General features: G+C 37.2%; 1 protein-coding gene across 3 annotated transcripts; it reads right to left on the reverse strand.

The window, feature by feature from the left end:
* Positions 1 to 767: 767 nt before the first annotated feature.
* On the reverse strand, positions 768 to 112,195 carry nek11 (NIMA-related kinase 11). Of its 3 annotated transcripts, XM_077214970.1 has the most exons (17): positions 112,151 to 112,195; positions 111,563 to 111,770; positions 97,108 to 97,273; positions 86,101 to 86,219; positions 85,810 to 85,874; positions 84,471 to 84,597; positions 66,108 to 66,257; positions 65,780 to 65,858; positions 63,386 to 63,471; positions 61,712 to 61,831; positions 60,418 to 60,508; positions 60,078 to 60,204; positions 55,083 to 55,222; positions 45,312 to 45,372; positions 40,153 to 40,249; positions 19,196 to 19,391; positions 768 to 952 (listed from the first exon to the last, which is right to left on the reverse strand). In XM_077214970.1, exons 2-17 carry the CDS (start codon positions 111,739 to 111,741, stop codon positions 914 to 916), a joined length of 1,842 nt encoding a protein of 613 aa, XP_077071085.1. In that variant the 5' UTR covers positions 111,742 to 111,770; positions 112,151 to 112,195; the 3' UTR covers positions 768 to 913. The 3 variants fall into 3 exon arrangements, with proteins under 3 accessions (XP_077071085.1, XP_077071087.1, XP_077071088.1); XM_077214972.1 differs by lacking the exon at positions 768 to 952 and having other exon boundaries at positions 17,240 to 19,391; XM_077214973.1 differs by lacking the exons at positions 768 to 952; positions 19,196 to 19,391; positions 40,153 to 40,249 and adding an exon at positions 40,446 to 40,563.
* Positions 112,196 to 115,136: the final 2,941 nt, after the last annotated feature.

Raw genomic sequence — 115,136 nt, forward strand, 5'->3', positions numbered from 1 at the left:
TCGACTACTGTTAAAATTACTTTAAGTTAGTCAACACATCAAAATAAGTGTACATATTTAAAGCACGACAAAAGATATATAAAACAATGATTTAAAATGTACTTTAAAGTAAAACTTTCAATTTAACATTACAAAGTGCACGGCAGTGTGTTAAGAAACATGAAAGTCTACTCTCTTTAAATACACTTTAATTTTATTTATAAAGGGACCATGCACAATTTTTAACATAAATGTTTTAATTTCATCAAGGCTAATTTTCATATAGTCCCCAGGCAGGTCAACACTAACATACAATTACAGACAATACCTATGTGTTCAAATAAAATAAAAACATACATACACACACATACTATCATGGCCACAAAAACAAAAAATCAATTAAACAATCTCAATGTTTACAGAGTTGGTTCGATTTTAAAAAAGATTTTAACTTTAATTTTTGAAGACAAAGAGCTTTACACCCTTTTATATCCTCTATAGGACATTATAACTTTCACTGCGAAAGACGATAGTCCAAATGCAGAATGATGAAAGGGAACCAGACAATTACTCATGGATGATGTGTACGCCACTAACACCACATTATCTGCAAGTACAGTTTAAAAAAAAATATACCTTTATCATTTGAAGTACACTACAAGTGCGCATTAAATTAAATTAAGAACACTTCTTTTCTTTTCTTTTTTACAAGGGACTGCACAGTACAACTAAAAGTGTCTACAGCCAGCTTTATAGAAAACTAATTTTGAGAATTTATATGTACTGAATAGACTTTGTTATGGCAAAAGTTTTTCCTCTTAAGTGCTTGTTGTAGCAACCTGGTACCTCTGGTAAGTATGACTTGTTTCCTGGCCGACTGATGAAAACTTGAGTCGAGGACGTTGCGGGTTTGCTGTCTGATCTTGAGACTATCCTATGCAGAACATGCAGATACACGGTTTGGAAGGGAAATCTGATGATGAAGAAATGCAAAGTTATCATTATGAAAATCATAATTAAAACGAAACATTATAAAAAGCCAACATGTCCATTTAATGAACATGTCAGTAGCTCTGACTACAGCAGAGGCTCAACTTTGGGGTCACAACCTTGGGCCAAATATGCAAACTTGGCATCCTAAAACTATTGATAGCATTTACAAGCAGTTTGTGTAAACTATATAACTTAAAGAGATAGCTCACCCAAAAATGAAAATCCAGTCATAATTTACTCACCTTCATTTCTTTCCAAACCTGTATGACCTTCTTTCTTCTGTGAAACATAATAAACAATATTTTGAAGAGGAGATAGGGGTGCTAATTTGCAAAAATGTTGTAAAATAAAAAAATGGGTCACAGAGCAAGTCCAGATTTTCACTGGACTAATGTGCCGGGACACTGCTCAAGGTTACATCACCTGTGTAGTGCTGGGTGATAAATACAGAGGAAGTTTGGGTTATTGACACCCAGAGTTTCTATGCTGATAGCACAATAGATCAAGCTTGAGAAGAGCAGATCTGAGGAAACCGGGTGATATCAAAACCGGATCTCTTCCCACACCCACATATCCTGATCTATGTCCTAATTATGATCTGAAATGAAACCACGCTTCTCAAGGGTGATTGTTCTAAAACATAATGCATATTCTGAAATCGAGAAGAGTGTTTTTATTTTTATTTTATTTTACATCAACATCAGGCAGAAAGCAAGGAAATGTCTAATTTAGTTAAAAACAAAAACAAAATCCAATCCAAAAACATCAAAAAGAAAAGAAAAAGGGCACAGACTGTCTTTTTCCTGGCAAAATGCTTCTCTGCAAAGTTTTTGGGCCAAGTGATGGGACAATTTCAAAATATTTAATTTAACCACCAGTCGGAAATTGGCCTAAAAACGTTCAGGGCCTGACAGAGGAAGACAGGACAGAGACAGAGTCCTTTTCTCCCGTCCATCTGAGATCAGTTCTTTGGTTCCAAAGCAACATTTGTAGACATCACACACAGTCATGCACATTTATAGTAATAAGATACCTTGTTTGGCCAATATCTAAAAGATAATGAAGTGTAGAATGCATTGTGACTGTAAAATGTCTACCCAAGATGGCAAAGTTGATCGACGTTTAACCTTTAATATATTTATTGTGTGTCCTAAATCTCTTGCCTGATCATAACACTTCTTTTCCCAGTGATATTCCTCAGACCTTTTCTTTTTTGTAATGTCTCTCAGTCATCTCTCTATCTACCGTCTTTCTTTAAATCTTCCTCTGGCTCACTCTGGCCTGATCCACTTTCAACAGCGTTTCTAGAAATCGCTTACTGCACCCTGAATCAATTTCTTCAAATCAATATTTTAAATCAAGATCAGTCCCTTCATTTATTTATTTAAGTAAACATGTAATTTGCAGGAAATTGTACAATCACCCACTGAAAGCAAATTATTTAATCTCCCAAAAAACTGCATATTCCATAATTAAAAATGTTATGTAAATTAATCAAATAAAATACAAATGTAATAAAAAAATTAAATAGCTGACAGTGCATTATGATTTACATAATTGAAAGGCAACAAGTCACCACCAAAAACAAACTAAATAAAAAAGATAAAATCATATTTTATATTCTTCTACATACTAAAACCATTTTGTACTTTATAATGCACATTATGTTTGCAGGCTTAGTTGTAGCCAGTGGTCAGTCTGTTTCAATGCAGCTGCGAGTGCATTAAATGACTCTACAAGCTCTTGGGTCTTCTAATTCCTGTCGTAATGGCTTGTAAGTTTGAAGGAAGCCAATTGAGCACTTATAATATTGACTTCAGCTTTCAATCTAATAACCCAGTAACCAGCACACAGAATGCTGATTTTCAGATTTCCACCTCCCACTGGTACTTAGGAGCTGTCAGGATACATATTAAAGGTATTGATCATGATCTCTCTCTGGTCCTTGACCAGAGGTCATTTGACTAATCTGAAGAAGTGTCAGGAGGCTTCTCACTACAGCCGGTTGTGCTAATGCCTTGATGTTCTATATTAGCCACAGTAGTCGTCGTCCTACAGCACAAACTCCATGAGAAGGTAATGACAAAATCTATAACTTCATTATTCTGCCTCATCAGATACTTAATTTTAGTCACATTCTAAGGCAGCTTGAATACTCGATGGAAAAGGTAATCCCAGAACGCACTGCACTTTTGGATCAGACATATTGTCAATTGCTTGCACTGCCTATATGTGACTGAATGAATATTTATGACCTCTTACATATTAATGTGCTTCTTTGTGTCTTGATAAAACAGATTAAAAAAAAAACACTTTCAACATCGGGAACTTAAAATATAATCTCAGTCAATAAAATAGCACGGAGTTGGTGTTGCATATAAATCCTCTCATTGTATCAGCATGAGATCTCCTAACCATCTTGGCCAGACTCGGCCCCCTTCTGTGTAAGTGGCATATGCAGATATAGGCCAAATCATTGTTAAAACTATCTGGTAGTTTAGGAAAGAAAGGCTTAAGACAGGTGCATGGAGCAGATAATATGTGATAGATATTTGTCCTTGGTTTCCAAGTTCTTAAAACCCATAAAGATATTCACAAAACAGATGCCATTGAGAGAAAATAACAAACAGGTGCAACAGTAAGAAAGTTCAAGGTAACTGGAGATGATATTCAGCAATGTTCAGTCTGCATAATAGAATATAAATAAATAAAATATACATAAAATGCTATTTTAAAGAATATAAAATAGGATTATTTTTATTTTCAATATTTTTTTTGTGCTGACTGCTTTCTTTCGATTATTTTGCAAGTCGGTTACATTTTTTTAATTACATTGCATTTTTTATTTTATATTTTTTTATTTAATTAATTTGTATAAAATTACATATTACACAAAAATATGAATTTTTTAAAAAGTGGCTTATTGCTTTCATTCAATTATTATGTAATTTATAATGCACAGTCAGCCATTTTCTATTTTTTATTGTTTATTTTATTACTATTACACCACATAACATTTTTATATTTTATTTTATATTTTATTTCACTGATTTACATAACCTTTTATTTTATTTTATGTACAAGAATATACTACAAATAAAAAAAAATAAAAAAACAACTTATAGTAATTAATTACTCACCCTTGTTCCAAACCAGTAAGACTTTATTTCATCTTCGGAACAAAAATTAAGATATTTTAGATTTTTGGCTGCTAAGTAGTTGTATTCTGTCGGCCCAGAGAAGTTAGTAAAGACATCCTTAAAATAGTGACTACAGTGGCTCAACCTTAAGTTTATCAAGCGACGAAAATACATTTTTTTGCGCAAAAAACCTTATTCAACTATTCACTTTCTTCCGTGTGGACCTCTGACACCACGACGCATGCGGGAGTACGCGTTCTCATGAACTCACGTCAGAGGCCCACAAGTAAGAAAATTAATAATAAAATTGTTTGTTTTTTTTGTTTTTTTTCGCACAAAAAGTATCCTCATCGCTTGATAAACTTAACCCTTTAAGGTCCGCAACAAGAAAAAATTGTGATGGAAATTTTTTTTGTTTGCATTTCTTATCTCCTTATGTCGCTAGTAACCAGACTCAATGTATTTTTTTTCAACACATCCCATAATTTTCAAAATATAGGCCTCTACCAAATGGTTGAGATGTCACTTAATGGTAAAAAAAAATGGTACCGGAATTCATACACATATTGCCATACTTTTTCATTGCCCATCATAATTTATGATCAAAACCTTTTCTAATCTTGACAAACACATTGTCAGAAAGGTCTGAGTCTCAAGGTTCCATATTTTGTGACAGAAGTGATATTTGGACAGAAATGTATTAAGTTGTTACAGCAGAATGCATACAATTAAATTCAATGGAATGTATGTCATCTTTGGTATTACGCCTAAACAAAATCTCATGGGAACTTCAATTTTTGTGATATCAACTTCAAATTTGGAACACAACTTGGTTAGATATATGGCTTTGATTTTATAGTAATTTTATAGTAAAAAATATTTTGTAAAATATATATTTTATATAAAAGAAAAAATATTAAGTACAGTATATTTGATATAATGTAAATTTAAAATTTCATAACTTTTTCATACTTTAATTTTTTGAAGTGCTTTTACTTCAGCAATAATCTGCTGAGTGTTTTCTTTAAAACAAGACCAAACTTAGGTCTTTATTCCAAAGCATTCTTGAATTACAACCAAGTTTTAACCCTTAACAAACTAAAAATAGCATAACTACAGAGACCCTAAAAGGACATGGTGAAGGAAAAATATGAGATAGGAGGAAAAATGATATGATTGATAGAAAAATTGTCCTCTCGCAAATGTTTTGCGTTCCCCCTGAAACTTTGCAGCCGCTCGCAAAACTTTTTCGAGGAAAGGCAAAACTTCTGCGAGAGAATGCAAAACCTAAGAACAGATAACATAAAATACTACATAAATAAAATAAGTATGTGCAAATAATAAAATGTAATATAATAAAAAAAACAAAATATAAAGTAATAAAAAAAAGCATAACATTAAATACAAAATCAATAAAATTGAAATGTTATGCAATTAAAAAAAAACAAAATAATACTAAATATTGTTTTTATTTTTTAAATAAAGTTTAATCCTTTGGATTAGGAGTTTGTTCAAATAATCCTAAATATCAGCAAAAGTAACAAAGATGCTTGCTTTTACGAACACAAATGAAAGTTTCCGAAATACTGAGACATGAGAAGTCGTGATACTTAGTATTCGATCATGCATTCGTCTTGCATAAACCTATTGTTGCTGTTGTCGTTTGGAGGCCCGTGGCAGACATCTGAGTCTAGACGTCTATGAAAGTCTATTCCTATTTGCACAAGAGGCACTCCATTAAAAATAAGTAATGGTCTGTCAGCCTCATCCCACGATCCACATTCATCTCAAAGCCCAATTTATGGAGATAAGAGAACGTCATTACCCCCTGCTACCTCTCATCAGTTCTGATTCTAGAGGAAACAGCAGTGGGATAAGTGAAAGTGGGGTCTCAGGGCATCAGCGGGATCAGTGATGAGCTCTAGAGGGCGATTTTCGACTATTAATGACCACTCCCATTCGGAGCACCTCATTTATGACTAGGGTTAAGTCTTATTTAGTGTGCGTATGTGTGTGTGTTTAATGAAATTCGAAGGTGTGACCGCTTTGTCCAAATAATTGGAAGGATCTATACATCCTTGCTCTTATTAGGGCACGAGTGAGAATCTAGCACCAATTAGATTCTTCACCTCTAACATTTCACGTGATAACTGACATATAAAACCACAGGAGATATAATGCCATGCTTTCATTATACAAAGCACTTCCAGGTGCTTTAAAAAAGTCACTGAATACAAATTACCATTGAAAAAAAGTTCTACTTCCAAGAGAAGTAGACAATAATTGCACATTGAGGCTCATTTCAATATAATGCTAAATCTTGTATATAATTCGACCATCACTCAGAATCACATCAATGGTTTTCCTGCTGAATCAGGCTGAATGCTCCAGGGGCCATATATCCCAACAGAACCCACAGCACTTTAACTGCGCAGTCCTGCTCACTCGTTGTGATTGAGCACCGTGGCTCAGCATTGTGAGTGAGAAATACTACGAGAAGCTCAATTTGTTTTAGAGAATCATTACCAAGGAAAACACCTGCAATTCATCTTCTTAAGGCTTGACTCTGGCAGACAGTTTCTTTATGTGCAATTATCCACAAAAGGCGGCAGTCAAAAAGTTTAGCTGGTTTTTGTTGTGATAATGCATTTATTTTTTTCAGGGAATATAGGTATTTATAGATTGTTTTGGGGACATTTTTGATGTCTCACATTATTAGCCCCTTTCACACATGGCCTACAGTCTTTACTGGCAAATTACCTCGTTAAGAGATAGTGTGAAAAGGACCTTTTCAAAATTAAAGGGTAAATCACTTCTGGCAATTACTGGTACGAGAAGTTGTAACAATATTACCAGTAAATTATGATGCTGTGTGTGACCAAAGAACAGGATTATCGGTAAGAGCATGTGCGAGGCACGAACACGCGGACATAAGAAGTCTGCTTTGGGCCAGTCATAAAGCTCTGTCTTAGCTGTTTATAGTAAGTTCTGCAGCGATTAACTGTTTTTCTATGTAAACAAGCACTAGACGGACATGTCTTGTGCTCACCTTCTTTTCCATTCATCAGCGCTCCCGCTCTGCTGTTATTGCAGTAGTCCTACTATAGTAACTGCAATAGGCTACTATAGTAACTATTTGAAGAACAAAATCACATTCTCATATGCGTAATTACTAAAAAAGTGTAATTACTTTCCCTGCCACAACTGCCATTTTCCACAAGTTCTGCATTTTGCCAGGCAAAGTACAGACTGATAGCCTGTCTGGAACAATGCAACATAAAGACAAGTGAAGGGAGGCAATACAACAGGTGGTGTTATATGAAATATCAGCACTTTTGAAACATCGTTCATCCAATTGAACTATCCATTTTCCAAATCAATTATCCCATGGTCGTGAGCCAAACGAAACTGACACATTGCAATAATATGTGTCGCTCCAAGCTTTTTAAAGGTAGGGCAAAGGTAGGCCAGAGTTAAACAAACTCAAAATGCTTTTTCAAAATGAGATCTCAAATTGTTCCAGAGAGTAAACTGCCCATCTGAGGATAGCATTGAACATTTATTTGGCCAGATATTACCAATCAATCTCTCATAACCAGGGCGAAATTCAACCAATCTGCCTACACTCAAAGTTTGAGACACGAATCTAAGAAATATTTATCTGCATGTAGGGGGATTGTTATGGAGGAACGTTGCCGTATAGGTTAATTAGATCTCACAACTTTTCCTCTCAAAACAGGAAGACACAGAGCCTTCCAAGGATTAGCATAAATTAAATAGGAAGGAAAGGTAGTCCCATTGATTCCTAAAAGCCTGGTTTTTTTTGTTGAGGGATTAAAGAAAAATCCAACAGCCAAGCAAAAAGATAACCAGAGATAATGAACGAAAGTTCTTGTGCTTTGTATAAACTTATGAGTGATGCCTCCCATACTGCCTGTGTTTAATGAGCATGATTTATTTCTCAAGGAAAGAAAAACATCCAGTATAGACTTAGAAAAGCAAAGCACCTCAAGGTCACACATATTTCTAAGATCAACAAAATGAGATATGATACCTCTCCGGTTAAGTGCCTACATTTATCTGTCCCATTAGATTTCTTTTTACTGTACTTCATTTTCTCGTAATGAGCACATAGAGTGTATCCAAACGCTTAAATCTTGTAAATAATACGTAATGCTGAGCTGTGCAGAACTGGATACACTGTCTAGTCGACAGGAAATTGAGTATCGGTGTCAGTGAAACATGGACGAAGATATCTAGAGGACGGAACAGAAAGAGTTTATCACTCAGATGCCCTTGCTGTAACCCTGCAGCTCCTCTTGCTAACAGGCACTCAGAGAAATCACAGTGTTACTCACAGGTTCAGACTGACTGTGGAAGTTCACGGAACTGATGTCACAAATGACATTTGAGGTCTTCCAGAGATGTTACTACTGTAGATTAAGAGAACTTGAGCTCCCGCTAAAAATCTCTTATTATGTGAATTCATCTTGTTTGATCAAAGCATCAGATGCACAAAGATACTGTATCTGTGGGTATTTGACTCTAAATCCCCTTCTTACCAGTTAAAGACATGTAAAGTAAAAGTTTTAGCCTACCTAAGACTGAAATCCTATAATTGGCCCTTTTCCAGAGCATCTGTTTGGTCCCAGACCAGCCAAACTACCCTAAAGCCTATTGAGAGACTTTATAACCATGCCCTAAAAATTTTAGATAAAAAAAGCCCATTCGATTCCATCACTGTTACATTTTAAGTAAACATAAAATCTTAAACTTTGTTAATTTTGTTAATCTTGGACATATAAAGTTGTTTTTTAAATGTTTGACTGGGCTTGCACCTGAGGCACTTTGTAAATTTGTGAACAGGCTGGAACCCTCCACATCAACAAGAGCTGCTACATGTGGAGAAAGTTCCATTACGTAAAACATCGTTTGCCCATAATGTTTTTTCTGTGAAAGGAGCCAATCTGTGGAACTGTCTTCCTACAAATATAAAGACTTTAACTAAACTGTCCACCTTCAAAAAACAAACAAAAGCCTGGCTCATACAGCAGCAGCAGTGTGATCATGCCATATGAAATGTATATCTGTGTGTATGTGAGGTGTGCATCTGTGTGAGTTCGAGTGAATGTGTTTAATTACTACACTAACTTTTATTGGTGCTAACTGGTTTCTGGACATTTTATTGTATTCACTGTATATTTTTACTCCATTATCTTAACTGTTAAAAGCTCTTCTAGCGACAGGTGTTGTGAATTAGCCACGGCTATAAACACTGTGATAGAGGCATTAGATTGTTTTTTTATGTAATAATCTATATTTTTTGTATCTGTCCCTATTCAAATAATACATTTTTTCATATAAAAATGGGTTATATCATACATTTATTACTTGAAGGTACAGTGTGTAACTTTTGGCCCTCTAGCGTTTAAAAAATAAAATTACATGCATGTTGCAGAAGAACGTTGTTTTGGCTGTGCTTCGGCATTTCCCTTTTCTTAGTTTACGGATATGACGACACAGGCGAGTGATGCATGTACGCAATTTTCCATGAAAACCATCCCGCCCAGTCTAAAATATTAACACTTATAACAGGCTTACCATAGGGAATCGGGGTAAGACAAAAACACGTTTTGGAAGAAGTATTGATGATGTATTGATTCATAATTAAAATGTTGTTAATTTTGAAAAAAAAAGTGACTGTGTACCTTTTATTATTATTTAAATAATAATAATTTTATAGATCCCCTTATTAAAATAATAATAATAATAATAATAATTCACATTAATAAGGAAAAAGAGAAATTCCAGTAATTATGATTTTTTTCTACCATACATTTAGTATTTAATTATTATTGAAAAAAAAAAACCTTACATTTTCCCTCTTAGGTTCCCTTGCCATGCTATTTATTGTAACATAATTAATAATTCAAATTAATATTAATTTATAATATATTATAATTCAAATAGGGCAAACATGTCAAAGCATATCACACGGTCTGATGTCAATGATACCAATGGTTCTTGTGTGTCTCGTAAACTATTGCAATGCAGCAAATTTGAATATGCATATTCAAATCACACACGTGAGATTTGAGAGCTATGAAGGAGGGGAATATTTTCAATAAGCAACAAATTATCATATGGCTTCTGAATACTGGAATATAGAGCACAAGTCCTTTTACTGTCATTTTGGAGCTTGACAGCACACTATTCACTTTCATTATAAGGAAATGATCAGCGTGAACATCCTGCCAAAGGTCTCGTGTTTGACAGAAGAAAGAAAATCCCGCAGTTTTGGAACCTACGTGTGGATGAGGATGACGACAGACGATGAACTATCACAGTTTTATCCCCACTGCTGGCAGATCACAAGATAACTATTATTTCTATTCATCAGCAGTCTTCATGGTATCTCTCACTTTTATCTCTACATGTCCCTTGCCTGCTTTTGTTCTGCCTCTAAGGAACATCTAGCCTTAGGTTGAGAGGATAAGCATTAAGAAACATTTCCACCCTGTGTACAAGGTTAATAAAAAACATTTTGAGAAATATCAAAGATAACGAACAATTCATAAAAAACTATTTGGACAGAAACCCCCCCAGAAACCTCCTTTCCTTGCATGATAGCTGATAAAAGAACTGAAATGTGATGCCTTATATATCATTGAAGGAGCCCAATCTAATCTGTGAAACACTCGAATGCCCTCTAGACCTTTAACCTTCATTCACAGGTGCTGCTGCTGCCCAGTATGAATAAAGGATTTGATAAGTTAAAGCACCATTCAGCCATTAAGCTTGTCATCTCAGTTTTAGCTGCATATGATAGTAAGGGGCCTAGACCTTTCCCATTATACAAATGTAGGTAGAGATGAAGAGAGCGAGAAAGAATGGAGCAAAGGGAAAGAGAGAGGCACATTGATATTACTTGCCCTGACGTTCCCTTTTGTCCATAGTCACATAAAACCATAAGACCGACATAACACCTGAGGAAAAAAAGATGCAATAGCAACCAATTATGGCACTGCCACAGCCAGGAAATCACTCGTGACAGTCTTATCCCGCATGAGCAGGAGGAAAGCTTTCCTCTTCAATCTCACACAACATGTGAGCATCCTCGCTAAATCCATCACATGCTGACAAAGTCTAATGATAAGGAGGATCCCCACATTGAAAGTGAGTTCACAATTTTCAATCTAACAAACTGCTTATAAAGAGCTTGTGTGGACGTATCCAAAATGTGTTTTTATTCTCAGTAGATGTGGATACTTGCACCCAGGGCAGCACTTCTTTTGATTAATCAAAGATTCCTGAAACAAAGTTTAAGTATCACAGTTTAAAATATAAAAAAAACTGTCTTCAATATTGTAATAATAATAATTTTTTCTTGAACACCAGATCAGCATATTAATATGATTTCTGAAGGATCATGTGACACTGAAGACTGTAATGATGAAATGATGCTGAAAATTCAGCTTTTCCATCACAGGATTTTTTTACTTGCAGCCTTGGTGGGTATAAGTAGCCTATTTTTAAAAAATCTTACAGACTCCAAACTTTTGGACAGCAGTGTAAAATTCTAAATGTACCTTGCCAATCCAGTTAAATGCAAAGCATGCAGGGAACTAGAAATCCACTGCCTAGTTTCAGTTAATGCAACAAAAATGATTCATTTAGTCTGACTCAATAGATTAATAGCAATGAAACAGAGTTGTGACAACATATTTAAAATCAAATTTAAAACTCTGCTGCAGTAGCTTGTAATCAAGCAGCAAAAATATTTTATTTAAGTGTTTAATGAAAGTATCCATAGCTCTAATTAGTAAACACATTTTGAATAGCGGTGCAATTCAGCCAAGTAGATCAGATTTATATCCCAGTGTAAATTAAATGTGCATATCCAATCAGATAGCAATACGATCGATTTGTGTAAACAGACCCTAAAAACCATAAACTTTTAAAATGTCTTAGACACACATTCATTTAAACATACTAATGTAACAGCAAAACAGCTCATTGCCTCTAAGACTAGAGCAAATATCTGCCAAATCTCCAGTACTTCACACAGAAATAAAACAATATTATGTTGGTCAATATTTGCAATTCATTTAATTCTGTACTGGGAGATGGGTAAAAATTACATGAAATGTGTATAAGCCCCAGGCCCCTCCGACATGTTATTGGACAAAGATGAATGCAAACAATGTACAGTATGCAGTGCACACACTCTCTTTCAGTAAGAGGAGGCATTACTTCTCTTCAGCGTTCCCGGCATTATCTCCTCGATGGAATTATGCCTCATTGCACATGGTCAGGAACTCAGTTGATGGGAACGAGTGATTAAAGGTACATCTGTTACGGCCAAAGCGCACTGAACGCCCACTCTCCACCCGAACCTGATGACACAAAGCGGCAGGCAGAGGAATACAGAGATGAGTCAGATCAGCTGGATATGCCCTGGCGAAGATCAGGATCAAGACCTGATTGTCTAGCTTGAAGCCTCAACAACATGCATTCCTTTATACAGTGTGTTCACTTACAGATTCCTGGATGTACCGATCGGTGCAGTTGGTTAAGCTTTGAGAGTTTGAACTTAGTCTTGTACAGTCAGATTTCTGGGTTTCAGTAAAAACAAAAAATTGTCCACATTGCAGCTTATTCTTAAAATGAAATTAATATTGTATTTGAAAACAATTTAATTTGTTAGCAGATGTAATAACTTAGACAATGTGATCCACCTTTTAATTTAAATAAACCTATAACAAACATCACCCATTATAATAAATGCATCTATCTAGCCATCCATCCACCCACAACATCTGAAGTGGAAAAAAATATTTGAAAAAACATCATTATATTGATAAAGACTACTGTTCAAATTAGTCATCATCGTCATCAACAAAAACAACACATTTGAATGCTTTTTGAGAATGTTATCTTGGAGATCTCAATTAAAGCATGAACTCCAGTGATTGGGAAAGTGGGAACTTTCTCTACAAGATTGGAACTGTTGCAAGCTCTCCACCGCCAAAATATCAATTAATTTATCCATTGGCAGCCAGAAACCTGCTGAGCTGAATACTAATGTAGCCCACAGGAGAAGGGACACAAAGGCACAGACCTCCCGAGTCCCGCATGAGGATCACAGTAGCTGGAAAGCACTGCTGGAGCCCAGAACGATTTATACTGATCTGCATTCACTATGCAGGTGTGTGTTTGATTGCAGAATCTGAAGGTGGAATCTCCTTAGAGATTTTAAGTAGAGTATCTCTTATTCAAAACCTGCTCTTTTTTCGGGTCTCTGCACCTGCGCCCAGCGAGGCTTCTTCTGCAAGTCATCAAGCAAACTCGGGAAAGTACCACAACTTATAGGACTAATTATAAATAAATCATTACTGGCAAACTTACAGCTGGGGACCATTGAGATAATGTGCATCTAAACTGTAACAAAAATGTTTTAATTGCTATTTGACACTACTATCAATATCATCAATGAAATTAGAAAAATGTTCATTAACAATGAATGTTCATCAACAAAGTCAACTGATTAACATTTCGTCAACAGTAATGTAGATGTGAAAAATGTGTATGGTGGCGATATTTAGTTTTTATTAAATCCTTTTAATACATATTTTTTTATTAAATTTGTTCTTCAATTAAATGTTTTCATTTTTAAATGACTTTTTAATTCTTTTTTGCACTAGCTACACAAAATACTCCCACTCAGCGCCTTTTGGACAAAAATGTCCCCATTGAAACCCGTTAAAACTGCAATTTTTAATCCCAGGGCCATTTAACTATAAAATGATGCAATCTTTGTTAAGAGGCTTTCATTCGGTTGACAAGGCTTCAAAATTAAAATTGTTACTATTTTTTTATCAGATGGTGCCATTTTTCCAGGTTTGGCCTATAAAACAAATATCGCTTTATTCCTGTTTTCTGCTTCGGCATATTATAGAGCCAATTGGATAAATTGTGCAACGATAATTGTGTGGGTGTGTTGGTATGGATGTCTGTGTGCTTGTAATATTTGAGAGAGTAAAACTCAATTGCGAATCTAAAATCCAATCACTGTGTGCACCAGTGGAGTTTTGCTGGCACCCAATGGGGAAAATGTGTTACTGCGCCCAAACAAAATCTTACCGAAAGTTCATTTTTTGAGAGATCATCCTCAAATTTGGAACACAACTTGTTTAGATTGATGGCTTTGAATTTATATCAGTTTTAGATTTCAACATGTTTCATAAAATATATATTTGATATAAAATAATGATAATTTTCATAAACTTAAACCTCTATAAACAAATTTTGGTTTGACTTTTTTCACTTGTTTAACTTCAGCAATAATCTGCCAAGGGTCCTCTTTAAAATGAGACCAAACTTAAGTCTTTGCTCCCAAGCCTAACATTTTTATGACAGTTTTTTGACATGGACATTTTTGCCCACTTTGTACCTATGTGTAACTTTTTTTTTTGTTAATGTTAACTGCATGATTTTGGTACAGGTGTGTATTTGTATTGTAATTTTACTATTTCATCCCCATTTCCTTTGAAAAATCTTTTTTTGCACTAGCTACACAAAATACTTCCCTCTCAGCGCCTTTTGGACAAAAATGTCCCCATTGAAACCCATTGAAACTGAAATTTTTTATCTCAGGGCCATTCAACTATAAAATGATGCAATCTTTGTTAAGAGGCTTTCATTCTGTTGACAAGGCTTCAAAATTTTAATTTTTACTATTTTTTATCAGATGGTGCCATTTTTTGGGGTTTGGCTTATAAAACACATATCGCTTTATTCCTGTTTTTTGCTTTGGCATATTATAGAGCCAATTGGATAAATAATGCAACGATATCTCTGTGGGCGTGTTGGTATGGTTGTCAGAGTGTGGTTAGTATGTGTGTTAAAAAATATATGTGTGTGTATGCATGTGTGTGTTTGTAATATTGAGAGAGAAAAACTCAACTGCAAATAACAAATCCAATCACTGTGTGCACCAGTGGAGTTTTGCTGGCACCCAATGGGGAAAATATGTTACCGCGCCCAAACAAACTCTTACCGAAAGCTCATTTTTTGAGTTGTCATCCTCAAATTTGGAACACAATTTATTTAGATTTATGGCTTTGATTTTCTTGCCGTTTTAGAGTTCAACTTGATTTATAAAATACATATTTTGTATTAAATAATTGTCATTAATAATTTTCATAAACGTATACCTATATAACTTTTTTTGGGATTTACTTATTATAATTTTTTTACTTCAGGAATAATCTGCCAAGGGTCTTCTTTAAAATGATACCAAACTCAAGTCTGTGCTCCCAAGCTTCACCTTTTCATGACAGATTTTAAACACGGACATTTTTGTCCTCTGTGTACCTATGTGTAACTTTTTTTAATTGATGCACAAGGGTAAAGTACGATCAGCAATTTACAGTGTATTTTAGCACATAATGCTCATAGATGTGTTTATACTGTGCTTGTGCAGTCGTGCTGTGCTTAAATATATATATAGAGTCAACTAAAATTCTAGGCCATACTGGTAAATTTGCTGAAGTCTGATCATGGCCAGTAGGTCCAAGGGCAGCAGGAGGCAAAAAGGTGCCTATTTTCTCTGTGTCCAATTATGTCTTGCTCTTTGCTGAGCTGAACACTCACAGAATTCGAAATGCTGTTCGGATTGTGTTTGAGACCTCCTTAAGTGATCACTGTAATTCTGAGGTCAATACAGTGCCCTGTGCAAACACAGGGGTGTTGACAGAGTTGCAACAATTATAGATCGCAACACCCAACGGTTGTGTGTTATCGAGGATTTTCTCATGGATTCTCTTATACAGGGATATGGTAGGGTTTGGGAAGATACTTTAAATCTTGCCAAGCTACATGCTAATCATAATTTACAGTAGTTCAAATAAGCTACACTAGGGCGATATCTTTTTATATATTTGGTTCAGGTACATTCAGGTTCATTTACAGGGTTCCTCTAATCCAGTCCTAGAGGGTTTAGTTCCAACCCTGATCAAACACAGCTGAACAAGCTCATCAAGGTCTTCAGAGTTACTGGAAAATGGAAAATTGCAGGTAGGAGAGTTTGATCACTAAACTCTGCAGGACAGTGGCCCTTCCAGGGAAGGATTTGAAGAACCCTCATTTATGAACAGCTTGAACACCAACTCACTGAAATGAATCAGACTTTTTAATGTTAGATGCTGTACTCAAAGAGAGAAGCCCCACCGTGTCATCTGCAAGGATCTGTGCAAAAGTTTATGGACAATATGCAAAAACTCAGTTTGTGTTCTTCACAGTTTCTATCCTGTTACAATGTACATTGCAAAACCTACATTGCAAAACCTAAAGAAATTAATACTTTTATTCAGCAAGGATGCATTAAATATATCAAAAGTGACAGTAAAGAAACTTATAATTTTGCAAAATATTTCTGCTTCAAATAATTGCTGTTCTTTTTAACATCCGAGTAAATGTGTCAACAAGCCACAACCTCAGAACTTTCAAACCTTGAACTTTCATTGTAACAGTGTGATAACGAGCATTACTAGTAATCCATCACTATAACAAACAGCTGTTCTAGAAACAAATACATTTTCTGATTAAATTAGTGATGGGATTGTGAAGAACAGTCCTTCTTCCGAGTGATACAATGTGTGCTATTCAATTGGCAAGATTATTAAAGCCATCTTTCGAGTTTGGACTATCCTTAAAAGGGGGGAAAACAACAACATTCTTACATTCATGTCATAGAAAAGTCGATAATTTGTAATGAATGTCTCGGTTTGCTTCAGCGATAACAACAGAACAACAGAGAAGGCTGACTGGAGCGGTATCTCAGCTCCCTGTGTCTCAGTGTTTTCTGCTATTGATCTTATACTATTGTGCTTTACTCAGCTCGCTAACTTCTGAGTTGTGAGAAATCAGCCAATTTTTGCTGAACAGGCACCACAAAACAGGTCGATTAATAACTGTAATCATAAAACACCAGGGGTTTACAGAAGATAGTGAAAATGTAATATATCAGTGCACTGCAGTTCTTTAAAGAAGTAAAAGAATGAAATAATGACAGTTAGGCCCTTCAGAAGTTAAATCACATGAAGTAGCAAATAAAAAAAAACATATTTAGTCTGAACACAATAAAGAAATATCTTTATTCTTTTGTACAGAATCTCCAAACTAAATATAATACAGTATGTATTCCAAACACATTATTTAAATTTAAGTAACATGTAAACCTTGTTTTTTTACACATTCATTCATCCATCCATCCATCCATCCATCTATCCATCTATCTATCTATCTATCTATCTATCTATCTATCTATCTATCTATCTATCTATCTATCTATCTATCTATCTATCTATCTATCCTCACCTAAAGGATTATTAGGAACACCTGTTCAATTTCTCATTAATGCAATTATCTAATCAACCAATCATAGGCAGTTGCTTCAATGCATTTAGGGGTGTGGTCCTGGTCAAGACAAGCTCCTGAACTCCAAACTGAATGTCAGAATGGGAAAGAAAGGTGATTTAAGCAATTTTGAGCGTGGCATGGTTGTTGGTGCCAGACGGCCCGGTCTGAGTATTTCACAATCTGCTCAGTTACTGGGATTTTTACACACAACCATTTCTAGGGTTTACAAAGAATGGTGTGAAAAGGGAAAAACATCCAGTATGCGGCAGTCCTGTTGGCGAAAATGCCTTGTTGATGCTAGAGGTCAGAGGAGAATGGGCCGACTGATTCAAGCTGATAGAAGAGCAACTTTGACTGAAATAACCACTCGTTACAACCGGTCAGAGGAGACCGAATGCAGCAAAGCATTTGTGAAGCCACAACACGCACAACCTTGAAGCGGATGGGCTACGACAGCAGAAGACCCCACCGGGTACCACTCATCTCCACTACAAATAGGAAAAAGAGGCTACAATTTGCAAGAGCTCACCAAAATTGGACAGTTGAAGACTGGAAAAATGTTGCCTGGTCTGATGAGTCTCGATTTCTGTTGAGACATTCAGATGGTAGAGTCAGAATTTGGCGTAAACAGAATGAGAACATGGATCCATCATGCCTTGTTACCACTGTGCAGGCTGGTGGTGTAATTGTGTGGGCGATGTTTTCTTGGCACACTTTAGGCCCCTTAGTTCCAATTGGGCATTGTTTAAATGCCACGGCCTACCTGAGCATTGTTTCTGACCATGTCCATCCCTTTATGGCCACCATGTACCCATCCTCTGGTGGCTACTTCCAGCAGGATAATGCTCCATGTCACAAAGCTTGAATCATTTCAAATTGGTTTCTTGAACATGACAATGAGTTCACTGTACTAAAATGGCCCCCACAGTCACCAGATCTCAACCCAATAGAGCATCTTTGGGATGTGTTGGAACGGGAGCTTTGTGCCCTGGATGTGCATTCCACAAATCTCCATCAACTACAAGATGTTATCCTATCAATATGGGACAACATTTCTAAAGAATTCTTTCAGCAACTTGTTGAATCAATGCCACGTAGAATTAAGGCAGTTCTGAAGGCGAAAGGGGGTCAAACACAGTATTAGTATGGCGTACCTAATAATCCTTTAGGTGAGTGTGTGTATCTATCCATCCATCCATCCATCCCTTTATTTTTTTGTACCAAATCTCCAAACAAAGTACAGTATACATTCCAAAACAGTATTTAACTTTAAATAAGTTGTTTAAGTAACTTCATTCGAATATGAAGTATATAAAGCTAAGGACCTAATAACTCTTTAAAAAAAGAAAAGAACGCATCCCACCTCACAAATATCAGGTTTATGGGAAATCAGAACTGGATTGATGTAACAATTCAGTAAAATTCCTCATCCATTCCAATTCTACATCCTGTCTGCCGTTTCGATTTCTAACTCAATTCTTAAATTCTGAATTTTGCACAACCCTAACAAGGTATTTCACTGTATTATTTGTTGTTGATTGGAAAGCTCTCACAATATGAAGTTGGATCACAGGCAGATGTTAAAAGTACATCAACTGATCTACATGGCTCTTGACAGGTAACGTCTGTGAGTGTGCGTGTCTGCTTCGTTGTCATCTTACAGAGTTTTCCTGTGCAGCCAAGAGGAGCTCCTCATAATAAAGAAGTTGATCTACTTCAAAGCAATCACTGGGCTTCTCCACCAGCTGGACCAGAGCCTGTCTGATGCTCTCCTCGGTCTCCTGCTTCTGTCTGGCCAGCTTCAGGTAATCATAAACCTTCAGGAACACCTCCTCTCCAAGCCTCAGACACACAGACCTAAAACACCAAATTAAAATTACAATTAGAATGAATATTAAAATAATCCAGGTCACATTTATGAAGTCTCAAAAGTCAAATGCAAATATATTCTTTTAAAACAGCTTTCTGGATTTCTTGTTCTACATATATTCTACAGCATTTAGTCTCTCAAGTCTTTCGGACAACGGTGGATGCATCCAAGCGGGTCCTCTTCTAAAAACGCCCTGAGCAGGCACCGTGAATCACTTCCTTGTCTCAGTGTCAGTGTGATCTCTATCGGCACCTCTGGATCCCTCAGCCTGAGCAGAACTGCCCCCCCCCCCCCCACCCACAAACACACACACACACACACACACACACACACACACACACACACACACACACACACACACACACACACACACACACACACACACACACACACACACACACACACACACACACACACACACACACACACACACACACACACACACACACACGTGAAATATGTCATCAGCTGGCAGACCATTTAGCATGGGAGTGAGATGTGTGGATGATTTATGAGTTGATGTAAGTGTTAAGCAGTTTTGGTAAGGATGGAAATGTCCATTTCTTTCTCAAAAAGAAATAGTCTAGACTAGATCAAAGAGACAGGAGGGTAGTAATGGTCTCAGGGAATGAGCTCAACAGTGAAGGTCAGATAACAGATGAAAATGTAATTAATTACATCTTGGTAATATCAGGAATTGTCATTCTTATGAGGGATAGAGCCACAGAAATCAGGTCTAAGGAACTAGATTAAATTGGACTTTTCAAGACAGGACGCTTCATTCTTCAGGATAATGAAACATTTGTGACTTAAAGTGTGAAAAGCTTGGAGTAAATGATTGATTGCTGGCTGCAGGAGCTTAGAGGTTTATAATCTGAGAGGGTTCAACCTTACAAGGTCTGGGTTAGTTTCACTCAGTCCCCAAAAGCCAAAGTAATGTCATCAGGTAGAGGATGTAAAAAAGAATAAGGAATGAAAGAGACAGCTGGAAGAGATGAACGATATCCCCTAAAACACCCAATCAAAAGAAACACAAGTGGTCCAGAAGATGTAGTGTCTTTCTTTTTGTGGCAGTCCATCTGTAGCACATTTCTAAAGGACATTTACATGACAATGACGTACTAAAAACGGAAACGTTTTCCTTTGTATTTTTCGCAAACAGACAACAGCATTGTCAGAACAATCTACTGTCAGGCCAGAAGTTGGCGATGTCACTTTGTAAAGAAACACTATGCGCCTCGACTGAACACGTAATACGTATGTGCATGCATCACCTTTTCACAAATTTGAGTTTTTGTTGTTTACACAGACAATTAACGATATTGTTTTTAAAAACATACACTATGACCCCCGTTTTCAAAAGTTTGCATTTTCAGGCCCCTAAAACATCGTTGTCGTGTAAATTGAAAAGTTAGTTGAAAACGGTGTTATGTATAAAGAACTGTGACATTGATCAGGCTTTCAACCATTTCAACCAATATATAAATTGTGGGGTTGTTTTTGGAGATTAGCAACCAAGGGCATATCATGACAGATACAATTATGAAAGAATAAAATATTTAAGACACAATGATCAGTTTGATTAAACTATCATAATGGATGATAGTTTGTGATCTTGAAATTTTGATATGTAGTAGCAAACAAATCTAACTTGAACTATCTATATATGTTATACTGAAAATGAATTTAAATTATAGGCTATGATAAAGGGGTTCAACAGTCTACCAAATCGGAAACATGGGATTTACCATTCAGGGAATATGGGAACATAAAATATTTGCAGATGTTCAGGTCTGACAGGCTCAAAATACATTCTTTATGAAAACAGTCAACTCAAACTACATAATGCTGATGGAACTTTTCAAATATGAAACTCCTCATACCCATGAGAAGAAAAATGCACCCTTGATGAAATATGACTTTCAATTGTTATCTGTATCACAACATACAGACATTTCCTATTAGAGATACAAATATTTTCACAGAAAATACACCCCCTGTAGATTGAAATACATTTTGAAAGCATACAGTATTTCTTTTTACCAAAGTTTTGTTTTTGCCTTAACTTTGATGCCTAGGGCATTACCAAACAGGAAAAGTACAGGCTTCCGCATAAGTGATATTATAAATACAACAAGACTTAAAAACACACAGAAGCAAAACAGGACAAAGAAGGGCATCATTAAAGCAATTAGTTACTTTGAATGTAAGGCAGCATTTATTCTTGATTATTCATCAATGACTGTCAAGGGGAATGATGATTGAATATTAAAGAGGCAGGGTGAATACTGTCTGATACGAGATCAGCGGTGACAGATGAGATTATAGGAGAAGAACTGATTAGAGCAGGTAGGTGGAGGTACGGGTTAAATGAAGGAAAGGGTGTTTTGGGGTGTCCTTTCTAAATCAGGCCAAAACGAAGTTCGTTTGGAATTCGTTTTGGGACTCAAAACAGCTTTCCAAAGCGAACTTCTGGAAAAGTTTGCGGCAGCTGGTAAACACCTTCAAACTACCATTGGTCCGTGGTGATTATGTATAGGTAGGTGTGATCTGAGGCTCCGCCTTTTTTGACGTAGACATTCAATTCAAATTCAATTCAATTCAGTAGACATCTTCACCGGTTCATTTCTTCTGTTCAGTCCGTTGAGGTCAGACATCCGCAAGTAAAACCATGAACACACTGAGTAACTTTAGACCAATTTCCAACCTTCCCATTCTGTCTAAAGTATTAGAAAAGGTGGGCGCCACATAATTACAGTCTCATTTGGATAAAAACATCTGCACAAACGATTTCAGTCTGATTTTCATCCTCTCCACAGTACAGAGACTGCTCTTTTTAGAGTAGGCCTAGTGAATGACCTCCTTCTTGCCTCTGATTCTGATGCCCTCAGTCTCCTGGTCCTCTTGGATCTGAGTGCAGCTTTTGATACTGTTTGGTATTCAGTACACTATCTCGTCTGCTATTGGTATCATTGGTAGACTACTGTCTGGCTAACTTTATATCACTTGGATAAGCAACAATTTATTAGTATTAATAAACACAAATCTCGCTCTGTCACCGTGTCCTAACTACATGCACGAAAAAAGGTATATTTCAATCAGAGTTTTTGTCCTAACCAGCCGCGACGGCGACGATTCTATTTCAGAAACGGTTTCTATTTTTCTGTGACGTCACAGCTAGAACAAACAACACAAAGTGTGGCAATGATAATCTCAGGTACTGTTAATGTGCTTTATTTAATGTTAAAAGCATGCAATGAGACTTTGAATATCATTTAGTTCTCCCAGCTTTGTAGCTGTAAAAGCAACAATGGATAATTCACCTCAGATCTTGAAATTGAACAAATGGAAACAAGAACGTTCAAACTGTGAACAAATAAGTGTATTATTTGACAAAGATTGTTTTAGTAACTCAGTAGCCTATGTATTTTTAGTAATGTTTAAATGGTGTAAAATTTGCGAATTTGATTATGTATCCTACTTATCCTATTTCTTGCGAGTGCCGTCAAGATTGCTCTGTGGACTTGCCACAAGACTCCGCCCACACGCTGTTCTGATTGGCTGTGGGTTTTGATTGATTTTGACGCATCTCGCAGTCGCATTGTGTCTAGTGTGGACAGACAAATTATTTGTCGCTGGAATCTTATCGAATCGCGTCTGGTTAGGACACAGTGTGTTACTGTTTCCCGTGATGTACATACAGGATTCGTTCTTGGTTCACTTCTATTTCATATATGCTTCCTCTTGGTCAGATCATCCAGCATCATGGTCTTAATTTCCATAGTTACGCTGATGATACAAAAATCTATCTTAATTTTCAGCCCAATACTCTTTTTCCTTCCCCTTCCATCACTTCCTGTCTACAAGATCTCAAAGTATGGATGGCTCAAAACTTCTTAAAACTGAATACTGGACAAAAAAGAAATACGGTTAGTGGGCCCTAAATCCTTTGTCTTATGATTCCAAATTATGCTTTGAAGCCCATATCAGCCACCTTGTTAAATCCTGTTTATTCCAGCATATGCAACATACGACCTTTGCTAAATCTCAAAAATGCTGAAACTGTTAACCATGCTTTTATAACCTCGCGTCTGGAATATTGTAACCCTTTTGTTTTGTGGGTTACACACTAAAGCCCTGAAATTGTTTGAAACTAGTTAAAAACTCAGCTGCTTGTGCCCTTACATTTAACGAAAATCAGCTCACATCAATTCCATCCTTCAGCAACTAAACTGGCTCCCTATTGTGCATCGCATTCAATTTATAATAGGGGAATGTGCCGGTATGTTCTCTAACAGTATACCGTTGGTCAAGTATTTCGAACATCTTTGTACTCCCAAAGCGAAGAACGGAAAAAAAGTTGCTGCTTGTACATCTGTGCTTGTAGGGTTACTCGCAATGACCAAATCCACATAGAATTTGTGCTCTTTGTGTTTTTACATTTTCTGTTTTTATTGTGAGGGGAATTAAGTGGAATGTTCAAATTCATTCCAAACCTCACTGGAGCTCTTGTTCCTGAATTAAAGCAAATCCTCACAGGCAACATCCAGTGGCCATCCAGTCTTCCCAGATTACTGGAACCCTTTAGGGAGGAACAACTTCCAATTAATGTCAATGGTACAGATTCCATGTGGGCCTGGTTATGACATAAAACATCTGTGCACTTATTTCCTGAGTCAGACTTGTAAAAAGACAAACATCTAGGCCCAAGAGCCTTTTAAAGGATCATTTCAGTAATTACAGTGACATGAAGTTAGAGAAATACCGAACTAATTAGCATTTGAATAGTAGATTTAACATGAACTGATAGGGTGTGGATTATTTCATTGTTGCAATTAGAATATTGATTGGATTTCCAGGGCCATTATACAAAATGGGTGCCATATCTGTCCCTCATATACATATTTGTCAGGTTTCTTCCCTGGCAGCCTTGTCTGTGTTGTCTTGTGTTTGAGCACATGGCTCTGTCTTGTTTGCCATGTGCTCCTTATGTCCCACCTTGTTCCTGTTATCACGCCCCCTTGTTAGTCCACGTCTCACTAATTGTCCTTAACTGATCCTCATGTGCTCTGGTCTCTTTATATTGTGCCTCTTTCCCTCATGTCTTTGCTGGTTCGTTTTCTGTATGTACTTTGTGGTGTTTTCCAGTTTGTGCTCTGGAAATTATCTTAATCTAGTTTTTTTTTATCTTTCCCAGTATCAGAATCTTGTCTCTCTTGTCTTGAGTGTTCCTGCCCTGTATCCTGAGTCCCCTGGCCACTGACTCTTAACTGCCTGTCTGGTGCAGATCTAGCTCCTCCTATATCAAGTCTCTGGTTCTCTGAGCCTCTATCTGGCGACAAGACTGGTGCAACATCTGAGATCTACATCAAGCTACGAGTTCCTTGTGTTCCTGCCTGGTCTTTGCTTTGGAGCTTCCTCTATTGCACTCACGTCATCACCATCTTACTGACGTCTCAGTGGTCACCCATCCTGCCTGTCGTATGCCCTGCCCTACTGTTTGAACTGTGGTTCACGCTTCACTCTCCTGTTGTCTCAGTCTTCAGTCTGGTTAATAAAAAACATTATTGGTCTCTGCTCATTTGCATCTGGATCCTATCTCTTGCAGAATTGTGACAGAACACTAGATTAACGCTCAGATAATTTCCAGAGCACAAACTGGAAAACACTACAAAGTACATACACAAAAAGAACCAGCAAAGACATGAGGGAAAGAGGCACAATATAAAGGGACCAGAGCACAAGAGGATCAGGGGAGGACATTTAGTGAAATGAGGACAAGACGTGGACTAAACAAGAGGGCGGGACATGAGGAGCACATGGCAAACACAGACCAAGACATAGAGACATGAAACCACGACAACACAAACAAGGCTGGCAGGGAAGAACCCTGACACATATATATATACACATGTATATGTGTACATATGTGTAAATGAAAGTATTGATCTTGAAAACTAAGAAAAACTATTTAAAAAATTGTTAATTGAAATGATGCTGAAATAAAATAAATATATATATTAGATGAAAACTTAAAATTAGAAATGAAAAGTAGAAAAATGAAAATTAAAACTGAAATGATTTTTTTTGTTTACATTGGAACATAAAAAAGAAAGATTACAAAAGCCCATTCAGTTAGTAAAACTAAATAAAATCAAAATGAAAAAAAGAAAATTTACATAAAATAGCTTTTTTTTATAAATACTATAATAGTATATAAATAATACTAAAATAACACTGGAAAATGATTACTTAAAGGTCCAGTGTGTAGATTTTAGCGGCATCTAGCGGTTTGGTTGCAAGTTGCACTAATGGCCCCTCCCTTTCGAAGAAGCTACGGTTGGTAAGATGGGACAAACATATCGTCGTCTGAGACAGCAGAGAATAGCCAGAGTAAGCCAAGAGTGTGTAACATTGTCACTGTTTCTGTACCACAGTCCATTATAAACCACATGGATAAAGTTTACAAAGCCATAGTCAGGTGAGGATCAAGGGTCTTAATATATAATATAATAATAGTAATCAGCTGATTGTCTCACAAACGTAACCAGCACATTTCTCCCCACATAACAAACCCATAATACAGCAAGGGAGAAGAACCACATGAAACTATCCAACTAAATATTTTTTCTAACAGGGTAGTAAAAGTTTAGCTGGCTAATATAAGCTGTTGTGCTGTAGGGCTGTGGCTGAGCTGGTTAAAGCGTAAAGCATTGATTATAACTCGACGCGTCTGCAAAAATGATGTGATTGTAACAGCGCGTGCGCCTCCGCATCCCCTAGACACCATTTACTACACACAAATTAATAAATAATAATGAATAAAAATATTGTTTTTTTTTTCCTCTGCTTTTGAAAACTCTTTGCGATCGACTTAAAATGCTTCCAAGATCGACTTGTCGACCGCGATCGACGGGTTGGTTGGTGACTCCTGTAACATTGTTTTACGGTTAATAGTACTAATCAGCTGATTGTCAAAGCCGTAACGCAGCGAGGGAGAGAACGTCCTGGTTGCGTATGCAACCCACCGTTCCCTGAAGGAGGGAACGGAGGACGTAGTCGACGGTCGACTGAATTGGGATCTCGCTAGAGAGCCTATCCTCTTCGAGTACTATTGAACGAGCCAATGTAATTGGCGTGCGTGATTCGCATCACACACTCCGCCCCCGCGGCGCGGGTATAAATACGGAAGTGGATGCACGCACTAGTTGCTTTTCGCTGAGGAGCCGAGAGTAACCCGGGGTCAGCGGTGGTCCAGCAGTAGTGGCAAGGGGACTACGTCCTCCGTTCCCTGCATACGCAACCAGGACGTTCCCTTTCACTCGATAACGTCAGACGTAGTCGACGGTCGACTGAATTAGGATAACCTTTGAAAACGCCACTAACGCTGCCACCTTCCAGTGCCTAAACCAAAGCTTCCTGATGCCCCCGCAAATTTAAGGCGGGGAAGGACAGTGCTTAGGCCAGGGAAGTCACTGCTGTTCCTACAGGACCACTGGGAAAGCGTTCCCCGTACATTGGAAGGAAGGGACGCTGCGGAAGCCACATCCAACCCAGAGGGAGGTAACGTGGAGAATACACATATGAACTGGGCGGAAACCGGACAGTCTAACATATGGAATGTTACTGGGGTGGCTCCAGCCTAAGACGGGGGGAGACACACCGGACAGTGACGGCAGAGAGACTCTGCCGAGGGAAGACACGGGCTCGCCGCAGGGAGCCGTATCGTGTAAGAATACACATATGGGGTCGCCGTAGGGACCGCAACATATGGACCCAGCCTCACACAGGTTCCACACTGCTTACGAGTGGTAGGCCTAACACCAGACGTTCCACACGTCCAACGTCGGAGGGGTGTGGAGGTACTCAACAGGGTTCAATTTTAAGGGAACTCAACTGGAGTAGAAAGGCGCACGTATCCAGTCCATAGGAGGGGAATGGCGCAGCAAGCCGACACTTGAACCGGGCTCACAGTGAAACTGGCTTCATGAGAAGGGAGCACACGGGAAGCAGAGGTTCAACTAGGTGTCGTCCAGCCCCCAACTCTAGAATCTGTTTAGCAAAGCATATCGTCAACGCCCAGGCGGAGCACTTTACACTCATCATAGAGGAGCTTGATGCTCATCATAGAGGAGCATAGATGTTGCATCTCGGATTTTTAACTAAATGAAGGCAAGCACTAAGTGCAACTTTGCATGGAAACAGCCTTCCCTCTCTGCTGAGTTCCAACAGATATTTGTAGAGCTGGTCTGAGGTCTATGGCTTGCATTCTGTACACGTCCAAGCGAACGGACAGAGAAGCCAGGGCTGGATCTGCCTCCTCCAGGGCAGCGCTTGCAGGCTCACCACCTGCTCCTATTACGGGAGAGGTAGGAACCTTGGGCACAATCTGAGCCGGGGTCTCAGCTTGTGAGAGTTAGCCGGCCCAGACTCCAGGCACAATACGTTGACCGAAAGCAAGCAAGTCCCTACCCTCTAGTAGAGACCACGTGAGCAGGAGAACTGATATAACAGAATTTTTAACTCACTGCCTGCAGTGGCTCAGGGGCGGTCTCTGCAGTGCAGTCGCACCAGGGACAAGGTCCAAGAGGATAAAGAGGGATGCAAGGATTTACAAGACCTTGCTCCTCAGGAACCTGACGATCAGAACGTGCGTCTGCACACTTCTGCAACACGATGAGCGTCGTTTAAACACCGAGGCAACATCATTTTGAGGGTGAAGGAAAACAGCCTACTCCTACCCATTTTGCAGGAAAGAGAGCACTGAAGTGATTGAAAGCTTTCAGGATCTCATCTGGAGAGAAGACGCACTCAACGACTAGGTTCCACTTCTAAAGGCGTAAGCACGCTACCCATTTCTAGGGGGTGCTCGCAGAAGTGATGGTAACTATCACATGTCCCTGTGATAGCCACTTGAACCTCCGCGTTCAGATGTAAGACCGCCCGGAATCTCCGGGGGAAGAACGCGGGTGCCATCGTGCCCTGTCCCTGAAAGAGTTTTCAGGGGAAGTCAGGAAGGCTGTCGATGGGAACCAGCTCTAATTGGGCCAATAAGGGGCAACTATGAAGACCTGTTCCTCTCCTGACTTGGCACGTAGGTGCAAGCGACGAGCGCAAAAAGACAGGAGCATTGCTCAACGCAACATGTGAAGATCACTGGGCTTCCGGAGCATTTTCTGCTCAGCACTTGAGTGTGATAAGTTCACTGAGCTTCAGGAGCATTCCTGCTCAACACCTGAGTGTGATAAACTCACTGAGCTTCAGGAGCATTTCTGCTCAACTCTTGAGTACAAAGAACTTCACTGAGCACCAGGAGCATTTCTGCTCAGCACTGCGTGTGATGAATTCACTGAGCTACAGGAGCATTTCTGCTCAACACCTGAGTGTGATGAACTCACTGAGCTACAGGAGCATTGCTGCTCAACACCTGAGTGCGATGAACTTCACTGAGTTTCAGGAGCATTTCTGCTCAACATGAAGTGTGATGAATTCACTGACTTGAGCAGGCGCAAGGCGACCATGAGTCGCAGTCGCTTTTAAAAGGCTCACTGGGGTTAAACGCATTTCTGCGGGCCCCTGGGGCAGCTGAGAGCCAGTGTTTGTCCAAGGGTAGTCCGCTCGGTTTGTACAAACACTGGCAGAAGGACGAAACCGTTGGGGCAACTGAGCGGCCCCGGAATAGTCATGACCCAGGTGGACCCAGGGGATGGAGTCTCCACTTGCCCTGGCTATAACTGTCGTGAGGCTCGATGGCGGCACGATTGAGTAGAGCGGGAAGAGTGGAACAAAGCGTCCTCAGAAGCTTCTGACTCCAAGGAGGAGGTGACGGGTGAGTTGTGACATGCAAGGGAAGATGGCGCAACGGTCGCAATGTCTAACAACTCGAGGCACGAATGCCCGTGTAGTCGAGGGTCGCCCAGGCCCCCGTTAAAACACGCCCTTTGTACATGGCCCCTCTGTTGAAGAGGGTTTGGCAGCAGACCGGGATGAACTATAGTCACACAGGGTGAGCTGCTCTGCCACGGTCACCTCGGGACTCGATCATGAAGCTAGCGCTGAAGCGGTCACATAATGAGGAAGCAAATGGCTGTAACTACCATATACCCCAGGAGCCTCTGAAAGTTCTTTCAGTGGGACCCTTTCTCACTTCAAACACCAGCTGAACACATTCTCATTGGAGAGACGTGTTAGACCGAGTCCATCTCCAAAACTGAAAAAGAGATACTCAGCCCGTGGCCGAGATTACTCTCTTCCAGTTGACCTGAAGACCCAACGGGCTCTGGAGCACTCGAAGGGAAGGACACTGTACTGATACTCCACCCTTACACGCAACCCACTGTTTTTAAGCACATGTCTTACAGGTCGGAGCTGCAGACCAATCTTGGGCCAAGATGGTCACAACCCACCACCAAGTAGCACGAAGAACGAGTTTACAACTGGCCTTCGTACCGGCTGGAGGAGCGGCTATATCAAATCCTTCGCCAGCAGGATAAGATAAGCACGCACAAGTCAGGAGCACTGCTCAACACTCGGTGTGATGAATATCACTGAATTTTCAGGAGCACGTCTGCTCAACACCTAATGTGATGACTTTCACTGACTTGAGCGGGGTAGCCGAGCCTGAGGTGGGGCAGCAAAGTAGAGAGAGTGGTGTTAGTGTCCTTTGCAACACTTACCTGTCTCCACAAGCGGCAGGGGGCGCGTGAGAAGGCGGATGACCGGGTCCTCGAACGCACCAAGCTGCCTGCTGGCGACCAAGGGGGAGCTGAGGGGTGTAAGGCTATACAGGGTCACACCCGCCAGACTGGCCCTCTTGGGACCCAGGAACAGATGTAATTGCTCTCTCTTTGAGGTCTGGGTACCGCTTGCTCCTCTTTTTTTTTTTTTTTTGTTTTTTAGGGAGCCAGCGGCGGAACAGACACACACACAAACAAAGGCTCCACTCGGCCCTCACCCGGGGGGAGGGAGTGACCGTGCCACTCCAAGAGCATCTCATCCATTCCTGTGCAGCCCGCTCCGGAATGCTTTCACTGTCACTTGCCACCTGGCTTGGCAGGGCCAGGAGCGGGCTGGGCGTCTGTACTGCGGCCGGCTCCATGCTGAGGCCTGGGTGGAGGCTGCTGCGGAGGGCCAGCAGGAGCGGCGGCCGGGGAACGCCCACGGCGACGAGCAGGCGGAGGAGCTGCCACCGGCAGCGGATGGAGGCAGCAGCTGGCCACTGGGGCAGGATGTGCCGGATGACCTCCGTCTGCGCTTGAGCAGCAGAGAACTGTTGGATGCAGTTCTCCACCGCGTCGCCGACCAGCCCAACCTGGGAAATTGGGGAGACCAGGAACCGAACCTTGTCCGCATCCACCATACCAACCAGGCTGAGCCAACGAAGGCGCTACTGGACAACCAAGGTGGACATCGCTAGACCGATCACGCACGCTATGACACTCATGTCCCGGAGGGTGAGGTCGGATGCAGTGCGGTGCTCACCTATGAGCGCACGGTCTGGATTACCCTCGTGCATGCCATGGGTGCCCTAGCCTGCAGCAACGCCATGGCACGCAAGAGGAAGCGGCTTGCCCACAGGCTTTGTAAGCTCTGCCCGTCGGAACGGACGAAAACTCACACGCCTTAGGGGGGAGACGAGGATCCCCCCAAAAGGCAGCGGCCGCCGGACACAGGTGCACCTGTGTCGACAGACCGCTCCAATGGAGGGACAACTCGCAACCCTTCACCGTTCCTCCATCAAGGGTAATGAGGGGGAAAAGCTATTCAGGCAGTTTCTGGCAGAGAAAGATGCTGTTCACCACCTGATAAGCTCTCCATGCATTTCGGGGAAGAAAGGCACTGGGGGGGCGAGCTGAGAACCAGCGCGGCCCGCCCCAAGATATCAAACTCCAGATTCCAACCGAGACTGAACGGGACACGGTGGAGGTTACACTCGAGTCCCGCAGCCTCGGCGGCCCGTTTCAGCATAGCTGATAATTCTGGATCCGGCTCGGGCAACATTGAACTCCCGGAGGGAGACAATGCAGCCGAGTCATCATCTCTAGAAGTCAGCTCACCCTCCGATGCTGCAATCGGCGTTGTGTCCTCCAGGGGAGCCCTGAGTGAAACCCATTACAGATGGACCAGCAGACAACACAGGAGGCTCCAGTGGTTGCAGTGGAAGGGAGGAGTGAGGAGCCCACAGGGAATGGTTACCGGGCGGGACATCCAACACTATCCTCCGGTCACCCATCCCACACAGCACCCGAGGGTGGGGCATGGTAATGGGGACTCGCTCTCCGCGAACGAAGGCGAGTCTCGCCCTCAACACTGCGACAGTCATGTTCCCCACAGTGAAAACATGAGCTGTCCACGAAAGCTGTCTCAGCGTGCTGTAAGCCCAAACACGTGACACAACAGTTGTGACCATCAGAGAGAGACAGGGAACGACCCCACCCAGAAATGCACGGGCGGAATGACATCTTGAAAAAGACGCAAACGCACCCGTGTTGCTCTTTCAGAAAATAGGACCGTCACCAGTGCCGGAGCACACAGGGGAATGACCGCGGCAACACTGAACAGAGAACTGAAACAGTGAAGCACTCACTTTTCCGCCCTCTAACCAGCCATCAACACACACAAACATTTAGAAATTTGTTGCTGTTAAAACAGCAGTTGAGAGCTCAAAGCTCGCGATCACCGCTGCACTCGCGCTGTAGAACACCAGCACTGGGAGAGTCTTCCTGAAGATCACCGACACACTCGCTCGTTGTAGACAACAGCACTCTCAGAGACATCAAACGATCGGCTCCGAAGGGAAAGGCAACTAGTGCGTGCATCCACTTCCATATTTATACCCGCGCCGCGGGGGCGGAGTGCGTGATGCGAATCACGCACGCCAATTACATTGGCTCGCTCAATAGTACTCGAAGAGGATAGGGTCTCTAGCGAGATCCCAATTCAGTCGACCGTCGCCTACGTCTGACGTTATCGACTGAAAGGGAACTAAGTTACTTGAACAATCCAACTACATATTTTACACCACTGACAAGGGAAAAGGCACTACTCACGGTGTTTATGGCTAGTTTCTAGCTTTCTGCGGCTTCTCTTTCAAGGTAATGACGAAACGCGCTCTGTAGCGCTGTTTGTTCGCTGTCGGCTACGGTAGAAGCATGACGTCACATTATGTCGACCTTCATATAAGGGGGTGCCCGCCGTTATGTAAATGTAAATGTCTCATTCTAAGGTGATAAAAACATAACGTTTCATTGAGTAAGGTTTTTATACACCACTGAACACATAGTTATGGATCTTATATTGCATTTCTGTCAATAGATCCTCATAAATATTACACATTGCACCTTTAATGTGACATCTAGAAATTGGCACATTGTTAAAGTAACAATGTGACATCTACAAAAATCCAGCAACCGTTTAACTGCTGATAAAAATTAAACATTCATATTTTTAGATATATCAGCATTCAATTCTCTTTCTATGAAGCACCTTTTTACGATCTTGAACAGAAATCTTATATTGCCAAATAAAACTGTAAAAGTGTTACCCTTTACATTTCCGAAGACACAAATTTATCAAACGTCAATAAAAATATATTAGTATAATGTTTAAACTAGTACAGATATTTATTTTAAACCATATTATAGAATAATCCTCCACTTTGGCCTTGCCCAACTACACTATTACAACCAACCATGTTGTTTTCTGTTTTCCAGTAGGAAACCTGTTGTCCCTACTTCTCAGTAGTTCAGTTATTGCCGTCTTAACATGATATATAACAGGTCATCTGGGAATGTCAACTGTCTATGGGAAAAGTTATTCCACGAGGCTGACACCAGTCACACCTTCAGTCATTTCATACAGGTGTCAAGCCTGATGAGCAGTAGACAGCTGCTGATGCTGAGGAATGGCAGGGCTTCAGTGAACGCAATCCTCCAGCCGGCTCAATCCTCTGCAGTAATGGGGACGGGATATGAGCATGTGCGGTCTGGGATTAAATCGACTGTGCCCCCCCTGGCCACTTCAGCGTGAGGTAATTGCTGTCTCCTTTTCTCCACGCTCCCCTGGAGTTTCACTGTGACTTTCACTGGGAAATTTGAGCACTCCAGCATGGTGAAATGGAGAGAGCAAATTATTTTACTTTATGAACCGCATGGAATATGCGTATGAGTTCATTTAAAGTGATTTTAAAGTGGCCAGTCATGAGGAGGTTACAGCATTGTCAAATATTGTCTTAATTAAAAGTGTTTCAAAACGTCATTTATTCCTGTGATGGCAAAGCTGAATTTTAAGCATCCAGTCTTCAGTGTCACATGATCCTTCAGTAATCATTAAAGTACCTGATTTGGTTTGTCTGTCTGTCCGTCCAACCCAATCTCATGGCAATTCATATTTCGTAGTAATATCGTAGTAACCTGAATTAGTACGGCTAATTCGTACGAATTCTTACGACCTAACTCATACGATATGTGCTAAATCATACGTATTTTACGAGTTGCCCAATTCCTATGAATTCGTACGAATGAACTCTGACCCCGCTCTTAAACCTACACATCACTGGGGTTTAGACAAATAGTACGATTGGTCGTCTGTCTATAAATAATAAGAATTTGGAACAACACAGCAAATTATGGCAAACAAAATAAAACATTTTAGTAGGCTCTACATCAATCCATGCTGAATTATCCTTAAATTAACTATCAAATAGTTATTTATATATATATATATATATATATTTTTTTTTTTTTTTTTTTTTTTAAGGTACCTGGATAGCTTTGTGAAAAAGTATGTATGTTTATATTCATACATTTTCCAAAAAAGAGGTGTAGTGAATGATCCAAAATTCAAAAAAGCAATAAAGTGCATGCGTACTTCAAAACTGTTGCACACCAACAGAGTTGTGCTGTGATGTCACTAGAGGCATAATAAGTCTGTCCTTTCATTGTGAAGAACAAATCTAAATATGCTAGTCATAAGGTTCAAGACATGGTAAAAGGAGAATCAATCAGACCCCTCTGTTATTATGACTCATGACTTTGTCAAGAAGCAAAGAATAAAGACAATTACAATTGAGAGGCCTTTGAGATCCCAAGGACCGGCCCTCTTCAACGCTGTTGTCTTATAAGTCAATTTCAGACAGTGCTTTCATTTAAGAGAGGCGTTCCTTTCCAAGTCGACAAACTCGCTGCAAACTCGCATGCACACACATGCCCACTCATAGTCCATTTCCATCTGATTAGTGGTGGTAATCAAGGCTGAGCTGCAATCAGTCCCCACTCCCAGCATGATAATCACAACCCTCCACCCGCCCATACACTCTCAGCCAAACCACAGGCTCTTTCGTCAGCAATCACCACTCTCCATCCTTCAATAGAGAGCTTCCCAAACCCTGGGCAAAAGCATAATGTCTTACATGCATCTACAGCTCTGGGCTGTTCCGTCAGCTTAGACATTTTCAGCCGGCACCGCTTCTCTCCTCTTACTCTGATGAAAGAGAACCTATATCTCTGTGAATGTATGCTGCCTGCTACTGCTTTGATCAGCTGTTTCGGAGAGGTGTAATGAGCTGCGGTCAACAAAAGAAGTCCCACTAAGGATCAACGAAAGACGCAATTCAGTGCGTTAACAAGTTATAGAGAACTCACTAGTCACGCAGAGATGAGCGAGGTGAAGGATGAGTAGTTATCGTCATCAAACGATCACATCAAACAACATCTACTGGAGAAGATGCTTTTGTTTTCTGATATACCCTTGAGCGCTGTCCTCAAGTTATTCCTCAAATCATATAGTGTATAATGTACTGAAAACTAAAGAGTTCTATCTGTCAGAAGGGCTGACTCAAGATTATTCAACCTTCTAAGAGCATGCTGCACTTCAAATTGGAGCTTAGGTTCAAAAGTAGCTATTAGAAGAAATGGGTTTCCTTTAAATAATATCAATGAGTCAATATAGGCATGCATCTGTAACGGAGGGCATACAGTACAAGAGCCCAGAATAAGATTAAAAGTATCCATTGCTTTCAAGGTCAAGATTTTGACATGGAAATTGACAGAAATTAAATTAATCACACATGTTGTTAATAGTTAGTCTGATGAAATCTGGTCATACAGGTGACCCAGTATTATGTGTCCATTAACAGAGCAACAAAAATGGGTGATTCATCATTTGCGGGAGACTATTTCAAATGTTTTCTTTAATGGGATTTAAGATTAAATGAAATAAATATTAGATGAAAAACAAAGAAAATTAGAAATGTTGCCTTGGTAGCTAACTAAAATTAGTACTAAAAATTACTAAAACTGAAATTAATATATTTTAAAGCTGAATAGAAAAAAGACACAAAACTAATAAAAATGACAAAAGCATATAAAACTAAACTGAAATAGAAAAAGGAAATATAAAAATTATAAATATTAATAAATACTACAATACCAACTAATACAACAATGACAAAGCAGGATTCTTAAGTTGAGGGTATTTATTGACCAATGTTGTTATTGTTACCTAAAACTAAAACTATTTACAATTGTTTTCATTAATGGAAATAAAGATTAAATAAAATATAAATATTAGACAAAACAGTAAAGAAAATTAGAAATGTTGAATAGGCAACTAAATAAAATAAAATAAGCTGAAGTACTGAAATTATTAAAACTGAAATAAATAAAAATGACAAAAGCACAAAATTAATAGAACTTAAAAAACAAACAAAAAATGGTAATATATACAACAAAACAAAATAAAAGAACACTGCTTTTGACTACATGAACTCTAGGAAAATGAAACCTATCAAGCTACACGTTTCATCTGCACTTCAAGTTAGCGAGCAGTCAAATAATTATTTTACAAAAATAAAAGGAATAGGACAGTTGGTAATGACAGCTAATAAGTCTGCTCTCAGTTTATAATGGAAAAATCTTCAAAAACTGTCACTTCTCTATCCTGTAGTCATGCACTCTCTTGTCACGTCTCTTTTTTCATCATAAAAATATATAAAACCTCAATTTATCTCTAAAATATTTCGTGTGATGGTAATGACAGCAGCATCGGGGACAACAATCCTTTGTTACAAAAAATACAAATTGTAAACCAAAATAATATATATCGGATAATTTTTTTTTTTTTCAAATTTCTCATAAAAAAGTTCCATGTAAGTTCCCTAATTTCCACCTTTTAAACATTATTATTGAGGGGAAGTTTGAAAAAGTTTGCCCAAGATGAAATTGGGTCAAATTTACCTTTCAGCATTCCTTTATTTATTAGTCTTGTGAATGTCTTAAAATAAGTAAAGAAACAGAATAAAACCAGTTTAACACTATTAAAATCTATGCTTCAAAACTATATATTCATCCTAGACGATCGAAAAGTATCCTTATTTGAAGAATCACCCATATTATTATTTCTCTGAAAGTACCTTCACTTGAAAAGTGACTGAACTGAAGAAACCAACTTTACAAAGAGAATTGTACTTGTTTAGCACTAGCATCAGTAACACCTGCATATCCCTGAGAACGTATTCCCTCCGAATGAGAGAAATGCTGCATCTGGAAGAATAAAGCTGAAGAAAGGGAAAATGCAGCTGCTGTAAATTGGTACCTGTGCTCTCCTTCTCCCTCCTCCTCATCTTTACGCTCTTATGAGGCTTGCGGAGAGCGAGCTGACAGCCTCTAATTCCTGCCCTCACAGGAAGAGCGCTTCTGTTATTAATATCTTCAGCCCACACTCAGCAGGGGAGCCACCGTCAGGAGAGGTTCTGCAGTCATGCTAAGAGGAAGACATAGAGTCTACCGAGATGATACTAGAGTATTAAAGTCTGGTGTGGAACAGAACTGCACAGCATGGAGAGTACAGAGTAGTATGGTTCGGTTTGGGATGCAGATGTACGCTGTGCAATGGTACAGTATGGTGTGGAATAGAAAAGTATGGTATAGTATGGTACGTTACGGCAGGGTTTTTCAAACTGGGGTCCGGAACCATACAATGTAAAAAAAAAAAGAATTAAAAAAAAGATAACAATTAATTTCATATAAGTTAATAAGATTTATAGAATTATCCATTTTGTTCTTTTGACAGCCGTAGCAATAGTGTCCAGTTTCTCGGATGGTCGGTACAAAAAAGAATAACATTTTTATAAAAGCAATGTCTACTGAATAGAAGCTAAATATTTTCCACATAATATTTTAGACGGTTAAATATTTTTATTTTTCATTGTTTAGTGTAATCCCATCTTTATAAAAGAAAATACAAAACCATTCAAAAGTTTGGGGTCTCTTTTGCTCACCAAGCTTATATTTATTTGATCATTTGTTTAAATTATAAACAGTAATATTGTGAAAGATTATTATAATTAAAAAAATAACTGTTTATATTTTAATATATTTTAAAATGTAATTCATTCTTGAATTTTCAGTAGACGTAACTTCTGTCTTCAGTGATCCTTCAGGAATCATTCTAATATGATGATTTGGTGCTCAAGAAACATTTCTTATTATCAATGTTGAATATGTTTTTGTCAGAATCCTTTGATGAATAGAACGTTCAAAAGAAGTATCATTTATCTGAAATAGAAAAAGCTATATCTGAAAGTATAAATTTCTTTAAAAAAATAATAATAATAATCTAACAAATTTGCAGCACTTGTGGAGATAATAAAGAATGTGAAGAAGAAAATAAGCTCTGTGGAGAAAAAGATGTGTACAAACAACATAAGAAATGAGAAAAGAAGCTGAATAAAATGACAAGAGAGAAAATGACAGAGATGAATTCAGGAGGAAAAATGGAGAAGCATCTGTGCACAATAACCTGAAAGACAGTAAATTATCTGTATGCATGCATCATAACATTCCAAACAGAAGCTCATATTAAAATGTAGCTAAATACACCACAGGGTGGAGTCACAGAGATTATTGGGTTTCTAACACAGCAGGTACATATATTGATATGTACAACAGCGTACAGAAAAAACAATAAATATGCATTTTTGTGCTTTCAGACATTTGTTCACGTTAGGAAATGCTGTTCAGAGGCCCCTAAATTTAATTTTGAATACATATAATGCTCATATAATGTTTATACCATGCTCATATAATGCTTGAATCGAATCACACATGGAACAGTGATATGCAAAAAGGAAATTGGTACCAGAAGCTGCCCTTGTAATCTAATGCAATTTTAAGAAAATTGAAATAAAAGGAAATGACAAAGACATTAAACTGCTAAATGATCATTGCTAAAACAATCAAGAACCAACGCTATAGTTTTGATGGCATTTAAAAAAAATGCATTTTATTTATAGGTGATGCTCCTTCTGAAACATCTATTCCACTATTTCTGATAAATCATTGGAGGAGTGCAGCCTTTGGCTCATGCTGGTTTTTGCTCTGTGAAGATCAGACTCAGGCTTTAGGGACAGGAGAATGGCAGGATGGGGTTTTAGGAGCCTCTGGAGCAAGAGAAGCAGATTCAAAAACAGAACGGTGTCAGACAATATGCTGACTGCAGTAGCAGGTGGATTATATTATATGTGGTCTTTAATGGGGTTCGTAAACCAAAGTGACTTTCAAACCTGTATGACCTACTTTTTTTGTTCATACAATGGAAGTCAATGGTAACCAAAATAGTTTGGTTACCAACATTCTTCGAAATATCTTCTTTTATATCATTCAAAAGAAAGTCGTACAAGTTTGAAACGACATGAGGTTGGGTAAATGATGGCAGAATTTTCATTTTTGGGTGAACTATCCTTTTAATGGGTTTTTTATTCATATGGGAATGAAATTATTTTTTAAATGAAATGATAGCCTACTCTAAATAAGAAACTAAAACTGCCAGTAGGTGGTGGTAAATGTCTAAAATGAGTAAGTCATTGAGTCTTTCATTGATTTGATTCGTTTAAATGGCTGTTTCATTCAGTAATGAAATGGCTCTCTTTATGAATGGGGCATTGAATCGCTGGTTCACGCAAATCGTCGAAAACGCGGATTCATTCGGTAATGAAACACCGCTATGTGTTGCTCAGAGATAAATAACAGTTCTCCTGTGGCTTTAGATAATATTTTCGTTGGCAAAACTGAGCAAAATCAGACAATATTGTGTCTAAAATATTACAAAATATTAACTTCTTATTAATTAAACTGTTGTATATAATCAATATCACATGTACTCATGCTATTCAGAGCAAAAACAGCACACGTGTGCTACTCGTTACTCATGTCATGTGTAATATTGCTTAACTGCAGTTTATCATGATATAAATCTGAGACAAAAACTCATACACATCTTGAATTTTAGGGGCATTCTGTTGCCCTGCATCATGTTCATGACCAATCAACTGTGTGAAATGCAAGATGAACTATGTAGGTTTGGGGCAGGGTGGGTGTGTTAAATGTGTTTATCATTTTAACATGTTATTTTTCCATGACAAATTAATTAAATTGATGCAAAAAAATTTAACACACACACACACACACACACACACACACACACACACACACACACACACACACACACACACACACACACACACACACACACACACACACACACACACACACACACACACACACACACACACACACATAACGAAACTTAATAACTAAACAGCTTTATCAAGGATAGGTTGTCCATAAATATGTTTCTGAGCGTGAAGGTAAATGCAAATTTTAGAGAATAAAACTCATTGTGAGGTGCCTGGGGAATGTGAGAAACTCTTACAGGTGATGGCTGAGAACAAGTCAAAGATGAAACACTCACTGTCTCATCCGCTCTATTCTGCCCTCAGCCATGGAGGTGTTGATGCTGCTCACTCCCAGAGAACCCAGCTGAGGCTTCTCTTCCTCCGCTTCAGCTCCTGAAACACACACAATGTGCATTATCAGACAAAAGTTTGGATTGACTTCACTTGTCTGAATTTGTATGTTTATGGACTTAAAGGTACCATGAAATCAAAATGGACAAATCGTTTTTTTTTTTTATGTTGCAATGTTTATTATAAATAATTTTTCTGTGTACATCATTTAAATATATATTTTTTTAAAATCATATAACCTTGTAATCTTCCACTAATCTTCATTACCTCCGCTCCCTCTTGAAACGACATTGGTTCTCTTCATGACGTGTCTCAGCATAGGATGGGGCTAAATATCCTCCACAACTGACTGCAAACTGCTATTCAGATCAGCGTCCATTTAGTTAGTAATGTCCAACTTCAGATTTTTTGCCATACATTTTTTCTCATTCCAGAGGCTGTTTTACTCGGATATACGTCGTAAAAGGGAAGAAAAGACTATTGCAACTTTTGTTTCATGGAACCCGTTTCCGTTTTATTTTAGGAGCGCATGTCTCTTGTTTTCATCCACTTCCAGTTATTTTAGCTGTACAAAAACAGATTATTATGCTGCTTGCTATTGCAAACTAATATTTGTTATCATATTATTTCAATTTATCATTATAATCATAAATACACTGGTTTGTAGTGCAAACAGTTTTACCGTTTAATTCACTGTTATTCTACTAATAGTAATGCGGCCAATAAAACAGAAGTCTTGCACATTCAGAAAAAATAGCTTACTTCCGTTGCAAAATAAGGTGGACAAACAGTATATAAGCCTACAGTTCAAAATAATTTCACAAATATTTCAACTTCAAAGAAATGCAGCTCTTTTAAACTTTCTTTTCATAAAAATATCCTGAAAAATGGTATGTGGTTTCCACAAAAATTTGAATAAGCAGCACAGTTGTTTTCAACATTGATAATAATAAGACAAATCTCTTGTATTGGAGAAACAAGAAATGTTTCTTGTTTCGCTAATATAAATCAGCTTATTAGAATGATTTCTGAAGGATCATGTGACACTGAAGACTGGAGTAATGATGCTGAAAATTCAGCTTTACCATCACAGGAATAAAATTACCTTTTAAAAAATATTAAAATAGAAAACAGCTATTTTAAATGTTATATTTCACAATATAACTGTTTTAACTTTACTTTTGATTAAATAAATGTAGCCTTGGTGAACATCAAAATTAAATTGTTTTAAAACTTACAACTATTAAAAATATTACCAATCCAAATTTTTTAACAGTAGTGTATGTACAGTCAAACCAAAAAATATTCAGACACCAGATACCATTTTTGATATTATTTTACTAGCGGGTGCAGGACACTTTAGTTTATTTATGTAAGTGAGGATAGCAAAATGTAAAATGTGACATACAGTATTATACCATAAAATTCTTCATACAATGGACTACCAGTAAAATGTATAAAAATTTGGGACCAAAAATTATTTAGAGACTTTGACCTGACCATGCTCTGCTTAAGTGCTTTTTCTTTAATTGCAAATGCAACCTTTTTACACCTGAACAAAATTAAGCATTGGTTGGTAATTGGTATTATCTAATTGTCTATTATCTAAAAAACAGCTATTAAACCTAATTCATGTGAGAGACAGTCTAACAGAAGGATGGCCAAAACCAGTGAAATATCAACTGATTTGATAACTCTGAGTTCTTGTCAAATTTTATTACCATTTTTGAAACTATAACAAATAAACTGTGATAATGTGAGAAATGTTGAAGGTGTCTGAATCAATTGTAGTCTGACTATATAAAATGGTTTGGGTTTCTAAAAAGTGAGAGGTATGAAACTAAAGGAAGCTGCCTTATTGATTCAGTTTATCACAGAGATACATTACAGTCCTAAGCTGTCTATAATGCAGGAAAGCTGTAGAATATTAATACAATAAAAAAGAGAAAATCAAAAGCAGGCAACAGCTCATCTACTTCAGACCAATAAACATGTTTATCTGAACATATTTTTCAGGTTTATTGTGAATGTTTATGAGCAAATCTCTAATAAAAAGGCCATTTTCATGGCAGAATATTATAGTTTACGACCTGCATGACATTATAGCTATTAGAGAATAATAGAGGACAATAGGTACCAAGGGAAGTACATAAAGCAAAAGGTTTGGTAAAGTTTTAGCTACACTATTATGTAGACCAGTGCTGAATGAAGTCAGAGATGTGAAAGTGGAGCTCAAGCAGAAAGCTGCATTTCGGAGCTGTCAGCCACAGTGACATGCGCGTTACGGTTCACCAAACCAAACCAGATTGTGAGTGTGAGTGTTTGAGAAGTCGGCAGGTGATGAGGGGACACAGAAGTCATGTGTCAGAACACCTTGTGCATTGTGTTGTGTATATCAACTGTGTGTTTGTGTGTATAAATGTCACTGTTGGTCTCTTGGCAGCATAATCATAAAATGAATAGCACTGTGTGCACCACTTTGTTACTATATTTGACCTGTCATTAAAAGTACACATACATCCATCTTATGAAGTGCCATTAAGTCAGATGTTTCGACATGAATGCACCACCTGAAATTAAATCTACTGCTTCCCACTTTGAGTTTGAGCCACAAAAACGATTTTTCTCTCCCTTTTCTATCCATTCTTTTTGGTATGGCTGAGCAAATCTGAAACTCATTGTCTTGACAAGGTGGCGGTTGAAAGAAAGGAGATAAGCTTAGAAAAGTGTTTCTTCTCTTACTGAGTCTAAAAGATCAACCCTGGGGTGGGCTGATATTACCCATCATGCATTGCCCTAACACCGCTATCATTTATCTAACTCTGCAGATAAGCAGAGTTCAGAAGTGAGGATTGCTGAATAGTATTTTTCAATGGCCTGATATGAGGATTTAGAAATTTATCTTAACAATACTTTGACATACAGACTATTGAGAAATGAAGATATCAGAATGCAAATCAACACAGATATAAACATCACGAATAAAAGAAAAGCCATGAAAAGAAGGAGAGGGAGGCCATGAGATAAGTTGTATCCCAGTCAATCAAGACGTTCTTAAAGACAGGTTGTATTGTTATTTCGCTGGGAATAAGAAAACTACCGGTGCGCACCACAATCGACTGAATGATTACGTGGTCAAAATCCCTGACTTTTTACACTATTGTAAATAGAGTTAAAAAATTGACACAAGTAACGACGCATAGCATTATGCACCTGACCTGCCGGCTGATGATGTATTTTATTACATCAAAAAAAAAAACACGAAAACAACACACTGCACTTGGATGAATACATTTATTAGCTTTATTTAATAATATATTACCAGTTCTAAATTATCTTTATTAAAATAAGACATGGTTTACATGGTTTTGTTTTTTAATTTTGATTGCATTCTTGTCAATTTCTAAATGTTTACTTTTTGATTTATGAATTATAACAGACTGATGGGAAAATACATTATTTTGCTGTTACTTTTTTAAAATTGGTTTTATTATTATTTAACAATTTCTTGCTTTTAGTTAGTTTTCATTAGATGTCATTTTTATATAAAAATGTAACTTTTAAAATAAAGGTTATACAACAACATCACCATCTTCTGTTATATGTGGGCCTCCATGCTCATCTATCATTAGCGGTTCAGGATGTCAATGTGGTTCAAGATGCCTATTGTTATAAAGCACCTGAAACCTAAGAAGGTCAAATAAATCAGGAAAGAAACTGAGACTTGAACATAAATACTCCAGTTCTTTCGATGAGGAAATGCACCGAACTGATCGGATGTGGTCAGAGCCTGTAAATAGCCTCACTGAATTACTTAATCAATGTTGCCATGGCTTCGAGTGGCAAACAAACAGGCTTCCTGACTTTCTCACTCCAGAGTCTTCAGGAACAAGAAAAAAAAACTCAATATCACGCGCTGAGAGGAGTGCACCTACACTCTTAACCCCACTGACTTGACTTTACTCGCCAATCGCAAACCCGTTGCCCTATACCACTTTAGTTTTTAAACAAGCTGAAACTAAACATGTTGAGTTGTATTAACATGGAATCCTAACTTTTTAACACAAGCTGAAACTAAATATGTTGAGTTGTAATAACATATAATCTTGTGTAGCTGCAGTAGACAAAAGTTTACATTAGTAGTCTTTATTATAAATCATTAGTTCACATTCTAAAACTTTTTGAGTTTAGGTGTACTATTAGGTACTCAGCATCCATTGCAACATGAAGCTTTTCATTTTCCATGACTTTTAATCTCTATTGATGACAACATCAATGTGCAGTCATCACTGGATCACTTTACTATTGCTTTTTAGCTATAACAATTGTGCCTTTTATAGACACACAGGTAAAGCAGCCAGATAATAACTAATTTTCAGATGTCAAGGGCAAGGTCAAGAGCCCAACTAAAGCCAACACTTATCCCCATTATGGTGAATATTTTTAAATTAAATTAAACAATAAATCATCAACATCTAAACCTCTGTTAATTCTCAATACCGTCTGTTGCCGAGGCCTGTGCTCGTCCAGCCAGGTGTAGAGCCCCTTGGAAGCACGTTAGACGCGGGTCTTTTCACGTGACCAGGCAGGTTTTTGAATACCAGTGGTTCCTGCCTTTTGATTTGTGATGTGGTGTTTGAACCCCTCCCCTTCCTTATGAAACTAAACATACCAAGTAATCTCTGCTAAACTTGATTAGTGCAATGAATCTTTCAGCTAAATTACTTGTTTAGTAATGATAGCAGGTTTTTATAAAACATAAAAGAATATTTAATGATCACTCGTAAGTTTAATTAGAAACAAAATCTGGGTTTACAGTGTAGCAAATCAGATCATTCACTCAACTTGTATGGAGCTAAATGAGTATGCTCACGTCTTCATAAGAAGTGTCATTTTACAGGCCTGTGACCTTCACTATAAGCAGTTTTGTGTATGTTCACTGACCTCTCATGTAATTGGCCAGTCAGTATTGGAGAAATTTGCTATATATCTCATGTTGTTAATAGAGTGTACCTGCCAGTGGGGTTGTATTGTATTGGGACAAAGACCTATCACCAAAAAAAATTTCATGTGTGGAATGACCGGGAACATAAGCCGTACTCACCATCTGAGTCAGCATCCAGAACATTCTCCATGTGTCTGATCATGGCCTCCAGGTCACTGTCCTGTGATACACAAGGACACAAAGGGTCATGTTCAGGCTGTGATGTATGATAGAGGATGCTTGAAACACACCATATGTTCCTTCTGGTCTACTTACAGAGACATTACAATATTAGTGGAAATTACCGGGTTTCTTCTGTATACATCAAACCATGATTGTGGCTAGACTCCCTAATGACAGTCAAGCCACACAAGGGTCTTGAAAGGCAGGTTCTATAAACACCATTTGGGATCAAAATGTCTCCTATCTGTAATGATAGCATGACCTGGAGGGAGGAAGTGGCACTATGTTAAGGGCAACCTGAATGTTTTTTTTTACTCCCTTGAGGCCTTCCCCGTTGATGAAAGTCTCAAGGAACATACAGACTTAATGAGTCTGAAGAAGGACTAAAGGTCCAAAAGCAACATAATTAGGTGTTTCTTCAACAATGGCAATTTTGCCCTTGTAGACTTCAAGAAAATAGCGTCCTATATTCACACCCTCACTATTTAAAGAAAATATCTACTAAAAATGTCCAAAAGTGCATATTGTCACGGAGTGGGTAAAACAGGAAGCGAGGATTCATGTGCGTGAAAGGAATTTATTAAATAAACAAAACAAACTTACAAACAAAACAACCCCGTGGGGGGAAAACAGGAGAGAACTCAGGCAGGCATCAAGAACAACACGAGGGAACATAGACAACGAACCAGCACAGGACTGCAAACACAGGGAGACTAAATAGGGAACAAACAAATGAAGGTAACGAGACAGGCAGGTGAGGGACATTAAACAATAACGAGATAACAAGATGGGCGGGGTTTGACAATCGACAGGAGAGCACATGGCACAAGGAAATAACATTACAGCCATGTGCTCACAACAGACCAGACCAACACAAACACATGACAAACCGGGAGTGTCACAGCTCTGTAACTAAACCAAGGGAAAACCCAGACAAGGGTGACAGAACTGTGACACTACCCCCCCTCAAAGGGACGCCACCTGGCGTTCCCAAGGAGGGACACCAAAAACAAGACAGGAACATCAAACGTGCAAGGGGGGGAAGGGCGGGTCCGGACTCCAGGCTGAAGACCAGGGTGGCTCAGACAGTCCATCGGGTGGCCAGGGCGGATTCGGCTGTGCAGGTGACCAGGGCGGAGCAGGCTGTGCAGGCGGCCATGGCGGAGATGCCCCTTCTGGTGGCCAAGATGGAGACGACCCTTCGGGCGGACATGGCAGAGAGTACCAGGGCGGAGCAGGGTGTGCAGGCGACCGAGACGGGGCAGGCCCTTCGGGCGGCCATGACCAGGGCGGAGACAACCCTTTGGGTGGCCATGACGCAGGAACAGACACCGGCGCAGGAACAGAAACAGACACTGGCTCAGGAACATAAACAGACACAGGCTCGGCGGCGGCCATCTTGTCTGGAGACACTGGCTTGGCGGACGTGACGTTAACAGTCTCTGGATCGGCAGACGTGACCTGAACAGTCTCTGGATCGGCAGACGTGACCTGAACGGTCTCTGGATCGGCAGACGTGACCTGAACGGTCTCTGGATCGGCAGACGGCATTGGCAAGGCAAGGAACCTGGGTGGCGCCGGCAGAGCAAGAAGCTTGGGCGGCGCCGGCAGAGCAAGGAACCTGGCGGAGCCGGCAGGGCAAGAAGATTGGGCGGCGCCGGCAGAGCAAGGAACCTGGGCTGCGCCTGCAGGGCAAGGAGTTGGGGCGGGCCGGCAGGGCGAGACGCTTGGGGATGGCTTCCAAGCCCTGTGAGCTCGTAGACAACCCTCTCCTCCTCCTCCTTTTGCGAGGTCTCGACTGTTCTGCAGCCTCTCTCATCCCCACTGGCGGTGCAATAGGGCGAGTGGGCATCTCTGGGACAATCAAAGTCAGGTCCTCCGGGGCTACTGCAGGCTGCTAGGGAACGGCCTCCGGAACGAAAGCATGCTGCTCGGGAATGGCCTCAGGGACGACAGCGGGCTGCTTAGGGACGGCCTCCGGTACAACAGCAGACTTCTCAGGGACGGCCTCCGGAACAACAGCAGGCCGCTCGGGAACGGCCTCCGAGACGACAGCGGCCTGCTCAGGGACGGCCTCCGATACGACAGCGTACTGCTCAGGGACGGCCTCCGGAACAACAGCAGGCTGCTCGGGGGCAGCCTCCAGGACTTGAGGGACAGTTGGCTCCTGCTTCCTCCTTCTCCGCCGTGTCTGACGGCGAGGTGGTGGCGCCAAGCTTTCCGCCTCTGGAACCGCTGCAGGTTTTCCAAGGTCCACTGGGACCACTGTAGTTTGCCTCACTGGAGGGTTCTCTCGTCGTTCCAGAAAGTCAACGAACCTCCAGAACGTCAAGCGCTCCAGCCCTGTCAATGTCCACACATCAACGGGCTCCTCAAGGGCGTAATTAAACAGGTCCTTAAGGGCCATCTCACCCAGCCCCAGCCCCTCTGCAGCAGAGCTGAATTCCAGGGCAAAGTCTCTAGCATTAGTCCCCTTTGTCGAAGGGAACTCAAGGCGGTGAACTTAATAATGCGTTCATAATGCGGGCAACAAATAGGAGAGACTGGTGGCTGGTGTGAATCCTTCCGCTAAATCCTCATTATGGATGGTTCGTTCTGTCACGGAGTGGGTAAAACAGGAAGCGAGGATTCATGTGCGTGAAAGGAATTTATTAAATAAACAAAACAAACTTACAAACAAAACAACCCCCTGGGGGGAAAACAGGAGAGAACTCAGGCAGGCATCAAGAACAACACAAGGGAACATAGACAACGAACCAGCACAGGACTGCAAACACAGGGAGACTAAATAGGGAACAAACAAATGAAGGTAACGAGGCAGGCAGGTGAGGGACATTAAACAATAACGAGATAACAAGATGGGCGGGGCTTTGACAATCGACAGGAGGAGCACAAGGAAATAACATTACAACCATGTGCTCACAACAGACCAGACCACCACAAACACATGACAAACCGTGAGTGTCACAGCTCTGTCACTAAACCAAGGGAAAACCCAGACAAGGGTGACAGAACTGTGACACATATACATTTATCATAGGAATATTTATTTTTCATTTTTGTGAAACATCAGGAACATTTCCATCAAATACTAATAAATGGCTGATTCATATACCCCAAATACACAAACATGTAATAATAATAATAGTATACAAATTATTATACTTATTATATTTTAACATTTGGTTGGAAATTATACAAGACTTAAAAAACAACCGTAAAAGTTAACAAATTATTGTTTAAAAATAGAATATGAAAATGATTCATGGTGTAGCGACTGACCGAATCCTGTTTTCCTTTCACTACTGAACACATATATGTTTAATTCACAAAACCTTGAATCATGTGAAATGGTGCCCCAATGTCTGCCAGCAGAAACAGAAATCTAGAAACAGGTCCCCGTTGTTCTCGAAACCCTCACGTGGTACACACCACGGATGGACAGATGCTGAAAATAAGGATATCCACACATACCCGCACACAAACGTCCTTTGTGTGCAACTTAGGATAGGAATGTCCTTAATGTATATAACACAGAATTGTATCTAACCTTCCTGTATGCATGCATATCTAATTAGTTTTGTCTTATTATTTAAATCAAAACTGTTTTAAAAACTTTTGATCTGACTCAGCATGTACATGGACCCACACATAATCGTGGACACACTCTAGATTTACTTATCAGTAAGGGTCTAAACATTTCATCAATTGTTATTAAGGATGTAGCACTGTCTGATCATTTTTGTATTTTCTTTGATATATTGATCTCTCCTGCCATTGAAGCTAGATCTGTGTCTGTCAAGAAGAGATGCTTAAATGAGAATACTAGTGTACTATTTATGAAGGCTATATCTTTAACACCAAGCATATCTGCTGACTCTGTTGATTTTCTCCTTGATTCTTTTAACTCAAAAGTTAAGAGTGTAATTGATGATATTGCTCCTGTGAAAGTCAGGAAGAAGAGTGGCAGACAAAAAGCACCTTGGAGAAACTCAACAGCAGTGCAAAATATGAAAAGACAATGCAGAAAAGCAGAGCGCATGTGGCGGAAGACAAAACTTGTAGTCCATTATAACATCTACAAAGACAGCATCCATGCTTTCAATAAGGAACTAAGCAAAGCTAGACAGACTTTTTTCTCGAATATTATAAACAGCAATATAAACAACACGCGCACTCTTTTTGCTACTGTAGAGAGACTGACAAACCCCCCAAGCCAGATTCCCAGTGAAATGCTCTCAGACAGCAAGTGCAGTGAGTTTGCTTCTTTCTTCTCTGAGAAAATCAATAATATCAGAAAGGTGATCAGCTCATCCTTGAGTTGCGCTGGGGTCAGGCAGATCAAACAACAGCACGAGAAAGTAGCCACTATGTCTGATTTCGAAGAAATTGATGGCAAAATTTTGGAAGAAACCGTACAGCAACTAAAAACATCAACCTGCGCCCTTGTTGCACTTCCCACATCTTTTTTCAAAAATGTGTTACACAGCTTAGAAGCAGATCTCCTAGAAGTGGTAAATGCCTCACTTCTCTGTGGGAGTTTTCCGACCTCCCTGAAAACTGCTGTTGTCAAGCCCCTCCTGAAAAAGAGCAATCTGGATAAGACCATATTAAACAACTATAGACCGATCTCAAATCTTCCTTTCATAGGCAAGATCATTGAAAAAGTTGTCTTCAATCAGCTGAACAAATTCTTAAGCTCGAATGGATACTTTGACCATTTTCAATCTGGTTTCCGACCGCACCACAGTACAGAGACCGCGCTCATAAAGATAATAAATGATATTCGCTTAAATACTGATACAGGCAAATTATCAGTGCTGGTACTACTCGACCTCAGTGCTGCATTTGACACTGTCGATCACAAAATACTTCTTGACAGGCTGGAAAACTGGGTCGGGCTTTCTGGGATAGTCCTAAAATGGTTCAGGTCATACTTAGGAGGCAGAGGTTATTATGTGAGTATAGGAGACCATAAGTCTGAGTGGACATCCATGACATGCGGAGTCCCTCAAGGCTCAATTCTTGCCCCACTCCAATTCAACCTGTACATGCTCCCAATGAGCCAAATAATGAGAAAGAACCAAATCGCTTACCATAGCTATGCAGACGACACACAGCTCTACTTAGCCCTATCGCCTAACGATTACAGCCCCATTGACTCCCTTTGCCAATGCATTGATGAAGTAAACAATTGGATGTGCCAAAACTTTCTTCAGTTAAACAAAGACAAAACTGAAGTCATTGCGTTTGGAAACAAAGATGAAGTTCTCAAGGTGAACGCATACCTTCAGTCTAGGGGTCAAACAACTAAAAATCAAGTCAGGAATCTGGGTGTGTCTCTGGAGTCAGACCTTAGTTTCAGTAGTCATGTCAAAGCAATAACTAAATCAGCATATTATCACCTGAAAAATATTGCAAGAATTAGATGCTTTGTTTCCAGTCAAGACTTAGAAAAACTTGTCCATGCTTTCATCACCAGTAGGGTGGATTATTGTAATGGACTTCTCACTGGCCTTCCCAAAAAGACCATAAGACAGTTGCAGCTCATACAGAACGCTGCTGCTAGGATTCTGAGCAGAACCAGAAAATATGAACACATCACACCAGTCCTCAGGTCTTTACACTGGCTGCCAGTTACATTTAGGATTGATTTTAAAGTATTATTACTGGTATATAAATCATTCAATGGCCTAGGACCTCAATACATTGCAGATATGCTCAGTGAATATAAACCCAACAGATCACTCAGATCATTAGGATCACATCGGCTAGAAATACCAAGGGTTCACTCTAAGCATGGCGAGTCTGCTTTTAGCTACTATGCCAGCCGCAGCTGGAACCAGCTTCCAGAAGAGATCAGATGTGCTCCTACAGTAGTCACATTCAAATCCAGACTCAAAACACATCTGTTTAGCTGTGCATTTACTGAATGAGCACTGTGCCACTGTTCGTCCGACTGTTTGCACTGTATTTTATTTTATGTTTTAATTATTCTGATTTCTGTATTTTATCTTTTATTCTAAACTGTTTTAATTATTCTGATTTCTTTTGATTATTTTAATTTCTTCTATGTAAAGCACTTTGAATTACCATTGTGTATGAAATGTGCTATATAAATAAACTTGCCTTGCCTTGCCTTATTCTATAGATGTAATTGGAGAACTGGTCTGTAACTTCAAATCTTAAGTGTATTTCTAAAGAAAGATTACCTAACAGGATCATCTTCTGTAACTCTCCCTCTTGCTAGGTCATAAAACTTTATGACCCCCAAAAGGAATTCCAAGGGAATCACAGCTCCCACTTGAATTCTGATAAAGAAAGAGGAATAGACTCTGCAATCTTATATTTTCTATAAGTATAACCACTTAAGAAAGGTATAAACATGAATTTGATCTTTCCTAGGTCATGGTAGCCGGTATTATGGCTTTATAGTCGTGTGAGTGAACATTAAATGTGTGTAATTCTGTATATGAATGTAACTTTATGTTTCTTCTACTCTTTCCGGCCATTCTTGGTACCTGTTTGACCGTCTTGTTTTGACTAAACAAGTCATACATAGGATATTACAGTAAAATGTATTGTTCTGTGTGTACAATCTTTCTGGCTAGAAATAACAAAATGTTATACCATAATAAATTATCCTGACAAGACAAAGAAGAACTTTTCCCGCTCGAGATGCTCTAAGATGATTGGTTCACATACGCGAAGCAGGCGTGAACCCCTCCTCTCCAATAGAGACGGAAACAGAAGTTTCTCAGAAAGCACTTTCCCTGTGAGAGGTTTCCGGTCCCATGGCTCCTTAGGGAGCTTTACACCGTGTTTCTTTTCTTTTTCTTTCTTTACTAAGTTTTATTTTCATTTTTCGCCTCTCCCTCCCGAGGGAGATGAACTCTGAACTATTTCCTTGGTAACTTCACGTTCGGTGAACCTTTAAAACTTCCCGCGAGTCTGCTCGCCCCGGAAGACACGAGAGAACAAGCCTATAGCGCCGAAGGACAAACGCGCATACGACTCTGCGTTCTTCAGCTCACAAGGAGAACCATACGCAAGTATAGGTTATTGATTTGATTTGATTGATGTGATTTCTTGTTGCCTCTCTAAGGGTTATTGTCTGTGATTTTTGCCATGCTGCGATCACCCCGGTGATCTCTCTCATCCGGACCGTTCTCATCCTCTATCTCTCTCTCTATATATATATATATTTCTCTCACTCTCACTCCCGTTGTTATTCGTTTGTCTCGTTAGTTTTACTGTTTATTGTACATACATGTATACCGGGTTTAAATGTAGAATTCTGTATCCGTAGTTTCATTTTATTAAAACCATTATATTCTTGATTGCTAATTGTCTAAAATGCTCATTTTTACAAAGTCAATGAAATGTTCGACCCTTTAGCTACAAAGCTTTACAATTCGTTACTATTTCAGCAACCTAAATTTTATAATAACAAGAAGGTGATTTTTCATGGCCAGAAAATAGCTTTTTTGGAATTATAAGAAAGAGATAATTTTTGATGAAAATTGATAAGTTAATCTTACGGCCGTTTGCTGGACAAACAGATTGTTCGATAACTAAATTAATTCCATTTAAGGTTATCTCATATAATCGATCTGTAATAAGACTATTGATATATTAATGACGAACCATAACCCATTATGGTGATCATTCATATATACAATCGATCTATTTTCAGCTTCAATAATTTAACTGTAATATGCAATATATTAATCATTCAAGATTAATTATTAAATTCCCTATATATAATTTGAGCTAGTTTAATGTAAGACTCATTGTCGCTACAATGGTTATTTCACTCAATAACTATCAGTTTTAAGAATGCAATATTTTCATGGTGGATTTCATATTTTAATATTAAAAGTTTGGTCTGTGACAAGGATAAAACAATACAAATATACATAATAATACATTTGAAAAGTGCCAGAGGTTGAAGAAACAAAATGTTGTTAAAGAAAAAACAAATTCAATCTGCAATTGGATTGCAGAAAGCAGCGCCACATTCATTGTGTATGAGACACAAGTGCATAAGTGAAGGTAGGCCATTGGGCAGTTCAAGGGTATCATGCCATCTGTGCAAAACATTGAAATGAGAATAGAAAAAAAGAAAAATTACCATCACATAAGGACCAGCTACAGTATGTATTATGCAGCCATTTACAAAATGCAATTCCTCTGTCCGGAGAATCTCACCCGGCCACGACTGGCGGCACAAACATCGCCAGCTCCACTCTCACTGTGAGCCAGCTAATTATCAAATATCCACTGGGGCAGAAGTCTATTTCACTCTCTCCTTTGGTTTCATACTTATACCATCTCGGTTCCCCCTCTCTCTCAATGGTGACAAATAGTTTTAATCTATTCTCGGCTGGCCTGATCGAATCGTGCTGAAGCCTGGTATTGGATTGCCGTTTTAAGAGTCTGCTGAGGTAGTTTGTGATCTCTTGTGAGTCAAGATGAGCCCCTGGCTCTATCGCACCTGATCTGAACATATGTGTTTGCTGTTGTGCCACTGAACTCACTTCAAAGTATCTGCAATAATGAGGTTGAGCTTGGTTGAGAAACCTTCTATGGGCAAAATGCATTTGCATAATTTCCGCAGACAAGTGGTATCATATTACTTGTACATTAACGATTACCTGTGGACTTGAGTGCTTGTGAGATATGACTGAATTAATCTTGTTCCATGCTTCATAAACAGATGATCCTGTCAATGAGAGCTTATTACAACTTGAGGGTTTCTTTGAGTTTAATGTGAATAATTCAAAAAGATAGTGAAAGGGAAAAGAGGATATACCTTGAAGATAGAAGGAAATATAGCATTAACATATATGGGTAGTTGATGCAGTTTAGATTCAAATCTGCAATCCAACAAATACATTTTTAAAAGTACATATCTATTTCAATTCATGTGAGGTCATAAAAGCTATATAATAATTATAAAACAATGATTCAATGTTTAAAATTGTTTAAGTCCAGGAATTTACTATATTTACCAGTCTCCTATTCTCACCAATGCTGCATTTATTTGATAAAAAATACTGTAAAAACATTAATATTGTGAAATATTATTACTGTCTGTTTTATCTATAATTTGTCTTTTTATTGTATTTTTATAATTTATTCCTGTGATGCAAAGTTGAATTTTGAGCATCATTACTCCAGTCTTCAGTGTCACATGATCCCTCAGAAATCATTCTAATATGCTGATTTGGTGCTCAAAAAACATTTCTTCTTATTATCAACATTGAAATCATACATGTGATACATATCAGTGATACCTTTAATTTTCAGGAATCAAAACGTAAAAAAAAACAGCATATATTTGAAATAAAAAAAACTTTGATGACATAATAAATGTCTTTACTATCACTTTTGATCAATTTAGATTTAGTGCATCCTTGCTGAATAAAAGTATTAATTTCTGTAAAATAAAAAAGATTTCGAAAGGTAGTGTACCTTAATTTGTGATGTATTTTTAAAGCTTAATTTGTAGAGCTACAAGAAGAGTGTATATCTTGCACCGTAAATTTCATAAATAAATGATTTATGCCCAACTCTTTTGTTTTGCTGACATATCTCATATGAAAACTCTAATTACAGTGCGTACAATTTATGGAGACATCTTTAAATGTAAATATCACAAGCTGATTGACAGGAGTTTCTCTCCGGCGGCGGATCTCTCCTCACCTGTCCACATGTCTGACAGGAAGGGTCTGTGGGGAGATTATCCTCTGAGTCTTCTTCTCCATCTGAATCTGCCTCCGAGCATGACTCAAATTCATCCACGAAATAAAATTCCTCTGCCACCTGAGGATCCTCTGGGATTGCTGAAACGATTAAAAGGTAGCAAAGATTTAAACGATACTCGAAATTGTTGAGCAATGTGTTGAAATGACAGGTAGCCTCTATCATTAACACTTTAACAAATTTTCTGCTTGATTACACTGAGCTGTTGGCATCCACCCAATGTGAAATGATCTATGCCAGTTATATCTCTGAAAAATAAAATAACTGAATACATCTATACCAAACATTTCTGTGAACAAATGAACAGAGACAACCTCTCAGACACGCATGAATTCCTGGACCTGCGACCAATCTGATTCTATCTATCTGGACCTCCACAATCAGACACAAAGATGGCAGGAGAGATGGAGGGAGCAAGATAGGGCTGTTAGACTGTACTTTACTCTGTGGGGTTTCCCATTCACATTCTCAACAGTTTCATTTTCTTCTGTAGAGCTCTCCAACTGAGCACTATCCTTCGGCCTGAAAGAGAACAGCAATGCATCAGCATGTACATTTACACCTGCATCCCCTGAACAACCACCTTACAAGACCAACAACCAGGGATAACATGCACACCCAAGTACAAGAACAAAAGCCAATAGATCATGGTTTGGCTGGTTAGCACGTTCCAGTTAGCCTCTGCTGGTAGATGATGTAACTGCACCATCTGGCTACAAAAAGCATCTTTCTTTATTAAAGGTGCTCTAAGCGATGTGGGGTGACGTCACTTCTTGTTGATGTTCGAAGTATTTTCAAATAAAACGGAGGCTAGCTAGACCCTCCCTCCTCCTCATCCGCGCACTAACCCCCCCAAACCCTTCTTGTCGGTTATTGGCCGGAACAGTTTGTTATGTGTTTCGTGGTGCGGGTTAGCCCAGTTTGTTTTTGTTGCCGTTTTTGGAGCCTGGGGTGTCTGCAGAGACCGCGTATTTTTACAGTGTGTTCAGGAGACAGGCAGCTAGTGGATAGTGTGGAGATGTTTGCTGTATGTGACAAAAAAAATTGGCCTAAAAAACGCGTGACATCGCTTAGAGCACCTTTAACAGCCATTCATTAACATGTATTTTCACAAAATACATCTCTTTTGCAATCATGTTTTTTTTGTGTGTGTGACTTAATAAGCCGAAAAACCTGTGACCTATCAAACCACCCTCTGTTTTCCAGCCCTGTCTAAACTAGTAAATTGCTGTCCCCCAATGAAAGAGCAACCTGCAATTTAGAAATAGAGATAAAAGCCATGGGAGCATATTTACAACACTGCAGATCTGTTTTATCCAGTAAAGAAGATTAGTTATGTCAAAAAGCAGAAAGAGCATTCTACTGCATCACTGTGCAGGAAGCTTCTGTGTCATTTCAAATGATCATGTGTTTAGACCTCAGTCCTGCCTCATTGACTCTGTTTATGTCTGATTTATCCAGAAATATCCACACAAAAAAAATTTGCATCCTCTTCTATGAGGATTTATGCACATTTGTGAATTTTAGGTTGTAGTTTGCCAAAGAATTGTAGAAGTTTGTTCTACTTTAGAGGACTGTGGGTCATCCAAGATTTATTCCTTTTTACCTTTAGAATACATTAAAATCACATGTAAATGATAAATGATCAAGATAAATGAAAACCCCTATGTAAGACAGTCAGCATTTTTAAGAGAACCCTCCGATTCCTAACTTTATTGATTCAAATTAGCGATGTTAATGACACAAACCACCATTAGCTGTTTTCTTGCCATTTACTTTCCACTCAAATACTGAGAACACTTACTGGGGTCAAGTTTTCCCAATATTTACCCAGCAAATGACCCTTAGACTATGTCTACACCGGACACGACAATTGTAAATCCATTTGCGCCATGTCGCACCGCATCCATTGTAGACAGAATCGCGGATTATAATGGGTTTGTTTTGTGTATGTCGTATCACGCCGCTCGCTTTTGGCGTAGACACTGTGTTATATATTTTGTATTTTGTGCCTGATGCTAACCTTTACTAGATTCATTTTAATCTCACATTTTAAAATAAGGCCACAAAGGTTCAGAAACAAAGAAGTTTATAAAAGTGATTATAAACCAGACACTGTAGATTGTTGTTCCTATCTTTGACCAAATACCAATTGAATTCTTTATTAATGAGCAAAGATGGATGGATGGATGGATGGATGGATGGATGGATGGATGGATGGATGGATGGATGGATGGATGGATGGATGGATGGATGGATGGATGGATGGATGGATGGATGGATGGATGGATGGATGGATGGATGGATGGATGGATGGATGTTTACACCAGAATACTAATTAATAGCACTAACAGTAGCAAACAAATTTGAAGAGAGCCGGTTACAGGCTGGAGACAATTATGCTGACAAGGTTTGCACATAATGTGCTTATTGTCAGAGCTTATTCATTTGAACGGCATCTTTCCAAGTCACAGAAGTCCCTGGTGTAGTCATTATAGTTTAAATCCAGACATGAGGAGAATCAAACCGTATGCTTATATGCTCCAAAACTCAAGAAGATTATCAGAAAGGGCCATCTAGGTCCTTGAATAACATGCAAATATGAAACTATGAACTCTCAAAATGACAGGAGAAGTAAAATAATGATATCTGAATAAATATTCCATCCTAGAAGAGCATTTAACTTTGTCTATGATGTAGCTGGTTTAACCTTCTCAGTGTTTCTGCTGGGCGACTTTAAGTAAACTATACAAAACATACACACAATTATACTTGTAGCATTAATTATGCATTATTCATTCAATGAGTTTTCCTTGCCTTCGAGATTACTTGATGCATGAGGTTTTATGGAAGCTAAATAATAAACACATCAGCTAATTTCAAGGACAAAAGACTTGACTCCATTACTCTCAAACCCAGCCACAATGTATCACTTCTTTAATTTTTAATAATACAAATCCAAATACTTACACGATTTTCTTTCCCATATATTCTCAGTAAAATACAATATTTCAGACTAACACACATTTCAGATTCACAGTGATTGCAACCCGGCGTCCTCTATCGATAAATCACACCGAGTCGTCTAAGAGCACAGCTGTGCCTCTGCACTCGTTTAAAACATCTCATTTACAGAGGAATCTAAAGTGATTAGAGGCAGGAACTGATAGATAACCTCTCAGGACTTCCAGAAAACACGTCTCTGAGATTTATCATAATGATACCAAAACCCGATTAAGGAAACGTTTTGGCCATAACTTATTTTTCCCTTGATGCATATAATGACGGTGGTAAAAAAATGAGTCACTGAAAACCAGCAATAGGCCAGATCAGATTCCACACATATTTCACAGCCAATGCAAAATTACAAACATGTTAAAAATCTGGTTATCGGCCTCCACACAAATATTAAGTTAAGCCGATTGTATGATTGAGCAATGAAGTAAATGAGTACTCATCAGAAGGGGACAGGTCATCTTATACAAACATGCCTAACATAAAAACGAACCCTTATCTGATATTCATGGATTAATAATATACAGTATTTGGACACTTTTGGATACATTTAATATGTCTGAATGTCTTTGCATTAGATTATAATACATCAACCATGTGGCATCTGCAAACTAATGATGCTACAGTGGAACTATTCTCAAAGAAATGTGACTTTCCTGGGTCATTTTTTGCATTTTTGCATTTTTTGCATTGACCTTAAACAAATGTGTCGAGGGCTGTCTGAAACCTCAAGCATCTGCCTTACTGCCCATCTGCTAATGACTCGAAGAAACCTCAAACAAAAAACTATTTATATGGTACCATTACAGTACATCATTCAAGTGCATTTCAGACATAACCAAGCAATATAATGACTACAATGCTTATTTTTCAGAGGAACTGGAAGCAAAACGACAACAGCATATTTATGAATTAATCTGATTAATTCGATCCATAAGACGCCACTTTTCACCAACTGCTAAACCACATGCACATGATTGTGGGATATCATACTTAGAAAGATTATGTACATTTAAGCCGTTTTCAAAAACAGGTTGTTACAAAAATTATTGAATTATAATGTGTCTTGATTAATGAGATCTATTCTAATGCATGAGTGCACACTACTACAGTAGGCCATCTTTGATGTACAGTGGGATCTAGATAAGCCTGTGAATGGTTTCTGCTGGTATGCTGTTATTTCTAGATTTGAGTTCTGAGCTGAGGTCCTAACTCCAATAAGGAATGAAACTAAACTGCCCATTTCTCACTTTCCTTATCATTTGTTCATAAAGACAGGCAGCTTCTGCTCTGATAAATCTGTGCGGTGGAACGTCATTAAAACCTCTAAGAATCATTTGACTTTCAAATCAAAATGGAATATTTTTTATCTCTTTTAAATATGCGTGAGTCTGACAGTGCAGTGTAATACTCATGGTACCTCGCTCTGTTCTGGGATCTGTTGTTTGTTAAACCATGGAGAAAGAGGCACTGGAGCGCCAAGCACACAATGAATTTTAATGAAGATGTAGAAGAAAGAGAAAGTAATTTCTGATGGAAAGTTAAACTTTCTGATTTGGAAGAGATGGTGGCATTCCATCAGACACACATTTCATAATAGACTTCAAAAAGCAAGAGAAAAGTATCAGGGGAGAGTGCTTTAATTAATATACTTGCTGAAAGTATAATTGAACAATGTGTGGGAAAAAAATCTGTCTTTTCCAAATTAAGAGCTTTTCTTGCCACACTTAACCCTGGTAATCGTCTTATTAGGCTAAGGCCACTTTTAACTCTCGGAAATGCAATGTTTCACTCTTATGATTCTGAAAGAGGGTTAATCAATGCTTTTAACCCTGGGTTTGGGTTATTGTCAGCTCAGGTGTCAACCCAGAGGTACAATTTCTTCCATTTGACCTTTAGTTACAGTGAAATATAACTCACCATGGTCTGTTGACACAGACTTGCACATCTTATCAGAGAGATGGGAAATGCTTCTCGTCGGTTCTGAGTTTCTTTTTGGTGTCTCACTCTGAATCGGTTGATTCCTGATAACTCCTTCATTTTTCACCTTGAAAAAAAAGATGAAAAACAAAAGCTTTACCAAAAGTTGCTCAGGGATGAGTCTATCTTAGTTTCTCAAGTTATTTCTCTCAATATAAAAAGCTAAAAAAAAAAAAAAGAAAGAAAGAAAAAAAGAACAAATATAATAGAAACAAATTACAGCTGTGATTTCAAATCTGTTAATTATGAATAATGTCTGACAGGAATCGTATCAACATACCTTTAAAACATCCACACTGACTTTCTGAAAATTTGACTTGTACTCTTGCATGCGAAGATGGTTTTCTTGATATTTTTCCTCCACAATTTTCCTACAGTAAGACAATAAGAGACAACAACTCAAAAATGTGGAACACAAAAGAAGATAAATGTCTAGATTTTTGGTAAAACTTTAACTAATGTTAACAAATGAAATAATATTGTAAAGTAATAACTTACATGAACAAACAGTGAACAATATATATATATATATATATATATACATATATAAAGAAATATATATACACATAGAACAATTTTTAATCTTTGTTAATGTTAGTTCACACTCACAGCACATTAAATAATGTTAATAAATACTTTTGATTTTAAAAATCTGTGAGTAAATGTTTAACTAAAGGTATACTGTGTAACTTTCGGCCATCTAGTGGTCAACAAACAAAACTGCATGCATTCTGCGGAAGAACAGTTTTTGGTTGACAACTGCCTTCTAATAATCAGTATCCTTAGAAATGCTTTGAACAACTCAGAACATCAGTGGAGAAAGACATATAGTTCATCATAACATCGTAATATACATCATATACATAATTCACCTGCTATATTGCTAAATGTACCCGATTTTTCATATCAACAGAAAAATATACCAGGATAACCATGGCGTCTCTTGAGACTCCCCTGCTTCGCAGCATAGTTAATGATATTCTAAAGCCTAGCCGCATGATGACGTGGTAGGTTACAAGATAGTTTGTGGCACAAGAAACACTGTTTTTTTCACTGCAGTTTTCAGGAGAAAAACTTAAAAATGGTGTTGACTGATGAATTTGCACATGGTTTATCTTAAAGTATATTAAAAACACCATATAGACATATAAACAACATTAAAACGTGATTTTCACCACAGAGGGTCTTTAAAATTAACTAAGATTAATTAGGGTTATCCAATTTTTTATCAATACATTGAAGATAAATGAGGACCAATGTAATTTGGACCCCAATGTTCTTCTAAATGACATATATTCTGTAAACAAAAATAAATAATATAGTGTAATAATGTGCATTATACATCAGTTTGTTTTTTAATGGTGTCACGAGTCAACTTTGACTGTTCCGATTCTATCAGTGCATCACATATTAGACAAAGAATCAGAGCTGACGAGCGACACACTGCCCAAAAATCCTTGCACCATGAAAACAGAAAAGCCCTGCCACTCAAGCTAACCTTATGGAATATGAACTGCGAGTCACATTTGATTAACATCCAGTGTGACACGGTCAGTGCACTTAACGTCACTCACTTCAACTTTCGTGCTTTCTCATCTGCTGCTTGGAGTTTCCGGAGCCGCATGCGTTCTCTCGGGCTCATTTTCTGCACCTCTGATCTCTCACGCAGTGTCTGCAGATGTACCTTCTTCTGCCTGTGGGGTTTCAAGGACTGCATTTACTGAAATGACTAACGACTACTCCTTTGCTTTACAGACATTTTTTGGACTGTGTGATCAGAGCATGCAATTTTCAAAAGAAATAGGGAATTTCATAAGAAGTTAGGATTTAATCCAACAAAAAAAGAAAGAGTAGAATCCAAACAAGAAAAAGTATATCATTAGGTTATTCATGAGAAGTTGTGTTAGACAGCTTCAGATGCTTTGTGTGCAGTCTTTGGACACCAGGCATACTAGAACAGCATTAAAAAGCTAATGAGCAAAAAGGTTCAGTCAGATTCTCAGTTCAGTTTAAGCCTGCATATAGCCTCATGCAAATAGCTTAGCTTTGTGCCTGCCATCGGTTTTTAAAACTTCTGTAGTATTAACAGTTTGAAATGAATCAAATAATCACTAGAATGTTTTTAACACAAATGTCCAGTATTGTACCATTTAATTTAATTATTTTAACAAAATTATGATGTACACTATAACTTACTACCTAAACTATGTCCTCAACCTCAACTTCATAACATTACGCAACACCTCATAATTGCTTCAATACTGAAGATTCAAATATTAAAAAGCACTATATAAATACAGGTGACTTGACTTGACTTGTAGTAACACCTAAAAAACAAAATGGATCTTGCATTTAAAACATGTGCGATATGGAAAGTGAATGCTAGATTTGTCAGTGCACTTGAAACATAACTCTGAATATCGGGTACTGACTAATTCAAAATAATTACATTACATTACCGTAGAAAGGTTTTGAGTTGGCAAGTTTTTTTTTCATGGTTTTAATGCAAGTCTCTTACGCTCACCAAGGCTGCATTTATTTGATCAAAAACACAGTAAAAACAGTAATATTGTGAAATATTATTACAATTTAAAATAACTATTTTCTAGTTGTATATATTTTAAAAAGTAATTTATTTGTGATCCAAAGCTGCATTTTCAGCCTCGTCACTCCAGTTTTCAGTGTCACATGATCCTTCAGAAACATTATAATATGCTGATTTAGTAAAACATTTCTTCTTATCAATGTTGAAAACATTTTGACCCCAAACTTTTAAATGGTAGTGTACAAAAACTTTTTTTCAATTTTGCAACCTATTATGTCCCAGCACTCAAGAATCAATGAACTGCACTTGTTTGATTTTGCTATGCACTGTTGGCTTTAACATTGCATAGATTTTCACTATGGTCATAGCTAACTATGATTGGCACATGCTATGGTGACAACATTTTAATTAGTGTGGAAAAGCGAATGAATGAAAGTCATGCTACCATGTGATTAACATGTTCCCCAAACACTGGGTACGCAGCAGCAACACAGCTACATATTTTTAGGTCCTCCCAACAAGATTGTGTGAAAATTGCTACAAAAAAAAAAAAAACACCACCACCAAACCAGTCCTGTTCCCAGAGATCCCTGGTGTAGAGTCAGGCATTTCTCAACTGACAGCATCTTTGCAGGAACAGAGAAGTGAGACTGCCTGTAAATGTCTCTTTCTCTCAGGGACTCGTGACTGTGGATTCACTTACAGTGCTCTCAGGATCTGCGATGTGTCTCTCTCTCCCCCCATCGACTTGTCTCGAAGTGTCAGGCTAAAGAACTTGTGTTTCATGCTCTGTAGTGAGAAAAATAGCAAAAGATATGAAATATCTGTTAGTGCTGTTCTCTGAGGCTTGTAAAAGTTAATGAGGAGCTATGAAAGCAAAAAGCAAAACAGCAGCAGCAAAGCTGGTGTTCAATCAGAATAAACCGTCGCACAGGCCTATGTTTCACTCCTGCATTTCTCAGAGCTCTTGAATCAGAGCGAAAGGGAAGGGGAGAGAAAGACTGATATAATCATCCTAAGGGAGGAATCTGCCACAAGCACATTTAAAGAACAATACGAGATTTGTAAGGCGCAAATTACACAGGCAGAAGAAAGCCTTGGAAACTGTACACAACAACAGAGGAGGGAAAAGCCATCAGAGAGTATTGTTTTTCAGAGATGTGGTTAAGATGCCCTCTTCTTCTCTGATTACATGTTTCTGAGATGGTGATGGTGTAATAGCTGGTGGAAGACACATACCAACCAGGAGCTTTCAGATAGGGGTTAGGGGATCACTAGCTTCCAAAAGCAAAAACGTATTACTTAGCACCCTGATGTAAACATGTCAATGTAGTATGAATGTGAGCGATGAAAGGGTGCTATAACTGCAAATAATGTAACCGAGACGCATTAAACAAGGGCTATAAAAAAAATCAATGGGATTAGATGCTTAGAGAGCAATTCTATTTTCAGTGTGATGATTTATGTGATGAAAAATACTAATGACATGTACAGTAGCTCTTGGAAGTTAAGCAGCAATTAGATTCGATTTCTACATGATGTGCGGATTGTAGTTATTAACAGAAGATATTTTGTCTGGATGTGGGCGTTATGGAAGGTCTTGTGATCTGGATGCTTGCATCCAACAAAACATATAGCCTATGCTGTATGTGATATAATGATGGATTATGTAAATAATTAGGGGAATAATTTATAAAGGTTCATATTTGATGCAGCTGTTCTGAGCGGTCTGTGATCTGACTCACCTCATTTCATTTTATTTTAACATTGGATGGAATGCCAGCAGTACTTCAACCACCAACGGTTATTTTACACAGAAAGTTGGAAAAAGGCCCAGATCCATAATGAAGTCGTAACAGGCAGCGCAACTAGGAGTTTCGCTTTAGTTATGGTAATTGACAAAGGTGAAAATACATGAGGAGAAACGCTGTGAAAAGTATGGTATAATAATCACATTCGGATTTGGAAAAGAGTAAGCTAAAACCGTCTACAGGGCTCAATGTTCAATGTACAGTTCAAGGATTTGTCTATTTGCATTTTGCACGATCTGGCCAACATTTTCACTGGCACTATCACAAATGAATTTTTAATAACTGCTAGAAAAATTTAGATTTTTACTTTTTAAAAACTATAAATACCTTATTTTTTCAGATTTTTTTACAAACTGAAAATATGCAACAAGTTGTTAATCATGCAGCTATAAAACTATAAATTAATGAAGACACTTTTCTTGAAAAACAGAAATTCAATGCACAGCTAAATGACTGGCATAAATTTCTAAACGCATTCTTTGTAATGTTTTCAAGATTATTAATTAAAAATTGCGAATTCAACAAAACTTAATCTTTGTTAGCCAGCTAGATCTTGGCAGTACATTTTAAGTTTGCAAAGTATAAAAAAAATGGATGTGCAAGATATATTAACACATTTTTTAGTGGTAAATAACGCAACATTGGCCTGAAAGTGACAGATCTGCCAACTGGCCTGAAGTGGCCCCTGGCCAAATAGAATAAAATAAAGTTCTCATTATAAATATTATGAATAAAGAAAAGAAAAAAAAATGCTTTTGGTACAGTCCAGAGCAAACCGTCCTTATTTTTGAGCTTTGGTCTGCAATTTTTACAGAGGTTGTTTGAGAAATTTAGACTGGATTGAAATCTGAGAAAAACAAATTTATCTAAACTTCTCAGAGCAAAGTTGTCCTGTCCACATAACATTTCGTGGATATGTTCTGAGCTTTTATACATTTACAGACTGATCATTTGCCTGAAAGATGCAAAGAATTCATATATGCCAGGGAACAAGGCAAACTATGACAAGCCACAATCGATACATCACCAGGCAGCAACAATGCCAATCACTGACATTTCAACGGTACAATCTGAAAAGGTTACGCACAGGGTGAATCAAATATGATGGCGAATCGATGGTGTGATGAGTATGCATAACAGACTTTTAGAAACCTATTGAGCTTGGCCAGCAATCAAAATCTTCCTGGTGCATTCTGGCCCTTCCCATTAACCTTTGAAACAGACACTCTGAACAGCTGGTCGGATGCCCTCCTGTCTGTTTGATCTGATCAACGGCATCTCCTCACCTGCAAGCTCTCCTCAATGAACCTGCTCCTTAGAGCGTCTGCTGCCGAGATCCGGCGTGAAGAATCCTTTTCTAACATACTGGCAACACAGAAACAGAGAGAGATAAAATTGTGTTGATCTCATGAAATGCTGATAGTTCTAGTTGAATGCTTCTAAACCTGCTCGGATTTTGCATAATCTGCTTTGAAAAACTCCTGAATCAAACAAGCCATTGATTTATGTCTATCTACTCATCCACAGCGGGCAGACGGACGGATATAGCTTGGCGGTGTGGGATGACATGGACCCGATTCGCGCCTGGAGCAGGGCAGCATCTGTTTCTGGTACCTTTGCATTAGGGAGTTGAGCTGCCGTGAGTATGTTTCTGTCAGGGATGGAGTAGGTCCCTCCACAATCTTCAGCACCACAGCCAAGAAGTTCTGCCCCTCAAAAGCATGTACCAAACAGCACATCTCATAGAGAATACAGCCTAAAGACCTGCACATAAAAGAGAATAAAGAGAATAATAAAAAGAAATAGGGGCAGTCCACACAAAAAATTAAAAGATGTATGACTTTCTTTCTTCTGTGGAACAAGAAAGAAGATATTTAGAAGAATGTTAGTAGTTAATAGCCTACAGCAAGTGTCAAAATGATTTATGACCCTATGATTGACAGGTGGGCGTGTCTATCCTTTGATCTTCCCCCGCCCCTTCCGGTTCCCCCCTTCCTGTCCCGCCCCTTCCGGTTCCTCCCCTTCCTGTTACCTTTGACCTAGTTCCGCCCCTTCCTGTTACCTTTGACCTAGTTCCGCCCCTTCCGGTTACAGCTTCTGTCAAAATGATGGATGGTTACCTTTGACCTAGTTCCGCCCCTTGCGGTTACAGCTTCTGTCAAAATGATGGATGTGTGACAGTTAGTTTGAAGTTCATTTGATCAAGAAAAGGGAGGTATTGGCCTTTGATATTAACATAAGCTTTGATGTTACAGTTACAAAGTGATGTGACAGTTTGAGATGTATTGGCTTTGATGGTGACAGTTACTTTGATTGTTTGAAGTTGGTGTTTTGGTCACCGCATTCCTGAGCTTTATCAAGGGGAGCTGTGAAAGTGATAAGAAAAAATGCTGGAAGTTTATCTGTTCTGTAAAAGAATATAAAATAAAACCTCACACAAAAAGTTTGAATAAAACTATGTAGAACTATTCACTGAACCAAGCATTTCAGTTTAAATAAAATGGTGAAATTTATCTGTTCTGTAAAAGAATATAAAATAAAACCTCACACAAAAAGTTTGAATAAAATGTAGAATTATTCACTGAACCAAGCATTTCAGTTTAAATAAAATGGTGAAAGTTTATCTGTTCTGTAAAAGAATATAAAATAAAACCTCACACAAAAAGTTTAAATAAAATGGAGCCACAAAAGTATTGCAAACAACCCAATGTATGAATGATCTGACTCTGTCTCAAAAACATAGGGAGCACGCGCGTCTATGTGTGTGTGTGTGTGTGTGTGTGTCAAAGCAGGAATTTCCCCCCCCCTCCGCATTGCTGAGGACCTTGAAAGTTTATCTCACACAGAAGTTGAAAAAGCATTATGTTCATTTAAATGAAATGATTATAAAATTTACATTTAGTCATTCACAAATATTTGACACTGACTCAAGTTGAAAAACCATGCTGTTCAATTAAAAGTATATAAATTAAACAAAAATAAAATCATCTTACTGTTTCACCATGGTTGAAAAAAACCCACAAGTGTTTCCCCTGAAGTCTTTTCTCTCTGTCACACCAGTGTGTGGCTGGCCTGGTATCTGTTTTTGTGACACGTTCCTGAGCCCATTGAAAAGCATTGTGTTCCTTTAGAAGTGTATAAATTAAAATATATCATATATAAAATAAATAGTTTACTAATTGTTGTTCATTTAAAATCTTACTAAATTACTGAAGTTGAAAATCATGCCGTTCATTAAAAAATCTTACTAAATTAATGAAGTTGAAAAGCATTCTGTTCATTTAAAATAAATATTTTACAAATTTACTGTAGCAATTATGTTAGATTTAGATAAAAATAAAATCATCTTACATTTTCACCAGGGTTGAAGTAGCTCCTATCACATAGATGTCCATATTGACCATTTAAAGTTGAAAAGAACCCCAGAATATTTCTCTCTTTCTCTCTCTCTCTCAAACCAGCGTTTGACAGTCAGAGGGCTGTGTTCAGTGATCAGAATGAGACTGTGAATGTTTGCTAAATTTATTTCATAGTGTATAAGCATTAAAAGTTTGAAATAGTTTCAAACTTATTCAATGAATTCATAAAAAACAATTATGCTATATCGATGGTCTCTGGGGAAAACTTGACTATATTTTTTTATTTATCAGGGTGCATGTAAAGAACTTTGAAATTTGCGGCTCTCACAAGTTATCTCACACATTTTGTGAAATGTTTAATAATTCCTCAAGTAGTATCTGTGAGAAAATCCCCACATAGGCCTATCTGTAGTGAGAGAGCAACAATGAAGACTTTTAGAATCTGTGATGCCTCAGGCCGAGCCCCATTGATAGCCTGCTTATAAGCTCCTTCCGATCACCAGCACATCTTCAGAGAAATACGTTATTTTACAATAATGTTAGCTTCAGAATATAGGGTGACAGAGCAGATGAGCCTCTGTGCATCACGTAATGTTAGTCTGCTAACGCCTTTCCAGAGCCAAAGTTTTGTTCGTACTAAATTTATTTCAATGCATAATCGTAAAAGTTTAAATATGATCTTTTAAAAATGAAAAGATTGTTTAAATGAAATCTTTACATCTTTACAATCTTTTTTTTTAACGGTGACCCAAAGTATAATTGTTATTAATATAACCATAATGATTTTTGTACTGTAACAGCATATTCTACCCCGTACACCTAAACACGACCATCACAGAAAACTGCATTTTTACATTGTTTTTTACATACTGTTTTGCACTCTCACACACTAAGTTGGTTCCATAAACTCAAATAAAGTATATAACTCAATGTATAATGACAAAATGAATTCAAACAATTTAACCTTAGTTTTAGCTAAATAATATATATAAAAATTATATATATATATACAAATATAAAATATAAAAACTCCTTACATTTTCATAGAACTGAAGAAGTAGTAGAAACTAACAATAAAAAAACAAATAGTTTAAGATGTCATAAACAAAAACCCTCCCAGATCCTTCAGGGATAAACTACAGGGTGAGATGAAGCTTCACACCCTCACAGAGATGAGAGAAGTGACTGGCCAGATGAGCCTCTGGGGTCACAATGCCCCAGCATATGCAAAGTTAGTCTGCTTTCCACTGTTTTATTCATATTAAACTTGTTTAATTAAAAGCATAATCTTAAATTTGTAAATGAGATCTTTTCAAATTAAAAGACCGTTTAAATCAAATATGTAAAGTTTTATTAAAATCGTATCTTCTATTTATCTTCTACTTCTGTATGATATAAATGAATTTCATAAATTTAACCTAAGGTATTATTTTTTTACTAAACATCGTTTGTTCAAAAAATAAAATACATTTTTTTATAAATCAAGAATTGTGCTTTGGCGTCTTAGATCTTATTTCAAACAGTATTTTTGTCCATGCGACATGAAACATGTTGTCACAATGTTTTTGTTGTTTTAAAAGAAATCCCAGGACTCTACATTGCTCTTATTTAGATTAAATTGTATCATTTAGAAAATCACCACACATGTTCAGAGACGCGATGTGCCTCTGTGGTCCATGAGTAATAAGTAAAGTTTGTCTTGAGCGAATATATAATTTTACTCGTCTTAATTCAAAGCATGATCTTACTTTTTCTACGGTAGCTATGATCTATTGTACGTATAAGATCATTTTTACTTTTCTTGTATCTCCCAAACTATCCTTATTCATTGTGGAAACACACAGGGTGAACCCCTTTACTGAGAGTATACTATCAGTTATCTACTCAAAATATATGTAGAATTTTAAAATGTTATCATTTGTTGATGCGACAGTTTGTCTGTTGGAACAGCCTTTGGAGAGAGCTGATGATACTATAGCGGGAAGCATGCCCCTTTGACCTCCTCCATTTTTGTAGGCTTTTTGTTAAATACCCTATAGCTTAGTCCTTAATGGTACGCTGTGTAGAAATTTCCCCATCTAGCGGTGATATTGTATTTTGCATTCAAACGCATAGTGCTCTCTAGCGCTTCGCTTTTTCAAATGCGTATTGCAACTACGGTAACCGCTATGTGCCAAGAAGCTACGCCCTGTCGTCCAATTGCACTTCATCGAGTTTAACTATACACGTTTTACCGTTATGTTGCCTATATAATTAATTACACAACCACGGAATGAAAAAGCTTGTAATTTAGACCATAACACTGACTTAACTGTCGAGGAGAAAGCAGGACTTCGGGGTCCCTTTCAAAGTCTTTTCTCCTTCATTAGCTCTATCCACCTGGGAAAAGCCACCCCCATATTTACCCTCGTTTTAAATTTGCCGGTCGCGTTTCCTTTTAGATTAAATTTTTAAGCTTTATCATGGCTACGAGGATTGCATTATGAAGTGCCGTGCAATCTTTCAAGCGCCTCTCACTGACCGCTTCAGTGGTTTCAGTCAGCCGGCTCTGAACGAAAAGGTTGGCTAGTTGAGCTAGGCTAGTGCTTTTTGTCCCTCTCTGCTATTATAGTTTTTCAAGATGGCGGAACGACATGGAGGCCTCCATGGACTTACCCGTACCATGTAAATAAAGATAAGAAATTCTTTGCTTACGAGGATAAGTCAGTTCGTTGGCAAAGTTAATTTTACACCAACGAGAAAATATTTATGAATAAAGACATTGATTTTAGCTAATACAATACTTTATAAAAAAACTACCATAAGTTTAATTTCAGATGTGTAAATTACGAAAGTCAATTTTTTAACCGAGTGAATCTACGCATGAGAGATCTTCATAAGTCATAACTTCAAACCAAAAGATTAAAAACCAAAGATTAAGCTAAATTACACTAGGTTCCAGCGTACCTAAAAAGTTAAAAAGTTAAAATCATGCATACGTGTTGTGTTCTGACACAAGGCCATTAGCTGATTCTTTTTGTTTTATAAATTTACTTTACTGATTTCTACAAATATCAGCCTGATAATATGTACTTAATACACGATGAAACAAGATAATCATGCTACCAATTACGTCTGACACAATGTTTTTAAGAAAAGTAGAGTTTTAAAATGCAACTAAACCAGATGATTTTTCTTTTGACAAACCTACAGAAATGCATGTCGATTACTAAGTTTCAGGCATAGTGCAAACATGCAATGTTCGAGAAAGTGTAATCTTTGCGAGGTCTCACCCACAAACGCAAAACTTTGTGTTGGGAAAATATTATGGAAGTAATTTTCAAACCGTAATTATATTACATTTATATTTTATTACTATTATGGTTTCATGTTGATTTAAAGTATTTGTTATTAATTAATACCTTTATTTTTATCTAACAATTCAATATCCAGCTCAAAATTTTGTTCAAAAATTGATCTCTGATCCCAAATAATTAGATAATGTAATGCTCACAAGCCACATATATTCTCCTGCATAGTATGTGTGTAAATAGTAGTGCTTAAATCTTTGGCTGTATTTTGTCACCCTCATGCTGATCCATGCATAGCTTTTTACTAAAAGAAAATATTATGGAAGTCATTATCAAACTTGAATTAAACCATATTTTATTTATTAATATTAGGCTTTCGTGCTGATTTAAAGTTTTTTATTTGTTATTAACTAATACCTTTTTTTTTTTTTTTACATCCACCACAAATTTTTTTTCAAAAATTGTTCTCTGACCCCAAATAAACAGATAATGGAATCTTCACAAGCTACAGTTAGATATTATTCTGCTTAGTATGTGTGTAAATAGTTGTGCTTAAATGTTTCGATGTATTTTTACACGCCAACATATTCTGTCACACCGTAGTGATGCAAAGTTCCACACTCTTGTAAAGACTATGGTCTAACTTTAAAACATAATCTTTATACATAAATTCAAAAGACCAAATCACTAAGAAATAATAAAATAATAAATACACAAAAGTTCACAAATGATGGTTTTATTACTATTCAGATAGCAGACGACACTGGTTCACATTTTGAATGTGTGTCTGTTTTAGGTGAAGACTTTTCTTTGAGAGCCGTCGACATTCATTGTTTATAGGAATAAATGACCATTGATAATTTAAGTGTTTGTACTCTGAAGTATTTCTGTTTGAGAATGTTTGACTAAATTGCAACTTTCCCTCTATCTACGATGTGGAATCACACAAAGTATTAACGCAAAAAGTATGTGCATGCTGTTTTACACGTTACAACAGAATCACATATGACTATTGCACTGAGAGAGGCGTATTCATTAAGACTGTTAAACAAATCGGTTTAAACCTGCAGATAACATTGCACAAAGTAAATTCTAGTGATCAACTTTCTAAAAAGTAAATACAACATGAGCCATACAGAGAAGCCACTTGTGATCAGTTTTGTATGTTTGTAATTGACATCATGTTTCTTTTTGTACAGTTTGCAAAAACTATAGTCTCCGAGCGTGGTCAAACATATAGGAATTTATGAAAAACATGAACAGATATTTCTACATGAGATATTTATTTTAGAACATCTTTCAGCTATGTCTACGAAACATCGACATGAAAGATGAGTATTGCTGTTTTTCTGTTACCTATAAAACTATTATACTTCAAACTCGTCTAGCTATTGCCCATTTCACAGCACAGTCGGTTATTTTTTCTACGTGGCTAAACAACGGTTAAGCTAATGAATTACCGTTGAAAGGCGGGATGATTCATTTTTTATTCCGTCTACACCGATACTTTGACACAAGAGTTTTAGTCAGGGGGTCTTTTAGGCCTGATCCAGAAAACAGACATTGTGTTTTATGTCTTAATAATCGTTCTTCTTTTTATGAAAAGTAAGCAGTTTTTGGCCTCATCATCAAAAATGTTTAAACATATTGTAAATATCAATTGTTATATAAATTATATGTGAAACACGCTCAGTCGCATTAGAGTCGGATTCTTGTTTATATTGAAGTTTGTTATTGAACCGCTAGTGTTCTTAAATTGTTTACCACGGTTTCATTTTTAACAACACAATCGTAACACTTTTCGTATTTTGTACGATGTTTTCTTTACACTCTCACCCCATGGATATCGGTTTCCTACAGTTAGCTGTAATGTTGGTGAACTCTAGGCCTTCTCTTTTTCATATACGACAGTATTTGCATGAATTGGCTTGATTTAATAAAATGATGGTTTAAACCACATTATATTATTATACCATTTTTAAATTGCGCTTAAATGTATATTTTATATTTTAACCCTTTATGCAAATATAGAATAGGCCTACCGCACAAGGATCTCTGAAATATTTTTTTCGTGTAAAACATCTATGTAGATCTATGTTTTTAAAAATACAAAGACATCTTTCTACCAGCGACCCTCAAAATCTGGGCATACAACAAAACACAGTGCATCCGTGTAGCTACGATGATTGATCAGAAAATTACTTTGGTCGCTTTGTTTGAAGAAACACTTTAATCAGCTGGTGCTTGATAACTATTAAACAACCCTCAATTCGGTAATGATGCGATATTGATATCGCGTTTTAATTTCAACTCAATGCGCTAAAGGTCTATAACTGAACTTTAACGTCTTAATATTTGGTAAAAGTTAACTTAAAGCCTTACTTTCTAAACGCTTTTTACGGAACTTGTTGCGAACATTCACTCAGCCATATGTTTAAAAAATATATATATTGGTGTAATTAATAGAATTCTCTCTGGCGGTATATGCATAACTTCTCCATGACTTATGATTCAATGAGGCTTTAATCCTACGTAACAGTTTACGATGTCATGACGATGACACCCCTATACAACTCCTCCTACGGGCGGGTGAGCACTATCAGTTGTCCTGATAAACTCTACACAGAGCCCAGCCTCAGTTATCGCACGCAAGCCGGTTTCTCCTAACTGTTTGTGTGTGTGTGTGGTGGTAACGCTGCTAAACCTGGTTTCGACGCTACAGACGGTTGCTTCAAATGGATTCAAAATCGTAAAAACGCTGACTGTTGGGTCTACTGCTACATCTCATTAATCAGAAGTTGAAGGAACATTTGGAAGGAACCGTGGTAAACATTTGGTTGGCCTGCTAAAGCTTGCTTCGACATTCCTGTTTGTTTGAACCTACCGCAAACTAGTCTTCTACGACTCATCATAGCATTTGTCCTAAACAGGTGCGGGTTAAAATCACAGCCTGAGACTATTCAAGGAACACTCAGGGCTATTCTGCGCGAATTAAAAGACGAGCCATTCATCGGTACTAAACTACAAGAAATCAGAGACGAGCTTTTGGACAAATCCAGCAAGGAGATTGTCTCCGACGTCGTCGACCTCTGGCGAGGTTTCTCAATCGTGAATGGAGAGTGACCAAACCCCCACCAGCATGGCTGCTGCCTTTAGCCGAAAGAGTTACATGGAATTCATGTTTAAAGGACATTACAGAACCCAGCTGATTTCATTAATGGAAAGAGTCATCGAGTATTCAAGTGAATCGGATGATGATGATGATGATGATGACGACGTTAATGTTGAAACCAAGCGTGTAAGAAATCTCAAGAAACATATGAGATTGATAAGAGGTACGCCTGATTCTTGGGGTGAATTATCAAACATATGTGTCAACGGTATTGAGCCGCCGTCTGTACTTGTAAAAGATGCTCTGGTTATGATGCTTGAATGCAGCTGTGAGTTAGAAATCCCCGATGTACTCTGTATGTGTACGTATGTGGCCGATGTATGTAAGCTAATGATACCAAAACTAAAAGACAATGACGAGGATGACACGTCCAGAGTTATCGAAATGTTTGTCAATTACATCATAGATCGTAACATGATGGATTGCAGAAATTTCATCTACTGGTTAGACTATCAATGATGTTATTGTTACCCCTTTTTTCACTAGCCTCTAATGTCATTATATCATTTAGAGTTTTGTACGACCATTATTTATTTTATTAATTCTTTTATTATATTACTTATAACATGTAGTCATTATCTATCCTGTTTTTACTGATTGTAATATTAGATGTGTCATTTTAATAAAAAGGTTGAACCACTATGCATATGTGTGTGTGTTATTTCTTTTACAGAGGTCGAAACGAGAACATGTCGGAGCTTTTGAAAAAGCTTATTATAGACCGTCTAACCCTGAGTCTTTAGGCGGTTAAAAACGTTTAAAAGACGCAGTCTTAAAGGATAATGGAGTTCGACTAAGTGATAAGAGGTTTCGGATCGGTTGTCTTCAGGAATTCTATTAATTACACCAATATATATATTTTTTAAACATATGGCTGAGTGAATGTTCGCAACAAGTTCCGTAAAAAGCGTTTAGAAAGTAAGGCTTTAAGTTAACTTTTACCAAATATTAAGACGTTAAAGTTCAGTTATAGACCTTTAGCGCATTGAGTTGAAATTAAAACGCGATATCAATATCGCATCATTACCGAATTGAGGGTTGTTTAATAGTTATCAAGCACCAGCTGATTAAAGTGTTTCTTCAAACAAAGCGACCAAAGTAATTTTCTGATCAATCATCGTAGCTACACGGATGCACTGTGTTTTGTTGTATGCCCAGATTTTGAGGGTCGCTGGTAGAAAGATGTCTTTGTATTTTTAAAAACATAGATCTACATAGATGTTTTACACGAAAAAAATATTTCAGAGATCCTTGTGCGGTAGGCCTATTCTATATTTGCATAAAGGGTTAAAATATAAAATATACATTTAAGCGCAATTTAAAAATGGTATAATAATATAATGTGGTTTAAACCATCATTTTATTAAATCAAGCCAATTCATGCAAATACTGTCGTATATGAAAAAGAGAAGGCCTAGAGTTCACCAACATTACAGCTAACTGTAGGAAACCGATATCCATGGGGTGAGAGTGTAAAGAAAACATCGTACAAAATACGAAAAGTGTTACGATTGTGTTGTTAAAAATGAAACCGTGGTAAACAATTTAAGAACACTAGCGGTTCAATAACAAACTTCAATATAAACAAGAATCCGACTCTAATGCGACTGAGCGTGTTTCACATATAATTTATATAACAATTGATATTTACAATATGTTTAAACATTTTTGATGATGAGGCCAAAAACTGCTTACTTTTCATAAAAAGAAGAACGATTATTAAGACATAAAACACAATGTCTGTTTTCTGGATCAGGCCTAAAAGACCCCCTGACTAAAACTCTTGTGTCAAAGTATCGGTGTAGACGGAATAAAAAATGAATCATCCCGCCTTTCAACGGTAATTCATTAGCTTAACCGTTGTTTAGCCACGTAGAAAAAATAACCGACTGTGCTGTGAAATGGGCAATAGCTAGACGAGTTTGAAGTATAATAGTTTTATAGGTAACAGAAAAACAGCAATACTCATCTTTCATGTCGATGTTTCGTAGACATAGCTGAAAGATGTTCTAAAATAAATATCTCATGTAGAAATATCTGTTCATGTTTTTCATAAATTCCTATATGTTTGACCACGCTCGGAGACTATAGTTTTTGCAAACTGTACAAAAAGAAACATGATGTCAATTACAAACATACAAAACTGATCACAAGTGGCTTCTCTGTATGGCTCATGTTGTATTTACTTTTTAGAAAGTTGATCACTAGAATTTACTTTGTGCAATGTTATCTGCAGGTTTAAACCGATTTGTTTAACAGTCTTAATGAATACGCCTCTCTCAGTGCAATAGTCATATGTGATTCTGTTGTAACGTGTAAAACAGCATGCACATACTTTTTGCGTTAATACTTTGTGTGATTCCACATCGTAGATAGAGGGAAAGTTGCAATTTAGTCAAACATTCTCAAACAGAAATACTTCAGAGTACAAACACTTAAATTATCAATGGTCATTTATTCCTATAAACAATGAATGTCGACGGCTCTCAAAGAAAAGTCTTCACCTAAAACAGACACACATTCAAAATGTGAACCAGTGTCGTCTGCTATCTGAATAGTAATAAAACCATCATTTGTGAACTTTTGTGTATTTATTATTTTATTATTTCTTAGTGATTTGGTCTTTTGAATTTATGTATAAAGATTATGTTTTAAAGTTAGACCATAGTCTTTACAAGAGTGTGGAACTTTGCATCACTACGGTGTGACAGAATATGTTGGCGTGTAAAAATACATCGAAACATTTAAGCACAACTATTTACACACATACTAAGCAGAATAATATCTAACTGTAGCTTGTGAAGATTCCATTATCTGTTTATTTGGGGTCAGAGAACAATTTTTGAAAAAAAATTTGTGGTGGATGTAAAAAAAAAAAAAAGGTATTAGTTAATAACAAATAAAAAACTTTAAATCAGCACGAAAGCCTAATATTAATAAATAAAATATGGTTTAATTCAAGTTTGATAATGACTTCCATAATATTTTCTTTTAGTAAAAAGCTATGCATGGATCAGCATGAGGGTGACAAAATACAGCCAAAGATTTAAGCACTACTATTTACACACATACTATGCAGGAGAATATATGTGGCTTGTGAGCATTACATTATCTAATTATTTGGGATCAGAGATCAATTTTTGAACAAAATTTTGAGCTGGATATTGAATTGTTAGATAAAAATAAAGGTATTAATTAATAACAAATACTTTAAATCAACATGAAACCATAATAGTAATAAAATATAAATGTAATATAATTACGGTTTGAAAATTACTTCCATAATATTTTCCCAACACAAAGTTTTGCGTTTGTGGGTGAGACCTCGCAAAGATTACACTTTCTCGAACATTGCATGTTTGCACTATGCCTGAAACTTAGTAATCGACATGCATTTCTGTAGGTTTGTCAAAAGAAAAATCATCTGGTTTAGTTGCATTTTAAAACTCTACTTTTCTTAAAAACATTGTGTCAGACGTAATTGGTAGCATGATTATCTTGTTTCATCGTGTATTAAGTACATATTATCAGGCTGATATTTGTAGAAATCAGTAAAGTAAATTTATAAAACAAAAAGAATCAGCTAATGGCCTTGTGTCAGAACACAACACGTATGCATGATTTTAACTTTTTAACTTTTTAGGTACGCTGGAACCTAGTGTCATTTAGCTTAATCTTTGGTTTTTAATCTTTTGGTTTGAAGTTATGACTTATGAAGATCTCTCATGCGTAGATTCACTCGGTTAAAAAATTGACTTTCGTAATTTACACATCTGAAATTAAACTTATGGTAGTTTTTTTATAAAGTATTGTATTAGCTAAAATCAATGTCTTTATTCATAAATATTTTCTCGTTGGTGTAAAATTAACTTTGCCAACGAACTGACTTATCCTCGTAAGCAAAGAATTTCTTATCTTTATTTACATGGTACGGGTAAGTCCACGGAGGCCTCCATGTCGTTCCGCCATCTTGAAAAACTATAATAGCAGAGAGGGACAAAAAGCACTAGCCTAGCTCAACTAGCCAACCTTTTCGTTCAGAGCCGGCTGACTGAAACCACTGAAGCGGTCAGTGAGAGGCGCTTGAAAGATTGCACGGCACTTCATAATGCAATCCTCGTAGCCATGATAAAGCTTAAAAATTTAATCTAAAAGGAAACGCGACCGGCAAATTTAAAACGAGGGTAAATATGGGGGTGGCTTTTCCCAGGTGGATAGAGCTAATGAAGGAGAAAAGACTTTGAAAGGGACACCGAAGTCCTGCTTTCTCCTCGACAGTTAAGTCAGTGTTATGGTCTAAATTACAAGCTTTTTCATTCCGTGGTTGTGTAATTAATTATATAGGCAACATAACGGTAAAACGTGTATAGTTAAACTCGATGAAGTGCAATTGGACGACAGGGCGTAGCTTCTTGGCACATAGCGGTTACCGTAGTTGCAATACGCATTTGAAAAAGCGAAGCGCTAGAGAGCACTATGCGTTTGAATGCAAAATACAATATCACCGCTAGATGGGGAAATTTCTACACAGCGTACCATTAAGGACTAAGCTATAGGGTATTTAACAAAAAGCCTGCAAAAATGGAGGAGGTCAAAGGGGCATGCTTCCCGCTATAGTATCATCAGCTCTCTCCAAAGGCTGTTCCAACAGACAAACTGTCGCATCAACAAATGATAACATTTTAAAATTCTACATATATTTTGAGTAGATAACCGATAGTATACTCTCAGTAAAGGGGTTCACCCTGTGTGTTTCCACAATGAATAAGGATAGTTTGGGAGATACAAGAAAAGTAAAAATGATCTTATACGTACAATAGATCATAGCTACCGTAGAAAAAGTAAGATCATGCTTTGAATTAAGACGAGTAAAATTATATATTCGCTCAAGACAAACTTTACTTATTACTCATGGACCACAGAGGCACATCGCGTCTCTGAACATGTGTGGTGATTTTCTAAATGATACAATTTAATCTAAATAAGAGCAATGTAGAGTCCTGGGATTTCTTTTAAAACAACAAAAACATTGTGACAACATGTTTCATGTCGCATGGACAAAAATACTGTTTGAAATAAGATCTAAGACGCCAAAGCACAATTCTTGATTTATAAAAAAATGTATTTTATTTTTTGAACAAACGATGTTTAGTAAAAAAATAATACCTTAGGTTAAATTTATGAAATTCATTTATATCATACAGAAGTAGAAGATAAATAGAAGATACGATTTTAATAAAACTTTACAGATTTGATTTAAACGGTCTTTTAATTTGAAAAGATCTCATTTAAAATTTTAAGATTATGCTTTTAATTAAACAAGTTTAATATGAATAAAACAGTGGAAAGCAGACTAACTTTGCATATGCTGGGGCATTGTGACCCCAGAGGCTCATCTGGCCTGTCACTTCTCTCATCTCTGTGAGGGTGTGAAGCTTCATCTCACCCTGTAGTTTATCCCTGAAGGATCTGGGAGGGTTTTTGTTTATGACATCTTAAACTATTTGTTTTTTTATTGTTAGTTTCTACTACTTCTTCAGTTCTATGAAAATGTAAGGAGTTTTTATATTTTATATTTGTATATATATATATAATTTTTATATATATTATTTAGCTAAAACTAAGGTTAAATTGTTTGAATACATTTTGTCATTATACATTGAGTTATATACTTTATTTGAGTTTATGGAACCAACTTAGTGTGTGAGAGTGCAAAACAGTATGTAAAAAACAATGTAAAAATGCAGTTTTCTGTGATGGTCGTGTTTAGGTGTACGGGGTAGAATATGCTGTTACAGTACAAAAATCATTATGGTTATATTAATAACAATTATACTTTGGGTCACCGTTAAAAAAAAAGATTGTAAAGATGTAAAGATTTCATTTAAACAATCTTTTCATTTTTAAAAGATCATATTTAAACTTTTACGATTATGCATTGAAATAAATTTAGTACGAACAAAACTTTGGCTCTGGAAAGGCGTTAGCAGACTAACATTACGTGATGCACAGAGGCTCATCTGCTCTGTCACCCTATATTCTGAAGCTAACATTATTGTAAAATAACGTATTTCTCTGAAGATGTGCTGGTGATCGGAAGGAGCTTATAAGCAGGCTATCAATGGGGCTCGGCCTGAGGCATCACAGATTCTAAAAGTCTTCATTGTTGCTCTCTCACTACAGATAGGCCTATGTGGGGATTTTCTCACAGATACTACTTGAGGAATTATTAAACATTTCACACAATGTGTGAGATAACTTGTGAGAGCCGCAAATTTCAAAGTTCTTTACATGCACCCTGATAAATAAAAAAATATAGTCAAGTTTTCCCCAGAGACCATCGATATAGCATAATTGTTTTTTATGAATTCATTGAATAAGTTTGAAACTATTTCAAACTTTTAATGCTTATACACTATGAAATAAATTTAGCAAACATTCACAGTCTCATTCTGATCACTGAACACAGCCCTCTGACTGTCAAACGCTGGTTTGAGAGAGAGAGAGAAAGAGAGAAATACTCTGGGGTTCTTTTCAACTTTAAATGGTCAATATGGACATCTATGTGATAGGAGCTACTTCAACCCTGGTGAAAATGTAAGATGATTTTATTTTTATCTAAATCTAACATAATTGCTACAGTAAATTTGTAAAATATTTATTTTAAATGAACAGAATGCTTTTCAACTTCATTAATTTAGTAAGATTTTTTAATGAACGGCATGATTTTCAACTTCAGTAATTTAGTAAGATTTTAAATGAACAACAATTAGTAAACTATTTATTTTATATATGATATATTTTAATTTATACACTTCTAAAGGAACACAATGCTTTTCAATGGGCTCAGGAACGTGTCACAAAAACAGATACCAGGCCAGCCACACACTGGTGTGACAGAGAGAAAAGACTTCAGGGGAAACACTTGTGGGTTTTTTTCAACCATGGTGAAACAGTAAGATGATTTTATTTTTGTTTAATTTATATACTTTTAATTGAACAGCATGGTTTTTCAACTTGAGTCAGTGTCAAATATTTGTGAATGACTAAATGTAAATTTTATAATCATTTCATTTAAATGAACATAATGCTTTTTCAACTTCTGTGTGAGATAAACTTTCAAGGTCCTCAGCAATGCGGAGGGGGGGGGAAATTCCTGCTTTGACACACACACACACACACACACACACACACACACATAGACGCGCGTGCTCCCTATGTTTTTGAGACAGAGTCAGATCATTCATACATTGGATTGTTTGCAATACTTTTGTGGCTCCATTTTATTTAAACTTTTTGTGTGAGGTTTTATTTTATATTCTTGTACAGAACAGATAAACTTTCACCATTTTATTTAAACTGAAATGCTTGGTTCAGTGAATAATTCTACATTTTATTCAAACTTTTTGTGTGAGGTTTTATTTTATATTCTTTTACAGAACAGATAAATTTCACCATTTTATTTAAACTGAAATGCTTGGTTCAGTGAATAGTTCTACATAGTTTTATTCAAACTTTTTGTGTGAGGTTTTATTTTATATTCTTTTACAGAACAGATAAACTTCCAGCATTTTTTCTTATCACTTTCACAGCTCCCCTTGATAAAGCTCAGGAATGCGGTGACCAAAACACCAACTTCAAACAATCAAAGTAACTGTCACCATCAAAGCCAATACATCTCAAACTAACTGTCACATCACTTTGTAACTGTAACATCAAAGCTTATGTTAATATCAAAGGCCAATACCTCCCTTTTCTTGATCAAATGAACTTCAAACTAACTGTCACACATCCATCATTTTGACAGAAGCTGTAACCGCAAGGGGCGGAACTAGGTCAAAGGTAACCATCCATCATTTTGACAGAAGCTGTAACCGGAAGGGGCGGAACTAGGTCAAAGGTAACAGGAAGGGGCGGAACTAGGTCAAAGGTAACAGGAAGGGGGGGAACCGGAAGGGGCGGGACAAGGGGCTGGACAGGAAGGGGAGGAACCGGAAGGGGCGGGGGAAGATCAAAGGATAGACACGCCCACCTGTCAATCATATGGTCATAAATCATTTTGACACTTGCCGTAGGCTATTAACTACTAATGTTGGTAACTAAACAGTTTCTGGTTCCCATTTTTTTCCCCATACAATGGAAGTCAATGGGAACCAAAACGGTTTGGTAACCAACGTTCTTCAAAAGATCTTTTATGTTCTGCAGAAGTAAGAAATGCATCCCTGTTGACGCTTGTTTTCATGAACAGTCATGTGGAAAAAAAGGACACCCTTTAGGATTTTATGGTTTTACGTATCAGAACATAATAAAAAATTCTTCTGGTTGTTAGCAGGTCTTAAAATGAAGTAAATACAATCTCAGATGAACAACAACAAATGACATATTACACAGTGTTATTATTTATTTAACAAAAATTAAGCCAAAATGCAAAAGCCATGGGTGACAAACTAAGTACACCCTGTGATTCAATTGCCTGTAGAGCCACTTTTAGCACCAAAACGTTGAAGGAATCGTTTTCTGTATTACAGCATCAGCCTCTCACATCGTTCTGAAGGAATTTTGGCCCGCTCTTCTTTACACCGTTGCTTCAGTTATATATATACTAGAGCTTTTGGTGAAGATCAGATTCATTTTAAAATCATTGTTTGGTTCATTTGGTTAGTGTGAAAGTGTTTTTTTCCCCCTAAACTTGTTTGCATAGGCGACAATCGTTCATGAACCACACATGAACTCAGGTACAATTTGCAATTATCATTATAGTAAAAAGGTTGTATTTCGCTTTAGTTGAATAGACACAAAAAAGAGAAGAAGAGTTTGTGCAAGGATGTCTCGATTTTAGCCCATTCTCTTGCTTATCTCTATTAAGCAGCACATTGACCCCCTTCCTCCAGTGTGTCTCGTGCTTGTGTTCTTGCAGGCTCGAGAGCACAGAGTGAAGAGTCCAATTCCCAAAAGGATGCGTTACGATTCTGAACAGAGATCTCAGCTCTCGGTGGCACATACACATCGAGGTGAGTGTGTGAGAAAACGCATGGTTCTTAAATTAGCAGCAAGTGCCTGTAGCCGTTTGGCAAATGAGATGGTCTTTTCTCTCTCTCTCCTTCATTCTATCTTATCGTTTTCTAGTCATTTTCCCCCTCAGTATTTTTTAAATGTACTTATATGCTGTTATCTCACTATTTCCAAGTGGATCCCCATGTTCCCTCCCTTCATATATCTATCTCAGCACATAGTGTAAGTGGAGGGGAGGAGAGGACAGAGCTCTGGTGATGTGAAGGGGCTGACTAGAGAGGATCTTGAAGGGAGATCCTTGACTTGGTTCCTTTGGAAACGTCTCATGCCATGAATTGATATTACACCCCTATCACACATACATGCACACACATCTCAGATGCAGATTGTTACAGCTCAATAAGCAACCAGATATATCACAATTCATGTTAATTATGCTTGCCATTTTTCTGCTGCATCTTTAACTCTGACTGATTGCAATTCTTGGTAAATTTGTAAATTTAAAATGACAAAATAATAATAAAAAAAACACTTACGAGATGAGCTACAACGGATTGCCAGAACTCGCAATTTGACAGCAATCAAACATAATAATTCACTACCTGCAATTTTGCTTAATGCATAAAGGTGAATTGTTTTTAAAGATTATGAGTTTTGACTCTGTGAGGGAATAACTTTGCAAGTTACTTGCTGAGAACTAAAACTCCTTGAAGATATATACATATATATATTTTGGCTTAATTTTGTTAAATAAATAATAACACTGTAATATGTCATTTGTTGTTGTTCATCTGAGGTTGTATTTACCTAATTTTAAGACCTGCTAACAACCAGAAGAATTTTTTATTATGTTCTGATACGTAAAATCTTAGGCACATTAGTATTTTTTTTCAACCTAGATGCAGGTAAACCTATTGTAGGAGCGCCCAAAAATCAAACGAGGAACCTTTAAAATAACATAATAGGAGAACTTTAAGATCTTTAAGAGGTTTTTAATATCATGAGAAGCATAAATTCAGTCAAGTGTGTCCAAACTTTTGACTTTAAGTTTACTGTATTTGCAAATGTAAAACCTATTCAATGCAATAACCAAAGTCTTGGTTGGTTAAGAACTGAAATGACTCAATGGTTTAGTTATTCATACCAGATGTCTGATTTGGAGTCGTATCCTCTGTGGCTGAAGGCTTCAGGGCTCATGTAGTACGGGGTACCTGTGAAGGTAGTCGCCAGGTCACATGACCCCATCAGCAGACAGGATACACCAAAGTCACCTTTAAAGAGTGTTTGAAAAAGTTCTATCAGCACAACTCCTTTTAAAAAAAGAGTTTTGCAGACAAAACTTAAGGAAATTGTTTACAGTGTAACAAAATAAGGAATATTTACTCTTCTATTTAGACTAACAAACACTATAATGGCCCCAAATAAGCTTTTGAATGTTGAGACTATTTGTGAGTTAACATGCACATGCTCATTGAGATTCTCACTTGAACATTATTTTTTGAGTTTAGAGTCTATGTGTGTCTTCCTGTGTTGAAATGTAATGAAACAACATTAGGTTGCAAGATGTGCTCTTTTTTAGAGACAAAAAGCCGTGCAGGATGTCATCTCCTTCAGAGCCAACCAGTCACAATTTAAAATGTAATAGACAAATGAAAGCTTCCTTGGTTTGTTTACTGAACATCTGCTGAAAAAGAGACCTGTGGTTGCTTTGACACAAATTAATTGGATACTGTAAATGATACATTTAACATTTAGTGAGTGTACAAATACAAGTTGGCTGAGGTACTGAGGACAGTTGTTGTACACTTGCCGGAAGAACTCCAAAATCTCAATGCATTGCCCATCGTGACCGTTTTTTCATAGTGCAAAATTAAACATTTTAGTTGTGTTAAACACTTTGGCCAGAACTTGAAAATATCTTGCATAATGCTGAATTGATATAATGAGTTTTCTCAACATTTAATTTTTTACAGTGTGACCTGAGAATTAGTTTGAAGTAAACCCTGTTTTTTTGGCAGGCTAAGGCGAGAAACTGACGTAAAGCAACAAAAATGCACAGAATAGCGTTCAAATGAGTCTGCTGTATGGAATAATTTCATCCTACAAGAACACACAAATACATTATTTTGCACAGAAATTAGCTAAAAGTGACAACTTTATGGTGTGATGACATAAAAAATTATAACAGGATTTTTTTATGCTTCTTAATGCACCTATTTATGATAGAAAATATAAAAGTGATGATTATCTGCCTCCAAGAAGAACAACTTCTTTCTATCTGACCGACGTACTTTTTTTTTTTTTGACTGGGTAATGATCCTGTTTCTTTGTAGATGAGTGTTTTAACTGTCATAAAAGAAGGGCCTGTTTTACCAGATGGGAGGTGTTTGGGTTTTTGGTGTCATTAAAAGTCGCATCTGAAAGCGTTGCAAGAACATCAAACACACATCAAGCATCCTTTGGGCTGCGAAGCAAGAGTTTACCTATCTTAACAATGTTCTTCCTTAGAAATATATTTTTGGCCTTTAGATCTCGGTGAAGTATTCTCCTGTTTAAGCAAGACAAACAAGAATCAACAGACACCGAAGCAGCAAGAATCAAAGATTTAGAGAAGTGTTGTTCAGTTGTGGCCATATTTGTCTTGCAAAGTGCACATTTTTGTGTAAGGGTGAGCAATAAAAGACATAAAACAAATACTTTTGAATGTAAAAATAGAAAATAGGTCAGTTATGAATTATTCACAGGGAGAAAGAAGAGTGGTGTTCTCTGCTCACCTCTGATGTATGTAATGTACTCCCAACAGAAGCTGACAGAGCCATTCACAGACCTGAGGCTCTGACAACACCCTGTCTGTCCGTTTTAGCTCATCTAACTTACAGTCCAAATCTTTGTCCTGAGGAACAGAGAGAAAATAAAAAGTTATAAATGAAAATCCATTCTGTTTTGCATGAAGCACTGGGACTCTAGTCACGGCTACATAGCAAAGACAAAAAGCTGATTAAATAAACAGTCTTTGTTCCCAAAAAGATACTTCAAAGAATAATAATGTGCTGTTTTGTCTACTTTACTATATGTTTCTCTCATTCTCTCTGATCTTTCTTTGTTTGCATTAGTGGATTGTGAAGTCATCTTTAAGAATGTGAGCCTTTACGGACCCATTTACACTTCAGACAAAACCCACATTTCCCTGCTCACATGCACACTGGCAGCGGCAGTCACAATGCCCAGAGTCTCCTGAGACTTCTGCAGGGAGCGTGAATGAAAGCAAAAGAGAGAGAGAGAGAGAGAGAGAGAGAGAGAGAGAGAGAGAGAGAGAGAAAGAGGCAGAGACCCCACTGCTAATGTAATAATTTTGTAATTAATTATACAAATAATTTTGAGTGTCAAATAAAAAGATATTTCCCCCTAAAATGAAGTCTATAATCATTAAAGCCTACTCAATGTCATTTCAAACCTATAGGATAAGTTTCCTTCAATGGAGCATAAAATAACAAACTGTATCGTGCCTGCATCTTTTCTGCTAAAAGAACTGTAAATGACTGTAAATACACATAAAATATTCTCCCTCCCTCCCCATGTAAACGATTCAGTGATCAAATATACAAATCCCAGACCTGTGATTTTCTTTTTTTCTGCAAAACACAAAAGAAGATATCTGAACAATTATAGTCCATACCTTGAAAGACAATTGGTTCCAAGACAACATTTGACACCATTTACTTTTATTGTGTAGTATGGCCTAAACATACATACATATAGTAGCCTATATATGTTTAGAACAGTTAAACTTATTGCAATTCAAAATGAAATCAAACCACAAGCGCTTAAAAGCTTACCAGTGCAAATGAGATCCAAAAGTTTGAAACAACAAAAGAGCATTTTTATTTTTGGGGTAAACTATTTCTTATATGCATAACAACAATTAAATTATATTGAGCATATAAAACTGCAGCATATTTAAGGGTTTCTGATTTCACCAAGTGCCGCAAAGAGAATAATCAATCCCACTAATGATACGACTCAAGCGGAGCTCAGTTTGAACACAACGCTGAACTCAGCACCCCTCATTTCAACAACAATAGACATTTGTCAATGTCTCAAGAGAGTGAGTTAGGAAAAAGCTTAGGAAAGTCTTATATCGGTAATGCAGTCACAGGCATAAGGCATATCTTTGGATAAGCCCTCTAGTTCACTGCCCGAGGGAACTGTTTGCTCAGTGTAAGTGGGGCTCGCCACGCGTATAAGCGAAGGATGAGTCGCATTATGAGTGTAATTGGGCTAATTTGTCACCCCCATAAGATATTTATCTACGGTTATGACCATCATCACTCAAAAAGCCACCTCGAATCCTTTCAAAAAGCTTCCAATGCTCTTTATGAGTGCAAAGGTTTAATTAGCCAATGAATTTTGGAATAAGCATTGTAGCATGAACAGAAGTAATGAAAACCTCCCTGTAGGCCAGGAGTACCTCCATTTCTCTCAGTACAGAAGAGTGTTCTCATTTATCAAAATCTCATGGATCTCACATAAGACGTATTGATTTTTTTGGGCAAATACATCTAAACCAGGGGCGTCAGAAAGAAATATCTAAAAAGATTAGACACAAAAAAAGAGTTATTGGTTATTAAAGTTTCGGGTTAGTAAGAGATTCATACTTTTATTCATCAAAGACCCATTAAATTGATCAAAAGTGACTGTAAAGACATTTATAATGTTACAAAAGATTATAATTTTATTATGAAATGATATTATTTCAAATAATGCTGTTCTTTTGAACTTTCTATTCATCAAAGAATCCTGAAAAACATTATCAGTTTCCAAAAAAATATTAAGCAGAATAATTGTTTCAACAAAGATAAAGTAATGTTTCTTAAGTACCAAATTAGCATATTAGAATGATTTCCGCACTGAAGACTGGAGTAATGGCAGTTGTGTCATCACAAATATATATATTTTTTTAAATATATTGAATTTTTCAATTGGTCAAATAAATGCAACCTTATGCAAATGCCAAATGCAACACGTAGTTTAATTCAAAAGACAAGCAGACAGGCAAACGGGTGCAACAGCGTGTAAAACACAAACAATACCGGACACTGAACTGAAGACAGGCAGGAACTTAAATACACAATGATGATTAACACAAATGACAGCCAGCTGTGAGGAAGGTGATCAGTTCACTCAAGATCAGTGGCTAAAAAATAAATAATAATAAAAGAATAAAATAAAATAAAAAATATTTTCCAGATTGTCTGTGATCCTGGGAACACTGGAATCAGTATAAGTCTGTTTAAGACAACTAACTTATTGACCAGTAAAACTAAAAATACTGAGTGCCCCATGCATTATCAAAGATGGGAGGCATATTGGCACAGCGGGTGGGGTGAAGACTGGCCTGCTGAAGGAGATGAGATGACTGGCATGGACAGATTTGAGCCACATTCACTCTCTGGAAAGAGAGAGCAGAGCTCCATCCTTTATCAGCTCTCAGGTATAGTTCAACCGTTCAAGGTGCAAGGTTCTCAGAGGCAATCAAAACACTTTCTTCATCTAAGTGTCTGTGCATGTTCCTTAAAGGGCATAGAGTTGGAGAATAAAAGAGGCTTCCCATGCCCTAATGATTCCCACCCAGAGCTGTTTCTAAAAAGACGTCATACCCGACACAGGCAAAGAATCATCCCTCTGTCTCTCTCTGTGCATCTATGGCTTCAGTTTCTTAACATGAATATATGACATTTTTCCAAAGGAGTAGGAGGTAATGAGATCTGCAGTGAGTCATGTAGAGGAAATTTGCTATTAATTTATAACAGAATAGGTTTCTTGTGACTATATCAAAGGCTCCATTTCCACAAATAATTGCATGGTGGTAGGCAAGACCATTAGTAAACATACAAAGCCAGCTCCATATTTGTACCCATTATTCTTTTATAGCACATGTTGTATACAGTCAGAGACTATTCATATAACCCTTGCATATTTGCTTTTTAAAAATCTGGCAGTCGATGGCAGTCAAATATTAAGGTTTTAACATTATGACATTATTTTCTTGACAATCAACATTTCCCCCTCAAATCCTCATTCTTTTTATAGAAAAAAATCTCATTCTCATCATTGATACAGTAATGAAAATTATCCAGTCTAAACACGATAAAAAAATTGCACTTTTTACAATACAGATTTCAAAGTAGCTTTACAGAGATAACAGGAAAATAATGCAACAAAGTTTGTTTCCAGAAGAAAATAGCATCACAGTCCAGCTTAAGTTAGCTCAGTGATGTTTCATTTTTGTTGTAAAAAAAAAACAGTTATTGATTTAGTTCATTATATATATATATATATATATATATATATATATATATATATATATATATATATATATATATATATATATTTATATATATTTATATATATATATATAGCCACTCTGGAGAAAACCGTGAAGTCATCGCCCAGCTCATTTCAGCTCTCATATAATGGTGTCAAAGCATAGCCTGGGAAAACCCAGACGAACTTCCGGCAAATTTAGATTTGCTCTGCAAGTTAGTCTGGCGAAGAGCCCATTCAAGCTCATTTCCAATCTTTCCAAATTGAGGCACCAATCACAAACGTTGAGGCGGGTTTTACAAGATGACGATCGATCTGATTCGTTTTAGGTCTATCCAATTGCGCCCAGAGGCATTTGAGTGACGTCCGTTTCCAAATCGAGGCACGAATCACAAACGTTGAGGCGGGCTTTACAAGATGACGATCGATCTGATTGGTTTTAGATCCATCCAATTGCGCCCAGAGGCATTTGAGCGACGTCCATTGGCGACACCCCTTTGGAAGTGAGCTGTGAATGAACCTTCCCCAGACCCTAACCCAGTTGCGACTGAGAAGGGTCTGGTTTTAACCAGGCTAGTCAATGCAGGCAGATCAATACAATTCAATGCAACAAGCATTACCATAATTTGTACTATTTAAATAAAAATAATTAATAAAACAATAATAAAACAATATGTTATAATAATAATAATAACAATGTGTTATATTAACAAAATACAATAAATAATAGCATATCTATAATGTAAAACCTGTATATTTCTTGACAGCAAGGTTCATCCATCCATTCATTCGTCCTATCAGCAGAGGTTTTCTTTAATTTTATTCATAAGATTTTTCTTCTTGCTTTATTCGACTGTTGTAGATCAGGCGTCTCTCGAAAGCAATGTTACCCAACTATAGTCGCAAGATCCGTCGTTAGTTCAACGAGTCAGTGTTTCCCGAAATCATAGTTCGAACGAAAATTCGCAAACAGCATCGCTGTTGTGTGGTTGGAACAACAGCTCTTGAACTGTGATTAGAAGCATAGATTATTGTTTTTATGACATGTGGACTTCATAAATTCTTATCTGAGCAAAATAAACAAGATGACATTCAGTCCAATATATATTTAGAATAAATACAATTGTCATTTATGTCTTTATGTCAAGAGATTTTTTTTCTCTTGTTTTTGAAGAGTGCGCATATACGTACGTGCTGTAAGTAGGCCCATGTAAGAATGAGCCTATGATTGAATCTGGAAATAAAGCAAAATAAGAATTAGACCTCAGATTCCATGTCCGTAATTTCTAGCAAAAAATCTAGCATTAATTTGATCTCAAACGGATTCATTAAAAGAATGTACTGCTCCAACACCTACATGACATCAGTAACCAACATGTTGAACGACAAATTTGCGACAGTACGGTTTCAGGAAACAGTCGTGACTAGCTAGTTGATATGTTCAACGATGCATCATACTAGATAAGCAGCGAGTTACGTCGTTGTACGGGAAACGCAACCCAGAGCGAGCCTTATCGTCACATTGAGAACAAGAAAGACACAAGATCCATTGTAGGGCCTATTCTTCATCCCATGTCTCTAGGAGAAAGGAACTCAATGCACACGCTCAGAACAGGAGGCATTTCCCTTAATCTATGTAGAAATGAAGAGCTGCATGCAGTAATCCACAGCACAGAGAACACAATCAAAGCAGCATTAGAGCTGTTTTATGGCATCTGTCATCTTTTATTCTTCAACAGCTGAAAACAATGTTGAATCAACAGCTGGCAAAAATGCTGTTGTGTTTCATTTTCTTCTGCGTTTCATTCTATTCTGCCCAAAAGCTGTCAATGTGGCACAGTTCACAAGTTTTTTAACTTAATCTACCATAGAGCCCTGAAAACAGTTAACATTCTCATGACATATAATAATTTGTGTGAGATGGCAAAATCATATTATATTGTATAACTTGGATAGTAAAAAAAAGTTTTTAACTTAACTGGTAAGATTAATAAGTTCACACATATAAATTAAGATGTCAGTGTTCTCATATAGTCATGTTTGAAATAAAGGGATAAAAGTGATAAAAATTTAAAATTAAGAACATAAAATTCACTTTTGTGATTGTTGTACATTTAAAATCTGGTCATGAACTATCAATTCAACTTAAAAAAAAAATGTAAGGTATAATTAAAGTTTTTCCATTGTGACAGTATTTTCATGACAAGTGAAAGGCTCTCTGGAAATAGGTGAGGGATAGTTATACATTCCTCAGAAATAGAGTAGTAAGGAACATAAGGAAAGCCCAAAGCAGATTTCTATATAAAAGTAATTGATGATGCAAAGGGAGATGGGAAATTAACAATCTTCATAAATTAATTGGGAAAGATACTCAGCACTGCGCACCGGCACTTGAACTGAAATTAAATGGAATCATAACCAGAAAAGACGACAGTATAGCAAGCACTTTTAACATTTTTTTTATCCAATCAGTTGAGGAATTGGCACAGAATTGCATTGCTAGTAATATAGTGAGCATTCCTATTGATACTGACATACCTGTTTTTAGAATTGATGTATTTCCCAAGTTCCTGGAAAAAGCTGTGGTAACCCCCATTTTCAAGGCTGGTGATAAAATACTGGACTACTCATTCTAGTAAAGCCCATACACCACTGCACCCAATGCAGTTTGGCTTTCGAAGTAATCACTCAACAGAAACAGCCAACTACTTTTTTATAGAGAACATCAAAATTACTCTAGATAAAGGAGGCCTGGTGGGTGCAATATTTTTAGATTTAAAAAAAGCATTTGACACCGTCGATCATGACGTTCTTTTGTCAAAATTATCTTATTTTCATTTTTGTGAGAATGCAATCAAATGGATGAAATCTTAATTAGCTGACAGAAAACAATGCACACGCATTAACAACATTCAATCTACATGTCTAAACTGTAAAATAGGAGTCCCTCTAGGATCTACACTGGGCCCCCTTCTGTTCAGGCTCTATATAAATGACCTGCCAACTGTTTGCCCATCTGTACATTTACAAATGTATGCAAATGACACAGTCCTCTATGTGCATGCTAAAAATAAACAACGAGCTGCACACCAAATGACTGAGGATATGAGTAAGGTATCCATATGGCTAATTAATTCATGCTTACACCTGAACACAAGTAAAACAGTATGTATGTATTTTACAAAACAAACTACTGTGACCTATGACCTTGAGGTAATTGTTAACCAAGAGAAGGTTAGAATGGAATCTGACTTTAAATATCTGGGAGTAATCCTAGACTCACAACTCTCATTTAAAAAGCATAAAAAAAAGGTTGCCAATATTGTTAAATTTAACCTGGCAAATTTTAAGCACATAAGATCATACCTATCAATGAAGGCCGCAAAGCACTTCTTGCATGCGATGATCTTCTCACATTTTTCTTACTGTTTAACTAGCTGGTTGCAAACCAATAAAATAACATTTCAACCATTGGAGTCACTTTATAAACAGGCATTAAAGACATTGGACCGTAAGAGTAATAGCTATGATCATTGTAACATAATCAAAAAACACAACATGTTTAGCTTTGAAAACGTCAGACACTTTGCTGATGCCTATCTTGTATTTAAGGTACTCCGTGGTCTTGATACCACCATCACTGTGCCAGTTTATAAAACAGAAAGATAAGGTAAGGAACCACAGCCTTTTCTATCAGAGCCACAATTTTTTGGAATAGTCTGCCCACTGAGTTAAGGGAGTGTAATAGTCTCTCCTCTTTTAAAAAACAGCTTAAATCTTGGATTAGGCACAATTACAATTGTAACCATTGTTGTAAACCTTGTTCTTCTTAAGTGTAGAAGATTTAGAAGCGAAAGACCAGGAGACGTTGGGATATCTTTCAATGGAGAAGTTACTCTTTATTGGAGACTTTGCTGTTGCGATGCTATAGTCACCAAGTCTGACTAAGGGAAATTTACATTGCAGTTTATATACATTTCAAGGGGGTGGGATTAATTTCATAGAGGAGGGGACTCTTGAACAAAACATGTCAATGAAAGTACATGATTCAGCTGGTTACCTGATTTCATCAAGAAACAGTGTAACTCAGAGCCTTGAGATGCTAATCCAATCAGCCTGATTAGATCAACAAAGGCCCAGCTGACCTTTGAGATGTGACAAGAGGTTAATGTTCGAAACTTTGATTGCCTCAAAATGGAAAACAGTGTTTTCACTTTCTCAGTTAAAATACTGTTGAACCTAAATTAAAACATTTAATAAATTTGTAATCCTACACCATATACCAAATATTTAAGGCCATGAACATACTTGTTTGTATTGCATTTTTTTAAATATTTTTTTTTAATATACTGTAATCAAGTTGAGGGTTGGGTGAGGTGAGCAATATATTGTCTGTTTGAGGGTATGCTCATATTGATTTAAAATTCCTGCTGCATTTATTACATTTATCAAATAAAAAAATAAAAAATAAGAAGTAAGACCATTTCCCCCTCAAATTCTCATTATTGATGTGATAAAAATCATTCTCATTATCGTAATACAGTCATGAAAATGATCCAGTCCCAATCATTTCTGTAAAAACTCTAATTCAGTACAACAAACACTATCATAATGTGTATTTTTACTATTTAAATAAATTAGTACCACTATTTATATAGTACCACTAGCCACTTTATTAGATACAACTGTTCAACTGCTGGTTAACGCAAATATCTAATCAGCCAATTGCATGGAAGCAACTCAATGCATTTAGGCATTTAGACATCGGTAAAGACGATCTGCTTAATGCCCAGTACACACGGTACGATTTTGGGCTGTCCCAGGCGAAAGATGATCAATCTTGGCGATTTTTTTGTGGTCGTGGCTCCTAAACAATGGTCCTACGTCTTATAGTGAGAGAGGTTTAAAGACGGCCGTTGTCACAGTCCTGCGACCAAAGATAGCCAGTGATAATTTTCTGACAGTGTCAGAAATTTAGCATGATCATCTCACAGTGCGTTTGCTGCTACGGCCTACGTCTACTGACTAGCCAAATGCAACATGAGATGTCGTATTGATCAACGCTACATGGTGCTAAAACTTAAAACTAATTTCCATTTACAAAATTGGCATGAAAAGTTGGCCTCGTTTTTCATGACCACGTCTATATTCTGCTCTTTCGCTTACTTCTTTAAAAAAAAAAACATAATTGTCAAAGTGCGGTTCGTCTTGCTCTATTTGTTTACCACTAGCGCATGCTGATGACGTTTTATTCCTCTGTAATAAATTGCATCGTAGCCTACGATTCAATAGGTGTCATCATCATACAGTCTACATACATGTCGTACCTAAATTTATTACATCCATGTCGTACAGTGTGATTTGTAATGATCTTATAGGATTGCTGAAATCGTACAGTCTGTAGCAGACATGAACATTTGACATGATACAGGCTACATTTAAACTGAACATTGGAATGGGGAAGAGAGTTCATTCAAGTAACTTAACATGCCATGGTTGTTGGTGCCAAACGAGTATTACAGAAACTGCTGATGTACTGTGATTTTCAGGCACAATAGTCTCTAGGGTTTAAAGAGAAAATATCCAGTGAGCAGCAGTTCTGTGGGTGAAAATGCCTTGTTAAAGCCAGAGGTCAGAGGAGAATGGTCAGACTGGTTCAAGCTGATAGAACAGTAGCAACCGTAAATAACTCAACCACTCGTTACAACCAAGGTCTGCAGAAGAGCATCTCTATAGACAACAGAAGATAGGAAGCGTTTTCTAGAATGATGAATCTCGATTTCTGCTGCGACATTTAGAATTTGGAGTAAACAATATGAAAGCATGAATCCATCCTGCCTTGTATCAACAGTTCAGGCTGCTGCTGGTGGTGTTATAATGGAGATATTTTCTTGGCACACTTTGGCCCCCTTAGTACCAATTGAGTATTGTTTAAACACTACAGCCTATCTGAGTATTGTTGCTGACCATGTCCATCATTTTATGACCAGTGTATCATCTTCTGATGGCTTACCAGTAACGATTGCAGCAACTAAGCAGAAAAATCAAAGACCAGAAAACTATCAATTTTCTTTTCTTTTTTAAATGGTTATATTTATCTTGTTTGTTATATATAATTTTTGATTAGAGTAGAAACTTGGTCTGACATCAATTTAGTACAGCAATTTGGACAAGGAAAAAAATCAGTTTGGTGTCCTAACTCAAGCTTTTTCCATAACATTCCAAGGGTAAGAAACACACTTCCAAGGTAACATTATAGAGCTGCTGTAGCATCTCAGTTCAAAATAAAAAAAAAACTTTGGCTTTTGACATGAGAGAAGGCATGGAAACAGAACCAAAAAAACAACAAAAAAAACTGAATTGTATTACTACTCAGTAGCCTGGGAGACTAAGTTTCACCTTTGTCTCACATGTTTCACCTAATATACCTGAGGAGAAATAAAAATGGGCACAACTTAAGACAATTGGTGAATCTTGCCAGAGTTTATGACATTTGAGATCTCTTCTAAAACTCTAGATAAGATTAGAGTATATTTTAGTATCTCAGAAATCAGAGAAGCAGATAACCCAACATTCTTTATTTGCTCTCCATTTATTCTCAATGCTGTCTTGGAGAAACAAGCAGAGATCTCATTTCTGATTTTTAAAGGATGGGAATGTCCATTATATTCAATAAGAGTTTAACTCCTGAGTGCCAAAGAAACAGATAAAGGAGATGTGCAAAATGTAAGAATCCCTGGCCAAACCTTCCAAAGCATAGGGCAGAGATGACATGAACCCGGTCTGACCTGCAGATATGTCTTAATAAGCAAGAAAGAGATGAAAAAATAGATGGTGAGACAGGCACAGAAGCTGCAGAGGAGATGAGTGTGACCTCTGGGCGATGTCAGGATGCTCTCGACATCCCTGATCCATCGCTGAACACAGAAAAGGCACTGTAGATATGGGGGAGGAGCTGGACAGTGCAAGTGATGGAAAGCTGGTTCAGAGCAAATAAATCCAGAATTATGACTAGGAAGTCAAACAAATGGCATGTGCAACCCATTTGACCTCCATAATGTGATGCATTTACAAAAATAAATTGAAATAAAAAAAGAAACAATCAAGTTATTACTCCATGACTTTGCACTGATAAATTCTGCACAATAACACCAGGAGCATGTAATTTTTGATTTCATGTTGTCTTTAAAGCTATCAAATCACATGTACATTTTATAAAGGCCAAGGCCCTAAGGAAAGGGATGTTCCTGAAGGGACCCTATCACTCACTTTCATTAGGAACATCTCTGCAAATAGTATTCCTATCCCAGTGTGTGTTTCAAGGACATAAGACATTGGCTAATAATGTGATCACAACAGGACAACACTGCTTACCAAGACCAGATAACGTGACTTGCTTCAGCCCCATTATGACTACTAGAGACCAAAGGAAACCAAACCAGTTGAAGACAGTTTACCTCACAATACTCAGTGATGATGCAGAAGGTGTCTCTCTCCAGGAAGCTGGTGTAGAACTTGAGGATGGCAGGATGGTTCAGCTGAGAGAGAAGCTGCGCCTCTTGAATGGCATGGACAGTCTCATTGGGTTTCAGATCGCCAACATGAATCTCTTTTAGCACCTTCCTGCACAATAAACCACAGCGAGGAGGGTAAATAACATTTCTTGAGTTGAATTATGATGTTTTGCCATCATTAAGAGAAGCTTGTAGTTTCAATATGCTTCAATTCTGTATGCAATATATACTGAATTAAGTCTCTTATGCTGACCAAGGTTGCACTTACTTGATCATAGATACAGTAAAGGGTTATGGTTAGTTAACAGTAACAGGTTAAATTAAGTAGGTTAACAGTAGTATTGTGAAATATTATTTTAATTTAAATAACCGTTTTCCATTTTACTATTTTCAAAATGTCATGTATTCCTGTGATGGCAAAGCATAATTTCTCCAGTCTTCAGTGACACATGATCTTTTGGAAATCATTCTAATATGCTGATTTAGTGCTCAAATATGATCAATTATTAATGGTGCTCATTTATTAAAGGGATAGTTCACCCTAAAATGAAAATTAGCCTTTTTTAAAAAAAAAAGAAATCTTTTGTAATTACTTTTACCCAATTACTTTTTAATTACTTACTCCAAACTTTTGGATGGTCGTGTATCACGGTTTCTACAAAAATATTAAGCAATACAACTGTTTTCAAAATGAATAGTAATACGAAACGTTTCTTGAGCACCAAATCAGCATATTAGAATGATTTCTGAATGATCATGTGACACTGAAGACTGGAGTAATGATGCTGAAAATTCAGCTTTGCCTTCACAGGAATAAATTATATTTAAAAATATATTAAAATAGAAAACAATTTCACACTATTACTTTAACTGTATTTTTGATCAAATAAATGCAGAACTGGTAAGCATAAGATACTTATTTCATTATTCTTTTCACCAGGAGTGTACTTTATCAAATGACAGAAACAGCAATAAAATTGGAGTCACAAATTAAACAATGTGAATGTCCACCACAACAAAGTCAGCCACATTAATTATTAATTTTTTAACTGCATATACACTATTCAAGCATTCTACTTTCAAAGAAAGCTCTAGATTGACAGCTAATCCAACCGGGAAAATAAAAACATGAAGTTGTTAAAGAGATAGGCTGTGGGATTTGCTCTCAAGGGCCCTCCAAATCAAACTGTTCATCTCGTTGCTTGTTCAGCCTTTAATTTTGAACAGCCTCTCTTCAATTTCCAACTGCCTGGAACCTGCCACCAATGCTGAGCTGCACTATGTTTATATAAGCGTCACGTTCCTCAATTACCAGCTGTAGCCTGGCCCCAAAAATGTCATTTGGGAAAGAACAGATTGTTTTCCCTGACCTTTTCAAGCTTGAAGGGATCGAGAAGCCGGGGCCACACTGTAACATTTAGTCCGTCATTAGCTCACAAATTATGAAGGGTCATTGTAATTATTCTGCTTTTAGTGTTAAAATGAAGGGAGAGACACATCCATTGATAGAAAGTTACCTTGGCCTATGTGACCTTTTGCAACGAGAAGGGAGAAAGAATCAGCCATCCTCTGATGCATTTCAGACGAAAGACACTCAAAGCAAGACATCTGAATAAAAACGATAAGCATAAATTATCATGCCATTATTAAATTCTAAAAACTAATGGTCTTGAATAATGCAGACCTTGTGATCATTTGCCATTTTTAAAAACTAAGAATGATCTATATAAAAAAATGGAGAGGGACTCTGTGGAGAATAATTGTTCCTCCAGTCGGCAGCAAAATATGATCGCCACATCTGCAGATCAAAGTTTATGCACTTCATAATTCAAGTTAAAGGGACAAATAAGGAATGCTCAGAGCGGCTAATTTAATCCCATCGGCTTTTAGCAAGAAGAAAAATGCAAATGAGCATTTAACACAAAGCAGGGATTTAAAATCATATTTTAGTGACATTATTGCCAGACCTTAAGGGAGTTAATCAAATACCACCAAAAGAGATGAACGCACTGCATCTGCCTCCTGGTTTTGTTGTAAATTGGTTCTCGGCTCGTTGAAGGAGAACTCTCATTTACCTCTCTCTACTTCAACATTCTGTTCTTTCCTCTTCCTACTTGAAAATCATTACAACAAAGGGAACAGGTAAAGTGCACTTCAGCACCGCAATGCTGGTCATGGATTGCTCTCATTCTTCACGTTTTCCCAGAAGCTGAGACACGGGCCTAATAGCTAATGTGTTTTTAAAGATGCAGAAAGCAAGTCCTTAATGGAGTCATACAGATTCTTTCATCACTGGTGGCTCAGGTTATTCCAAACCCATATGTCTTGAGTTATTTTGTGCTGGTCATATTTTTGAATACAATTATAAAGTATGGGCACTGGAGCTTTTAAGCTCCAACACAAAAGTCCTCTATGTGACTAGTGTGCTATTTAGGGGGTCACATCATCAAAAATGCGGTGCGAATTCACAGGCAAATACATTGATGCATGAAGCACATCTCACACAGAAGTCACTTTCAAACCAACCAGCTTTCAGTTGGTGAAAACAGCAAATTCGTGTGACCAACTTGAACACAAGCGAAATCTGAGTGGGGAACTTTTCTGCTCCGATCACACGGATTCCTCTTGAAATTCCACAGTGGTAAATGTGACCGTACCTTAAGTCTTCTGAGGGCAATGGATAGCTGTGTGACAAAACGACAGCGATTAATCGCTGTTATGTATTGGATCATGAGTCAGTGAGCTGAAACAGATCAGTCTGATTTCATGAACGAATCGTTCAGGAAGATTTTGTGAACTTGCTATAGAGCCTCTAAGAGGATATGGTGATGAAAAAAAATGAGATAGGAGGAAAAATTATATTTCAATTTTTTTTTGTTCCCCCGAATAATGTTTGCTTTTCACATAGGAAAATTTGCATTCGCTTGCAACAAAAGTTAATAGAAAAAACCCTCCCTTTCCTCATATTACTTCCATTATCAGTTTTGCATTCACTCACAAATGTTTTGCAAGAGAATGTAAAAGTTTTGCGAGCAAATGCAAAAGTATTGAAATATAATTTTCCTCCCATCTCATTTTTGTTCACACCTGATCACCAACTTGCCAAGGAGAGCAGAAGCTTTGTGTTCTATGAAGGAAAGATAATAAATTATGAAAGTAATTATAAATTAAGTTTGAACCTACAGGGTTTTAACCACAAGTCTTTACCACCACTAACAAACAATGTCCAGTATGATAAACTTGATGAAGTGACATAAAAACTGTTTTTAATGGCACAAATACTATAGGTCACACCATTCTGAAGTTCACATTAGCAGGACTCACTTTAGCAAGAGACACAAAGAGAATCATTACACTGACGTATGACAGGTCAGTCTAATTTCAAAAATCTAATTTCGTCTTGCCCACGTCCTCTCATGTATCATTATAGCTAACATACCTTTATGATGCATTATGTCACAAGACCAATCTAATGAACCATTGAGCTGATGTTGTGGAAAGCAGTTTACACCCTGCATTATGGATTTACATTAGAAGCCTCTACCCTAAATGACAAGAGATCAAAACAACAACATAATATTATCATCCATAAAGCTGTCACATCACCTAAGATATGTTTGTGTTTATCCACTTCCTTTCAAGTAAAGTATCCACTCAATTACTGCATAAACTAGATTATTCACAATTGATCATCAACATCATCCTACAGTTTATTATAGGATGAAAACATTTAAGGGATTTTATCTTCTTGTGGTAAGATGGCACTTAATAAATGTGCTTAAAGCTCCAGTCCATAACTTTTTTGGGTTAAAAATTATCCAAAAAGAATTTGAGCAAGTACATAACCAGCCAGTGTTCAAAACGATCTGCTTGCCTAAACTCGATTCAAAACGGTAAGCTTTTAATAATGTTTTTAATTCCAGTGGTACTGGTGGATTTCTGCAGGAAATTCGAGCATGTCTTTGCGTCATTACGTCACATCTGTACATATAAAGAAAGTGTCTCGGATAGTAGGCTATATTGCGTGTGAAGATGGAAGTGGAGATTTATAGCCTTTTCTCACAGCACTTGATATAATTAAACTTATCAATTTGATGGCGGATCCAGAAAGGTTCAAACGACAAACACCAGTGACAACTGGAGATTCACCCGTTGTAAAATACAAAAGAGTGGCTACCGAAACAAAGAGACTGCAACCTGAAGGGCATTAAATGTAGTCACGCAATGCTGATGATGTTAACAATTTGAGAACAAAGTATAATTTGCACGGTTTGACAAGATATGATAAGCGATTGTTATATTTAATCAGCGCGATTTACTGCAATGCTTTTTTTCCATTAGTTGGTCAGAACAAAAGTGGATGTTACTTAGGCTAGTTGTTCAGGTGACATTTTCAGGTGAAAATTCTCACGTTGGTCATACTTCCAAAAAGTAGATCTGTGATTCCGAATGACAGTATACTATCCACACCGCACGGTGACTGACAGCCGCACATTCTCCTCAAAACATTGGATTCATCCGCGCTGTGCCGTGCCGAGGCACAACCCACGTAAAGTTGATAATTCCGTGTATAACTGCAATTGCAAATTTCGAACAGAGATGGCGACAAAGAGGAAAAACTGCGGACTGCAGCTTTAATAAAGTAATCTTTTTATAAACATTTAGCATGAGGCAATGAAAACTCTCAGCACTTATTGCTATTGTACATGAAAAATACATGAAAATTCATTCAGTATCAGACTCTCATCCTGTAATTGTAAATATCTACTAATCAATATCTAGTCTGTTAAATAATAACATTCCTTCATGTCAAAGCAGATATGTTCCTATATTATTTTTTCTTACCAAGACTGTAATACAGTATTGAACCCCTTCCATAAATGATTACAGTTTCTAGTTTAAAAATGTGTCAATGACAGATATGGGTCATCTGAATTCCTTTGAGATGGAAAAAAATATACTGCTGTCCAATCTTAATATTACATTTATCTCTGAAGATAAATAAAGTAAAGTGCGTCTGTTCTCTCTAATAGGGAGACATAAGTATGAAAAATGTGATACAGAGTGATTATATTATTTCTTAGTGCAATAAGAAATCTATTTAATTTAGCCTAATTGTGTGCTTTAAATTTTAACCTTCCCATATTGTTGTTTCACAATGCATGTTTATTTAAATTCCAGGCATTATACATGTGGGAAAATGTAAAGAAAAGCTTAGCTAGACCTCTTTAGATGGAAAATGGTATACGGTACCATCGATAAAAAACATCAATCACTGAAATTTCCTGTGGTGAATAATTGAACACGTGTTCATGTCCCATTTCTTAGTCTCTCTCTGGAGGCGTAGAGGCAATTTAAGATCTATTTTAAGGATATAGGAAAGCTGAGCAAATAACCAACAGCAATCCTTTGCAATTTTAACCTGCATGGTTCCATATTTTATTTCAGCCTCGAGATCAGAGGAAGCAGGTATGAGAATACAGTAAATGTTGAATTAATATAACCAAAGCCTTGGCCAAAATTGAACTGTCAACCTATCTGTGAGGAGGTTTTGCAGAAAATAATTACACCATACAGTACACCAATAAATCAATTTTAGAAAATGCCTGGCTACAATATCAAATGATAATGTTTATCATCAACCATAGTAACTGAGCAACTCTCTCTATAAATGTGGCAAAATATTTTACTTTTTGAGGTGTTGTTAAGGCCGGATAACCTTAAAAGGTACCGTTGCAATTACCCTGATGTGTAATGTAAAATAATAAATGGAGAGAAAATTCCCATGATACATAAACCAGGTCAGCAAATGAACCAGTTTAAAGGTCTGGAATCAAACGGCTGTAGCAGCATCAACCAAGAAAGCCCCAATTCTGTCATGCAGAGGTGTGCAAGGAAAGGATAGAGTGCCAGAGATAGAGAGAGATAGAGAGATAGATAGAGAGAGAGAGAGAGAGAGAGAGAGAGAGAGAGAGAGAGAGAGAGAGAGAGAGAGAGAGAGAGAGAGAGAGAGAGAGAGAGAGAGAGAGAGAGAGAGAGAGAGAGAGAGAGAGAGAGAGAAAGAGAGAGAGAGAAAGAGAGAGAGAGAGAAAGAGAGAGAAAGAGAGAGAGATAGAGAGAGACCAGTCTATACAAGAGTCTGGGCACTTGAAAACAAATTGGGAGATTTCTGGTGGACCTGGACCCAAGTGGGATCATGAGGTGAGCAGAAATAAGCACTGCTGCTAGGAGTCTCCAGGGAATCTTGTCTGACAGGCAAATCCACAGAGGACAAGCTGAAGGTGGGCTAGCAGGGCCAAATGGAGAGAAACGCTCCCCTCCTTGAGTGAGATTAGCTGCCTCTGGCCTCTTAGAGGAGAATATACGGTAATGATATTCAGAATGATCCAGATCCGCTAGTCACTAATTTTTTGTTTTAAATGACTGCCACATTGTCATAAAGAGACACCTATTGCACATTTAAAATGGAAATACTCAATGGGGGTCAAGAGGTCAAGAGATAAAACCAGCAGTCTCAGACGACTGTAATAAACATTTTGTTTCCACCATTCAAAATCTGACTAAATTCAAATTGAACCAATTCTGTCATCACAAACACTCCTTGTACAAAAAACTTCATGAGTGATTTGTCTGTGTCCGATCTTTTCAATGAACTGATTCATCCATACCCAAAGCCTTCTGAATGAATGGTTCACTAATCAGGGGTGCGTTGCCTTCTGCTAATTAATCTATTCGAGATCTCTGAGATGCTGCTGTAACGAACATGCCACCTAATTACTACTCTCTTCCATGTAATTTTTCTTTATTTGATTGATTCACTGAGGATTCCCTCATTCATCATACTCTGGAGTTCCCTTGCACATTTGACGCACATGTGCACTCTTCAAAAAACAGTATACAGTAGAATGTACTAAATGTTTATTGTGTCCATGTCCACATGTCATTTAATTTCATTTAGCAAGAAACTATGCTTCTAACCACATCCAGAGATTGTTCCAACCATGTAAGTTTGCAATGCTGTTTGCGAATGCTAGTTGAAACTATTGTTTTCTGGAAACACCAAATCATTGAACCATGATGGTAACAATGGAACTCGCAACAACAGTTTGCTAACGATGCTTTCGGGAAACGCACCCCGGACTGATTTCAACTTCAATCAACAAATTTCGATCTGTTCGTTACTCAAATGTTTTGTATTACCACTGGTTCTTTTGTGTTCTTTTTAAAGCTTGAATATTACTAAAACTAAATCTTAAAATAAAAAAAATAGAAATATTAAAAGCTATATAGAAACATTAAAAGCATACAAGAAAATAACTAAAACTTTAACTGAAATTGAAACCTGAAAATGTATTTAAAAAGATAATAAAAAATATTAATAAATCTATAATAGTAGCCTATAGAAAGAATACTACAATAACACTGATGAAGATTAATTATGTGAATGAATTATTCCAATATGAATTGTGATACGTCAACCAGGACAAGGTGTTCAAATAACACACCTACTATATAATACCGGTAATCTTCTTTGTTCCATGTATATGGATTTAATTAGAATGCAACATCACCCTTGCGCCCACAGTGGTACTTTTGGCACATTTGTGATACTATTAATGAACACCAGAGCAGATGACAGACTTCTCTGCACACATTCATTTTGTTACTAAAGCTGTAGTTTGTGTAAAAAGGTCACACTTCTCAAAATGGCTCCCCATCTGGATAAAACACAGATTGTGTCACACTGAATATTTGAAATCTTAAAGAAATGGTTAATTTAATTAAAACCCCATTTCATTATTGTCTTTCTCCAGACACAAAAAGAATACAAAAAAAGAAAAGTCCAGCAGAATGTCTGAGCTGCTCTTTTCTCATGCAAAATAAGGCCCATAAGTAATTGACTTGTGTATTATATTGCAAGTCTCTATGTGACTTTTAAAGGGCACCTATTATGCCCCTTTTTACAAGATGTAATATTGGTCTTGGGTGTCCCCAGAATGTATTTGTGAAGTTTCAGCACAAATGTGCACACAATTAATTTATTATAACCATTTGAAAATGTCATTTTTGGGGTCTGTTTTAAAAAGAGCTGTCTTGGCGTGAACCACCTTAAATGTAAATGAGCTGCATATCCCCGCCCTGCCTTTAGATGAGGACGTAACTTGCAAACCCATAGCAATAAACAGTCGGTAGAAGCAGAATGGCTGAGAGTGAGAGATGAGACCCGCTGTTTTGTATGGCATTCAGCCGTACATGTTTGAACCGGAGTCAGACCCAGATGATGAAGAGACTCCGGCAGAAGAAACACAAATGAGAATGGACCAAGACGCCTCAGAATGTCTATGCCAAAACCACAGTGTCAATCAAACCACATTGGTGGGGCTTTGCTCAATTCTACGTCACATTGAGCCGAATCTTGGAACAGCTCGCTCTGAGACAGTGCTTATGATTTATTGAGATTGTAAAAAAAAAAACACTGGGTGGATTTTTATCATTCTAGGGTGGTTTTGCTCACACACTGCCAACACACATTTATGTTCAAACACCATGTAAAAGTGAATTTTGCATAATAGGTGCCCTTTAAGTGATAAATGAGGTGTGAAAGCAAACACAGACCAGAGGTATGCAATACGCCAAAACAACTTTGTGTAAAACAAATGTGTCATAAAACATCCTGTACATAAAAAAATAGATTAAAAAAAAAGTTCTTCAATATTTAATGTATGTTTGAATAAATCCATTATGTTTGTATGCCAGCCACTATTTAAAAACAATGAGTAGAAACATAAATAGGTCATTAAAAATGTATTTATTAGGGCTGGGAAAAGAATCGCATCCAAAATAAAAGTTTGTGTTTACATAATATATGTGTGTGCACTGTGTATAATCATTTTACACACACATGCATGTATACATATAATAATTTTTATTTATTTATATATAAAAAATATTTATATTTATATATAATATAAATTATAAATAAATATATACAGTATACACATGAAAATATTTCTTAAATATATACATGCATGTGTGTGTATTTATATATATAAAAAATAATTATACACAGTGCACACACATATATTATGTAAACACAAACTTTTATTTTGGATGCGATTAATCGCGATTATACTTTTCCCAGCCCTAGTATTTATTATAATGTTATAGAATTGAATTTAATGTATTCAAAATCAAATAGAATCACAAGCTTGTAAATCTGAATTTAATCAAATCATGAAATTTGTGCCAAAGCCCAGTCCAACTGCCTATAAAATTCCAGGAAGACTAGGATGCACTTAAGGAAATGCTGAAGGCTTTTTGCAAAGACGTGCCAAGGGACCCACAGGATGTGAGCCCTACTTTTGGGGCAAATCCAGAATAGGAAGTAATTTGTCTAGACTAATAAAGCCCAATGAGAAGCAAGCTGGAGGAAAGAGGTACGGCAGTCCCAGCTCACAGCGCCCAGCACTGACATTTGGCTCTCACAAAGAAACAAAGGAGTTCATAGCACTGTAAGAGCCACTGAGGCAGTAACAACAAAACACACACACAGCAGGATTTTTTTTTAAGGCTGAGAAAAGACTAAGGAAGGACAACTGGTGCATAAGTGGAGAAAGGGACAGGAGGTGTGGTGGTCTCCTGAAGGAGGGCATTCAGGTTTGGTGCCAGCACTCTGCATGTGACAGGTCAGACGCTGGCAAACAGCTGTGATGGACTAACAAGCAGAAAGCTCAGGGCTAAAGGAACAGTAACCCGTAGCATGACGCGATCCGCCCGTGGGCAGATGAAGTGTGGCGCTCTTCCTAATTGGCCTCCATTTCCACCAGCATTTCTCTAGCTTCCAGTTCCATCTCCTCGTCTGATATGGGTTTCACAGAGAGGCTGTGTCACCAAGCGTGATAGACAGAGAGAACAGTTAAAGTCAGCATGAAACAGAAGTTGCAATAGACTTTTCATGCTTGTTGTGACGTACATCTGAGAGAAACAGCTTCTCTAACAAGAAAAAATGTAGGGTGAGAGGAAGTAATTTTGATTAAAGATTACAAGGGCATATGAATTTAAAAAAATTATGATGAGCATTGATAAATTATTTATAATAAATACTGCAATATTCCATAAAAAATTAAGATTTTGAATTCATGAAAACTTTCATGAAAACCATCAAATGAACAGACAACTTGCTCTTCTCCAAATGGTGTTTTCCGTTTATGAATCTAATTATACTCACAGACCAAAAACTGTAGAAATCAATATGTGAAGGATAATATGAGATCAGTTGTTCTAAACTCTAAACGGCTAAATAAATGTGGTGAGCAAAAGGGGTGAAGAGGACAGGGCTCCGCAGTTCAAGGTTGACAGATGAAACTATCTCTTAGCAATCCCATTAATCTTAATGGCAGTTGCTAAAATGGCCCATATACAGCTTCAAATTGAATTTCAGTCTGTTCCTCACACAAAACTATCATGTGACTTCAGAAGACTTGAAATACAGTTATGATATTTTTATGGTGCTTTTGCATCGCCATTAAAAGAGTGACTATCACAATTCTTTTACAACTTTTTTTTGGGTACTACGGAAGAAAAAATGATTATGGATTTGGAACGATATGACTGAGTAAATAGCGGTTTCATTTGCCTAAACTATTTCATTGTGAGTTTCACAAAATTGTTTTCATAAAAGTTAGATTTTTCAAAGATTGTTTTTAAAGAATTTAATACTTATTCAGCAAGGACATATTACATTGATCAAAAATATCAGTAGAGGCATCTTTTTTAAATAAATGCTGTTCTTTTGAACTTTCTATTCATCAAAGAATCCTGAAAAAATGCACCACAGTCTCCACAAAAATTAAGCAACAACTTTTTTCAACATTGAACGATTTCTGAAGGACCATGTGACACTGAAAACTGGAGTAATGATGCTGAAAATTCGGCTTTTTCACAGGAATACTATATACATTAAATATAAAAAAAATTTAAAATGGTAATAATGTGTCACAATATTACTGTTTTTACTTCATTTTTGATTTAAAAAATGCAGCCTGTCTGAGCATAAGAGACGTCTTTTGAATGGTAGTGTCATTGTGATTCTCAGATGTCTATAAAGAAACATGAAACTACTGTATGTAGAAAATCAGTTGCCTATGAAAATTATCAATAGTTTAGTGCTGGTTATACAAAGATATTTTGGCACCAGAATCAAGAGCCATGTAGTAAATATAGAAGTGACACACCCAAACATTTGATCTGTTCTGAGAGCAATGTCCTCATAAACTAAGACCCGTTGGTTTTAATTTACTGGGAGATTCACTGCAAACTGAATCTGGGTAGGATGTAATATTGCCACGATCACCAAAGCACCTTATGCCTCCTGAAATAATGACTCACAATTTCCTTTTTTTCTTTTCTTATCTCTGTATCAAAAGCAAACCTGCCTGTTTAAAACTGCAGGCCTCTACAGAAGCAATAAATCAACTTCACAACATATTTCACAACACATTCAGATGATACCAGCAAAACTTCCCTCAGGACTCTTAACATTTGAATGTAAAAAGCTATGAGAATCTAGTAAATCGCATAAGACTTTATGTAATTTAGCTAATATTCCAGTGACAGGCCATTTATTCTATCTAACAAATGCACCTATACAGAAAAAATAATATTTACTAACAATGAAAACTGGATCAAGCATGAGAGTATTAAAATGATACATTTTGCTCTCTAATGAAAGTATAATAGAGAGTTTGATCTTATACCATTTATGATCGTAAAGAATAATAGATGTGTTGGTAGTAACATCTCAAAGGAAAACAATAATGACTGGTTAGTAACAAAGACCAATGCTGCTCTCGGGTGGCCGGACAAGAGTAGTGAATTTTGAAGACCAATTTCAATATTGCCATAATTTAAATTATTTCAACAATATTAATTCTGTGCATATGCATATTTTCTCTCACGCACAGGATGCATCTGGAATAACTCATTAAATCCTACACAAAAAACATATACATAATTTAATACAAAGTATGTAGGAGGACAAACCTCTAATAATCCCTGTAAAAGCCATGCATTAAAGGGGTACTGTTTACTTCAAAATGGGATTTCAATAAAACACGGCTGCCTATACAGTAGAAATTTAAAATCAGTGCAGAGAAAACAGAGACAAACTTCCCTTTTGCCAAACAGGTAAGAAAACTTCAAAACCTGTTATGAACTAGGCATGCTACCAACTAAGGCCAATTATCATGTTTCTTTTTTATATAATTTTTTAACAATGTATTGAAATACATATTGTAAATACACAGTTGTTTTGATAACTCAACAAATTTTTTTTTTCTATTTGCATTATCATTCATTCAGTCATTTGGAATGATAAAACAATATAGACACTATTTAAATAGGTGGTCATACAAAGTTCTGTCATGAAACTCTAGATGGCGCAGGATGATAGGTCCTTAATGGTGAAATATTATGCCTCTTTTCACAAGATGTAATATAAATCTATGACGTCTCCAGAATGTGTCTGAGAAATTTCAGATCAAAATACCCTCCAGAAAATGTGAAAAGTTACAACCCAGTAAACCTTTGTTTTGGTAAGCCTTTCACTGCAAGCATGTAAAAAAATAAGCCGATCAGATTTCGCTCCCCTTCTGACATAGGAAGGGGATCTTATTATAATATTACCGCCCATGGCGCCCCCATTAGGTTTTCGCAAGCGATGCAATGGAAACAATTTGAGCAAAGCAAGCAAACTGTTCCGTCGTTGCTGAACAGATGAGCACAACACTATTTGATAATTTATTATAGCTTGTCAAATTTGCCCCTTTTTGGGTGAGAGCAAAAACATGTCGTTTTCATGTTGTGGAGTTACATTGATTCATCTCATCAACTTTTACACAAGTTGACAGTTCCATTAGGTCTTTTTAAGACAGCTGTGAAATATTTTTGTCAAATAGTGTTGTGCTCATCTGTTCAGCAACGACGGAACAGTTTGCTTGCTTTGCTCAAATTGTTTCCATTGCATCGCTTGCGAAAACCTAATGGGGGCGCCATGGGCGGTAATATTATAATAAGATCCCCTTCCTATGTCAGAAGGGGAGCGAAATCTGATCGGCTTATTTTTTTACATGCTTGCAGTGAAAGGCTTACCAAAACAAAGGTTTACTGGGTTGTAACTTTTCACATTTTCTGGGTTGGTAGATGCACGGGGGATCAGATTATTACGGTGACCCAGTAGTGCACAACACAACAAACTTTAAAAAGCAAACATAAGTTCACAACACAACGAAATGAATCCACAACACAACGGAAATGAGCCACAACACCACGGGAAACACAACACAACAAAATGAAGCCGCACCGCAACACAGCGGAAATTGCTCCCAACCACTAGAGGGCTCTCGGAGCGCGGTAAAGTTAATTTTTTAATATAGAGTCGGCAGTCTTATCAATACCACGATTAGTTTTAACATTATGTAACCATTGTATATTGACATAAAATATACTTCAAAATCAACAACATGAATTATAGCAGCGTATTTATACTCGAGAATGCTTTGACGCGCTACCACAGCACATGGCAATTCCACCAAGTGGTTAAAACATATAATTTATTATAATATAATTTGATAACTAAAAATAAAAATAAAAACCATCTGGTGAATTGGAGAATTGCAGGAAGGTATTGGCACAATTTCACCAGTAATAAGTCAGTCTGATCACTAGGAACCTACCACAAGCTTTGGGACATTTAGGTGAAAAAAAACCTTTAGGTGAATTACAGTAGGCCTAATGTTTTTATAAAAAACCAATTGTGTACTGTGCATACAGGGAGCTATTGGCACAATTTTACCTTTTATAAGTCAGTCTGGTTAATAGGAACTACAACCTTTGAAACATGATAAAAATAATTTTTATCAAAAATATTTTTTATTATATTACAGAAATTTCCTAAAAAACAATTGTTTACTGTAAATACATGAAGGGAAGTATTGGAAAAAAGTCAGTCTACTACCAATACAATCAAGCTAGTCTGTTTTTGAATGTTAAAAGTCATTTGAATTAATATGTTATATTTTAATTAAAATTATACGTTTTAACAACATTCAATTGGGTGTCCACCTTAGAGATAATCACTATATTTAAAATGAAACCATCTTATTTAAAAATATGACGTTAATCATATAATTTGATACTACTCTTAAGTTTTATTAAATTATTATGGGATTCAATGCTTTCAGAATCTTTTTTTTTCAATAATTTTGTTTCTGTATTGTTAAAATTAACATTTTAATGACAGTATATTTATTGAACAAAAATGAATATTTTTTTAATCAAAATAAACCGAAAATAGTGCAAACTTCGCTCAAGTGATTGTTTTGAACAAGTATTAACTTACAGTCTCTCTGCTGCTACTGCCTTTATGTCTTTAACAAGATAGACAGTGCCGAAGCTTCCCTTCCCGAGCCTCTGCTGAATGATGTATCTGTTCGCTATCAGGCTGCTCAGGTCAGAAGATGTTTGTGTGGAAGCAGGATGACAGTGTGTTTGACCTGGACGCTCACGAAATCTGGGCATTTTTCAGTCATGAATCCAGAGCAGCCAAACTGCAAAGAGATGAAGGTCGAGACAATGTCAACAAATTCTCTCGTGAATTATTTATTTTTCTTTTGCTTATTTTAGGGTTTTGGTATTTGATGTTCCTGAATTCAAACATGAGTATGAGCAACATAAACAACATTCGAGTCTTAAGAATGACTTAAAACAATAATCCATCATATATTTCACCTATTTTTTTTCTCGTCAACATGCGTAGCAAAAACAAAATACAACAATATACTGCACAAATGCAATTTAGTTTTTATAGCCACACCTAACAAATTTAATGATCAAAACATTTTTACAAAAATCTAATTCACCACACATGTTCTCTCTATTTGAATTAAAAATGATTATTAGAGTTGATGATAGATTTTTCTAACCTCACCTGTGGGTCGGAAATTCGTTCGACCAACTGCTCTGAACTTCCTGTGTGTTAAGTCGCTGTCATGGGAACAGTGCAGAGGAGTTTTTCTCCTTTAGAGGGCGCTGATGTGCAATGTTGACTGTCAACTAAATAATGCTGATGTAGTCAGTTTGTGGATATCAGCGGAACTTGATCAGTATTATGACATCAAATTTCAGGATCCATGTAGGCTTATAAAGTTAAAATAATAATTCAATTAAAGACAAATGAAAATATCACAAAATATTTATTATGCATATTTGGTCTTCTACAACAATGCATGGTTGCACATTTATTCAATTCACTACCATTAAAAAAGCATTTAAATTCAAACCTGTATGTCCTACAGTGTCAAAACAGGTTTGTAAAAATTAAGTGTGGACCTGTTGAATGTTCTTGAGAAGCCTACTTATAGCTATCACTATTAATTTAATTTACATTTTGTTCCAGAATGTTTCTTAATATAATGGATCTATTAATGTAAGCAAAGTTTTTTAAACCAGAAAAATTCAATTAAATTTAAACAAAAATTAAAACCTCTCTCTCTCTCTCTCTCTCTCTCTCTCTCTCTCTCTCTCTCTCTCTCTCTCTCTCACACACACACACCCACACACACACACGCACACACACATATGTTAGGTTTCCATGTTTTATGGGGACTTTCCATTGACATAATTTATTTTATACTGTACAAACTGTATTTTCGATCCCCTAATCCTAAACATCCCTCACAGAAAACATTCTGTATTTAATTAAATTTTCAAAAAAACATAATTTAGTGTGATTTATAAGCTGTTTTCCTCATGGGGATCAAAAAATGTCCCCACAGAGTAAAAAACAAATACAGGTACTGGTTTCCTTGTGGGGACATTTGGTCTCACAACAAGTCACAACGTATGACAGGACCGCACACACATATACATGCAGAGAGAGAGAGAGAGAGAGAGAGAGTGACAGAGAGAGAGAGAGAGAGAGAGAGAGAGAGAGAGAGAGAGAGAGAGAGAGAGAGAGAGAGAGAGAGAGAGAGAGAGAGAGAGAGAGAGAGAGAGAGAGAGAGAGAGAGAGAGAGAGAGAGAGAGAGAGAGAGAGAGAGAGAGAGAGAGAGATTTTCTTTTCATTAAAACTGTCACAAACTCATATTCACTATCAATATTAGGGGGAGAACCGGGGCTAAAGTAACAAAGCGATTTTCTCTGAGCCCTGATTACATTTGCGTTTCAAGCTATGAGGTGATTTTCTCTGTGTTGCAGAGTGTATTAAAAAATGTTTATGTCATATTATACCAACAGAATATGCCAAGAGTGAGGGTCAGAAAGACAGACAGAGGTCCAATTCAGCTCTGGTCACAAGAAGCATGCACTGAGGGTGCAGAACATTATATCTGTCACAACCTAGACCATGAGTAGGCCTAGGCTAATGCCTTTTTATGTTCTTTTTTGTTTGGTTAGTTATGGTGTTATTTCTTTGCCGGATTTGTTTCTAGGTTTCACTAGAGGAACGTTGAGGAACAGCTGATTTCGGTATGTCACCCTCACATTTTATCTCTCACATTTAGGTTAGCCATACATACCTTACAGACCAAATCTTTTCCACCTCCACCAATGAATTTGCAGTGTTTCCATCCAGATGTTTTTATGCACAGTAGGAATTTTGATAATTTTATGCTAATTTCATTAAATTTTCATATTGTTCATACGGTTGAATGTTGTATAAAATGGTTTGACATTGGCAATAAAAAGATATTCTAATCAAATCAAGTTTGAATACTGTCTTATTTTTGAAACATTTGATGAAACTGAAATTTAAAATGAAAATGTAATTTAATATTTTTTTTGCAAAGATAAAGGTCAAAATATGTTTGCAGTTACATATTAACAAAGTCATAGTCAGGTATATTTGATGAAAACAAGAGTAACACAAAAAAATCTAGCTTGTATTGTTCTGTTACTTTTGACCCAACTGTGTGTTACTTTCGTCCCTATTTACGGGGTCGAAAGTAACAATATGCAACTTATGTTCTAAGTGAAATTATACTTAAGTCAGTCGACATTTGTACAAAATACCACCTGGTATTGATAGACCATACTTGTGAGTTATTGACCACAGCAAAAATATAGCTCTGTCTAAAACAATATATTTTAAAAAGATGTTTTTCTGAAAAATGGTACTTTCGCCCCCGCTTTCCCCCTACTTCAAGAAAGACAGTCAAATTTGTTTAAACATGTTGCATTATCTTTATAACCAATGGTCAGATTACAAAATGTAAGTAGGCCTACAGCACAAAGAAATATTTTATTGATGTGTCTCTTGAATAGTTACATTTGAAGCAGTTCTTTAGGTTGAATGTTGACATTCAAATGTCTTCATCTTCTTGCAGCACATCTTCTGCTTCCTCTAGATTTGTGGAAACTTTGAGGAACAGTAATTGTGTCGCAAACATCTATCACTCGCCCTCGCCGACATAAAACTCTCTGGCAGCTACACAAAATGCACTTTCAAAATCATTTTTATTCGTATGTGTTTTCTGCATTGTGCAAGGTCAGTTAATGTTTCATTCAGACTGACTGAAAGAGTTATACATTGGTGTGCAACAAACAAAACAAAATTCACAGCATCACAGCTACAATAATGAAACCAAGTGAGATTAAAGACACTACAACAATCAATACAAGACAATACAAAAAACTGTTGAGGACACAGCAACATCAATTGAGGACAAAGGGATAGATATCATTTACTTTAAAGTAAAAAAAAATAGAATTTACTTTAAAGTAAACACAAATCTGTCATTTTCCAAATGTGTTTAAATATGTTTGAGTAATATTACTGATCAAATAAGAACAATTTGAAGTTTTATCTCCAATGTATTGAAAGTTTCTTTGATTATTGTGGCATCAGTATAAAATTAGAACACATTTTTAGTGGGCTCAGAGATTTGGATCCTATTGCCTATTGATTCAGTAAATTA

This window comes from Siphateles boraxobius, unplaced genomic scaffold (assembly GCF_051911475.1).
Source record: "Siphateles boraxobius isolate OS27281-9 unplaced genomic scaffold, OSU_SipBor_1 68, whole genome shotgun sequence".
Taxonomy (NCBI): domain Eukaryota; kingdom Metazoa; phylum Chordata; class Actinopteri; order Cypriniformes; family Leuciscidae; genus Siphateles; species Siphateles boraxobius.

Excerpts from the sequence above, each read along its gene's own strand:
- nek11 (XM_077214970.1), bottom strand. The coding sequence starts at position 111,741 with ATGCCCAGATTTCGTGAGCGTCCAGGTCAAACACACTGTCATCCTGCT. Across the intron at positions 84,598-85,809 it reads GAAGAACATTGTTAAGATAG|GTGACTTTGGTGTATCCTGT; the intron begins GTAAACTCTTGC and ends CACTCTTTAAAG. Across the intron at positions 63,472-65,779 it reads TCATTGAGGAGAGCTTGCAG|AGCATGAAACACAAGTTCTT; the intron begins GTGAGGAGATGC and ends TTCTCACTACAG.